At 43.8% G+C, this 144,179-nt stretch overlaps 3 protein-coding genes across 9 annotated transcripts in view; all 3 read left to right on the top strand.

Moving 5' to 3' along the window:
- The window catches only part of lrp2b (low density lipoprotein receptor-related protein 2b), a 207,593-nt gene extending 202,984 nt beyond the window's left edge, over nt 1-4,609 (top strand). Inside the window, exons 68-70 of the mRNA XM_077201294.1 lie at nt 4,078-4,165; nt 4,267-4,331; nt 4,458-4,609. Coding sequence (XP_077057409.1) covers nt 4,078-4,165; nt 4,267-4,331; nt 4,458-4,609 — 305 coding nt within the window. The remainder of the gene's footprint in view (nt 1-4,077; nt 4,166-4,266; nt 4,332-4,457) is intronic.
- Nucleotides 4,610-6,321: 1,712 nt separating this feature from the next.
- Nucleotides 6,322-17,408, top strand: LOC143710335 (uncharacterized). The gene is made up of 6 exons (XM_077201293.1): nt 6,322-6,404; nt 9,717-9,786; nt 11,003-11,134; nt 13,845-13,958; nt 15,763-15,825; nt 17,072-17,408. Exons 1-6 carry the CDS (start codon nt 6,322-6,324, stop codon nt 17,111-17,113), a joined length of 504 nt encoding a protein of 167 aa, XP_077057408.1. The 3' UTR covers nt 17,114-17,408.
- Nucleotides 17,409-38,225: 20,817 nt separating this feature from the next.
- On the top strand, nt 38,226-135,993 carry mpp3b (MAGUK p55 scaffold protein 3b). Of its 7 annotated transcripts, none has more exons than XM_077201206.1 (20): nt 38,392-38,529; nt 46,179-46,205; nt 46,621-46,739; nt 46,822-46,899; nt 80,140-80,220; nt 80,753-80,890; nt 81,033-81,114; nt 103,021-103,106; nt 103,223-103,297; nt 103,391-103,587; nt 107,385-107,449; nt 114,718-114,738; nt 115,344-115,382; nt 116,605-116,670; nt 116,987-117,148; nt 117,389-117,469; nt 117,687-117,780; nt 118,089-118,197; nt 129,370-129,498; nt 133,362-135,993. In XM_077201206.1, exons 2-20 carry the CDS (start codon nt 46,181-46,183, stop codon nt 133,539-133,541), a joined length of 1,827 nt encoding a protein of 608 aa, XP_077057321.1. In that variant the 5' UTR covers nt 38,392-38,529; nt 46,179-46,180; the 3' UTR covers nt 133,542-135,993. The 7 variants fall into 7 exon arrangements, with proteins under 7 accessions (XP_077057322.1, XP_077057323.1, XP_077057321.1 ...); XM_077201204.1 differs by having other exon boundaries at nt 115,341-115,382; XM_077201203.1 differs by having other exon boundaries at nt 46,077-46,205; nt 115,341-115,382.
- Nucleotides 135,994-144,179: the final 8,186 nt, after the last annotated feature.

The following is a 144,179-nucleotide window of genomic DNA, read 5'->3' as shown; positions in this document are numbered from 1 at the left end:
TTTATACTCTTTATCTCTGACTTTATAGTCATCTTAATGACGTGACCATAAATTAATATATTGTAGCTGAACACTGTGCTTAAACCAACAGTGCTGATGTCAATCTCTGGTTCCCTTTCGTTCAGTCCCTTTGAGCTACGTCAGTGACTGACGAATGGGATTTCGCTTAGAAAGCCTATCAACTTCGAGCATTACAAAACGAGCCAATGGCAAAGAAATGACATGGGTCTGCGGAAATTGCATAGCGTAACTCCGCTCTACCTCGTGGGTATATAAGGAAGTACGCTGGCATCATGCAGATATGTTTTTGCTTCGGAGTCAAGAGCATCTCTTCACTCCTCTGCAAGCCTGTATCTGAGATTTTCGATATTAAGAGACGAGCTCCTCTCCAGTGTGTTGGTGTAACAGCGCGTTCCAGCGAGATCACATTGCCTGCTGCTGGTCTGTGCAGTGATCTGCCATCAGTGTGTGTGTTTCTCCCTGGGCGCTTCATCATTCTGCTGCGCTTTTTCCTCTCACAAAAAGAGCTTGCGCGCGGCACGTCTTTTTATAGATGTCTCGCCCGTGCACTTCTGGGTACGGTCGATTTGTTTTGTCATCTGATGGGCACAATCGCTGCCTTGCGTGTTTGGGCTTAGATCATGCTAAGGCAGCGTTTGTGGATGATTCATGTTCTCATTGCGGGAACATGACCATCACGGTGCTTCAGTCAAGACTCAATGACCTCCAGGAAGTAGAGTTCCCTCTGCCACACCCCATTCTATCCCCTCCACGAAAGGCGAAACTTTGGCTGGTGGCCAGGGTGACCTGAGGGATACGGTGTGGAACAGAACCCCGACGATTCCTCCTCAGGCCACACCCCCCTCTTGTGCACTTCAACCCGCGAGCGTGCAGGATGAGATTGCCTGCCGGTCTTCGGACCTGCCGCGCGTCTCGTTTGGCGCTCCAGATGATGAGACGATGTCGATCGCCGCATTACAAGGTGGGCTGGAGTCTTACGGAGATGAAGACTCGACTGTGCTGCCAGCACTGCCCGAGTCTGATCCGGAATTGACAGCCATGCTTTCCCGGGCAGCCGCGAGCATAGGGCTGGAATGGAATCTTCCACCCTGTCCCGAGCGCTCGCGGCTGGATGATTGGTTTTTGGGGGCGGCGAGTGCTGAAACCCGTCAAGCACCCGTCCCAAATACCTTTCTTCCCAGACGTGCATGAGGAGGTCATGAGATCGTGGAAGTCTCCCTTGACTTCTCACGAATACTCAGCGGCCTCTTCCGCCTTCTTTGCCCTCAATGAGGCCGCGGCCAAAGGGTACACTGGGGTTCCCCCCGTGGAGTGTCCTTTCTCAACACAACTGTGTCCCTACAGCGCCTCCACCTGACTCGGCGACCCCAAGCACCAGTCCAAAGCCTTTAGGTTTTTGTCTACTCTGTTGGCAGAGACCTATAGAGCTGCGGGGCAGGCTCCCACCTCACTGCATGCTATGGCCATCCTTCAAGTCTACCAGGCCAAGGTACTCATTGACATGCACAAGGGCAGAACTGATCCAGGGCTCGTGGAAGAGCTGCGTGCTGCCACCGACCTCGCTCTACAGCCGACGAAGGTGACCGCACACTCCCTGGGTCAGGTAATTGTCCACATGCGTAGTCCAGGAAAGACAACTCCGGCTTAACCTGGTAGATATGCGCAAGGCTGAGCGAACCCGCTTCCTCAACTTCCCCATATCCCATGCTGGCCTCTTCCATGGCGTGGTCAAGGACTCTGCCAAACAGTTCTCGGCCGCCCAGAAGCACACTGAGGCAATCAAACATGCTCTGACGGCTCAGACGCCAACCGCCGGCTCAGACGCCTCAGTCCGCTCGCCGCCGAGGGCGCACTCCTGCGACTTCCGCCCCTCCCGTCTGGCCCCAGCAGCAGCCTTCACCCGGGTCACACCGTGGAGGTAGTCGTAGGAAGGCAACCCAGCTCGTACCAGCCCCGCAACCTGCCAAACGCCAGGTGATGCGGCGCTCCCGTTACGGGCACCTCAAAATGGGTTACAGTTCTTTCCAGGAAGTGGTTGCAGGGCCACTCCTTCCCCCGGTGGAGGGCCGGGGGAGAACCTCTTCTTCCAAAGAACTGATATTCTCATCTCTGAGCCCTCAGAGGCCATGGATGGCAGTGTGTGCCGCTTACGAGCCTCACCACTCTCGTCCCCCTCTGTCGCAAGACTCCTGACAGAGCAGACCCCAGTAGAACGCACATCCTTCCCTTGTCTCCTCTGTAAGGGATGCGGCTTATGACCATGCCCCCATACCGGGACGCTCCGCCTCCCACATCCGGGCCAGTCATTCCGCCTCGCTGCCCCATCGTGGGTACGTATGTGGTTCACATGACCCCGCTGGGTCAGTTTTCGGAGCTTTCCTATCTGTCCCGCTGGCTCACGAGGCAGACCAGTACACGGGTCTCCCATTCGGGTTAGCCCTGTCCCCTCGCGTCTTCACGAAAGTCATCGAGGCAGGCCATGTGCCACTCCGGCAACACAGGGTTCGCATTCTGAACTATCTCGACGACTGACTGCTCCTAACTCACTCTCGAGACCAGGTTTGCGAACACAGGGATCTGGTGCTCCGGCCCCTTTGGGCCTTCGGGTCAACTGGGAAAAGAGCAAACTTTCCCCCGGGCAGAGGATCTCTTTTCTCGGTATGGTCACCATGCGCATGCAGCTTACGAGTGAGCACGCGCAGTCACTGCTGACTTGCCTGAGTAGATTCCAGAGCAAGAGTGCAGTTCAACGGAAGTTTTTTCAGAGGCTCCTGGGGCATATGACATCCGCAGTGGCAGCCCCGCTCGACTGTTTCATATGAGACCGCTTCAGCACTAGTTTTGCGATCGAGTCCCGAGATGAGCATGGCAACCAGGCACGCTCTGAGAACCAGTTACTCGGGCCTGCTGTCAGACCTTCACCCTGTGGTCGAACCTCTCCGTTCTACGGGTACCCTTAGAACGAGTTTCCAGGCATGTTGTTGTCTCAACAGATGCCTTCACACGGGCTGGGGTGCCATGTGCAAGCGACATTCTGCAGCGGACTCCTGGACAGGACCTCAGCGCCTCCTGCATGTCAATTGCCTCGAGTTGCTGGCAGTACAGTTCGCTCTGCACCGCTTCCAGGCGTTGCTCAAGAGTCAACACTTACTAGTCCGGACATTCAACACGGCCACAGTAGCGTACATCAAACGAAAAGGTGGTCTATGCTCCCGCCGTATGTCACAACTCGCCCGCCATCTCCTTACAGAGTCAGAAACATCTGTGGTCGCTTCATGCCGTTCATATTCCGGGAGAACTGAGCCTTGCAGCCGACGAGCTCTCACGGTTTCAGCCACTTCCGGGAGAATGGAGACTCTATCCCCAGTCGGTTCAGCTGATTTGGGAACAGTTCAGCGACACACAGGTAGATCTGTTTGCCTCCCATGACTCTTCCCAGTGCAGCCTGTTTTACTCCCTGACTGAGGACATGCTCGGCACAGATGCACTGGCTCACAGCTGGCCACGGGGCCTCAGCAAGTGTGCGTTTCCCCCAGTGAGCCTTCTTGCACAGACCCTGTGCAAGATCAGGGAGGACAAGGAGCAGGTCCTTCTGGTTGCACTTCTTTGGCCCACCCGGACTTGGTTCTCCGAACTAGTGCTCCTCATGACAGCCCCTCCCTGGCCAATTCCTCTGAGGAACGACATCCTTTTTCAGAGATGGGGCACCCTCTGGCACCCTCGTCCCAATCTATGGAACCTACATGTGTGGCTTCTCGACGGGACGAGGCAGGTTTTAGTGCACTACCACTCCTCCACTATTACCACTATTCTCCTCAGATGAGCTTCTCCGAGGAGGATTTAGTCTCCTCCTACACTGATAATGCCTTCACCTTCTAAGCGAAACCCCATTCGTCAGTCACTGACATAACGTCTCTATTCCCTCCTCAGGGAACAAGGGTTACATACGTAACCGAGACGTTTCCAGTAATAATAAAGTATATAAGAGGGTACTTCACTCTAAATATGTCATTCCCTCACATCTGATTGTTTTTATTGTTTTGTGTGATTTGTTAGGGGTTGAGCCTGAACCCACCATGCCCCCTCCATGCCAGTGCAAGAATGGTGGAACCTGTTATTTTGATGACAATAAAGCGCTCTGCATGTAAGCTTGTGATCTAATAATGACAGAAATCTTTCATAGATATAAAGCAGGGATGAAAAAATATGGATGGGGTAATGCTGACTGTTAATTTGCCCCTACAGTTGCCCCTCTGAATGGAAAGGAGATTTATGTGAGACCAGTATTTATGGTGTAGTCACAACCTCAGGTAAAATTTATGGCAGTACATGATATCAGCATTGAAGTTATTGTGCAACAACAATTCAAGCTGTCCTCTTATGCAAACAAACCACAATGAACCACATCCTTTTTGTCTCTCTCTGTCCATCCACAGTTGCTATTGCTCTTGGAGTAACAGCTGTTGTGGCTCTTTTCCTGGGTTGCTTGATATATTCTGCAAAAAAGAAGGAGAAAATAATGGAAACACTGGATAACATTAATCTGCCTATTAGTGTATCTAACTTCAGTAGACGCAGCTTCTGGTGAGGATGAAAAAAGTGTCTGAAAATAATCAATGCAGATATTACATTTAAAGTGCCCCTATTATTCTTTTTCGAATATTAGTTTTCATGAAGTGTGTAATATAGTTTGTGAATCTAAAAGGTCTTCAAAATGTTAAAGATCATTGGCACAACAGATAAAGTTATTGTCTCTTAAAATAAAGAATCGATTCTGAACTGCTGAAACGAGCCGTCAGCAATTACAGTCTCACTTCCTTTTATAAACCTACATAACAATGTAACAAATTTGCATAATGCCAGCCTATAGTCGTCTACTTTGACCTGCTCTCCAAACACTGTAGTTGTGCTCGAGGCCCTAAATAGTTTGGTTTGTGTTAACAACATGTTGAGAAACGTCCTGGTTGAGTATGCAACCCACCGTTCCCTGAAGGAGGGAACGGAGGACGTAGTCGACGTTGACTGAATGGGGATCGCGTCAGATAGCCAATGTTCTTCGAGTATTATTGAACATATTGGATCACCGTAGGGACCGAAACATATGGACCCAGCCTAACACAGCTTCCATACTGCTTACGAGTGGTAGGCCTAACACCAGACGTTCCGCACGTCCGACGTCGGAGGGGTGAGGAGAAACTCAACAGGGTTCGGTTTAAGGGAACTCAACTGGAGTAGAATAGCGCACACATCCAGTCCAAGGAGTGGAATGGCGCAGCAAGCCGACACTTGAACCGGGCTCACAGTGAAACTGGCTTCATGAGAAGGGAGACCATGGGAAGTAGCGGTTCAACCAGGTGTCGCCCAGCCCCTAACTCTAGAAATCTGTCAGCAAAGCACCCTGTCAACGCCCAGGCGGACCTAAGTGGTCATGAGCATCTCGGAATTTTTCACCAAAATGAAGGCAGCCACCACCAGTGGCTTTGCTTGGAAACAGTCTTCCCTCTCTGCTGAACTCCTAACAGATAAGAGCTGGTCTGAGGTCTAAAGCTTGCATTCTGTACACGTCTAACCGCTATGAAGCGGACGGACAGAGAAAGTCAGGGCTGGGTCTGCCTCCTCCGGGGCAGCGCTTGCAGGCTCACCACCTACTCCTATTACGGGAGAGGTAGGAACCTTGGGCACAATCCAGGCCGGGGTCTCAGCTCGTGAGAGTTAGCCAGCCCGAACTACAGGCACAATTCGTTGACCGAAAGCGAGCAAGTCCCTACCCTCTAGTAGAGACCATGCGAATAGGATAACTGTTTTAACAGAATTTTTAACTCACTGCCTGCAGTAGCTCAGAGGCAGCACATAACGCAGGCGACAGGCGCAAAAAGACAGGAGCACTGCTCAACACTACATGTGAAGATCACTGAGCTTCAGGAGCATTTCTGCTCAACACTTGAGTCTGATAAATTCACTGAGCTTCAGGAGCATTTCTGCTCAACACCTGAGTGTGAAAGATTCGCTGAGATTCGCTGAGCTTCAGGAGCATTGCTGCTCAACACCTGAGTGCGATGGACTTCACTGAGTTTCAGGAGCATTTCTGCTCAACATGTGAGTGTGATGAATTCACTGAACTTGAGCAGGCGATAATGAATCGCAGTCGCTTTTTAGGAGGCTCACTGGGGAACGCATTTCTGCGGGTCCCCGGGGCACCTGAGAGCCAGTGTCTGTCCAAGGGTTGTCCGCTTGGACAGAATAAATGCAACTGGCGTGGAGACGAAACCGGAGAGGCAACTGTGTGGCCCCGGAGTGGTCATGACCCAGCTGGACCGCCAGGGGATGAAGTCTCCACTCACCCTGGCCATAACTGTCGTGAGGCTCGGCGGCGGCACAATTGAGTAGGCCGGGGAAAAAGTGGAATGAAGCGTCCTCAGAAGCTTCTGACTTCAAAGAGGAGGTGACAGGAGAGTTGTGACATGCGAGGGAAGCTTAAGCAATGGCCGCAATGTCAACACTCAAGGCACGAATGCCCGTGCAGTCGGAGGTCGCCCAGGCTACCGTTAAAGCATGCCCTTTGTACATCGCCTTCAGTCAGTGAAGGTTTGGCAGCAGACCGGGTTGAACTGTTGCCACACAGGGTGTGCTGCTCTGCCAGAGTCACTTCGGGACTCGATCTGAAGCAGGAGCCAGGAGTCTCTGAAAGTTTCTTTTCAGTGGGACCCTTTCTCACTTCAATACACACACCAGCTGAACACACTCTCGTGGAGAGAAGTGTTGAACCGAGTCCACCTCCAAACTGAAAAAGAGATACTCAACCCGTGGGCGAGATTGCTCTCTGCCAGTTGACCTTAAAACTCAACTGGCTATAGCGCACTCGAAGGGAAGGACTCTGTACTGATACTTCACACCCTCCCACGCAACACACAGTATGGCCTGCGGTGCGGAAGGTAGAGATTTGAAGCATGTCATTCAGGTCGGATGCTGCAGACCAATCTTGGGCCCAGATGGTCACAACCCACCACCTAGTAGCATGAAGAAAGAGTTTACAACTGGCCTTCATACCGGCTGGAGGAGTGGCTATATCAAGTCTTACGCCAGCAGGACAAGACATGCGCGCACAAGTCAGGAGCAATGCTCAACACTAGGTGTGATGAATATCACTGGATTTTCAGGAGCACGTCTGCTCAACACGTAGTGTGATGACCATCACTGACTTGAGCGGGATAGCCGAGCCTGAGGTGGGGCAGCAAAGTAGAGAGTTTGGTGTTAGTGTGCTGTGCAACACTTACCTGTCTCCACTAGCGGCAGGGGGGGCGTGAGAAGGCGGATGACCGGGTCCTTGAATGCACCAGGCTGCAAGGACCAAGGGGGAGCTGAGGGGTGTAAGGCTATACAGGGTCACACCCGCCAGACTGGCCCTCTTGGGACTCAGGAACAGATGAATTTGCTCTTTCTTTGAATTGTGGGTACCACTTGCTCCACTTTTTTTTTTGGGAGCCAGCGGCGGAACAGACACACACACACACACACACACACACACACACACACACACACACACACACACACACACACACACAAACAAAGACTCCACCCGGCCCTCACCCGGGGGGAGGGAGTGATCGGTGACCAACTCCAAGAGCATCCTCATCCATCCCTGGGCGGCCCGCTCCGGAATGCTTTCGCTGCCGCTTGCCCACCTGGCTTGGCAGTGCCTGGACGGAAGTGCCTTGGCAGTGCCAGGGATGGGCTGGGCACCCCTACTGCAGCCGGCTCCATGCTGAGGCCTGGCTGGAGGCTGCTGTTTTGGAGGCCCAGTGGGAGCAGCGGCTGGGGAATGGGGGGAATGCCCTCGGCGACGAGCAGGCGTAGGAACTACCACCGGCGGTGGGGTGGAGGCAGCAGCGGGCCGCCGGGGCAGGATGTGCCGGATGACCTCCGTCTGCGCTTGGGCGGCAGAGAACTGTTGGATGCAGTACTCCGCCGCGTCGCCAACCAGCCCAACTTGGGAAATCGGGGAGACCAGGAACCGAACTTTGTTCGCATCCGCCATATCAACCAGGCTGTGCCAATGATGGCGCTCCTGGACAACTAAGGTGGACATCGCCAGAAAGATCGCGCACGCCACGACACTCGTGCCCCAAAGGGTGAGTTTGGATGCAGTGCGGTGCTCACCTATGAGCGCACGGTCTGGGCTACCCTCGTGCATGTCCATGGGTGGCCTGGCCTGACAGACCTGAAGCAACACCATGGCACGCAAGAGGAGGTGGCTTGCCCACAGGCTTTGTAAGCTCTGCCCGTCGGAACGGACGAGAACTCACAGGCCTTAGGGGGAAGATGAGAATCCCCCCAAAAGGCAGCGGCCGCCGGACACAGGTGCACCTGTGTCGACAGACCGCTCCATTGGAGGGATAGCCTCGCAACCCTTCACCGCTCCTCCATCAAGGGTAGTGAGGGAGAAAAGCTATTCAGGCGGTTCTCAACCTGGTAGCTCTCCATGCATTTTGGGAAAGAAGTGCACTGGGGCGGCGAGCTGAGAACCAGCGCGGCCTGCCCCGAGATACCAAACCTCCAACCAAGACTGAATGGGACACAGTGGAGGTTCCATTCGAGCCCGGCAGCCTCGGCCGCCCGTGATGCAACAATGCAACACTTGATGCAACAATTGTGACCCTCATAGAGGAAAAGGGAAGGACCGCATCCAGAAACACACGGGTGGAATGACATCTTGAAAAAGACGCACACGCACCCGTGTTGCTCTTTCAGGAAATAGGACCCATCACCAGTGCCGGAGCACACAGGGGAATGACCGCGGCGACACTGATCAGTGAACTGAAATAGTGAAGCACTCACTTATCCGCCCTCTAACCAGACGTTAACACATACAAACCCTTAGAAATTTGTTGCTGCTAAACAACAGTTGAGAACTCAAAGCTCGCGATCACCGCTGCACTTGTGCTGTAGAACTACCAGCACTGGGAGAGTCTTCCTGAAGAACACCGACACACTCACTCGTTGTAAACAACAGCACTTTTCAGAGACATCAAACGAATGGCTCCGAAGCGAAAGTCAACTAGTGCGTCTATCCACTTCTGTATTTATACCCGCGCCGCGGGGGCGGAGTGTGTGATGCCAATCACGCACGCCAATTCCATTGGCTCGTTCAATAGTACTCGAAGAACACTGGCTCTCTTGACGCGATCCCCATTAAGTCGACGTCGACTACGTCCGACGTTATTGACTGAAATTGAAACACAGTACACTTTGCATGCACTTCCAAATGATGAGGAAATACATTGCGCTAGAATTGATATGGAAAAAGCAATGGCTTTGTTATTGTTTGTATTACTGCGTATCAAGCTCTGAGGAAGCATCCAGAGCTGAAATTCCGATATGGTAGTAGGCGTTTTGTTTCTTTCATGCGCTATAAGCAGTAGACCAATCACAAAACAGACTAGGCCATCTGACCAATCAGAGCATATTAGTCTCATGGAAAGGAGGGGTTTAAGAGACCAAATCTTCGAACGAACCCTTTTCAGACTCTTTGAGAAATGAGGTGATGTATCATGAGAAAGTTTTTTTTTTTTACCTTGAATGCATGTACAAATTAGGAACCTTTAAAATAGCATAATAGGTGCACTTTAATACAGTTAATTCAAGTTGCAGTGTTTAACACATTAAATCTTTGGTTTGGTTTTACTTCATATAATTAGGGGTGGTAACTCTGAACCTTTTAACAACCAACCGGAAAATGAAAATGACAGCAGTAACTTTCCAAAAGAGGTTTGTACTCGCCATGTATTTTAAACATATCCAAAGCATGTATAGTTTATCATATGCAATATATGTATACACACTAACATTCAAATTTTTATTCAGATTTTTTAAATTAATACTTTTATTCAGCAAGGATGCTTTAAATTGATCATTGAGAGTAAAGACATTTATAATGTTAGAATTGTTTTTTTGTTTTTTGTTTTGCTTACTAATAAACGCCTCGCCTCCGGCGCCGCGCACTCGCTACATTACCTTTAGCACATCTAGTGGATGCGTAACGCAAACCCAGTCAAAAGTTTGACTGCAGTATCGTATGCGCTTTATAATCCGGTGCACCCTATATACAGTTAATGTTCATTCATTGAAGGTGTGCCTTATAATCCGGTGCGCCTTATAGTGCTGAAAATACGGTATTACCCACCTCGGTAGACATAGCTCCACACGATAAAGTTGGCCAGCTCCGATAATAACAAATGCACATGAGCAACGGTAGAAAGGGGATTAGGCAAGTGAGTTTTTTTTTACGACATTGTTGTGAAATATACGCCTCACAGCTGTAGGGTGAGCTCGTTGAGAAAACATGCGACAACAAAAGTGAAAATCAGTGAAGAAATAGCTAGGGTTGCCGAATGCCCCTTTAAATGCTTTTTAAATGCTCTCGAGCAATACTCAAAGACATTTATAATGTTAGAATTGTTTTTTGTTTTAAATAAATGCTATTATTTTGAGATTTCTATTCATCAAAGATTCCTGAAAAAAGTCTATCACAATTTACACAAAAAGTCTTGGAATGTTCTCTCAAGGATCATCACTGAAGACTGGAGTAATGCCTACTGAGAATTTTAATATTTAATTTTATTTTAAAATAATATTAAAATAGAAAACAGTTATTTTAAATTGCAATAATATTTCAGAATATTGCTGTATTTTGCTGTATTTTTGATAAAGGCAGCCTTGGTTTAGGAGACTTATTTCAATTACATAAAATCCTACCAACTTTTGAACAGTAGTGTATTTTTAGATTTATATTACATGTATTATATTTTGTGGTTGAAATATATTTAAAAAATATTGTGATATATATAATTGAAATATTTAAAAATGGAACTAAAAATGTCGACAATCAAATAGATTTACGCTAGTTTTGTTACACATTGTTTGCCTTGCCATCTAGGTTTGTTTGCCTTGTTAATATCTCTACTTTTGCCTTTGTCAATTACAGGAATCCAGCACATCAGTAGAAGTGGAGGGAGCAGGAAGGAGTTTTGAAAACCCAGCATACAGTGATGACACACATGGTTCTCCTGCTGCCCCTAACGCTGTTGCCACTGCAGTCATGAGTGGGCCTGCCAAAGTATGACCTCTTCTGGCTAAAATATTTTACTGCATGTTATCTGTTTTTAGAGCAGGGTTCCTCAAAGGCCAGTCCCCTCAGAGTTCAGCTCCCACCCTGATCAAACACACCTGAGCAAGCTATAATCAAGGTCTTCAGGATCACTAGAATATCACATGTAGGTGAGTTTGATGAATGGTGGCAGAGAGATCTAAATAGAAAAAACACCAGCAAATTAAGAAAACTTCATCAGTTTGGCAACACATGTATGTGCTGCAAATACTCACAACGCCACCAGATACAGAAAAGCACTACAAATAGCACGAAAATATTTCAAGGGGACCCCAAAAATTGACAAACCTGGCTGGGACCTCTTATTGTTCAATGTCTACTCGTTAGTGGTGTTGATGATGACCAGAAAGGTGAAGTTTATGTTTATTTTAGCATCTTGATTATATGTGCTGTTGTAGATTTTTCCCTAAACCTAACTACATACCTGGAACCTAATTACCTTCGTAAATAAATTTATCTGGGGCGTCCAGTCAACACCCAAGCGTCTACAGTCGACACTTAATACATATCTGGGGCATCTACTCGATGACACCCAAGCGTCTCCAAATTGAAACTTAATAACCTTTATACTCTAGCTCCTGCGTCTTCCGTCGACAACTGGCCGAGTTCCCTAACTCTAACTTAATTGCTTCCCTAAACTGACCTGCTGCACAGCAGTAATATCAGACAGACTTTACCAAATGTCCTTTAAAGGGGCATTCGGCAACTATTTCAGCTTAATAAAACCGTTTAGAAATCATTTGGATGGTTTATAACCTGTTCTGGTGAGAATGGTGACTTTCCCCACTCCCCCCAACGTTCCTAGGCGGAAAACCAACCTTGCAACATGAGGATTAACATCCCGGTATATTAGAAGTCTCGTGAGAAGCGATAACGAGCGAGAAAAACAAACTGCTTTATGGCAATTCGACATAAACACACACGCTGCCCTCAATGTGTATGATGTACCGTTTTTTCCGCACTATAAGGCGCACTTAAAAGCCTTTAATTTTCTCAAAAAACGACAGTGCGCCTTATAATCCGGAGCGCCTTATATATGGATCAATTGGTTAATTGGACCAATTGGTTAATAACGCTCGGCGTTATTAAATTCACCCGCGAAATCACGCTCGTGTCCATCTTATGCCCGCTCTGTCACACGGCCAGTTCAACCTCGTATAAATCAGGTTATGAGTGTAAGTCTCACCTGCTCACGAGCGCTCACTCTTACTAACAGACATACGAACAGACACACTGTCCCCGGAGCTGCTCGCGCGTCACAGAATGTCCATAAAGCGTTCCCCGTTCACAGTAACCGGGTCATCTCATTCAAAACAGCCAGCTGTTGCTGTCAGCGAGCCGCCGCACATGAATACTCGTATGAGTCAGGCTGCGATTGTAAGTTACGTGCCCGCCCCAGCGCGCTCACGCTTACTAATAAACGCCTCGCCTCCGGCGCCGCGCACTCACTACATTCCCTTTAGCATATGTAGTGGATGCGTAACGCAAACCCAGTCAAAAGTTTGACTGCAGTATCTTATGTGCCTTATAATCCGGTGCGCCCTATATACAGTTAATGTTCATTCATTGAAGGTGTGCCTTATAATCCGGTGCGCCTTATAGTGCGGAAAATACGGTATTACCCACCTCGGTAGACATAGCTCCACACGATAAAGTTGGCCAGCTCCGATAATAACAAATGCACATGAGCAACGGTAGAAAGGGGATAAGGGTGCCGCAAGTGAGTTTTTTTTTTACGACATTGTTGTGAAATATACGCCTCACAGCTGTAGGGGGAGCTCGTTGAGGAAACATGCGACAACAAAAGTGAAAATCAGTGAAGAAATAGCTAGGGTTGCCGAATGCCCCTTTAAATGCTTTTTAAATGCTCTCGAGCAATACTCAGAGAATCTCCCAAGAAGAAGCAAGGCCGGTGGATCTCAGAAAAATCCCATTGAGAATCCCACCAGTAAACACGAATACAACAGTTGTTATAGTATGGGGGTATGGCAAAATGACATGATACATTACCTTGAGTTTTCAAACCTAGACATCTGTCTAGTTTTATTTCCCATATATGTTATTTATACACACACACGCACACACTCAAAGTCACAAGTTTTCAACGAGAGGGGAAACATACATTTCAAATTCTAATGTTGGATGTTAAATAAGGTAAGATGTTAAAAACATGGTTAGTTTAATATTCAGTTTAAAAATTCCACCACAGTGCCTTGTGAGTTTTTGCAGTGCGTTTCTGTATTTGAGTGTGTTGTGACTATTTACACCACATGTTTTGTCAAACTGATTAAGATTTTTTCTATTTGCATGCATTTTCTTCCGTTGCAGCACGTTGAGCTCTCTCTCAACCACTGTATTGATCAGGGCTTGAGAAACTCTGCAGGGCAGTGGCCCTCTAGGACCGGATTTGAGGAACCTTGATTTACAGGAATCAATTCGCCAATTATGAAAATTCGGGCATCACTTACTCTTATTTTGTTTTGTGGAATATAAAAGGAGCATTCATGGCACTTTTTTTTTTAAACAGATATTTTTGATTAACTGTCCCTTTTTACCCAGACTTTTGGGTGAACTATCCCTCGAATGTTGACTGAAATTGTGAAGTGAATGATTTAGATGCTTTTTAGGCTCATTTTCCTTTTTTAATTCTGAGTTTCAGGAGAGTGTTGAAAACCCACGTTATGCTGCTGAGATGAGCATTGTGACCCAGCCAATTGATGCTGCAACCCCTGTCAGTACAGATACCAAACCAGTCAGCACTGAGCCTGATAAGGTTAGCCATGGTCACAGTAACCACATGATGCGTGGATCTCACTGTTTGCTTGTGTGATTGACTCTGACCTTGGAGAATCTAGCCGATCAGTCAGATAAAGACCATGAGCTCCTGCACTCATTTAGCTCTCTTGTAAACCCTACCACCCCAGCCTAAATATGATGGAAAAAAAAATTTCTGAAGGAAATAGCAGGTTTTACAAGGGCAGTAAATAAATTAGGGTTGTAGTGGTACACACACTGGTTGTTTGGTATGCACCTCAGTTTTAAATTCATACTTCGGTTCAGCAGGGATAAAATCAAAACATAATTTCTTCTATTTTTTTTTAAACAAATATGACTGTCTTAAAATACAAAAGTCTGTTGGTACAGCATCTAATGGTTGTAATACAATCTTCGTACTGCAGTGTATGGTGCTGTTGTAAATGGTGGAAGACATTTTAAGTCCTTAGATAAATTTTAGATAAATGCATATTTTAGTCCAAATTATTGCACTTAGCCTGTTTAATACGCATGGACGTGCGGGTGCTAGTTCATTGAAGGATGAGCCTTTATGCAAAATGGAAATTCTTGAATTTCTAACATTTACAGATATAACCATAAGATAGAAAAAAGGTTTCAAATGTATTAAACAACACAAAACTGACAAAAGGATAAGCCACTTTAAACTGTCTGTTATGAGTTAGTTTGAAACACTTAATATTAAGCATGTCTCATGTTTAGGACAGTCAAGTCAAGTCAAGTCACCTTTATTTATATAGCGCTTTGTACAATACAGATTGTATCAAAGCAGCTTCACAGTGATAACTTGAAAATAATATAACAGAGTTTGTTTCTAAAAGAAAATTGCGTCAACGTCCACCTTAAGTAAGGCAGATCAATAATATTATTGAATATTAAATGTCCCCAACTAAGCAAGCCAAAAGCCAAGGCAACAGTGGCAAGGAACCAAAACTCCATCAGGTGACAGAATGGACAAAAAAACCTTGGGAGAAACCAGACTCAGTCGGAGGGCCAGTTCTCCTCTGGCCAACGAAGGAACGGTGCATGATTTATGATTCGGGCAGCATAACAAGTCAGATTGGATCGGAACATTTAGAATATTTATCCATTTCCATCTTTTGGAAGTCCAAGTAATCACGCCGGTGTTGAGACGAGTTGTTAAGGATCAGTGCCGTCCACCATAGAGGGTCCATATCGCCGGTGTTGAGTCGTCTCTTCACAGGCTTTATGATTGGGGTATCTGAAGTCTCCGTGAAAGGCTGGATACAAACTGGAGCTGACGAACGCCGTTTTTCTCGGGACTCGCGTCCTTTTAAGTTGTGTTTGCAACATCTAAGTATACCGATATCGATACCGTACATCAGTATAAGCAATAACATTTTTTTGGTATGATTGTGTGTACCGTTACACCCCAAAAATAAATGGTGTTTAAAGTTTAAAGAAGATTTGGTTTCAGCCTTGTTAAGGGGACAATTCTTGGGGCTTAAAACAAAATGTTTGAGGAATATCAAGATAGTGCTGCCTTTTTGTAAAAAAAAACAATCTAAACACACCCACACACCAGGAGTTATTCTGAATGCGACAGGAGGAAATATATAGAGTATGTGGGAGAAAAGGACACCGAGGAGTTAGAGAGACATCAAATCATCAATAAAAAACAGCACAAACCCACAGGCAACCTTCATACCTCACAGCATGCAAGCTTAGATAGATCTGTGTTTTGGTCAACTGTTATTCCAGTCAGTTCTGAGCATGTCTGTCAATTAAACTGTGTCTTTATTTCTTGTTCCTCCTTTTCACAGACTGATAATTCACAACTACAGCGCGAGGTGGATATGGATATGTTCGACAACCCCTTGTATATGGTGAGATAAATGTAAAGAGAGCTAAATATTGAAGGTGTTCAATGAGGGAATGTGTATGGGTTGTAGGTAAATCCTATGACTTGGTGTAATGTGGTTCTGGCTCAGTGATGGAGGCATACAGCCCTGTTGATATCGTTTCTCTCCTAATGCTGCTAAAAGCAGGAAGATGGATGCTGTAAGTAATACAGTGAAAGCTATAACAGTGTGCCATGAAGGATGGGCTTATTTTGACAGCTTGTGAAGGCATGTCAAGGCCAAGAATTTCCCTTACTGGTGAAGACGGCAAATAAAGGAAGAGAAAGACCTTGAAAGTCTCCTTTTTGAAATGACTGAGCGATTGAGAGAGAGGCAATCTTCTATTATGTGCTTAAGTACACTGTAGGCATAAAGAAACTTATCTTTCCTGAATAGAGCATAATAGGACATATTGCATTTAATAATCTGAAATTATGTATGGACATATATATACAGTATATATATATAGTATAAATATTTGTATATTAGAATATTATATTAAAATTATTATAATTGTAATATTGTATTAAATATATAATAATAAATATATAATATTTTTTAGTAATTCATATAGATTTTATATGTATACCATATACAAAATATATGATATTATTATATACATATATAATCTTAATATCATATACTGTATATATATATATATTATATATATATATACATATATATGAATAAAAATATATAATATATAAAAAAATTATAAATTAATTTGGTATTATGTTATCTAAATATGATACTTTTGGGTCATATTTTAACCGCTATCAGAGCACTCTCATTCTTATATTTTGTGGTATTTATGGTACCATTTAGCAAGTGAGGCATGAACTGTCATTATCTCATCTCAAATTAGCTCAAAATACGTAATTTGAAATGGACTAATGAAAGGTCCTGGCCTGCCTCTCAGGTGCTTAAAATATGGCTGTGACATAGATCTAGCTCTGATTTGCTCCGTCGAGGCCTGCGAGGAGATTGATTTCTGTAAATGCAAATTAATTTTCTTTATGCTTTTCTTTATGCTTAGTTCCCACTCACTTAACATTCCCTTCATCTACTGTGACATTATTTCCCCACCTCAGCAGAAACAAAAGGCACCTAATGGCTTGGTAGATATTCAAGTATAAATGAAGACTACCTTCATAAATGTGCGGGACAAATTGACCAAAATTGTCTAAATTTGAGGAAAGGCATCTGATACACATTTCTTGTGTTTTGGCAGGATACAACACACACACACAATCAGGGAGAATCTACAATCTGAAGACAATTTGTGATCATCTTGCAGGATCAGCTCTCAGTTACTTCAGCAGCTGAGACGTATGGCTGGTAAATCATGCTGCGGTGTACTATCCATCCATCAACATGCATGTGAACAGTTTTGTTGATTATTCTTTTAAGTATACTTTTATAGATACTACAGATTTCTGTAAATTGGTGCAGTGATTGTCTTTCATTAAAATACTAATTCTTTGAATGGTTTCATGTAGTTTTCAGTGTGTGTATAATCAATTGTTATGCTGCTTGTTCTCACTGTAATAATAAAGTGTAATTATGTTTAGCAAAATGGATTTGGGTGAGTTTTTGTCTACTTCTAAATTTAATCCAAAAATAATCCTTAAAGGGACATTGTGTAGGAATTTCTCCCATCTAGCGGTGAAATTGTATTTTGCATTCAAACGAATTGTGCTCTCCAGCGCCTCGCTTTTTCAATTGCGTGTTGCATCTACGGTAGCTGTTATGTACCAAAAAGCTATGACAGAATGTCTTCTAAGAGCACTTCGTCGAGTTTCCTTGGGTGAACAGGTTTGTTATTTCAAACAAACTGCAACTTGACACAACAAACAAACGAATGTTACAGTATGAATTACTGACTGATTTGCCGGGGCAGTGACGAGCGCCTCTCACTGTTCTGCTCTGCTCCTCCGTTTCTGCTGCTTTCAGTTACGTGACGCTGGCTCTGAACGAAACGCGTTGTGAAAACGCTTTGGCCTAGTACTTTTTGACCTTCTCTGCTATTATAGTTTTTCAAGATGGCGAAACTACTACATGGAAGCCTCCGTGGACCTACCTGTCACATGTATATAAAGATAATAAATTCTTCGTTTATGAAGATAAGTCAGATAATTGACAGAGGTATTTATACACCTTTGAGGACATATTTATGAATAAAAATATTGATTTTAGATAATAAAATTCCTAAAAAACTACACATTGTCCCTTTAAAAAAATCTAATTGTACCTGGCAATTACACTGTCATCCAAAAGTTAGAGGTTGGTAAGATGTATTTGAAAGTCTCTTGTTTTTACCAAGGCTGCATTTATTTGATCAAAACTACAGTAAAAACAATGATATTGTTAAATATTTGAATATAATTTAAAATGCCATTTATTCCTGACAGCAAAGATCAATGCCATTACTCCAGTCTTTAGTGTAATCCTCTTGACTTCCCATGTCAGGAAGAACATGCTAAAGGCCTGTTTTTGTTGCTATTGTATCCTTTTTCCATGTCTACTGTGAGAGTGCGTGCTATTGAAAAGTTATGAGCTGTGGTGTACCTGTACCAAGTATCCGAGTAAATGTAATGTTACTGTATTTAAGTATCTTTTTGGCTACTTTGTAATATACTGAGAATCAAAGGTATTAGCAACTTGTAGTCAATACTTGACTACATTTTTTAATAAGTATATGTACTCTTTATTCCAGTACATTTGTGATTAGTAGGCTAATGCAATTAATGGTTACATTGTGCATGGCACCTAACTTTTTCAGCAGCAGTTTATTTCTACATTTATATTTAATCATTTAGCAGACGCTTTTATCCAAAGCGACTGACAAATGAGGAGAGCAATAAAAGCAGTTAAACTAACAATAGGACAAGTGCTGTGACCCTTCCCAATTTAGTCTAACACAGTATATGTAATATATATATATAAAATAAATAGATATGGAGTAGAAGAGAAAAGAAAGTGTTAGTATTATGTGTCTTCAGCCATTCATTCCAGGTCATTCCACTAGCATGGAGGTAAAGTTCCAGAGTCAAGATTAAGGTAAGTTAAAGTGATTTAGTGCCTCTTTGAGATGGCACCACTAGGCACCATTCACTTGCAGAACGCAAGTTTCTAGATGGCACGTAAGTCTGGAGTAATGAGTTTAGGTAAAAAGGAGCAGAGCCCGTGGTTGTTTTGTAGGCAAGCATCAGTGCCTTGAATTTGATGCGAGTGGCAATTGGCAACCAGGGCAATTTTTTGAGGAGAGGTGTGACGTGTGCTCTCTTCAGCTTGTCAAACACCACTCTAGCTGCAGCATTCTGGATCAGTTGCATGTGTGTGTTGTTTGACACTGCAAGCTGGAAAACATGCCAAGAGAGAATTACAATAGTACAGTCTGGATAGAACAAGCATGCTCTAAAAGGAAGGGCCTGATCCTCCTAATGTTGTATAAGGCAAATCTGCACTACTGGGCAGTTCTAGCAATGTGGTCTGTGAAGTTCAATTGATCATAAATCACAACTTCAAGGTTCCTGGCTGACCTTTATGGAGTTATGGATGATGAACCTAGCTGAATGGAGAAGTTGTGATGTAGTGTTAGGTTGGCCGGGACCACAAGCAGTTCTGTCTTCAGAAGATTTAGTTGAAGGTGGTGGTCCTTCATCCAGTAAGAAATGTCTGTCAGGCAGGCTGAGATGCGAGCAGCTACCGACGGATCCTCTGGTTGAGAAGAGAGGTAGAGTTGTGTGTCGTCAGCATAACAGTGATAGGCTGTTTACCCGAGCCTGCTTAAATGCTGTGGGAAAGGTACCAGTGTGAAGAGATGTGAGTGAGTGTGGGTACAACTGAGGAATGATTGGAAAGGATGAGTTTGGAGACTTCTGCATCTGACAGCAGATAGGAGGAGGTGAGAATGTGTGTGTTAGCTGTTAAGATGTGTGTGTCAGTTTGTGGTGTGGCAAATTGGCAGCTGATGGTGGTTGTTTTATTTACAAAGAATGTGGCAAAATCGTCAGCTGTTAGGGTTGATGAAGGAGGAGGAGGGTTAGGAAGAGAGGAGAAGGTTTTCAAAAAGCATGCGAGAGTCAGAAGAATTGTTAATTTTGTTGTGATAGTAAGTCATTTAAGCAGTAGAGATAAAGACCAAGGTCAGTAGGATCTTTCGATTTGCACCACTTCCTCTCTGCAACCCTGGGGAGGGGGTGGCGCGGGCTGGCCTGGATGTAAGGGGGCAGAAGTTGTCCAAGCATGATGTTAGAGTGTGAAAAAAAGAGTATCAGTTGCGCTGTTGATATCTAGTGTTGAGAGCTGATTATGGGAAGGAAGTATGGATGAGACCAAAGAGGATAGGGTAAGAGGGAGTGTAGGTTCGCTGTGGAGGTGTGTGTGTTGTGTTCTGAGGCAGATTGAGGTTAAGAGTGAGGAGGAAGTGATCTGAGGTGTGCAGTGGATTGACCATTGTGTGGTCAGTGGATCAGTAGTGCGTGTAAAAAAGGTCCAATTGACAAACCTACCTGCCGATTATAATTCTCGATAAGGGAGTGATCCAGGATGTCCCTAGCAGGAATCCAACTTCTCTCCTCCGGACCATAACCTTCCCAGTCCACCAAGTACTGGAATCTGTCTCGAGTCCAGAATACAGTTTACCGAATAAGTTGGTTCCCCATCTACGAGTCGTGGCGGTGGGGGAACCGGGACCGGCGGATTAATGTGTGAATGAAACAAGGGTTTGATCTTGGAAACATGAAAGGCAGGATGAATTCTTTTGTACACTGGAGGAAGTTTGAGTCGGACTGCCACCGGACTAATAATCTTGGTGACAGGGAACGGGCCAATAAATCTGGGAGCTAACTTGTTGGAAACGAAACGGAACAGAACAGAACGGAGCGGAATGTTCTTGGTAGAAAGCCACACTTTTTGACCCACGGCGTATACGGGAGGCTTCGACCGGTGGCGATCGGTCTTAGCCTTGGTGCGAGCCCCCACCTGAAAAAGAGTCTCACGGCCTCTAGTCCATCTGTGACGGCATCTCTGGACGAAGGCGTGAGCGGAGGGGGCTGCAACGTCTGGTTCCAAACTGGGAAAAATAGGTGGTAGGTAACCTAAGCTACACTCAAATGGAGAGAGGCCGTAGATGACACTGGTAACGAGGTATGGACCTACTCAACTCAACTCCAGGAGGAAGGATTCTTGGATACCAAACATTGCAACACTCTCTCCAAATCTTGGTTGGCTCTCTCGGTTTGGCCATTGCTTTGGGGGTGGAAACCCGAAGATAGACTAACCGTAACCCCCAGTAACCTACAAAACTCTTGCCAAAATTTAGACACAAATTGGGGTCCCCTATCAGAAATCACGTCCATCGGGAGGCCATGAAGCCGAAAGACGTGATCTATGACAGTTACCGCTGTCTCCCTAGCAGATGTTAATTTGGGCAAGGGGAAATGAGCCGCCTTCGAGAACCGGTCCACTACGGTCAAAACGACCGTCTTACCTTGGGCGGGTGGGAGGGCAGTAATACAATCTAGCGCTATGTAGGACCAAGGTCTCGAAGGGACAGACAGCGGATGGAGTAACCCATCTGGGGTCGATTGGAAGTCTTACCAGTGGCACAAATCGAACAAGCCAAGACAAAATTGCGAATATCGTGAGTATCGTCAAAAACGCGCAGGGGTGCATCTTGTAATCCGAGGAAGAGCGTTGAGACAGAACTGCAACTACCCCTACCTCATTGACCTCCACCACGAACTGATGGGAAGGATCAGGGGCTATAAGAATGGGGGCCGAAACAAAGCGGCTCTTAAATTTGGCGAATACAGCCTCAGCTGTATCGGACCACCTGAACGTCATTCTGAGGGAGGTCAAGGCAGTCAGAGGAGCGGCTAGTTGGCTGAAGTTGCGAAATGAAACGCCGGTAAAAATTGGCGAATCCCAGAAACCCCTGTAGGGCCTTACGGGAATCTGGGCTTGGCCAATCTACCACAGCCAGGGTCCATGTGACTCCCTCAGACGAGATGATGCACCCTAGAAAAGAAACAGACTGTGCATGAAAAACGCATTTCTCCGTCTTGACAAAAAGCCCATTCTCTAACAGTGTCTGAGGCACTCGTCTGACATGCTGAACGTGTTCCTGGAGAGAAGATGAAAAAATCAGTATGTCATCCAGGTAGACATAAATGAACTGATCTACCATGTCTCTCAGCACGTCATTGACAAGTACCTGGAAAACCGCCGGGGAGTTGGACCGCCCGAAAGGCATGACCAAGAATTAAAAATGCCCCATAGGGGTGATAAAAGCGGTTTTCCATTCATCCCCCTTCCGAATGCGAACCAAAAGATAGGCGTTACTAGTGTTGCTTTCGTCAACGAAAATTATGACTAAATACCATTGTCAACAAACCTTTATCACGTGACGAAAACGAGACGCAACGTAAATACTGGTCATGTGACGAGGACTATAATTAAATGTTTTTTAAATGTTTCACAGGAAACAGAAATGGGGCTGCATCAGATCGCATTGCACAGTTGCAGGCGACTTCACAACCTCAAGCCCCACTCGCGGCATTATTTAGATAGAAGATGCAGCTGCATGAGTTACGCCTGTTTCACACATACTCTGTGTGAAGTGCGTATGCAGTCCGTGTTGCGGTGTGTATGCAGGAGCAGCACGCGCTATTGTGCTTCCACATGTGCTCCGTTTGCAGTGCGCAACTGATCTACGGCTGTACCACAATCACAATATTTATTCTCTATTTTTTATTTCAAATCAATATTTTTAGCCTACATTCATTATGTCGCGTTGTTGAGGTACTGTGTAGATCTCTGCTCTGCTGTTAATAAGATAACTATAATAAGATAATATTGTTTGAAATGGGTTTGGCTAAAATAAAATTTTGGTTTCGTCTATACTACTAGGTAGGCTACTTATACTATATTGACTGGGTTAAATAGAATTGCATTACTAAAAAGAGACTAAAATACAATTTTCGATGACTAAAACTAGAATATGTCTTTCGTCGACTAAAACTAGACTAAAATGTCATCAGTTTTCGTCGACTAAAACTAGACTAGACTAAAATGAGTATGAACGTGACTAAAACTAATAAAAACTAAAATGACAGTTTGACACAAAGACTAGACTAAAACTAAAATTAAAACAGGCCGCCAAAAACAACACTAGGCGTTACGTAAGTCCAGTTTTGTGAAAATGGATGTTCCCTGCAACCTCTCGAAAGCTGAAGACATCAACAGCAAGGGATAGGTATTCTTTACCGTGATGTTGTTCAGCTCTCAGTAATCAATACAAGGTCGCAGAGAACCATCCTTCTTCCCTACAAAAAAGAACCCCGCCCCCACTGGAGAAGAGGAAAGTTTGATGAAACCCGCTGCCAGAGAATCAGAAATATATTTCTCCATGGCCTCCCTCTAAGGAATAGAAAGAGAATAAAGTTTGCCCTTAGGCGGAGACTTACCTGGAAGAGAAGCAGCACGGGACTTACTGAACACTTCCTTCAGATCGAGGTACTCCCTGGGCACGTTTGATAAATCCGCTGCCTTCTCCTGAAACACAGAACCAGACACAGACGGACAAGCAGACACAAGACAGGACTCATAACAACGTTCACTCCACGTAGAAACGGAGTTCAAGCCCCAATCCACTCTTGGATTGTGCCGCACCAGCCAAGGATGGCCCAAAACTACAGGTTCTAACGGGGAGTCCATGAGGAGAAATGTGATGTTCTCAGTGTGGTTACCTGACGTAATGAGGGTTATAGGATCGGTGGTATGGGAAATACTGGGAAGTTCTTGTCCATTAAGAGCATTAACAGAGATCTGATGGGTGAGTGGTGTGATGGGGAGATGAAACTTGTGGGCGAAGTGAAGGTTCATGAAGTTACCTTCAGCTCCAGAATCCAGCAATGTCTGGCAGGTGTGAGTATGGTTGGCCCATCTCAGTCTTACCGGAAGGAGAGTTGATGGTGAGGACTTCTCGGCGGAGATCCCACCCGATAGTAGCCTCTTCACTACTACGGGGCTAGCTCTTTTACCGGACACGAGTGTAAGAAATGTCCCGTGCCCCCACAGTAAAGACAGAGTCCTGGGGATCTCCGCCTCTCTCTCTCCTCCCAGAAAAGCCGAGCTCTCCCCACCTGCATGGGCTCGTGATCGACGATGGGACCGACCGTGTTCTCCTCACTGGCCAACCGACCCTCGGTGCCTCTGGAAGTGCAGACAGGGCGAGTGTATCGATCCATGCGGTTGAGGCGAGCATCTACTCTTAGAGCCAGATCAATAAGTCTGTTGAGAATCTGTGGAAGGTCTAGGATGTAGATCTCCTTTTGAACACGGTCGGTGAGCCCATGCAGGAACATATCCCACTGCGGCTCCTCGTTCCACTTGCACTCTGTCGCACTAAGCCTGTCTAACAACAGCGACAGGTTACTGAACGAAGTTATTTTTCTAGTCTTATTGCGCGAATACTGTCAAATACACACAGGGTTTACATAAACAAAGTTGGTTATGTATAAAGTGAAACAAACAGAGAAAATCTGCTTCCTAGCTAATGCCGTCAGTATTGTAGACAGTACTCGGCAGGTACTCAAGATGGCGGCAGTCAACTGGAAAAAGAGTGGATGACGTAAGAGGTCATGTGACTGATATTCATGTATACATGTGACGGGTAGGTCCACGGAGGCTTCCATGCAGTTCCGCCATCTTGAAAAACTATAATAGCAGACAGGGTCAAAAAGTACAAGGCCAATGCGTTTCCACAACGCGTTTTCGTTCAGAGCCAGTGTCACATAACTGAATGCAGCAGAAACGGAGGAGCAGTGCAGTGAGAGGCGCTTGTCTGCTCCTTCACGTGGATCATTTGTGGATCATCAAAATTTTAAAATAGAGATTCCAAGCTTTGTAAAGGTCTACATTTTATGTCTGTACGACAAACAGTCGCTGAGTTACAGATCATTTTCTGTCGTGTTTCAGAATGAACTTCACATTGAGAGAGACGGCAGAACGCGCATCATGTTTCTTTATTTTACGAAAAACACAACATTTTGTTTTTATCATGAGTGTACACAAATAAAAGAAGACATTTAACAGTTTTAGATGATGTATAACACTTATATGTAAGATCAAAATCAACAAAGTATTTTGAGTCTCTTTTGCACTGATAAGAAAAAAGTGAGCTGGTATTGCCCGCGATACCGTCGACCCCAGAGGGTTAAAAGGCTGCATTGCACTGTTATTATTCATACTGTAACATTCGTTTGTTCGTTGTGTCAAGTTGCAGTTTGTTTGAAATAACAAACCTGTTCACCCGAAGGAAAACTCGACGAAGTGCTATTAGAAGACATCCTGTCATAGCTTTTTGGTACTTAACAGCTACCGTAGATCCAACACGCATTTGAAGAAGCGGGGCGCTGGAGAGCACAATTCGTTTGAATGCAAAATACAAATTTCACTGCTAGATGGGAGACATTCCTACACAATGTCCCTTTAAACATAGACAGTAAAAGAAATGGACAAAGTGACCCCCTTGATTTCAACGGAGAAAAGTGAAGCCCATTAGAAGCACTCACTTCCTGATGGATGAGCGTACTGCGCAGGCTCAAACTAAACTTGACGACGTAGATGTGACTTGAGCAACCTGTCTGACAGTTGTAAATCTTCTAGTAGCTTTGCCAGGACAAAATAAAGGAATAACGTTAACTGCGATTGACATTGAGATGGGTTTTTTTTCTTCCATTGCCTGTATAATGTCCTGATAATTTCCCTACCCCCCGTTAATATAGGTATACCCCGTTACCCATACTTCATTATTTAATGAAGTAGATAAATTATTTAAAGTTCGTGGATATTTGTTACTTCATATGTTTTCACTTGCCACCACTGGCGTAGTGCTATGTACACACCTAAAATAGATGCAGAATTATTTTTTAAAGTTTTAATAAAAACGTTTCCTAAACTTGGCCTATTGTTGTTTACTTAAAATATTTGTACATTTAAAATGTATTTTAATTTTTAAATTATTATTTAAACAAAATAATGTTAACAAAATATCTGCCGACATTCGGACTGCCAACCAATCCGCAAACAGCCGCTGACTGGTGATACGGTTGTGCTGTTGAAGCTCGCGCAGCCTCATGAGGACAAATGGAAACAAATGAGCGCATACCACACAAAGAAACTTTATGAAACTACAGCGGTTAAAAAATTAATGTGGAGTTTTTATATTTATAACATATGATATCATACATACAGTTAAGCAACATCACGTGACCGCGAGTGCTGAATACCATCACGACTGAAAATATGACACTGATTTCATATGACAGTTCAATAAACAAGTAATTAATATCAAGTCACTTACATTTTAGACACACTATTGACTGTTTTTGTTCTATTTGAGCAGCGAAAATAGTTCCAAACAAACATCCCAAGAACCACAGCGCAGCTCACCTGAACACGTAACTGCATTAATGAATGATTCATTCAGCGCTTTGAATGCATCGATTGAGTCAAAGATTCAATGACCTATTAAAAAACTGCCTCATTCCTTAACGATTCAGCCGTTTGAACGAATCATTTGACACCTGCCGCCCCTACTGGTGGTTTAGTTTCATGTTTAAAAGTAGGCTATAATTCTTTCCAATATGTCATATTTGTATCTTCCAAAAATATTTAAAACAATCTCATAACATTATTTAATGCAGTTGTAATTTTTCAGTGTAAATTAATTAATTTTATTGGTAACAGCATAGTGTCTTATTATTTCAATTGAATTTATTGATCAAATCTAAGAATTTAAAATGAAAGATGAAGCATACATTCAAACCGATTTCTGGATTTTTACTTGGACAAGAGAATGGCCGATTTACTTCTTCTAAGGACAAGCACATGTAAAGCCTTAATGTTGAGCCCTGAGTTATATTTTATATGCTGTAGGCCTAGTATTATGTTTATGTGGCAAGCCAGTTTTACACATCAGCCCAGTCTATTCTGTAAAGTTAGTGATACGCCGGGTCCGAGTTTTTTTGCACATTCATTTGACAATAAATGTGGCACACCCAATTTTTCTTATGCACACCCAGAGACGCTTTTCTGGCTACGCTAGTGCTTGCCACATACCGAATTATTTCCAATTCCTCAGAAACGTTGTTGAAACATTTTGTCCCGTTGCTTTTATGGACTCTCTTTCTATGGGCTTCTCCCTTGACTTTATGCCTCCATGTCCCCCCGATTGCCTCACTGTGCATTCACACCGCCGCCGGCGAGAGCGTCAAAGTGTCCGGAAGTCATTCATTTTCAATGAGAGCTGGCGGCGAGCTCCGGCGAGTGAGAGTTGTGTGAGACTATATATATATAGTCAAGTCAAGTCACCTTCATTTATATAGCGCTTTTAAAAATGTGGACTGTTTCAAAGCAGCTTTAAAGTTATTGTTATTATATAAAGTTATTGTCCAGCTAAAGTTAGTTTTGATTGATTCACTTACGTAGCAACGATCAATAGTTAAGTTAGGGGCCGCTAACACGACACCATTCTAACAGAAAATTCTTTAATGCGATCCGGACGCTCATTTGCATAAAACAGTGCCTGGTGGCTCTGAGAATTTTTTATCGCTTCCGCATAGCCACGTGAATCGGAATTATCCCGACAACGTTTTATCAGTACAGAGGTAAAGGGAAGGAGGCCTTCACAAGGGAGAGACTAGTGACACTTCAGGACTGCGTTGTCCTCGTGTCCAGGCACAGTTCCTTCATCAGATCCGGATACGGCCTGGATCCAGCAGACTGCGGTAAACCTCGGGATAAACAGAGAGACAACTATTAGCATAGACGCCATCCTTCTTATGATGTACAAAGTACATCAGAATTTATGGGAAGTGTTCCCAGTTCCGGCTGATCTAAACTATGCAGCCTAACATTGAATTATAGAAGTCTATAATGTGTTATGTGTATGCTAAGCCAAAGAGATGTGTTTTTAGTCTAGATTTGAACTGACAGACTGTGTCTGCTTCCCGGACAATGTTAGGAAGATTGTTCCAAACTTTTGGTGCTAAATAGGAAAAGGATCTACCGCCAGCTGTCGATTTAGATATTCTAGGTATTATCAACTGGCCAGAATTTTGAGTTCGCAATAGACGTTACTGACAATGATGCATTAAGAGCTCGCTCAAGTACTTGGGAGCTAAACCATTTAGTGCTTTGTAAGTAATCAGCAATATTTTAAAATTTATACGATGTTTAATAGGGAGCCAATGCAGGGTTGACAGAACCGGGCTAATATGGTCATACAAAGATTGCTGTCAAAGAGCACACCCAGGTTCCTAACCGACGACGAGGACTTGACAGAGCAGCCATCAAGTGTTAGACAGAATTCTAGGTTATTAATTGAGGACGTTTTTTGTCCAATAATTAGAATCTCTACTTAATTAGTTAAGTAGTAGGAAATTACCAGTCATCCGATTTTTTATATCAGCTATGCATTCCGTTAATTTGGTGAATTGGTAAGTTTCGTCAGGGTGTGAAGAAATATAGAGCTGAGTATCATCAGCATAACAGTGAAAACTAATGCCATGCTTCCTAATAATAACTCCTAAGGGTAGCATGTACAGAGTGAACAGCAACGGTCGTAGTATTGAGCCTTGTGGTACGCCATACTGAACTTTTGATCGATAAGACATCTCTTCATTTACTGCTACAAACTGATAACGGTCAGATAAGTATGATCTAAACCATGCTAATGCAATTCCACTAATGCCAACATAATTTTCGATTCTATTTAAAAGATTCTTGTGGTCAATAGTATCAAATGCAGCACTTAGATCGAGTAACACCAATAGCGAGACAACCATGATTGGATGATAAGAGCAAATCATTTGTGACTCTAATGAGAGCTGTCTCAGTACTATGGTACGGTCTAAATCCTGACTGAAAAATCTCAAAGATACCATTTCTTTTTAAAAAGGAACATAGTTGTGAGGATACTGCCTTTTCTAGTATCTTTGACAGAAAATGTAGATTTGAGTTCGGCCTGTAATTGACTAATTCTGTAGGATAAAGTTGCGTTTTTTTAACAAGTGGTTTAATCATAGCCAGATTAAAATTTTCGGTACGTATCCTAGTGACAAAGATGAATTAATGATATTGAGAAAAGGATCTATGACCTCTGGAAGCATCTCTTTCAATAGTTTAGTCGGTATAGGGTCTAACATACGATTTAGATTGTCGATTGTCGATTTAGATGAATTACAGTTTGGAAAATTCTTCCTCTCCTATAGCAATGAATGAATCGAATTTTTCATCTGATGTGATACTGTAGTAGACGGTTGCATAGTTATAATTTTTTTCCCCTGATACTATCAATCTTATAAGTGAAGAAGGTCATAAAGTCATTACTGTTGTACTGCTTACAAACTTCTGGGCTTGAAACTTAATTTTTCTTCAGTTTACCAACAGTTTCAAATAAATACCTAGGGTTTTGTTTATTTTCTTCTAATAGGGTTGAAAAATAAGCAGATCTAGCAGTTTTTAAGGCCTCTCTGTATGCAGTAGAGCTCTCCTTCCATGAAATGCGAAATACCTCTAGTTTTGTTTTCTTCCAGTTTCGCTCCATTTTTCTGGCTGCTCTCTTTAGGGCCTGAGTGTGCTCGTTGTACCACGGCGTTGGACTATTTTCTTTGATCTTCTTTAAGCGCAACGGAGCAACTGTGTCTAAAGTGCTGGAAAAGAGATAGTTAAAAGTTTCTGTCGCAATATCGAGTTCTGCTGAGCTATCTGGGATGCTGAGATGATGAAAGTGATCAGGAAGATTGTTAATAAAGCAATTTTTTGTGTCAGAGGTGATAGATCTAACATACTTGAAACACGGAGTCGGCTTTGCAGCCTTGGCTAAATGAAGTTTACATGAGACTAAATAATGATCTGAGATGTCATCGCTCTGCTGCAGAATTTCAACAGCATCAACATTAATTCCATGTGATAATATTAGATCTAGAGTATGATTACGATAATGAGTAGGTCCTGACACATGTTGTCTAACTCCAATAGAGTTAAGAATGTCTTTAAATGCCAATCCCAATGCATCTTTTTCATTACCTACATGCATATTAAAATCACCAACAATTAGGACTTTATCTGCAGCCAGTACTAACTCTGATAGAAAGTCAGCACATTCTTTGATAAAGTCTGTATGATGTCCTGGTGGCCTGTATACAGTTGCCAGCACAAATCTTAAACGTGATTTATCATTTGCACTATATATTGTTACATTAAGCACCAACACTTCAAAAGAATTACATTTGAAACTAGACTTCTTAGTAGTTTTGAAAATATTACTATAAATTACAGCAACACCTCCCCCTTTGCCTTTCAGACGAGGTTCATGTTTATAACAGTAATCTTGCGGGGTGCACTCATTTAAAATAATGTAATCGTTTGGTTTTAGCCAGGTTTCTGTCAAACACAGCACATCTAGGTTATAGTCTGTAATCATATCATTAACAATAAGTGCTTTTGTAGTAAGGGATCGAATATTCAGCAACCCAAGCTTTATCATTTGTTCATTTGTATTATTTCTATGTTTTATTTGTTGAACATCAATTAAATTTTTACCCTTAGATGGGTTTGGGATTTTTTTTTTATTTCCTAATTTGGGGAACAGACACAGTCTCTATATGATGATATCTAGGTGAAAGATCCTCTATGTGATTGGATTTATCTGACCTTGGTGACGTGAGACAGCTGGCAGATGGTCGGTATAGCCAGTTTGTCTGCTTCCTTACCCAAGCCGCAGATTGTCATGTTTGAGCTCTTAGACTATGTACCATATTACTAGAGAGAAGAGCAGCACCATCCCAGGAGGGATGAATACCATCTCTTTTCAACAGGTCAGGTCTGCCCCAAAAACCTTTCCAATTTTCTATGGATTCTATATTATTTTGCAGACACCACTTAGACAACCAGCCATTGAGTGATACCAATCTGCTAACTATCTCATCACTCCTTCGAACAGGAAGGGGGCCAGAGCAAAATACAGTGCCTGACATCGCACTTGCGAGTTCACACACCTCTTTAACATTAATTTTAGTGATCTCCGACTGGCGAAGTCGAACATCATTAGTGTATCATCACTAAATAACATCATCATTAAATTTGCTTTGATGTCAGGTGCTCTGGCTCCCGGCAAACATGTGACTATGGTGGCTGGTGTCTCTATTTTCATGTTCCGTGTAATAGAATCGCCAATAACTAGGGCACATTCAACTGGATCCTCAGTCTGTGTTTCACTGAGAGGGGAGAATCTGTTTGATGTTGTAATCGGAACGGAAGAGTGGTGTTTTGTCCCACGACTACATCGCCTCACAGTCACCCAATTGCCCTGCTGCACGGGCTCTACTTCAGCCGGAACCGAACAATGTACAGTGTTCTCTAAGCTAGTCGCATCCAAAGCAGTATCTAAAGCCCTTGCACTCTTACAATTAACCTCAATTAAAGTTTGGATAAGTGTATCTAATTCTGAAATATTCTAATATTTATATATATATAATATTTATATATATATAACATCACCGAACTTACTTAAGCTGGACTGTGACGCTATTTTCTTCTGGAACCAGCTTTGTTACATTATTTTCCTCTCTGTAAAGCTGATTTGAAACAATCTGTATTGTAAAAGGCACTATATAAACAAAAGTGTCCTCTGGTCTGATCCAAGTGTCAGTCAGGGCCAATAGGCTGAGATCTGAATGTCTAAAATTAGATGCAATGAAATCAGCTTTGTTCACAGCAGACTGGCAATTCCAGAGACCAATAGGAAAAGAGAGTAATATACTAGAAGACAGGAAAAGTAAGCAGGTTGTCAGGTTGCCTCCTACGTGTGACATTTGATTTACGTGTGTTAGTATTAGTAGGGATTTGGAAGCACATAGTGAAGAGAGGTCACAAACAGAAGGATGAGAACAAGTTATGTAGAAGAGGAAGGAAATAACAAGAAAATAATAGTCAAGTGCCTTGTTTTTTTTTTTTTTTTTCATTGAGTTATGCAGGCAGAGTCGCTGGTCTTTACACTCTTCGGTCTTCACACGATGAGGGCTTCACTTGATTGCTGAAGTTTAGTACTTGATTTTATACTCACCTGAAATGTCGTTATTGAATACAGCTGGACACGCCTCACTACTGAAACTGTTTAAACGTGAACAACAAGACTTCACCAACGCAATTCTAGCACAGTAAACAAACAATGTTTCCTAGTAACTACAGCTGCGCTAAAATCAAACACTTACAGTTAGTAGGTGCGTTTCCATTACAGATTTGCAAAAACAAAAAACGATTGCGAAATGACTGCTTTTCCCGATGTTATGCGACTAAAACAATAGGTTACTATAGTAAACCCGGTTCTCTGAAACATCGAGTGGAGAGATCCACTTATGGGAAGGGCATCCGTACCTGACCTGTGCAGAAGCATCCAATTACACCAAGTCTGGCTAGACAGACTTAAGCACGCAGCCAATGCCCGGTAAGGCCCCGCCCCCTTACCTAGGGGCATATAACACCTGCAAGCGCTGCTATTCTCCAGTAAGTATATTCGCTTCTCGTGCGGCAAGCGGGGCAAAGCTGGTGGATCTCTCCACTACATGTTTCAGAGAGCCAGGGTTACGATAGTAACCTATTGTTCTCTTTCATCATCTTGTGTTCGAGATCCACTTACGGGAGAGACATGGACAGCTCCCCGATTGCCCAATACACTCACAGTGAGGTTCTGAAAGCCAGAGAAGGACAGTCGCCCCAGGGAGGCCGAGCCTGACACGTCCCATAACCATGGACCTGCAATCCTGACACAATCACAAAACTGCTGTGCACATGCAGGACATGAAACATGTATGTGGCACACACATAATAATAACCCCAGCAACACAAATGTGCGTATACACCCAGGAAGGAATGGAATTGCATGCTTGGTGAAAGGAATGTGCATGGCATACCGGCCCATTCTCTCCTTATTCGCTACTTCTAACGGGATTGCAGGGAAGGGCTAAGAAGACCCCACCCCTAAAACCGAATGTGCTACCGAGATTCTGGTGACATCCAGTCGGTAGTAACGCACAAAGGTATGAGGAAAAGCCCAACTAGCAGCGGAGCAGATGTCCTGCAGTGAGACTCCCCTAAACAAAGCCCAAGAGGCGGCTAAGCCCCTCGTGATATGAGCTCTGATGTCCCCTGGGGGCTGCCCTTCCTTAGATTCATATGCCAAAGCTATACAGTAGCATTCACAAGCCAATGTGAGAGGCGTTGCTTAAAATGGGATTGCCTCTATGAGGGGGTGAAAAGCGGAAAGCTCCAAAGTGAACGCAGGGAAGCATTAAGGGATAAGGGAAACCTTATCTCCCCTAAGAGAGAATTTTGTGCATGAGGGACGAGCCGAGAGTGCATTTAGCTCACTGACACGTTTGGCTCTTAAAGGACAGCAGCTTTAGGGAAATACTTCCCAGAGGCTCAAAATGATATTGAGACAGAGCCTCCAGCACCATGGAAAGGTCCCACTGAGGAACAGTTCTCCTGATGACTGGCAAAGAGCGACGGGCACCCTTCATAAATCTGTGGATTAGAGGATGCTGCCCGACTGTAGAGCCCTCAAAGCCCACATGACAGGCCAAAATCACAGCCAGGTAGACCTTAATTGTGGGAAAAGACCTCCCTTTTACCATGAGGTCTTGAAGGAAACACAAAATATCAAGAACTGAGCACTGATAAGATGTGAGACCACGCCCATCACACCACCCTTTGCACACTTGCCACTTATAGCCATATAAGGACCGTGTAGAAACGGCCCTGGCATTCTGTATAGTAGCAATCACACGCGGCGAAAGCCCCAGTGTGGTCAGGTTCGTCCTCTCACGGGCCAGGCCCAGAGAGCCACCCTGTCCGGGTGTGGGTGATAAATCTCCCCGTTTGCTTGGAACAATAGGTCCGTGCGGGGGTGCAGGCGCCACGGCTGGCCATATAACAGAGGGATTATCTCTGCCAGCCACGTTGCTTTGGATCTCCTAGGTACTATCAGAATTAGAGACAGGCCCTGCTCTCTCACCCTGGCCAGTGTGGGAATTATCAGGCACAGGGGAGGAAAAGCATACAGCAGCACTCTGGGCCATGGGTGGGCCAGTGCATCTACCCCGAGGGGCATCCATGTCCTTTAGCGAGAAGAATAGGACAATGGTAGTTTTCACGCGAGACGAATAGTTCTACCAGAAAGACTCGGGAGATAAATTGAATAACAAGCGTATATTTATTAACAGCCCAGCAAGCATAAATTTATAAAATTCTTTGGCGTAGGCCCCGTCCTTAGCGAGCAATGCCAGGGTAGCCGAATCTGCATGTCCTGCCTGAAGATGAAGGCAGGGGCGCAGCCGACCCCCCCTGGAGGTAAAGGAAGGGACCATCCTGGTGGTGGTGGGGAGGATGAAGGGGAAGTTACCATCTTGGTGGTGGTTGGGGAGGATGGAGGTAATTGGCAGCATCAGCATCTGCGAACTCAGACAAACCTAAGTACCAGTTTTTTATACTATGAGTGTCAGCACCTGATTGGCTAGAAATGAGATAATGCGTGATGCGCTGATTGAGTCTTCCTGACAGAACTTATGCTAAAGCTTTCAAATCTACGGTTGCCTGTCCGAATCTCATCCATAACATATCTACTATCTGCGGGTGAAAGCGCCAATCTCCTTAGATTGGGTTTCCCCTCGAAAGAAGATCTGCGCCTCTGTTCAGAATGCCCGGAACATGAGTCGCGCGTAACGACAGGAAAACCCGTCTGCTGCACACCAAAAGCTTGTAAGCTAGAGCGTGAAGTTTCGACGAGCGCACGCCGCTTGATATAACATCCTGACGGTTGATATAAGCCACTGCTGTGGTATTGTCGCAGCGTACGAAAACATGATGACCCTGCAGGCGAGGCAGAAAATGATTCAGAGCTTTCCATATGGTCATAAGCTCTAAATAATTTATGTGCGCTGAACGTAGTCTGCTCGGCCACAGACCGTTCACCGTTCTGCCCTCCTTGGTGGCACCCCAGCCTGTTAAGGATGCATCTGTCGTCACAACTTTCCGCATCATAACTGTCCCCAGAGGGGTTCCCTGTGCGTAAAAGTCTGCGCTCTTCCAGTGGCGCAAGGCTGCCGAGCAGTCGTCACTGTTACAGTGCGGCAAAGATCGAGTATCGGGCTGAAATGTAGTGACAAAACCCTTGTCATGAACGCACTCATTCTCAGGAGTCCCAGCGGCACAACCTGAATGGATGAAGCCATAAGACCCTGCAGCCTGAGGCACGTGCAATATTGTACTTTCTGAACTGTGACAGACAGTTCATTAGAGAGAGAACACGCTCTTGAGAGGGACGCGCTCGCATGGAGACTAGTTCGACTCTAAGCCTAGGAAAATGACATTCTGACTGGGTATAAAATTGCTCTTGTTGACATTCACCCTGAACCTGAGAGATGTGATGTGCGCGAGCACAAGGCAGGTGTCCTGCAACACTTTCTCATTCGATTCGGCTATTGAGCCAATCGTCTATGTATGTCAGAATCCTCAGACCTGACATTCTCATGGGTGCTAAGCCCGCCTCTGCACACAGACAAAAACACAGAGGACTTAGGGCGAGTCCAGACGGCAGAACTGTGAATTAGTAACATGTGCCCTGGTAGGCGAAACGAAGATACGTCCTATGTGGCGGACAAATGCTTATATGGAAGAAAGCATCTTTCAGATCGATCGATGTGAACCAATCGTTCTTTTATGGCGCGGGTAAGAGAGCCATGAGTTAACATTCTGAAATTGTAATTCCTCAAATATTTGTTCAACACACGAAGGTCCAAGATAGGGTGGAGAGAGCTGTACTTCTTTGGGACCAGGAAATGACGAGAATAATATCCCTGATTCATCAGATTGGGGGGCACCAACTGAATCGCTCCCTTGTTTAAGAGGGAGGATATTTCCTCTTTCAGAATGTGTGAGGTGCTCTCTTCTGTGTGTGAAGAGAGAACGCCGTTGAAATGTGGGGGTTTCATTGCAGACTGCAGTCTGTAGTCCTGCATTATTGTACGCATCACCCACTCGGGAGCCGAAACAGTTTGCCAAGCCCATTCGTGACTCGCGAGTGTTCCCACCTGAGCTGCAGCGGAGCTGTTTAAGCCCAGCTGGTTCATTTGTGATGCGGTATGTGAGCGGCCGCTCGCTCACATACTTCCAGGAGGATGGACTGAGGCAAAGCCGCATGGGCGTTGGCCTGGGGAACGCCAGAGGGCGGGATGGCCTCCTCGTCCTCTGAGACCCCAAGAAGGGCCGCGTCATCCTGGTTCGGCGACGAGCGTGAGGTTGCTTTAAGCCGGCATCGTAAAAGCTTCTTGGGCATCATAAGGCACTGACTGCAATTCTCCGTGTTCGCCAAGGCTTCTTGAGCATGTTTAAGGCCCAAGCAGACCACGTAGAACCAGTGAAGGTCCGATGAGAGCACCACACGCGGCCAGGCAGGCTGTTCCCCCCGGAGAAGCGGCAGATTTAGACAGCGACATTCCGGAGAAGAACTCGGAAAAATCTGTGGCGGGCAGCCGTGGAAGGACGAGTAGGTGAGAACGGTGAGAGCGCGGGCGGCTCTGGATGCAACACACAGCTGATAGGCTGAAAAAACGTCTGTCACGTCTGGGGGAGGCTGATCAGGCGATATATCCTCCTGAAGACATGCAAGTGAGCAGCGTAGATACAACCGAACTGTGTAAGTGATACAACCTATTGCGAGAAGCGAATTTCAACTGGAGAATAGCAACTCTTGCAGGCATTATATGCCCCTAGGTAAGGGGGCGGGGCCTTACCGGGCATTGGCTGTGCACCTCTGTCTGTCTAGCCAGACTTGGTGCAATTGGATGCTTCTGCAGAGGTCAGGTAGGGATGCCCTTCCCATAGGTGGATCTCAAACACGAGATGATGTAAGAAGAACGTCATTTTTTCCTATCGCGATAAGTCATTCAAAAAATCCTGGCGACGGACGTTGGTAGGTTTACGTATATCCCAGCCACTGCACTCGCCATTATAACTAATCGAAGGATACGTATGTGTGTTGAACATGCATTAATGGTAAGGAAAGATCCTAATACTTGGAGCGGCTGGTGTTCCTGGCTGTTTCTCCCTCATATCTGCTTCGAGGTCTTGATTGTGGCATTTCTGTGAGGTTTAGAATTCAGTATTCCGGTAATTATTTTGTCTTTTATGAATTTAATAAAGAATTCTGTCTCGTATTCTATCAAAATATACCGCGTCATCTACTTCAGGTGACCTGTAAATGCGAAAAATCTGTTTGCATTGCAGTTTTGCAAAATATATATTTTTTAGAATTGCCTGAAAAACCACCTCATGCGAGCGTGAAAATATTTTAGCGAAATTGACATGTTTCCATTGGGCGTATTTTCAATGTGCAATTTATTTCAATTTGCGTATTTTGAAGGGTAATGGAAACGTGGCTACTGTCACCTCCTGATTCATGACTGCTTATTTCTACATTTCTGCAACTAAACAAGTGACAAGGCCATCTACAGGGCATTTAAGGTTCTATATCTTGTGTGTTTTGCCTTCACTCAGCCAAACTTGTCAACATGGCTACTTTGAATGTGAGTGCATTAGTAGGTAGTTGCTGAAATGCATGTGTTTCATATATGAGATGAGGACATGCAGCTGGTGATGAGGCTGAAACTTGCACGTCCAGTGCAAGTAGGCTTTGACTATTTAATTTTACTTAACTTTATTTCATATATCCGTTATATTGAAGGATAATGGCACTTAGAGGCTGTTGTGTCAACCTTGATTTATTGCAATTTAGAGGTGTTATATTTTATTTCGATTTTAGAAAATAAACTTGATTGCTCTCAAAAATTCAACTGTTTCTTGTTTTTCACTTGTTTTTTACAAGTAAAATACTTAAGTACTGTTAAAATCAGATTCTCTAAGACCTCTACTCAAGTCATACTGTAATTGTCATTTTCTCATTTCATGAGTTCACGCGTACATGAAATCAGATGTAGTAATTTATGAGTATTTAGCGTGCTGTCCGGGAGAGGGCTCCAAGATTGAAATTTGGCACGAACCCAGAGTACTCCCCCTTTACTGGGATAGAAACCAGCCGAGAGTGAGGTGATGGGATGGTGGAGGGATGCTGTGAAACTGTCATGGGACAGAGGTGAGGGAAAGCTATTTTTATACGGGCTTCCTCTTGTGCTGATTGGTTGATTACCTGAATGTGCTCCTCCCGAACTTTGTAACATAAAACTTCATTTAAGGTATCTGTACTTTTACTCAAGTATGGTTTTCCGGTTCTCTTTAAACCTCTGGTTATGAACACCAGGTGTTTGTACTATAAGTACACGACACTGTCCAGAATCAGGCGCTGCTGATCAGCTCCTGCCATATCACAGCGAGAATCATTAGAGGACATAGAGGAAGAGGACCAGTGGGGGGATGGTGATAGAGCTAGAGATTGAAGAGGGAGGGCTGAAGATTAGATGTGAGAGAGAGAGAGAGCGAGGAAGGGGGGAGGTAACGAAGGACCGAGACACACTGAGCTAGTGTAGAAGGAATCGCCACAGAGATGCCGAGGGTCTTTGCATGAAAGCGGAAACGCTCTCACACACGCACGGACTGTGAAAGGTAAGAGATACGGAGGAGTTCACCCTTTTGCTTGCTAGCTGTATAATCCGCTCTGCAGACAGAGTGAAAAGCAGGGTGGAAGGATCCTGCACTTAAAAGGATCTCAGCATCCAATGATGCATTTTTCACTGCCCACATTCCATGACGGACAGTTTTGGAGAGACTCTGGGATGCACGCCCGCTGGAATGAGGTAGAGGGATGCAGGGTGTCCCTTAATTTTTCTCAGATTCCCTTTAGGTTTGTCACAGTAAATGCATCCAGAAAGCATTGGGTGAATTGAAAAATAGTGATATAAATGTATTTTGTGTGTGTTCTATTTGTTCCTCCTTAGCTTGAAGGTAATCCCTTGCACCTGTGATTTGGTGTGTGTGTGGATCAGGTTTTATCAATATTGTGGGTATTAACCAGAAAAATGTTTCAATAAACATACTAAATAATATCTTAGTGACAATATAAAAATGCAAAAAAGGTTTATATGAGGTGTAGTGGATAGAAAATATAATCTGCTCTCTATTAGACCAATAGAAGCTAATGAAGTTAGAAGTTAAAATTATGTGTGTGCACAGGCATGCATGATCATGTGCAACCTGTCAACTACTGAATCTGCTTGTAACACATTTGCAGGTGCATACAGTATTGTGACATCTTTTGATTTGATGGACAGGCTGTTTTCCGATCATTTGAATGAAGGGCGAGAACTGGCAAAAGACCCCCTGTTCTTCTGGAGAAAGAGAGGATAATAAAAGGTCAGACAGAACAGGCCCAAGGTATTCAGACTGCAAAACAAAAGGTGGTTTCACTGGGGAGAATAATGTGCAATTTGGCATTCATAACAATTAGGTTTTGTGTTTGGTGGTGTTGGGGTGGCATTTTGCATATGACACTTTCACCAATGGTATTTTCAAATGGTAAGCTGGGCTGCAAAGTACTAGCGAGATGACACTGATCTGACCATATGTCTGGTGAGAATCCCCATAATGCAGCTGTAGCATGTGAGGAAGATGGAGAGAGACACAGAGCAGCGTAATCTTTCCATCATGCACGTCATAATCAAAGCGAATGGGAAAGAGAAAGTCTTTTGAGAGATTCAGCACGGATTAGAGGGCTTTCAAAAAAAAAAAAAAAAAAAAGTCTGTATCAGATATAAAATCTGGTTTCAGCTGGTCTGGAACAAGCTGTACCAAAATTCTAAATCATGAAACCCCTTAATATTTCATCATCTGTTGATGAAACAAGGAGGTTCAGCTACTTGTGTGAAATATTAAAAATTCAGAATGTCTCTCAGCTCTAATCTTTCTTCAGCACAAGGTTGTGATTTCTGAAACCATTGGCCTCTGATTGTAATTTAAGCCATTTAATGCAATCACTGTATGAATTTAAGATGTCCTGCTCTGATTTAAGAACTTTTTAAGAGCTTAATTTGTGTGAGGATAGTGTATAATTTGTAATTTTACTGTAAAATACTGCTAAAGTAATAGTATTTGCAAGTAAAATCTATTAATTATCATATAATTTATGATGAAAACCAGTAGGCCTACATTCCAGGAATTTATATTTTATTTAAATAAATTAAAAAATATGATTTTTGTTATCAGTAATGAACATTATGGTCTTTTGTGTTACATTTCCTGTTATTTAGTTAATGTTGATTGCATTATTTTAGTGTCACGTTTTCTATTGTACCACCTGTATTATAATGGTGGTCATCAGTAAATTTTAAAGGGTTAGTTCACCCAAAAATGAAAATGATGTCATTAATGACTCACCCTCATGTCGCTCCAAGCCCGTAAGACCTCGGTTCATCTTCAGAACACAGTTTAAGATATTTTAGATTTAGTCTGAGAGCTTTCTGTCCTGAGCTATACTGTCCTTGTCCAGAAAGGAAATAAAGACATCATCAAAGTAGTCCATGTGACATCAGTGGGTTAGTTAGAATGTTTTGAAGCATCGGAAATACATTTTGGTCCAAAAATAATAAAAACTACGACTTTATTCAGCATTGTATTGTCTTCCGGTTCTGTTGGGGATCCGCGTTCACGAGTCCGCAGTGACGCTGATGACGTAAGACGCTGCTGACGTGTATCTGGTGCGTCCGTGTATTCGGGTTCAAATAAATATGGCTGGGCAAAAAAATGCAAGTCTTCCTCTGTGTGGAAATCCTTAGACATGTTTGTGAAGATTGTTTTGTTTCCAGCGTGCGTCTCCCTCAGACTGTAAACGAAGCACGGGCGCACCAGACACACGTCAGCAGCGTCTTACGTCAGCAGCGTCACTGAACACGGATCCCCAACAGAACCGGAAGACAATACAATGCTGAATAAAGTCGTAGTTTTTGTTATTTTTGGACCAAAATGTATTTCCGATGCTTCAAAACATGCTAACTAACCCACTGATGTCACATGGACTACTTTGATTATGTCTTTATTTCCTTTCTGGACAAGGACAGTATACCGTACATACATTTTCAATGGAGGGACAGAAAGCTCTCGGACTAAATCTAAAATATCTTAAATTGTGTTCTGAAGATGAACGGAGGTCTTACGGGCTTGGAGCGACATGAGGGTGAGTCATTAATGACATCATTTTCATTTTTGGGTGAACTAACCCTTTAAGGTACAAAGCAGATTTTGTTATTTTAAGTACTATTGATATATTGACATTATTTAACTTATATATATATATATATATATATATATATATATATATATATATGGTTTAATATATATTTAAATACATGGTTTTAAGTTGTACAATATACAGGCAACAACATGCCTGTCACAATTACGTTGGTTTGGACTCGTTATTTTTCATCATCGTCTGCCTTCGTCCTTCATTTGTTGTCACAGACACTAATTATGTTCAGCTGTGCACCTTTATATGTTCAGTACTGTTTCAGTTCAGTGTCGTCAGTGTTATGGTTGTGTTTGCATGTTTGCTTATGTTTGGATTTACCTGTGGATACTATTAAAGCCTGTTATGGATCTTCAACTTCTTAGTCGTGTGCTTAAACAACCAGCCCGTGACAGAATACCGGACCAAACAAAATAAATAGTCACGTGATTGAAAGTTTTCTTTTTTTGTGTGTTGAGTGTTTTTCCATTGTCACCACTTCTTGCACCATGGATTTTCCAGCAGTGAAACTTTTCTGCCTTGAGCAGGAAGAACACTCCCTTGAGAACGCTCCCTTGATCCCTTTTCGGATCTCGCCCATCAAACCACGTTCCTGGATGACTGCATGTTCCTGAGTGTCGGTCTCAACGCCGCCACGCATGCAAAGTTGTCCGGGGAGGTATTTTGAGGAAGGTTTGCAACATATGTGGAGTAGGGGCTGGCGTCCTGCGGATCAGGTTTTACCGTCGAGGATGCTGCCAGCCCCAATCCCCATCCAAAACCACCCAGACGATAAGAATCGAAACCCTGAACCCACTGCAGATAGTTTAAAGGTGACCAACACGACTTACGAGCCCGGACCCATCGCAGAGGGAGTGTTGGTGGACTTCGAGGAGTCAGAAGTGAGCCCCCGACCGTTATTGAGAGTGAGTTTCTGTTGATTTAAAAGGACACTTGTTTTGTATTTGGAGAGGAGGATTCCCTGCCCCCTTTGGTCCCGTCTGAATCAGAATCTTCATCTTCAGACCTGCTAATCCCTCCCAGCCCCACTCTTCCACCACCTCTCCAGACTATTTTGAACGCTCTATTTTTTTGTTTTGTTTTTTGCATTGGTTTCCAGTCTCTTCCCCAGTCTTCACCCATCTGTGCCACCCAGTTATCACCGTCCCCCTTCAGTCCCTTGGTACCACTTCTGCCTCATCTCAGTAGTGTGGCACCACTTCGGACCTGTTGGGAGCCATCTCTTCCTGGGCATGAGGAGCCCAAAGCTCCACCTCTAGCCTCGGTGCACAACGCTATATCTCGACCTGTCATCCTGGCTCCTGCACCTGCGCTCCTTCCGCCCTCGCCCTTAGCCTAGATCATCGGCCATTCAGCTTTCCCCTTTCCCTCTCAATATTGGCTCCACCTGGGTCAGACATCGCTTTGCTCCACCCTACCTTAGGCTCCGCCTCCATCCTCGGTCGCTCCAACTAGCCCTCAGACCTCTGGATCCCCTCCTCTATCATTTCCGCTTCCGGCGCTTCTGGCGACCAGTGTCTACAGCACGTCTGAAATGTTTGTTTGTTTTATGGTTTATGTGTAAGCTTTTTCATCACATACGCCCCAAACTACACATTTGGAAAGTCAAGTCAAGTCAAAAGCGAGCCAAAAAAGTCAAGATGCATTTTGTTACTCAGTTTTTGTCTATCATCCTGGCGATCCACCTGTTGCTGTAAACAGCCCTCTAACTGAGTCAGGGAGGCTATGCATCGGCCGCCGCCTCACCATATGGGATTTTTAATTAAGATCTAATTCTAAGGTCGCGGCAAATAGGATATACGACACAATGTCTAAATTAGAAAACGTGGCACCTGATGCGCCAAAGTTTGTTCTCTGAGACTTTAATGGATGCTCAATCAAAAGCGTATTGCCCAATTACTATCAATACGTCAAGTGCCCGACAAGGAGGGAAAAGACACTCGATCTATGCTTTGGGAATATTAAAGATGCTTACAAGTGCTACGCAAAACCACCCCTCTGAGACTCGAATCACAACGCAATCCAGCTCATCCCGCAGTATAAACAAAAGCTCAAGACCAGCAAACCCGAGATAAAGACAGTCAAACAGTGGACTGATGAGTCTTTTGAATGCCTTAGAGACTGTTTTGACTGTACTGTGTGGGACATTTTCGTGATTACTTGTAAGAACTTGGAAGAGTTGACTTCAGTTGTGACTGACTATATTCGGTTTTGTGTGGACTGTATAATCCCAGAAAAAACTTAGTATTTCCAAATGACAAACCTTGGGTAAATAAAGAATTAAAAGTTGCACTGCACAGGAAAAGGAAAGCTTTTGAACAGGGAGAAAGCTTAAAATGAAAGCAACTCAGAAGGAGATTAGACGGATAACAAATGATTGTAAACAGAAATATAAACGGCAGATTGAGGCGAAAATGAGGGGGAATAACCTGAAATATGCATGGCAAGGGATGCATACAATGATATAGGGGAGGAAGAGAAGAAAAGGCACATAGATACAAATGGATATGATTAAGCATTTGCAAATGAACCAGCTTTTTCAAAAGTCATTAGATAGACACTACATTTCTAAAGCCTGGAAGTCCTCGCTCATAGTACCAGAACCTAAGTTAGCAAGACCAAATGATTTAAATGATTATCGTCCAGTCGCCCTAACATCAATGATGATAAAGAGCCTAGAAAGAATTGTTTTGAGGCATATTCTAAATGATGTGTAATGTAATATCGACCCTTTACAGTTTGCCTATAGAAACAAGCGGAGCACAGAAGATGCCCTTCTGTATGCTCCATAATATCTATTGCCATCTGGATAAGCCCAAACGATAGGCCTGGGTTCCCTTTATAGATTTTTCCTCCGCCTTTAACACCATCAGGCCTCACATTATGATGGAGAGGCTGGGGCAGTTAGGGGTAAATCCTAACATAATCAGGTGGGTTGAGTCCTTTCTGACGGAGAGAGCACAGTGTGTTAGGGTAAATGAAGTTTTGTCCTCTACGATTATGACCAATACAGGATCCCCACAGGGCAGTGTCATCTCACCAGTATTGTTCACTCTTTACACTAATGAGTGTAGAAGTAATACACCTGAGCATTTCACAATAAAATTAGCAGATTACACAGCAATAGTGGGGTTAATACAGAATAGTGATGAGACCAACTACAGGGCATGGGTGGATCAATTTGCAGACTGGTGTAGGTCCAGCTGTCTTCTTCTAAATATAAAGAAAACAAAGGAAATAATAATAGATTACAGAACTGGAAGTCAGTCCCACCATTGTTTGGTTATAAATGGAGTGGATGTTGCGATTGTAGTCGAGTACAAGTACTTAGGCACAATAATAGATAATAACTTGCAATGGAACAGTAATACCGACACCATCGATAAAAAGGCGCAGCAGAGGTTGTACTTTATGCGGTGACTAAGACAATTTAGAGTGGATAGAGATATGATGTTAGTTTTTTTATCACTCATTTGTGGAGAGCATGCTACTTTTTTTGTTGTGTTGCTGCCTGGTATTTCCCTTTGTTAGTGACCAACAAAAACAGACTGAGCAAAAGAGTTAACTTGGCCAGCAAGGTTGCGGGGCAAAAACTAGACAGTATGGCTATTACTTGTGAAAGAAGGGTGTTGAAGAAAGTTCAAGCAGGTAAGTCATTAATTCCAACTAGCATTGATGAATAAGAAGTTACCTGCAGGACAGTACTTTAAATGACACCATGCACTTTCTTTCTAGATGGACTGTCACAGTATGCACAACCACACTTTATTATCTTACTTATGTGTAGTGGGGTTTGAGTTTTTTGTCCTGATGCTGTGTATGTGTAGGGGTGTGGTAGGGTGAGGGTGGTTTGGGTGAGGGAAATTCTGTTGAATAATCTGTTTTGTATTCTGTCTTGTCAAATTGTCTTATTGTCTTTTGTATAAATGTATCAGACGTACTGTATGGTGTAGAGCAATTTTCCGAAAGGATAAATAAATCTCTATCTATCTATGTATCTATCTCGAGAGGTCATCGCTGTGGCTCTGTTGTGGCCACCAAGATCTTCGCCCTCTCTCCACCACCTCGGCTCATCAGCTCCGCGGTGAGCTCCATCCTCCCCGTCATTGCCTCCGGTCATCCCCATGGCGACCCTCATCAGTGTTCCTCGGAAATGTTCTCATGTAGAATCTGAATTACATTCTCAAGAAATTCTGTTTTCGAGCACTGCATTCGCAGAAATGTTTTGGACTGTTTTATTTGATTTGTAAATGGGCTAAATGATTTAACCATGCTTGCAGTAAAAAAAGTAGTGCAGCGTACACTGTTTCCTGTGATGTATCTCTGGATGAAAAGGAGTGATAAAGTATTGATTGTTGTTGTCATGGGGATTATTTCCCTGGGGACTCGTTTTCAAGTGAAGTGATCATATTTCTACTTACTTAACTCATTTACAGGGATCTGTGTAGACCACCAGAATCTATATCCCCTCTGAAGAGAGATGCTTTTCTTCAATTGACTCATCACAATCCTATCTGGATTAAACTGAGATGACTAAGTGTAATTGAATTTAATGCCATGCCTAATGACAATTGTCACGTCTTTCATTCTCCCCCTTTCCTCTCTTTTTTTTCTCCTTGTTTCTGTAACCAGTGTATTTTGTCTCATCTTTTTTTTTAAAGCAAAATTTCACTTAGTGGTGGTTTGTTATACTTCGTAACATAGCAAACCTCACCATGCAAACAGCAATGGCATTTAAAGCCAAAATGAAATGATCTAGTGAGCATAAAATGTTATTTCCCTCTAATTGTCATTATTTTGGATTTGCCTCATGGATTTGATTTGCCACATAATTATTGAGCAGCTATTTACAATGCAAATCACAGAGAGGAACAATTAAAATGTTAACTTGTCAATACTTTTTCTCTCTCTTAAGGTTTTGTGAATAACAAGCTTTTCAGATGAACCTGCATTTTGAATGATCTAAGAGAAGAGGATAACCCTTTTTCCTGTGTCTCTCTGTCTGTCTCATGAGCAGCCATGCCTGTTCTCTCACCTACCACAGGTACTTTATATAGCATCTGTGATGCTCTCAAAAAATAAACTCACTTGATCATCATATTCAAAAAACACAATAAATTAATTGTGAAAGATTTGGTTTTTTAAATTATGTACACGAGATATCATATCCAGTCATGTCCAAATACCAGTCATATCTTCTGCCTAATAAAATCCTTTTTATTTTACTTGGAAGTCGAAATGTTAGCATGTTCACATGACCAACTGAATACTTTAATATTATAAAACATAATCTGAAACGTGGCTAGAGTATTTTTTCAATGGTATTGGTGATTAAAAATATTTGTTTTTATGTGATGTTACAGTACATCCACACTAATAGGTGTTAGTAATCCTGATGTATTGGTCAATGCAACAACTATTATATTATTCAACTTTTTTCTCTCTCTTGCATGCTGCAGGTTTACATGAGATGCTAGCCCTCCTCACCTCCCAGCTGCATCCAGAGGCTAATCATAAGGAGGACCTGGTCTTCCTCAGGGAGGTCTTCAGTGAGAGGAGCCTCAGCTATCTAATGAAAGTGCGTAATGCTGGAGAAAATGTCTAATATCTTAATAGTGTTTTTGTGAATGATTATCAATCTGTACTGACCTGTCTTGTAGATTCATGTGCGACTGAAGCAGTTCCAGCTCCAGAGTCCGACCCCAGTGTTCCATAGCGCATCCTGCCTGGCCGAAGACGTAAGTGTGTGTCATCTCTACCCTCATACTGCAAACAATCAATTCCTCATTATAACTAATATACATATGTCTTCATAAGATTATATACAATACACCCGTTCAAACAGATACTTGACTTAATAATCAAAAATATTATTGATTTTACTGCACTTACACTATTGCATGAGAACTGAGCTGGAAGATGAAACTGTTTTCTGCAGAACTGCTTAAAAGATGAAATGAACTCATTTAATTATTGATTATCTTTACAGTGGAACTGAATCAACACTGAATTAAGCTGAACAATGACATTATTTTCTTTTAAAGCTGCTGTACAGCCGAAATGAATTCTGTTTGCATCATTGAATAATTTTCCTGTCATTTTCGCTGTAAAGCTGATTTGAAACAATCTGTATTATATAAAACACTATATAAATAAAGGTGACTTGACAAGTTATTAATAAAAAAAAACAGCAACACATTTTTAAACTATAAATTCATTAAAAAAAAAGGATTTATTTTTTACTGGATAACACAATATGAATAAAACAAAACCAGTAGTGTTATTCAGAACTATTTCTATTGCAGAAATAGTAATAGTATGCTAGTATGCATTTTCAAATTCAGCAAGTGATTAAGAATTTTTTAAGAATTAAGAATCTAGAAAATAATTTGAGTGGCAAGGGGGTGGCATGAGGACTGTGAGTGGTGGCAACACCCAAGCAAGCAAGCATTTAATTATCTACACTAAATCTATTGTAAGGGGGAATAACTCAAGATTCACTCGCAAGTCCAGTTAAACAGTAAGACAGCAAAAACAACACAAGAGAGTCAGGATGTCGTGGGTGCAGATGTCAAATCCTTGGCAGTGCCTGAGACTGCAATGGATGAAATGGAATAGAATCCAGGGAAACAGTCCAGTGAATAAATCCACAACTGGTGAGAAAATTATTTCAAGAACAGGCAGGAACTAGAACACAGGAAACAGGAGAAAAGATGAAAATGTGTGCCAAAATCTAGTGCAATATGAGACCAAGGTCTCAAATGGACAGACAACGACTGAAGGAGTACCAACGGGGCCGATTGGAAGTCTTACAACTAGCACAAACTGAGCAGGCCAAAACAAAACTACAAGTGTCACGAGCCATAGATTGCCACCAGAATCACTGCTTAACCAGAAAAATCGTACGATTCACCCCTGGATGGAACAATGACCCCACCGGATGACATCAGACCGCAAACTCTCAGGAACAAACAAACGGCCCAGTGGGAAACCAGACATAGGCTTTAACCCTTTGTAAGGCATTGCGAACCTTCGACTCGATCTCGCAAGTGACCGCAGAAACGATCAGTTTCTCTGGCACGATAGAATCTGGAGAGGACGGACGTTCATAATGATCAAAAATGCAAGAAAAAGCATCGGGCTTGATGTATCTAGAGCCCAGATGGTACGAAATGAAAAAATCAAACTGACCACAAAATAAAAAAGCGTTTCTAATGTACTCTAGGTTCTTATGATCATTCCAGACGATGTAAGGCACCCCCGAGCCTTCCAACCAATGACGGCACTCTTCCAACGCCAGCTTGAATCCCAACATCTCTCTGTTACCAATGTTGTAGTTACGTTCAGCGGGTGAAAAACAATGGGAATAAAACGCGCTATTCTTGGGCCAATAGGGTCTTGCATCATCTTGCATCTTGCTGTCAGTGGGGGAGCGCTGAAAAAGAACCGCACCGACCCCCACCTCAGATGCATCGACCTCCACCATAAAGTGACACGAGTAATCAGGGGTCACAAGCATGGGAGCCAAAACAAAGTGACTCTTCAGGTTGGAGAAGGCAGATTCAGCTGAACTAGACAACCTGAACGTCACCTTGGTGGAGGTCAAATTATTCAGAGAGGCAACCAGTTTGCTGTAATTAAGAATAAAATGGCAGTAGAAATTGGCAAACGCCCAGAAACCTCTGCGGGTCTTTGCATGTATCTGAGTTTGGCCAATCCACCAAAGCCTGAATCTTGTCGGGATCCATGCGCACCCCCTCGGACAAGTCGATAAACCCAAATAACCCAAATAATGACTGACTGTGCATGAAAAACGCCTTTCTCCGCCTTGACAAAAAGCCCTTTCTCAAGCAGCCTCTAAACCACCCACCTGACGTGCTGAACGTTCCTGGAGAGATGCAGAAAATATCAATATGTCATCCAGGTAAACATATATGAACTGATCAACCATGTCTCTCATGTCTCTCTCCCAACGATTTCTTGGAAGACTTTGGGGAGTTGGACAGCCCGAACAGCATGACCAGATATTGGTATTAAATACAGGTATTAAAACCGGTCTTACACTCATTCCCATCCCTAATGCGGACCAAATTATACGTGTTGCGGAGATCCAACTTTGTAAAAAAAGGAGGCCACATGCAACCGCTCGAAGGCTGAAGTCCTCAAAGGCAAAGGATATGTATTCTTTGCCATGATGCTGTTCAAACCCCGATAGTCAATACAAAGGCGCAGAGAAGCATCCTTCATTTCCACAAAGAAGAATGGAAGAAGGGGAAGAAGAAGGGCGGATGAGTTAGGCTGTGAGAAAATCTGAAATATATTTCTCCATGGCCTCCTTTTCTGGAACAGAAAACGAATATAACCTGCCTTTAGGCGGAGACATACCTGGCAATAAATCTATAGCACAGTCATATGGACGACGCGAAGAAAAATGATTAGCCCGAGACTTCGTGAACACTTCCTTCAGGTTCAGGTACTCAACAAACAGTTATCTGTTTCCAATTGATGTGAAGGTTATGGAGGGAAAGCCAGGGGTGACCTAGGACTACTGGAATGAGAAGAGAATTGATTAACAGGAACCGTATTCAGTATGATTATCAGATGTGATGAGCTTCATCGGACCTGTAGAACCAGTGATGGATGGCAGAGCTTGACCAATGAGAGAGTTGACAGATATGGGATGAGAAAGTGTAACCGCAGGAATCTTAAGCTGCTGAGAGAGAGTGACATATATGAAATTACAAATGGCTCTAGAGTCCAACAATGCTTGACTGGTGTGGGGAGTGGTGGCCCATTGCAGTCTGACCGGGTGGAAAGTGGCTAAAGAGGATTTTTCAAAAGTCATACCCGGATCTAGACTGACCGTAATACTGGAACACTTAGCCTCTGGAACAAAATACTGATGCGCACACTGATCATGCAGTTAAAGATGGGCATCAACTCGAATAGCCAGGTTGATAAGTCCACCCTGATCAGTGGGTAAATCCAGTGCAAATCGATGGCATGGTCTGTAACCAAGCGGTTGCCTTGATGTAAACCAGCACCTGGACTATGAAGCGCTCAGTCAAACACCCTCTTCATCTCGTCGACGAAGGCCTGGAATGAGGAAAAGCCTGGATGTTGATTCTGCCAAACATATGCTTTTGCAAGGTTGTTAATGAATGCTGGGAAAACGGATCACGTGACTCCTTTTATACTTTTTAGGATGGATACCAGTGCAATTTAGGATACAGTATAAGATTCTAATGTATGTTTTTAAAGCACTTAATGGAATGGCGCCAGAATACTTAGCTGAGCTTATTAAACCCTGCAGTCCAGGCCTAATAATAAGATCATCGAAAAAGGTTCTTCTAACTATTCCATTTATTTTCATTCAAACTAGGGATGGAAACTGATAGAAAAAACATTAGGTTTAAAAGATTCCCTACCCTGTGGCTCCCTCTAATCGACAACATTAATATCACAGTTTTATTAATTTCAGTTTAATTTCAGTTTAAATGGCTGATAGTTAGAATATGCAGTTAGCATCATAAATTCATTGGGGGTCCAAATCACCTTTGGTGCTTATACCCCTAATAACAAAATAGCAATATCCAGGGCACCAAGACACTGTCTATTAATCACTTCAACACATTCTAAAGTTCATTATAGGTCTATCACTACTACATATAGTAGAGTTTATTAATATTATGTGGGCTACATGGATGACCTAAAAATTACAAGTTTTAGAGCCTCAAGTTTAAGAGAAACAAAAGCAATGAGACCAAAAATAAAAATTCTGTCATCATTTACTCAACCTCATTTCGTTCCAAACCCATAAGACTTTCGTCTCATGGAGGTTTTTTTAATGAAATCTGAAAGATTTCTGTCCCACCATTGACAGTCTACGCAACTACCACTTTGATGCTTCAAAAAGTTTATAAACCCCTGGCTTCACAGGTAGTCCCAGACTAAGGGTGTTTTCACACTTGGCATGTTTGGTTTGGTTTGATTAAAAAGGCATATGGGGAGGTGTTGCTGTAATTTATAGTAATATCTTCAACTTTAATCAGAGGTCTAGTTTCAAATGCAATTCTTTGAATTTAAAAAAAAGTGATGAAGTGATGGTGCTTTGTGTAACGCTATCTAGTGTAAGTGATAAATCCCGCTGACATTTGTGCTGGCCATACAGACTTTATCAAAGAATTTGATAAAAAATGAGTTAGTTCTGGCTGCAGATAAAGTCCTAATTGTTTGTGATTTTAATATCCATGTAGATAATGAAAAAGACACATTGTGATTGGCATTTATAGACATTCTGAACTCTATTGGAGTTAGACAACATGAGTCAGGACCCACTCATTGTCATAATAATCATACTTTAGAACTAATATTATCACATGGAATCAATGTTGATGCAGTTGAAATTCTGCAGCAGAGTGATGACATCTCAGAACATTATTTATTCTGGTCTCGTGTATATTAGGATTAGGTCATTAGGATACGTACCGGAAACTTTTAAGCTGGCTATTATTAAACCGCTTATTAAAAAATGCAACTTGATCCCACGGAATTAGTCAATTACAGGCTGATCTCAAATCTACCTTTTCTGTCAAAGATTTTAGAAAAGGCATTATCCTCTCAACTGTCGTCTTTTTTTAGAAAGAAATGGTAGTTGCAAGGATTTCCAGTCAGGATTTAGACTGTATCATAGTACTGAGACTGCTCTCATTATAGTTACAAATGATGTGGTCTTATCATCCGATCGTGGTTGTCCATTTAATACTATCAATGTCACGTCTCAGTGTTTGTTTGTATTTTCATTAGTCACATGTCTTCCTTTGTTCTGTTTTCCCACAAGTCATTTGTTTCCTTGGTAACCCTCATTAGTTCATGAGCTGTCAGCTGTGTCTCATTTCCCTGATCTATTTCCCTATGTATTTAAGCCCTGTGTGTTGCCTTGTTCATTGTCCATTGAGCCCTCAGCCAAGATGGCCGTCACCTCAGCCATGTTGGCTGCCGCCTCACCGCCTGAGCCCTCAGCCAGGATGGCCCGCCGCCACGCCGATTTCTGTTCCCCGTTCTGTTCCTAGACCTGTTCCTGCTCTAAGGACTGTCCATGTTCCCAGACCTGTTCCTGTCCTTAGACCTGTTCCTGCCCCAAGGACTGTCCATATTCCCAGACCCGTTCCAGTCCCTGTTCCAAAGTCTCGTCCCGCCCAGACCACCCGTCCAGAGTCTCGTCCCGCCGAGACCACCTGTCCAGAGTCTCTTCCCGCCAAGACTGCCCTTCCTGAGTCTTCTGTTCCTCAGCCTGAATCGGTTCCTGAGCTTGAGTCTGTTCCTGAGTCTGTTCGGGTCGCCGTGGGTCTGCCAGCCTGCAGCTCCAGCCTGGTTGGTGGATCCCCAGTCTTCGCCTTCAACCTCCGCGTCCAGGACTCTACCTTGGCCCGTCGATCCATCAGCTCAACCTTGGCTCCTACCTCCCTCAGCTCCACCGTGGCCCATCAGTTCACCAGTGTTGCCAGGCTCCCTCGTCCCCCCGGATCCACCTTGGTCGCTCATCGACCTACCCTCGCATCTGGACTGCACTCCTCTGGCTACGCCTCGTCCCTTTGTCCCCGGCTCCATTGGACTCCTCACTCCCTTCTGTTCCTCCTTGTTCCTCACTCCCTCTGTCTCCACCGCGCCCTTCTGTGTCCCCGCCTGCACCTCAGTCGCCAGAGCCGGCGGCTTCACCATGTCCTGCCAGATCCTAGGCATCGCCGGGGCTCGTTGGCTCTCCGGCTCCACCCTGGTCTCCTCTCCAACCTGCTCCTCCCCCGTCAGTCGGCCCCCTAGAATTGTCAGCCCTGCCTCCTCCATGACAGCCTGCTCCGCCCTGGCCGCCTGCACAGCCTGCTCTGCTCTGACCGCCTTGCTTCTGTCTGCCCTTCCCCTCCCTCCCTCTGCAGTTGGCCTATCTACAGCGCGAGGACTTGTCTACTGGGAGGGGGGAGTACTGTCACGTGTCAGTGTTTGTTTGTATTTTCATTAGTCAATACAATGTCTCTCACATGTCCTACTCTGTTCTGTTTTCCCGCCAGTCATTTGTTTGCTTGGTAACCCTCATTAGTTAAGGCCCGTTCACACCAAGCACGATAACTATAAAGATAACGATAAAGATATAATTCTAAAAATCGTTCTCCATATTAAAGAATAACAGATTCACACCACAACTATAATGATAAAGATATGAGGAACGATATCGTTGGGATCACTTTCAGAACGATTTTTTTCCAGCTTTCAAACAATAAAACACTGACAGCCAATCAGAATCCATTCTAATTTAAAGGTCTCGCGCATTTAAAATGGTAGATGACATTGCAGAGAAGTCGTCGAGGTACAAAAAAATCCTCCACTGTTTGACAAGTCAAACCCATAGACAGTATAAGAAGTGGACAGAGCCATCTCATTGGAACTCAGTTGAGACAGTTGAAGCCCATTTTTAGCGATTTTTGAGCACTTCCGTTCCTGACGCGCAGACTCAAACCGACTCAAACTAAGCTTGAGCAACCTGGGAGCAACCTGTCTGACAGACGTATATCTTCTAGTAGCTGTGCGTGAAAATTGCCAACGTTAATCTTGCAGAGACGGGGAACTTGAGCAAAGAGTTCAAAGAGTTCTTGATGTAAAAATTATGTTCAAGAACGTGTGATATGAATTCATACCCAATAGTTATTTAACCGCCCAGTGATCGAATATTTTAAATATAATTTAAGCACTGGGAAATTGGGCATTGGTAAATATGCTTGCTGGTCACATAATTTATTATTAACATGATTGTAACTTGATGCACATAATGTTGTATAACGTTAATAGCGCCGAATGTAACGTTAACCACAAAATGGCGTTAACTGTTATCTAAGTTACACATCTACACGATTGGCATTGAGATTGTTTTCTTTTCTTACATTGCCTGTATAATTTCCTGATAATTTCTCCATCACCAGTCAATATACCGGCCGTTACCCATACTTCATTATTTAATTAAGTAGTTAAATTATTAAAGTTCGTGGATAAATGTCACTTCATATTCCCTCTTGGCTCTCAACGAAGGCGGTCGCATTTTCTCTCCCTCTCCCTCCCCTTACCTCTCCTGCTTTGCTTCTCTCGTCACGTCTACTGTCTTGTACTTTGAGAGACTCTCGCTACACTGCTCTCCAAAACCAAGAAATTCCGGAAGAGCACTGCAGTGAGCCGCCCTTGCGTTCCTTCCCCGACTCACCCCATCCCACGCCTTCGCCGCTTCGTACCCCCAGTCTGACAGGCAGGTCTGTGACCAGCGCCATAATGGCTGCAGGACCGGATGCTGCTTGCCTGGGCTGGACTACCTCCATCCCCCACTCCCAACCGTGTTGTAATGTCTTGTTTGTAGAGCGTGCTAATGTTTCTGAGGTGTTTTTTCCTGTTCCCAGATACTCCTTACAGGAGCATAGTCTGGGGGTTGCCTTTTTTCTCCTCACCTCTCCTCATGTCATTCTGTATTTTTTCTCAAGTTGAACTTGGCGCTGAATATTGTCACAATCCCGGACTCCGCAACCTCCCTCCCTGGCCAGCAGAGGGAGCCCTCACCCGAATATTGACTCTCATACTCGCACTACATTTCCCATAAGCCTCATCACTGACTCTGATCACCATGCCCAGCTGCAGCCCATCTACCGGGCTATTTAACTGCACCATGCACAGCTCTCAGTGCGAAGTTTTGTTTTGCTTTTGTGAACACTACCGAGCATTATTACCCAGTGACTGCCTGACTGTTTATCGACCCCTTTTGTCTTGGATTTCTCCTTGCCTGCTGCCTGCCCACGTTACCACTGCCTGGTTCACGGACTCTGCCTGTTTTCTGCCTGCCCTGATCTTCTGCCTGGTAATTCGACCTCGATTAAGCCTTGTCTCCAGTGCTGTGTTTGCTGTCTTTGACCCCTGCCTGTCTGACTAATCTGTTATTAAACTTTACGCTGCAAATGGATCTCTCTGAGTCTGGTGATTCACAACAGAAAACTTCGCCACAACCAGATCCAGCAGCAATGTCAACCTTGTCTGCCGCCTATTCAGCCCAAGCTGACCAAATCGCTGCCCACCATCATCAGCTAAGTCATCTCACCTCACTGATGGATGAGCTGGTCAAAGCTGTTCGGGGTCTCCAAGCCTCGTCACCAGTGCCACCACCCACACAAGCCGTTGCCGCTGCTGTCAGCCCCTCACTGGCCCCGCCCACCGCGACTCCTCGTCTAGCGCTCCCAGAAAAGTTTGACAGGGATCCCGACAAATGTAAGGGCTTTATTCTCCAATGCTCACTGTACATCGAGCAACAACCAGAGCTGTATTCGAACGATGCAGGGAAGATTGCCTTCATGTGTTCGTTACTGACGGGAGGGCGTTGGAATGGATGACGGCCGTATGGAGAGTCGATGGTTCAGCATTTCCGTCCTTTCCAGTGTTTCTTCAACGCCTCAGGGAGGTCTTCGAGCACTCCAGGGAGGGAAAGAGCGCGGGCGATCGCTTACTGGAGCTCATGCAGGGAAAATTAACCGCTGCCGAATATGCTCTCACGCATCGCACCCTGGCCGCACAAACTTCCTGGAATGACGACACGCTCAAGGTAATCTTCAGAAGAGGCCTGAACCATGATCTGCAGTCTGAATTAGCCTGTCGTGATGAGGGCAGGAACCTCGACCAGTTCATAAATCTCACGATCCAGATCGACAATCTCATGCGATCTCGCAGAGCGAGTCACCGTGCCATCCCTGCTCATCGCACTGTTCAAGCCACTCGGGCCGCGACCCCCGTTCGCGCTGATGAACCCGAACCTATGCAGATCAACGCCTACCATCTGCCCACGGAGGAGAGAGACCGAAGAGTCCGGCTTCACCTGTGTCTATACTGTGGCGAGGCTGGTCACCTCCGCATCTCCTGTCCATCCAGACCTCGTTCCACCGCTTCTCGACCGGTGAGTCCAGACCTCGAAGCACTACACCCCACCTCGTCTGTGTTTGTGCCCATTGTGATCATGACGAACGGCAAGCGGGTTCCCACCAGAGCTCTGGTAGACTCTGGTGCCGCCGGGAACTTTATTTCTGCAGATTTTGCCCGACAACACAACGTTCCACTAATCCGTTGCCCTTCTTCTCTGGCAGTCGAAGCCATCGACGGAAGGCCATTAGGCTCCGGTCACATTTCCCATCTCACCCAAGAGCTCCAGCTGCAGACAGGGGCGCTCCACTTCGAGGTTATTCAGTTCTATGTCTTCCACGGTCCACGCACCCCTGTGATCCTAGGCCTGCCATGGCTCCGTAAACACAATCCTCAGATCCATTGGAGAACCAACCAGATTGTCCGTTGGGGTGCACACTGTCACTCTAAGTGCCTCGCTCCTGTTGCTCCTTCTTCCATCCAAGTCATCTCTGTGCCCGTGGAGAGGGCTAACCTGAACGACCTCCCTTCCGAATACCACGATCTGGCAGAGGCCTTTAGTAAAGCAGGAGCCTTACAGCTCCCACCTCATCGTGACAGTGACTGTGCCATCGATCTGCTACCCGGATCCGTACCTCCCAAGGGTCGTATCTTTCCTCTCTCCCAACCAGAGTCCGAAGCTATGAGGAGATACATTGAGGAGGAGCTTGCAAAGGGCTTCATTCGATCTTCCACGTCTCCGGCATCCGCCGGTTTCTTCTTTGTCCAGAAGAAGGACGGAGGCCTCCGACCCTGCATTGACTACCGTGCCCTGAATGACATCACTGTAAAGTTTCGCTATCCGCTCCCGCTGGTACCAGCCGCCTTGGAATTACTCCGTACGGCCAAGTACTACACCAAGCTCGATCTACGTTGTGCGTACAATCTCATCCGCATCAGGGAGGGGGACGAGTGGAAGACGGCCTTCTCAACCAACACAGGGCACTACGAGTACTTGGTCATGCCGTTTGGCCTGGCGAACAGTCCGTCCGTCTTCCAGTCATTCATCAACAACGTCTTCAGAGACATGCTCCACCGTACAGTAATAGTGTATATCGATGACATCCTGATTTACTCTGACACCTTCACAAACCATGTGCAGCACGTTCGGGCCGTCCTTCAGAGACTCATTCACCACCATCTGTACGCCAAACTGGAGAAGTGTGAGTTCCACCAGACCTCCGTTTCGTTCTTGGGGTATGTCATCAGCCCGGACGGAGTTGCTATGGACGAGGGCAAGGTCAGGGCAGTCCGTGATTGGCCACGACCCGCAACCCTGAAAGAGCTGCAACGCTTTCTAGGGTTTGCCAACTTCTACCGACTGTTCATAAGGAACTTCAGTGCCGTGGCAAATCCACTCACCTCTCTGGTGAAGAGAGGAACACATCGTCTTCCGTGGAATGAGCCTGCCACCCAGGCATTTAACCAGCTCAAACAACGCTTTACCACAGCACCCATCCTGCACCATCCTGACCCCGGTCTACCGTTCATAGTCGAGGTGGACGCCTCACCGCTCTAGGGGCCATCCTTTCACAACGCCAAGGTTCGCCACCCAAGTTGCACCCCTGTGCATACTACTCCCGTAAGTTGAATGCCGCCGAAAGAAATTATGATGTGGGTGATCGGGAACTCCTGGCCATGAAGGCAGCCTTCGAAGAGTGGCGGCATTGGCTCGAGGGTGCTGTCCATCCGTTCATCGTTCTCACCGACCATAAGAACCTGGAGTATCTACGTACCGCTAAGAGGCTAAATCCCAGGCAAGCTCGTTGGTCGCTCTTCTTCACCCGTTTCCACTTCACTGTCACTTATCGTCCAGGCTCCAAGAATACCAAGGCAGATGCCTTGTCACGCCAAGACGACCTAGAATTCACACCACAAGACCCCAAGACAGTACTGGCTCCCAACCTCATTGTCGCTCCCATCCAGTGGGACATTGAGACAGAGATTGAACAGATCAACTCCCGTGCTGATATCCCATCCGGCTGTCCGCCCAACCGAGTCTTTGTCCCCGAGTCCCTCCGGAACCAGGTCCTGGAACTCGTTCATGCTCTACCTAGCTCGGGGCATCCAGGAATCACGGCCACCATCCAGCTACTCCAAAACCGTTATTGGTGGCCCTCCTTAGCCTCCGATACCACAACCCACGTCCAACGCTGCAGGATCTGTAATACCCAGAAGTCGTCACGTCAACTACCTGCCGGTCTGTTACAACCGCTTCCCATTCCACAGCGCCCATGGTCGCACATTGCCATCGACTTCATTACCGATCTCCCTGTTTCCGAAGGTCACACCACCATCCTCACCGTTATCGACCGGTTCTCCAAGGCCTGTCGCCTAATTCCCCTCGCAAAACTCCCCACAGCGCTGCAGACCGCCGAACACCTCTGCAATCAAGTGTTCCGATTCTACGGCCTGCCAGAAGACATAGTCTCCGATCGAGGACCCCAGTTCACATCTCAAGTTTGGTCAGCCTTCTTCACGACCCTTCAGGTCAACATCAGTCTAACGTCTGGGTATCATCCTCAATCCAACGGGCAGGCCGAACGCATGAACCAGGAGGTAATCCGATTCCTGCGCTCCTATTGCCATCAGCACCAACAGGATTGGAGTCGTTACCTGTTCTGGGCAGAGTACGCCCAAAATTCTATCCGGAAGCACTCCTCCGGCCTTACACCCTTTCAGTGTGTCCTGGGTTTTCAACCACCACTCTTCCCGTGGTCAGGAGAACCCACAAATGTTCCAGCCGTGAACGATTGGCTACAGCGCAGCGAGGAGACCTGGAACCAAGCCCATACCCATCTCCAACGAGCGGTTCGCCGTCAGAGGGAACAGGCTAACCGTCGTCGTCGGCCGGGGCCGGAATACCACCCGGGCCAGTGGGTCTGGCTGTCGACCCGAGATCTCCGCCTGCGACTCCCCTGGAAAAAACTCAGTCCCAGGTATGTGGGTCCATTTAAGATCACACAGCAGATCACACCAGTCTCTTTCCGTCTCGACTTGCCTAATCACTATCGTCTCGCTCCTACCTTCCATGTCTCTCTACTCAAACCCGCTGATGGGCCCAACGAGAGGGAGGAGGGGAGATCCCGAGACCAGAGCCCCCAGCCCATCCAAGTGGAGGGCGATGAGGTCTATCAAGTTCAGGAGCTCGTGGATTCCAGACGTCGGGGCAGTTCCCTGCAGTACCTGGTTCATTGGGAAGGATATGGCCCTGAGGAACGTTCGTGGGTAGACGCCACAGACATCCTGGACCCCAGCCTGATTACAGACTTCCACCAGGCCCATCCCACCAAACCGGCTCCACGACCACGTGGAAGACCCCGAGGTCGTCAGGCGCCTCACGCCAGGAGTCGCTCGCAGGGAGGGGGCTCTGTCACAATCCCGGACTCCGCAACCTCCCTCCCTGGCCAGCAGAGGGAGCCCTCACCCGAATATTGACTCTCATACTCGCACTACATTTCCCATAAGCCTCATCACTGACTCTGATCACCATGCCCAGCTGCAGCCCATCTACCGGGCTATTTAACTGCACCATGCACAGCTCTCAGTGCGAAGTTTGTTTTGCTTTTGTGAACACTACCGAGCATTATTACCCAGTGACTGCCTGACTGTTTATCGACCCCTTTTGTCTTGGATTTCTCCTTGCCTGCTGCCTGCCCACGTTACCACTGCCTGGTTCACGGACTCTGCCTGTTTTCTGCCTGCCCTGATCTTCTGCCTGGTAATTCGACCTCGATTAAGCCTTGTCTCCAGTGCTGTGTTTGCTGTCTTTGACCCCTGCCTGTCTGACTAATCTGTTATTAAACTTTACGCTGCAAATGGATCTCTCTGAGTCTGGTGATTCACAACAAATATAGCAGCCTTGGTAACACCTTATTACCAAAGCAAATTCCTTGTATGTGCACAACACTACTTGGCAATAAAATTGATTCTGATTCTGATTCTGATATGTATTCACTTGCCACATACCGAATTATTTCCAATTCCCCAAAAATGTTGTTGAAATATTTTGTCCCGTTGCTTTTATGGACTCGTTATCTATGGGCTTCTCCCTTGACGGGACGCCCCCCCCATTGCCTGCGAGCTTCTCCTCCTGTCTATACGGTAATGTCTCTATTCTGCGACAGAAAGTCGCGTGGTTATGACGCAATCGTTAGCCTGTTTTTCACAAAAACGGCTTCTACGGGGCCATAACGTAAGATACAAAGTAATGGAGCCTTTTATACATTGTCGTGTTTATTTAGAAATAAATAATGGACAAATGAAGTATTTGGACGCCTCAGATGTAAAGTTATTCGCTGTCAAAGTGACGCCAAAATGATTGGGAGTCAATGGAATGCTAACAGCAGGTGAAGTTCTGCTACAATGGCGGCTCCCGCGAGGCTTCAACTTCCGGCTGATGGATTACCCCCTTGGTCAAACCCCCTTTCAAGGATACGTTTAAAAAGATGGATATATGGAAAGCAATCGGTCGTATCCTGGGAATAAATGGTGAGAAGTATTAACGATGAGATATTATGCAGTTTAGCATAGTGTAACAAAATTACCTCAGGTAGGCTATCCAACGCTAGTTTTGACAACATTGCTGAAGTTGCAGTGAAAAGGGCGTTGTATACATAAAGGTGTTGACTAGGCAATGTTTTTATCCCATCATTGACTTCGTCAGCTAATTCACTGTTAGATTAGATTGATTACACTAGACTTGCTAGATTCACTGTTTAGATGCGCTCGGAACGTAGCAAGCTGGCTGAGGACATCTGCTGGCAAAGACGTGTAAAGGCAATAAGAACAGCAAAAACCTATTCAATGACATGTTGTAAACAACAATTATAATAAAATTCGGATTCTCCCAACTCCTCTCGGCTTTTAAGAATATCGTGTACCCAAAAGTGATATTTTTTTGTAACGTAAAGCAGCAGCAGCTCATCTATTTTCGCTACTTTGAAACAGCAGTGTGGGCACGCGCGTGCTTAGAATAAAAAGACCGTTAACGGTCGTTGGTGTGGATGCATATATAGTTATCTTTATCGTTATCTTTATAGTTATCATGCTTGGTGTGAACGGGCCTTTAATCTGTCTCACCTGTTATCTCGTTAGTCTGTGTCTCGTTTCCCTGATCTGTTTCCCTATGTATTTAAGCCCTGTGTGTTGCCTTGTTCATTTTCCGATCACCATCCTACTAAGTGTGTGTTAACCTTCTGCCTGCCTGTACCTGTTTGCATTATATCATTGTAAGTAAATGTTTGCATTTAGAACTTTTGATTCTCCCTCGTCTTCTTCTGCCTGCACCACACCGTGACAATCAACCACAACGTTCTTTTGAATAGACTCAAAAATTATGTTGGCATTAGGAGTTGGCCAGAGGAGAACTGGACCCCCTACTGAGCCTTGTTTCTCCCAAGGTTTTTTTCTCTATTCTGTCACCTGATGGAGTGCTGTTCCTTGCCACTGTCGCCTTTTCACCTTTTTCGCCTTTCTTCTCCTTTGGACATTTAATTTTATATTTAACAATATTATTACAATATTATTTTTCTGTTATCTCTGTATAGCTACTTTTAAACAATCTGTATTGTAAAAAGCGCTATATAAATAAAGGTGACTTGACTTGACATTAGTGGAATTGCATTGGCATGGTTCAAATCATACTTATCTGAACATTATCAGTTTGTAGCAGTAAATTCAGAGATGTCATATTGATCAAAAGTTCTGTATAGAGTACCTCAAGACCATTGCTTTTCACCCTGTCCATGCTACTCTTCGGAGACATCATTAGGAAGCATGGCATTAGCTTTCACTGTTACGCTGATGATACTGAGCTCTATATTTCCTCGCCCCCTGACGAAATTTCCCAATTCTTGTGATTACTTGCGATTGCTTTTTTTTAAGCCGCCTTTCCACTGCACACGACATTCACATACAATTGTCGCATTTCACCACCTTAGCCACACGGAACTTTGAAAAATGGTAAAATTAATAATTTTAATGAACGTAATGCATGTATATCCACACAAAATGACCCTCAATACATCTAAAATACAAACAAAGTAGATTTTATATCATAACATAAATTTTGATTTACTAATAATAAAATAATTATTTCTGGCATAATTATTTATAACCGGCATGTATCGAGATAGAAGATTCAGGGAGAAGGAGGGGGGAACTGGGGAACAATTAAAAGACTTTATTTAAGATAAAACAAAAAAACAAAAAAGAACCTCGCGGACGACTGCTGGCTACCGAAAATAAAAATCAAACACAAACAAAACACAGGCCTGTTCCTCTCTCGATCATCAACGTCGTCGCTCCTCCCTTATGCTTCCGCTTCTCCGTGAGAGATGCGAGACCGGTGTGCCTCACAGGTGTCGCTCATTAATACTCGCACCACCGGCCTCGCGCCGTTCTCTCACGTCCCTCGGCCTCGTCCAGTTCGCCACATACCCCCAGCGCCCCTCACAGGCCAGGGGTTACTCCCGAGACTGTGCCAACTCCTCCCGCTCCTCGACCGCCCCCCTGGCAACTCACTGCAGCGCACCGTCTCTAGCTTCCATGGCAGCGAGTCCCCCGCTCCCTGCTCCTCCCCTTCACTGGCGGACGGTAGCAGGCTCTGGCCCACGGTGAGCGGCGGCGACTCTGCCAACCATGCTCGATGGCACCGCGGATTCCCCACCACAGCGGCGAAGACTCTTTGACAGCGCGTTCCTCCCTCTTCCCGGGTTTCGGCACCAGTGTAACGAGATATAAGATTCAGGGAAGAAGGAGGCGGGAACCTGCGAAGAATCAAATTCATTTATGCTTCCGCTCCTCCGTGAGAGATGCGAGACCAGACGTGTGCCTCACAGGTGTCGCTCATTAACACTCACATCACCGGCCTCGCGCCGTTCTCTCACGTCCCTCAGCCTCGTCCTGTTCGCCACACGCCATTTTATAGAAATAGTTTTTACAGAATAACTGTACGCTTTTCACCGCACGTCAACGGCCACTCCTCTGTTGCTGAGAGCCAGACAAGCTTGTGTGAGTGCTCATTCTCTGGGGAAATTACAATTTGAGGATCTATTCTTTGATTGATGTCTTTGGACCAATAGTATTTGAGAAAAGTGGGATAAAGTACCTCCTCTGCCTGTGTTCGGATGCTCACAGACGGTGTTCCGTACAGAGCGCATACCTTGATTTCAACTGCAAAAATTGACTTGAAATTATCAAGTCAATTATAAATGATTTTATAAATGAAAGAAATTATAAATGATTGAAATTATCATTTGTGAGCTGTTTATTTATTTTAACAGAAGAGGATATTATTGAAATCGTCTCGGTTACGTATGTAACCCTCGTTCCCTGAGTAGGGAACGGAGACGTTACGTCGGATGACGACGAATGGGGTTTCGCTTAGAACACCTATCGACTTCGAGTATTACAAAACGATTCAATGGCAAAGAAATGCCATGGGTCTGCGGAATTTGCATAGCGTATCTCCGCCTTACCTCGTGGGTACAAAAGGAGGACGCCGGGAACATGCAGATATGTTTCTTCGCTAAGGAGCCAAGACTGAGCTCAGGCGATCCCCGCGGTACAGCGGAAAGTGTTAAGAAGATGTAACGTCTCCGTTCCCTACTCAGGGAACGAGGGTCACATACGTAACCGAGACGTTCCCTTTCGTTGTCACTCCGAGTTACGTCGGATTACGACGAATGGGGTTACCAGTCTAATCACGCCACCTTCTCGGCAGTCTTCCAGTTCCCTGCGTAAATCTGAGATCCTTGTCGTGAGATTGGCACGGACAAAGGACTCCTATCTAGCACAGGAATACTAAGGTACACTGGGGAGCATATCCCATAGTTTAGAGGAAATATGCAATTATTGCCAACCCAGAGGGAGGGACTTAGAAAATACACATATGACCCAAAGGGATGTATATGGAGAACACTGGGGTGTCCAGCCGCAGGTGGAATATTTCAACCCCAGGGGTGGCAAGGTGGCTTGCCAAGGGAAAGACACATGCTCAAAGAGGCTTACAGTGGAAATACACATGTGGGGGTCGCTCAGGGGAGGGACCATGCACACGGGAGGCACCTAGCCGACGCACAGGCAATAGACACTGGCGCCAACGTCAGGAGTGCTGGAGGAACTCAGGGCTTTCGGGGAAGCTCACCTGAGGAAAATATCGCACGCATCCAGTCCGTGGAGTGGAGTGGCGAGCAAGCGAAGACACCTGAGCGGGTCCAGTACTAGCTGGTTGAAGCTAGTACGTGAGAGGACACTGGCTCCACTCGGAGATTGTAGAATCTGGCGAATGTGTTAGGTGTCGCCCAGCCTGCAGCTCTGCAGATGTCTGTTAGCGAGGCGCCATGCGCTAGAGCCCAAGAGGATGCCACACTCCGGGTGGAGTGGGCAGTCACACCAAGGGGGCACGGTCGACCTTGCTGCTGGTATGCCAAAGCAATGGCGTCCACTATCCAGTGAGACAACCTTTGCTTGGAGAGAGCCTTTCCCTTCAGCTTCCCACCATAACAGACAAAGAGCTGGTCTGAGGTCCTGAAACACTGCGTCCTGTCTACATAGGCGCGGAGGGCGCGTACTGGACAGAGCAGTGCCAAGGCTGGGTCTGCCTCCTCCGGTGGCAGCGCTTGCAGGTTCACCACCTGGTCCCGGAAGGGAGTGGTAGGAACCTTGGGCACATATCCAGGCCGGGGTCTCAGGATCACGTGAGAGTAAGCCGGCCCGAATTCCAGGCACGCTTCGTCAACGGAGAATGCGTGCAGGTCCCCTACCCTCTTGATGGAGGCCAATGCAACCAGGAGCGCTGTCTTCATAGACAGGAACTTAAGCTCCACTGATTGCAACGGCTCAAATGGAGCACTCTGCAGGGCAGTTAGAACCACTGAGAGGTCCCAAGAGGGAACGAGAGGAGGGCGAGGAGGATTCAGTCTCCTTGCTCCTCTCAGGAACCTGATGATCAGGTCGTGCTTTCCAACAGACTTACCTTCGACCGGGTCATGGTGTGCGGCAATAGCGGCAACATAGACTTTCAGGGTGGAGGGAGACAGCCTTCGCTCCAGCCTATCTTGAAGGAAGGAAAGCACGACACTAATCGAACATCTCCGGGGGTCTTCTCGGTGAGAAGAGCACCAGTTGACGAAGAGGTTCCACTTCAACGCATAGACGTGTGGACTACGCTCTAGCGGAAGTGATGGTAGCCGCCACCGCTGGTGGTAGGGTACTCAAACCTGCCTCGTCCCGTCCAGGAGCCACACGTGGAGGTTCCAAAGATCGGGACGAGGGTGCCATAGGGTGCCCCGTCCCTGAGAAAGGAGGTCCTTCCTCAGGGGAATCGGCTAAGGAGGTGCTGTCGCAAGGTGTACTAGTTCGTAGAACCAGATCTGGGCGGGCCAGTACGGCGCGACCAGAATGACCTGCTCCTCGTCCTCCCTGACCTTGCGCAGGGTCTGCACAAGAAGGCTCACTGGGGGAAACGCATATTTGCGGCCCCGCGGCCAGCTGTGCGCCAGTGCATCCGTGCCGAGCGTGCCCTCGGTCGGGGAATAATACAGGTCGCAATGGGTCGAGTCGTGAGAGGCAAACAGATCTATCTGTGCGTCCCCGAACTGGTCCCAAATCAGCTGAACCGACTGGGGATGGAGTCGCCAATCTCCCGGGAGGGGCTGAAGCCGTGAGAGCTCGTCGGCTGCACAGTTCAGGGCTCCGGGGATATAAATGTCATGAAGCGACCTCAGATGCTTCTGACTCCATATGGGGAGGTGGCGACCGAGTTGCGTCATACGGCAGGAGCGTAGACCACCTTGATGGTTGATGTACACTACAGTGGCGGTATTGTCTGAGCGGACTAGTACGTGTTGGTTCTTGAGCACGGCCCGGAAGTGGCGCAAAGCAAGACATACGGCCAGCAACTCGAGGCAATTGACATGCCAGAGGCGACGGGGTCCTGTCCAGCACGTACATTGCACATGGCACCCCAGCCCGTGGAGGAGGCATCTGTCGTTACAACAACATGCCGCGAAGCTCGTTCCAGGGGCACTCCGGCCCGTAGAAAACTGAGGTTCGACCACGGGGTGAAGGTCTGACGGCAGGTCGGAGTAACTGTTACTCGGAGGGTGCCATCTTGCCATGCCCACCTCGGGACTCGGTCGCGGAGCCAAAGCGGAAGCGGTCTCATATGAAGCAATCCGAGTGGCGTTGCCGCGGCTGCAGAAGCCATATGCCCCAGGAGCCTCTGAAAAAGTTTCAGTGGAACCGCACTCTTGCCCTCAAACTGTCTCAGGCAAGTCAGCAGTGACTGCGCGCGCTCGCTCGTAAGCTGCGCGGACATGGCGACCGAGTCGATATCCATACCGAGAAAAGAGATCCTCTGCACGGGGCAAAGTTTGCTCTTCTCGCAGTTGACCCGAAGGCCCAGACGAGCTAGGTGCCGAAGCACTAGGTCCCTGTGTTCGCAAACCAGAACTCGAGAGTGAGCTATGATCAGCCAGTCGTTGATATAACTCAGGATGCAAACCCCGTGTTCCCGAAGGGGAACAAGGGCAGCCTCGACGACCTTCGTGAAGATGCGAGGAGACAGGGCTAGCCCGAAAGGGAAAACCGCGTACTGGATGCCTGCCCCTCGAAAGAAAACCGAAGGAACTGTCTGTGTCAAGGAGAATGGAGACATGAAAGTAGGCGTCCTTCAGGTCGATCGCTGCAAACCAATCCTTGGGCCGTATGCATTCGAAAATGCGTTTGAGCATCTTGAACGGCATCCTGTGAAGGGAGCGGTTCAGCACGCGCAAGTCCAGGATTGGCCGTAACCCACCGGTTTTCTTGGGGACAATGAAGTAGGGGCTGTAGAAGCCGGACCTCATCTCGGCTGGAGGGACAGTCTCGATTGCACGCTTCGCCAGCAGGGTGGCAATCTCTGCTCTCATGATGGGGGCATAGCCACCGACAAAAGTGGAGAGGACTCCCCAAGGGGGGAGGAGACCGTGCGAACTGAATCGCATAGCCGAGCCTGATGGTCCGCGCGACCCAGCGGGACAGACGGGGAAGCTCTAACCAGGCTCCCAGGAACTGAACCAGCGGGATCATGCGAACCACAGGCGTCCCCCCGGAGGGGCAGCGAAGCGGAGTAACTGGCCCAGACGTGGACGGCATAGCGGCCCGATGTGGGGGCACAGTTAGCAACCGCGCCCTGGCAGAGGGGGCCAGGGGAGGACCAGGCTGGTCGTCCCGCGGGGGCCTACTCTGCCAGGGGTCTGGCGACAGAGGGGGACAGGGGCGAAGCGGTCCGTGGACGGCACGCCGTGTCAACCACCTCTGGGACAGAGGGGGGCGAGGAGAGCACGGCTTGTGGGCGGCGCTCTCTGACGTCCGAGAACTCTCTGTGCTCAGAGACGAGAGAGTCAGCTCTTTGGAGAATAAGGATTCTTCCCCGGCCCTCCCCCGGGGAAAGGAGTGGTCCTGCTACCAACTCCTGGAAAGAACTGAGTCCCATCTCTGGGGAGCCCATCTCAAGAGCGTTTAGGATTGCGCCGAGAAGAAGCACTCTGAGGACACATAGCATCGCAACAGAGCGTTCAGCCGGGGGGACCCCAGTGTACCCATGGGCAGCGGCCCCATCGAGGGGAGGAAAGGCGGATGAGATCAGCGAGCGGTCCCGAGAAGACAAGGGGGTCTTCTTGGACTTCGAGATCTCATCATGCACGTCCGGGAAGAGAGGTATTGGGGTTTGCCGTGGACGAGGGTCGGCGGCCTTACCCAAAACCCATCGTCCCAGGAAAGCATGGTCGTCATCTCCGGATCAGACTCAGGCACAGCCATATGCACACCGGAAGGTGGCAGCTGTGACGAGCCCTCACTTCCAGAAGACTCAAACCCACCTAGTGATGCTGCAACAGACATGTCATCTTCCTCTGTAGCTTCAACTGAAACACGCGGGCCACCAGAGGGTAGACTCGCGGGAATCAGCAGTTCACTAGCGGGCACCGTCATTGAAGAGGGGGGCTGGGGTCGCGGACACATAGTCGGCGCCTTGATCCAGACCGTAACCCTCAGGTCACCCTGGCCACCAGCCGAAGATCGGGGGGTGGATGAGGGGACTCTCACTCTTGCGAGTTCACCGAGTCTCGACTTATATATGACGCGATGATCACGTTCCCAGCGAGAACATGAGTCACCCACGAGCGCTGTTCAAGCATGATCAAAGCCCAAACACACTAGACAGCGCTCATGCCCATCAGAGTCCGATACCAGTCCGCTGCAACCAGAAATGCACGGGCGAGCCGTCTTTAAAAAGACGTGCCGCGTGCGAGCTCTTTTATGAGAGGAGAAAAAAACTCTGCGATGTTGAAGCACACAGGGAGACACACACACACACACTGGCAGATCACTGCACAGATCAGCAGGCACTGTGAGCTCGCTGCAGATCGCCGTCACACCAACACCGGAGAGAGAAGCTCGTCTCGTAGAGCGAAGTCTGAGATGACTGTGGAGTGAAGAAATACTCTTGGCTCCGAAGCGAAAACATATCTGCATGTTGCCGGCGTCCTCCTTTTATACCCACGAGGTAAGGCGGAGATACGCTATGCAAATTCCGCAGACCCATGGCATTTCTTTGCCATTGGCTCGTTTTGTAATACTCGAAGTCGATAGGTGTTCTTAGCGAAACCGCATTCGTCGTCATCCGACGTAACTCGGAGTGACAACGAAAGGGAACTATAAGATAGGTAAAATATTATAAATATAATCATCACTGCACGCAGAAGCACGCAACAGCTGTGTCTCTGCTGCCTGTCTGAGTGCGAGAGTGGCGCCAAGCGGCGACTGTTCAGAATTGACGTTTAAAAATTCCCATTTCAAAGCAGTTATTCAACAAAAGGTAATATATTTAATGATATTTGTGTATTTGTGATAACATAATAATAATTTCATGAAGACTATAGTACTGTGAGAAGCATTAATACAATTAAAATGTACATTTTCACCACTGTAGTTGTCTCCCCACCTAAAGCTAATATCTGGGCTGTAGCTTGCCCACCCTCCATTTGCAGGCGCAGAGGGCGCACCTAGCAGACTACTGAAATCTCTCTGAAACAAACGGTGGGGGGTTCTCTTTCTTGGTCGGGAATAAAAGAGGGTGAAATGATGATAATACACATATATAGTTTATGTATAATCTGGAAGTATTTATTCAGCGATTGGCGGGAAAAGTTCATCTGTACGGAATATCGTTGTGTACGGAACATGGTTAGTCTACGTTAGTTGGTATTTCTAGCTTCGCGCTCATAGTTTTGATTAGAATACATCACATCCGGGCGGCCGGATGCATAGTAGTACTACAGTCTAGCCGCAGAATATGTTAGTAAAATAATGCCAAATGTTTTTGAAACAAAAAGCCTGTTGAATTGCACTACTTGAAAAAATATGCATTGCATTAACAATGCAACCTATAATATTCAACAGGCAATTTTCGGTCCATTTTATTTCGCTTTACAAATTTGCTTCCACAAATTCAGTGGTTCAAATTCGACAGTAAATTCAACATTGACATCCAGGAACTGCAGCAAAAGCAGTAGATTACCCATCATAAATTACATCTGCTGTTAGTCGACCTCACCAGCAGGGGGTGCAAGTGTGTGTTGTTGACAACATACAACAGCAAGCCATTCATTCATAAAATCCAAGGGGGTCGCTGTGTCCATTTCTTTTACTGTCTATGATAAAAACTAATTTATAGAAATGTAAGTGTATTTGTTAACTTTATTTCGTGGTGATGTGCTTCAGTACAAGGGTTTCCCTCAATACTTCAGGATTGCTGGAATATAAAGTGCTTAACAGCTTAATACAGTGATATAAAAACTCGCACCTTATTGAGAAGGCTGCAGGCCACAAATTGCTACAGGCAAGCAGATGGACTCAGAATATGAACTTAACGCGCAAAGTTTCAGGCAGCGTTTCCCTGTGATATAAGTTACTCAGTGGCATAGTGGGTGGGACATGTATGTGTGTGTGTGTGTGTGTGTGTGTGTGTGTGTGTGTGTGTGTGTGTGTGTGTGTGTGTGTGTGTGTGTGTGTGTGTGTGTGTGTGTACAGTAGGTGGACAACCAGAATGCCTATTACATTGCCGCTGCAAATCCACCGCGGCAAAAATAAACCAGTCGCATTTCAAAGTCGTTCGCGAAATGACCACCAGGTGGCGCAAAGGGACATTTAGCGAAAGCAAATGTAAAAGTAGCCTACATTTAAAATAGAATATAGCAAACTTTTAGAGCAGAACATTTTATGAATCAAAATTTAAAATAGGCCTATCTCGCAGTCAGTGAAAATAAATTGGGTGCAATCAATGACGCTAAACTATTGAGGAATGAGAAGATTGAAGAGCGCTTCTCTCGCGCGCGCGCACACTGTCTGCTGAACAACCGAACTTCTGGACATTTCTCAGTGAGAAAATTTGTGATCGAGGTGTAGAACTTAGGTTTCAATCATTTTGATGACACTGTTTCAAATCCCGAATAAACATGGTATTTATAAAATTACCATTCATTTCCATTTTATACTAAGGAACAAAGCTCATCCAACAGATTGACTGAATTTACATCTTCAAAAGCAGTTCTGTTAAATAAATAGAAAATGAAACTTCATGGGGTTCCATGCAGAAAGAATTTTTAAAAACATAACCTAAGCTAAGCAAGGTACGATTTGCCGGTGGAGGATTTCCCCCCTCCACAGTAATCAATGCTATAATTAGAAATGGTAGAACTTACGGTTTGAATGACACGGGTTCAAAGTCCGATCAAACATGGACTACTGTAGTTAAATTTTATATTTAGACTATTAATGCAGAGAGATTTGATAAGTTCTAAAACTCTGTTACACCATTTAGTTTTTTGCTTATATTTATAAAATAAAATTACCATACATTTCCATTTTACACTAAGGAACAAATAGTATCCAACAGAACCACCTTACATCTGTATACTAATACCAATCCTAATTTCAAAAGCAGTTCTGTAAAAAAAAAAATAATAATAATAATATATATATTGGTATATATATATGGTCTAAACATCCCTGCTTCTGCTGAATTATTTTAATCCCCACACCCTTCCCTTCACAGTAGTCAATGCTATAGGCTACTTCACCAATAGACCATAAATATATAAAATAAAGATAGCCTATGCAACAGGCACGTTTAAACGACAAACAATAAAACCAAAACCAGTGTTTCAGTTGTTCATTAGTTCCAGTGGCCTTAATGCATGCACGGCTTTTCAAAATTTCACAAAGCGTTTTGAGATTATTTTGAATGAAATATTGAAGTTTATAATTAAGTGTTTTGGCACACCACGCCGAGTGGCCATATGCATTTTTCTAAAATCGGGTTTTATTCTGGCATGTTGAATTAGTGTTCGACAAACGCGGCGGCGCGTTCATTTGGATTTATTTTTCTCATAACAGCTAAAATAACTTAATAGGCTACTCCGTGATTTTTTGGTCATACAGATAAGAGTAGAGTAGCCTACATTGCTCAAAACTGTAAACTTTTATTCATATTAGGCTAACGACAAAAGTTTATCTGTCGTCTCTATCTCCGGGAACTGCGCGTCACAAATATGAACCGAAAGCCACTTGCCTCAGCTCAGTCACGATAAGAAATCGGCCATGTCTAAAGCCTTTAAATTTCTAAATATTTAGGCTAATAAATGTTATCTGATTATGTAATCCATATGAAAACGAGAGGTACCAGTTTAGCCATCATATAAGCGCTTCTCAATGAGAAAATGACAAGCCTGAAAATCTCGCTCTAATCTAATTCTCTAAATGTAGGCTAAATCGCCCTGAATTAGGCTAAAATGTATAAACAGATCAAATAATTTATTTGTCAAAATGTTGCGATATTGTTCATAATTATTCTATAAATGTTATTTAGTTTAGCAGCAGTACCACGAAGCACTGTGGTTCGAGATTTATTTGAATAATAATAATAATTTTAATTAAAAAAAAAACTTAATTCACAAATTGCATGCACCCTGGTTGTAAGGATCCAACGATCCCTGTAGAATTTAATATTGAGTTTTTGTTCATGACAACAAATGAGAATTCATGAGAACATGTGTTTGAAGATTATATTTAGCCTAGTTTTGCTTGGAAAAATCTGGCCCAAACCAGTTTTATTTCTTAAATTATTTAAATAATTAAATATTTAGTAATAAACTTTTTATGACAGAAATATCACTACATGTAGCTTAAATCATTTAATTCCTTCATTATCAACACTTTAATAGCCTAATGCTAATGTCTAGAATAGCGATTTAAGTGTGAATTGTGCTTAAAACTTTGTTAAAAATATTTTGTCCTCTTTCATATGGAGAGTGTCGGATAGCCTGATGAGCAAAAGTTACAATTATTTTAAGGATAAATCTCTCCATGTGTCCAAATGTAGGCCCCATAACTTATTAAATTATAAATATTGTAGTTTATTTATTGTAGCATATTTAAAGTTTTTTCACACAAAATTTAAATTGAAGTGTTCAATCCAGTTGTTTCAACTGGTTTTGTAGAGTTTTAGAATGTTTGAGCAGTATGATTGTCAACAATCTGGCATTATCTAAACATGAACTGAAACGAATGGTAGTGATCAGCAGATACAGAGCTCTTTAATTCACGATCAACCTCGTTTTATTGTAAGGTGAATTCAACAAGGCATGCTGTGTCTTTGAAGCAACAAAGGCTAAATAATTGGTTACTGTATTTTTTTTCGCGATTTGTATGGATGAAACGCAGCGACATATACAGTATTATCAGTTGTAAGATGTGTTTTTACCCTGAAATGTTTAATTTCGAGAGAGACCCGGCGCGCGCAGCAAGGGAGACTAAATAAACTTGATAAAAAGAGATCCAGCGCACTAAAATTTATGTTGTAATTTGCCATTGCTAATTAAACAAAACGCTTGACTTTGAATAAATAAACAGTCAATAAACTCGCTAATAAACAGTTAAGCATCAAGACCGGTAAAACATTAAAACTTTCAGCCAACACCATGTTTGCTACAATGAGATTCGATCCCTGGGTTGCTGGAAGCTCCGAGAGGCTCATGTATTTGCGTTGACCACAGAGCTACCGTCTGAATGCTGTTCCAACAAGGTCTTATACTGTTCCAACCTCATTGATGTAGCCTAATATGTTTCTATTGCAATGTTTTAAGTTTTCATTATTTATTCAATTTAATTTCAGAAATTTCAGTATCGTGATTATGAATTATTTTAACTACGTTTCACTTGAATTCATTTGCTACCAGCTTTCAATCGTTCTGAATGAGCTGCGGCGCGGCGGCAGCTTACGCAGAGAGAGAATAAACGGACACTATTCAAAGTCTGTGATTGTAGCGCCTCTTAGCGGTAAAAGGCAGCAAATACACCCAAAATTTTACCGCCACGGCGGAACTGCGGCAGTAAAAGTATTATTCTGGTTGTCCACCTACTGTATGTGTTGCTAATACAATGTTAAATCATAAATCAGACGTACAATAACATTACGATGTCCAGCAATCGAATTAAATAGTACATTGGGTTTCATCTGTCGTGTTTAATGAGATCTAAGATGTTGTTAGAGCCGAGAATTTTGATTTTCATATGTACTGTAATGGTTGAGTGGTTTTTTGCCATGCGTGGCAGAGGTTCTTGGTTCTAATCCGCACTCGTATAGTTTTTTTTCCTCATCAAAACCGAATATATTTATCAGTAATTGTATATCAAGCAGGGACACGTTTGTGTGCAGTTTGTTTTGTGATTTCACCAGAACGAATAGAGAAGAGAGTCTCCGCAACCGATTGAAGCACGCGTCCGCATTAAGAGTGTGCGCGAGCCACAAGAGATACTGTATCTCCGCAACTGATCGCAGTGGCAACGAGCACTTGATTTCATAAACAACACATTTCAGTGTTAGATCGCCTCTTATTTAACAAACGAACGAAATGAAAGCTCTGCTAGTTAACTGGAGATGTTTTTATTTAGGCTATTTGTATGTACATCTGTGCTGCGAGAAGTGGTTTCAAAAGTGGTGGGGACAATATCGACCCTGGCAAAAATTGGTGGGGACATGTCCCACCTGCAAATTACGCCTATGGATATACTGGCATAATGTTGGCTTGACATTGGACATTCGTGCGTAAGGACCGTCTCTAAAGTTACATAAGACATTACACACGTTTCTAACTTCAATAGCAAACTTCAATTTATTTGAATAGCTACATATCAAAAATATAAAAGGTGTGCATCATGCCTGACACCTACCACTTTTCTGTAAGTCATTATCTCCCAATGCTATTGAAATTAGAAACGCGTGTACCAATGTATATGTAACTTTAGAGACGGTCCCTAAATTTGCGAATGTCCAATGTCATGCCAACTTTATGCCAGTATATCACTGGGAAACGCATAGTGTGAAACTTTGCGCATTAAATTCATATTCTCAGTCCATCTGCTTGCCTATAGCCATATAGTACAGCCTTCTCAACAAGGTGCAAGTTTGGTCTTTTATATCACTGTATTAGTTAAACTACGTTACGCGTTTTATATGTCCAGCAATCCTGAAGTATTGAGGGAACCCCTAGTACTGCAGGACATCGCCTCGATATAATGTTAAGGCAACTAAACAACCAAGAGAAATATGTCTACCTCAAATGTAGGCCTTTGATCTGTCCATCAGCATCGGGGGAATAACATTATAATCTCGTGCAAAGTAGAGAAAGATGTATGTAGCCTACACAGGGACCACGAAGACACTGAATTAAACAGAAAAACAGCCCTCATAATAATCACAAATACACTTACATTTCTATAAATATGTTTTTATGAATGAATGGCTTGCTCTAACTGTTGCTCGGTCTTCGTCAACAATACACGCTTGCACCCCCTGCTGGTGAGGTTGAGCAGATTATGATCGGTAATCTACTGCTTTTCCTGCAGTTCCTGGATGTCAACGTTGAATTTACTGTCGAATTTGAACCACTGAATTTGTGGAAGCGAATTTGTAAAGCGAAATAAAATTGACCATAAATTGCCTGTTGAATATTATAGGTTGTATTTTTAAACAGTTTTAATATTTTGGAAATGAAATATGAAAGGTGAATATGGATTATTGAATTTTTAATAATGAAAATGTGTTTGAAATGTTTTGAATTGAAATATTCACAGCTTAAATATTCAACCATGTCAAATTTGAGCCAATAAAAAATGCAAGTCCTAAAAATACAATGCATTAAAATGCAAGCATGGTTAATGCAATGCATATTTTTTTCATGTAGTGCATATTCAACGGGCTTTTTGTTTCAAAAACATTTGGCATTATTGAACTTCCATAGCAGAAGTTCAAATATTTCAACACATCCGAAGCTCAAATTGGATCCTAAATTTCCGCATACGCATATGATCGGAATTCCACACAACTCCCGTATAGAGAGCCTAAGTCCCTCCCCTCCGCTTCCGGCTCATGGGACCTTATTTAGAAAAAATATGTATGGTAGTCAATGGCGAGAGACAATTTTTTTTTATTCCGTGTGAACTGTGCCATGAATTACACATATGATGTTTGTCAATTTAAAAGTTAATTATGAAAGTCAAGAAAGTCACAGTTTGTCATAAAACAGAAGAGTAACATTTAGTTTTACGTGAAAATCGCTCAATGAACTACATCTCTCGTCTTGCACTATGTATGTCACCAAGCTCGTATGTGTGCAGTCTGGTACAAAACACACAGGCATGACGGCGTAACGTTACGATTATAATGTTAGACTATAGAAAAAATGACAGACGTTAGCTTCAGTAAAGTTAGCTTCATTCATTGATAGAAAAGGTATGACGTCAAGAGCGCCTTTTGGGTTTGTAGTCTTCGTAATTACGTATTTTCACAGTCTTATACCTCAACAGTTTTACATCAAACTGCGACGTTCTTGGCTTTAAAATGTATCTTTTAAATTGACAAACATCATATGTGTAATTCAGGGCACAATTCAAACGGGATTCAAATATTTGTTGTCTCTCGCCATTGACTACCATACAATATTTTTTCGAAATAAGGTTCCCATGGTGGTCCACCGGAAGGGGAGGGACTTAGGCTCTCTATTACTCTCCATTGGAAATGAATGACTTCCGGTCCAACGGCTGTCGATTGCCATGCAGGGGAAATGCGGATTCAAGGCAGGCTTACACTACAGAGATATATCCAGCTGCAGACCCGCAGCACCACCAGTTTCAGAACCCCAGTGCCAGAACCCCAGCGCCAGAACCGGAAGTGAGGGAGGGGCGGAATTATTTACAATGACACAAGCATGGTTATTTTTGCAAGTATTTAAAAATATTAAAAATTGTTGCACCTTTTAAATAATATTTAGGGTATGTTTTTATTACACAGTGAGTCACTGCTCGTTGTATGAACTATAACTGGTATGTGACAAATAAAGAGCAAGACAGTGCTGTTGTTTGAAGACGTGAGAGTGCGCGCGCGCGGCCGGGGCTCTCTCTCTCTCTCTGCTCGTTAAGCGCCCTGTCATGCGCAGCAGTCATTATATTCCGCCAAAAAGCGGACGATCTGACGGGTTTTAGAAGATTTAATACAACCTGAAACAAAAAAACAGACCCGACCTCTATTTGAGACCGGACTTATATTTACCCAGACCTGCAGCCACACCAGGCGTGTAAAGAGACAATCGTCTATTTGGGACTCGGCTATTATTTGAAGTACGGTACATTTTTATGGTTTCTTTTAAAACAATGCCGGATTTTCTCTCTCTTTTTAGATTTTTGACATTATTTTACATAAAGAAAAATGCATGCTGCACATTTTCTTGTGAAATAAAGTATATTTTATATAAAATGACCATAAGTTTCAAGCATTATTTTCACGATCAGGAAGTAACTCTCATAATACAATAAAACGGATAACTATATAGAATTATATTACACAAAATCAATGTTTTAAATGCTTATTGTACTATACCTTAATGTATCATTATAATAGGTATAAAGTATGACATTTCGTGTGTAATAATGACGTTTCGTGTCTAAGCAAATTACGCTCCAAAACGTTAGGTGGCGTTACTCGGTTTAGAACGTAAGCTCCGCCCCTCACTTCCGGTCCTGGCGCTGGTGTTAGAACGTAAGCTCCGCCCCTTACTTCCGGTTCTGGCGCTGGGGTTCTGAAACTGGTGGTGCTGCGGGTCTGCAGCTGGATACTATTGACACTACACGACTTTTTGGCTGGATTTTGCTGTTGCAGACAGCTTTCCAGGGTCTGCTCCAAAACCCCCGAATCGCCACCAAATGGGTGCCATAACGGTCACTAATGCTCATCAAATTTAAGAAGGTCAACATCATCTGAGCCTGTCTCGAGCAGTCACAGACACTGCTATTTTCGAACTTGTTTGATATTGTCGCCGTGTGATCTTACATACTGTACTGTAGTAAGATCTACTTACGGAGTGTGAGCATGAAACAACATGGTAACTGCTCATGCACCCTAATGTACAAATTGTTTTATAATAATAAATTGAAGGGTCCGATTCCAGAATGGGAAGATTCTGTAATCCCTCTTCATAATTAACAAGAAATATATATTTAAAATGTAAATAAGTGGTCTTTGCACTATTCTTAACAAAATGGTATACATAATTTACCAGCTTTTGCTGAACAGACATGGAAGCCAGCCCACGTGTTGTCACGGCCAGAAAACGGAGAAGAGGCAAAAGCAGGGAAAACACTCGTTTATTAACAAATAAACAGGAACGGTCAGGTCCACAAAAAGGGCAAAACACAGGAACGGGCAAATGACGCAAGGACCTCGATGGAACCGGAACAGAAGTGATGAGTGATGGTGAAATGAAATCCAAATCCAGAAGGTGCAGACGATCAACACAGGAAACACGACGTATAATCCAGGAAGAGAACGAAGACCACGAGGGAAGACCAGACAGGAACGACACCGGAACACATCACAACGATCTGACAAAGACAAGACGCAAACAGTGAGTATATATAGGCCCCGCTGATCAGATGCAGCTGGCGCCGAAAGTGAAAGCAGCTGGCGCCACTGATCAGCGGCAGTGATCGGTGACCACGCCCATACACACACACAACACCAAGACATTAGACAAGAAGGGTTCGATGGATTGACGAACCGTGACACGTGTACTGTATATCTGTCCAATTTTCTCATCTTTTTATGGCACATAGGCCTATGACTTGGGAAGCAAGCATGAGCGGCTCTCCAAAGTCTTACATGAATTCACGTGAGAAAATGTTTTTTTGTTGTGTAGTATGAGCTGCTAAGACAAGATGTTGACAAGAAAACTTGTGTAGTATGAGCACCATGGCAACTCATGTAGTCTCATAGTTCTGTAGTGTGAGCTTGCCTTTAGCATTTCCTTTGAATAAGTGTGAACACTGCCATCTGAAACCATCAAGTGGACAAAGACCGCTGAAAAGATGGGTCTCGGGGCGTTTTCACACTAACAGTTTAGTTAGGCCCCTGCACACTTCGCATGAATAATTGGTAATGTGAAAGCTGTCTCACGTTAGGACCAAACTCAAGGCAGGAAGTTTGCTGCAAACAACCGCAGCAAGCGTGCCCAGTGTAAAAATGCCCCCGGTCTGCTTCTAAACCAACTTTGGTGCGGTTCGAATGAAATATGAACACAACATGGATCAAAGACATGTAAACAAACCAAAAACAGGAAGCCGAGACCCTAAAAAGCATGGGATGTTCACGCATAGGCCTACCTGTTTTTTCTCATCATAATCATGAGGTTGCCATCAGGGTTCAGTACAGGCGTCAGAACCGCGTCTCCTCGCAGCAGATCAGATTGTGTGTGATGGTGGGATCCCTGCTGGTGTTTTTGACTACTTCACACATTTTATAAGCTCTTCTCTTTTTATAAGTTCTCAGCTTCATCATATGTGGGCTACGCACATAAAACGAGTGCATTTAGCCCAGCACACAGCATTGTTTTGGATGTTGGGTAAGGTCCGTCTTAAAATAGGCAATACGTCATAAAAGCCAACCAATCAGGTTGTGAACATATCCCTTTCCCTTTTTAGGTTCTATGTTAAAAATGCCAATCTGAACGCTAAGCGGACCAGGACTAAATGCTTTTTTTTTGGTCCAGATCAAACGAACCAGGCAAACCGAACCACAAGTGTGAACACACCCTAAAATTCATGTTTGAGCTGTTTTAACTGAAAGCAACTTGCACTTACATATCTTAAAATATTGTCTCAAGATGCATACCAGTTATGTTTTTTTTTTCTATGGCACATTTATAAGAGCTACTTAAATGTCTTAATTTAACTAAGGCTTAATCCTGGTTTAATCTAAACCCTGTCTGTGAAACCAGGTCAAAGAGATAGTAAAACTTATCCAAATGAATTGAGCTGTTTAGCGATCGCTTTAAATGATGAACAGGTTTAATTTAGGCTTTAATTCACATATAAGCTAATGAATAAAAGCCTATATTAAATCAATAAATTCCATTTCTTTAGTCAGATCGGAAGGCAAATGTGCCTATATCCATGATGAAAGTGGAGCAAGCATTCAGAGAATCTGCACGCCACAAATAGTTACAATGCAGTTAAAAATTAATGAGAAGCGTTGTGGAAAACAATACCGGCAAATTTCTCAAATTTTCCGATCCACAAACACAAATGGAAAAACAATTGAACTGGGCTATGTATCACCTGTTAATGAAGTTGACTAGCCTACACATCACAAGCAGACGTGCAGCAGACGTGTTTTCTTGCCTTTTTTTTTACGGTAGGCTTCATCTTTTTATGTCATCATATTAAAGCGCAGCTGCTAAAATGAGGCACAGAAAAACTGGTTGCTTTTATTTTTATTCTGGGATAAATCTGGGATGGCAGATGGGGTGGCAATGCTTTTTAGTGTGGCAGCCCGGTAGATCCGCCCCTGAATTGTTGTCAGGTTTTGGCATTTTTGATTACAATAGTCTTGTGGTTTGCACTGACAGGTCGCAGAGGAGCTACAGAACGGACCACTGGAAGACGATGAGAGAGAGCTATTAACACTTCTTACCACTCCACATGTGAAGGTGTGAAAGTCATTTGTGCCTTCTGTAGAGATTTTCCTAACTGTGTGTATATGTGTCTTTTTGGTGAATCATCTCATCTCTAAATACAATTTATGATATTTTTGGAAATAAGATCAGATGTATATAAACGGTTGCTCCTTTAAATCTATTTGAAAGCCTCAACATCAGTATGCAGATTATGTTACATATATGAGGCTGACACAATAATTCCTGTTAAAGCGGTATTTAAAAGAATCTTGGCCTAATTAAGCTTAATTAATTTTAATTTAATTGTGTGCGCATGACAAAATAGAATCAGATTTGCATTTTACGACGTTCTAACTGGACTAATTGGACATGGACGACGTTCCATGTGCCTAGGGCATCGGTTTTCTCTATTCTCTCTCTTTTTTTTTACTACTCTTAAGTCAATCCATCTCTGTCTGCATATTAATTATCTCTCCCTTTTACACACTTGCACATTCTTTTTCCACAGCACTAGTGGATCATCCTGTCTACTTTTGTTATGATTATTCTCTCCATGACCCATCAGGCAGTGCTAACAGTACATGACACGGTTGCACAGAAGAATTTTGAGCCTGTGCTCCCCCCTCTACCAGATGATCTAGACGATGAACTGGAGGAAGAATCAGTGAAGATTGTGCGGTTGGTGAAGAACAAGGAACCTCTTGTAAGTTTCAGCAAAAAAAAAAAACTAGTACTTTATGCATCAGAACAAGTTACATAAAATGTATTTTACGTTGGTTGATAAAATTGTCAAGACATATGAAATAAAGTCTTATATAACTTTTGCAATTGATTGTGTCTCTTAGGGTGCGACCATCCGCAGGGACGAGGTAACTGGAGCGGTGGTGGTTGCTAGGATAATGAGGGGCGGGGCTGCAGACCGCAGTGGTGAGTGACAGCCTGGTCCCTTCCCTTCTCAGCATAACCTTTTTTTAACTGTGCCAACTGTGTGTTTTTACACTGACCAGACAACTATCTCAGCAGATTTGATGTAACATAATCTGTAATGATCCAATCAGGGGCCATATAAGTCAAAAACTGTTCAAAAAGCCACGACAGACGACTCAATTCTCAATGGAGAAATACAGTGAGGGAATTGAATAACCATTTATTTAATTGTTATGCAAAGAATTTACTGAGAATCTTTCCTATTAGAAATAAAAAATATTTAAAAAATACAAATCGAATGAAATGAAAATTAGATGTCAGCAACCAAGGAGACTGTAATCACAGCAGAATCATTATTTTCTTGATATTAATAGCATTCATACCGGATTTTTCTGATCACAAGCAAAATATTGACTAAAATCCTTGAGATTATGATTTGCTTTGGGATTACAGATTATACTGGAAATATACAGAGCAGATTTCATGGTTGCCATGGAAATTCTGCTGAAATATGATGTGCACATTGTGTGCAAGGTTGTCCTTTTGAATAAATCTGTTAGAATGCATGCAATGTTATAAAATTCAGTGAAAAACAAAAAACAAGATTGTGAAATATTTGTAGATAATATGTTTTTCTATACAGTGGGGTCCGAAAATCTAAGACTAATCTAAGATGTTTATTTAATCCTGAAAATAAATAGACAGTTTTAGGATTTACCAATAAAAGTTTCAAACAAAGAAATGTTAAAATATATAGGCTACCTATAATTTTGTACTATTTATTTGAATTATAAAGATAATATATAGTTTGTAAAGTATAGAATGTATAGTATAATGTTATGAAGATCATTTATTATGTAAAATTTAGTTAAAGGGGCACTTCACAACCGGCAATATGGACTTTTAATTAAACTTGGCTGCTTAGGTCTGGCCCAAGCACTGTAAGGCAGATCTGGCTGAGACTCGGCTGGGTCCACGGGCCAGATGTGGCACAGAAACTGGCAGTGAAACACAAATTCAACCATTTGAAAGATAAAGGGTTTTTTATTAAAAATGAACAAATACACTTTAATATAAACATGTATTAACAATGAACACTATGATATAAACATTTATTAACAACACACTTTTTAAACCACAAAATAACAAGTAAATTATATTTACTGTATATGATTAAAAGAAAAACATCATTCTCTTTCACACACATAAATATCTTTCACTCTCTTTAACTCTAAATAATTTCCTTTTTCAAATGTCATCACCTTTAAATATATAGCGCTATATACAGTAAAAACTGTTTCAAATCAGCTTTCCTGGGTAAAAAAAGGAAAATGATCAATTATGCAAACAGAGTTCAATTAGGCTCTAAAGCTGTTCTAAAAATAAAATAGTGCCATTGTTCAGCTAAATTCAGTTCGGTGTTGATTCAGTTCTGTTCAATAACTGTATAAAGTATATCAATTATAAAAAGAGTTAATTTCAACTATTAAGCAGCTGTGCAGAAAACAGTGATGTTCCAGGTCAGTTCAATTATCATATAATGGTGTCAATGTAGGCAGATCAGTAATATTAAGAATAATAATTGTCCCAAACTAAGCAAGCCAGAGGCGACAGTGGCAAGAACCCAAACTCCATCAGGAGACAGAATGGAGAAAAAAAAAAAAAACATGCTCAGTGCTCAGGGGCCAGTTCTCCTCTGGCCAAACAACGAACACGGTGTGGTTAGGATTCCAGGCTGCATCACCAGTCAGGTTATGGATTGATATCATTCAGAGTATTTCATTCAGCTCCTTCTGCTTGAAGATTGGAAAAGATTACATGAAGGTAAAAGAGTAGCAAAACTCAAGAGCATGTAGATGTTAATTTGAGAACTTGTACAATGCATATTTGTACTTGTACACTAAAATTTGCACTCACAGCTCCAATATGAAAACTTGTTGAATGTTGAGATTTGCACTTGCAGACACAAGCAAACCTGAAAACTCACAAACCTGTATTCTGAATTTGAAGCTGCAGACAAGTAGTCACACATGTGTAAAATGGCATTCACAAAATTACAATGACAGACACAAACTTGTATTCTTTCATTCACATTCACAGCACAACCTCAGTTAGGCAATTTGAAACCTCAATTTCAAATCTTCACGCACAGACTTTTGCAATAATTTTTGCGATATATTAGATGCGTAACTAACTTGTGCACTTGCAAACTGAGTGGCTTCGAGAGAGAAAGGAGGGGCAATTTGAATTTGCAATGGCAGATTTGAGAAGTTGCCTAATTGAGGTTGTGCTGCGAATGTAAATGAATTTTTGTCATTGTATTTTTGTGAATGACATTTTACACATTTGTGACTACTTGTCTGCAGCTTCAAATTCAGAATACAGGTTTTTATTTTACAGGTTTTCACATTGGAGCTGAGTGTAAACTTTAGCGTACAAGTACAAATATTTATTGTACAAGTTTTCAAAGTCACATCTACATGTTCTCCAGTTTTGCTACTCCTTTACCTTCATAAGATCACGCCAGCATTGGTGGAAGGGGAGTTGAAGCTGGCCGTTGGGTCTGTGCGGAGGATTGTTCTGGATCTGATCTGATGACTGTGCCGAGCACTGTTGTGTCAACAAGGTCTACACAGACGTTTGTTTCCAGGTCTCGTCTAGTTGTGATGGTCTCGTCTGACATTCAGGGCTGCACTGTGGTCATCTTAGGGTGCAGGTCCACCATCTGGTCTGGATATGGACTAGATCTAGTGACATGAACTAATATTAGCGTAGAATGCCATTCTTCTTTGATGTAACAAGTACATTCGGTGTTATGGGAAGTGTTTCTGGTTTTGGTTTACCTAATTTATGCAGCCTAACAATACTTTAAGGAATTTGAATTATAGAAATGTGATAGTGTGTTATGTTTATGATAGGTTAAAGAGGTGTGTTTTTAATATAGATTTAAACTGAGAGAGTGTGTCTGCCTCCTAATCAACACTAGGAAGACTTATCTTGTGTCTGCCCCTCGATCTGCTGCCAGTTCATGGTCCCCCGATCTCCATTTCAGCAGCATTAGCTGTGAGGGTTTCTCTGAACTGCATCTTTTAAATAAAGGAATACATATTGTGAGGTCATTATTAAATCTTAAGCATTAGTTTTTGTTAAGTGCATAGGTTTGATAAATGTTGTTGCCAGACTTTATGCAGCAGTTTAAAATATCGGTAACACTTTACAATAAGGTCTGATTTGTTAACATTAGTTAATGTGTTACCTAACATTAACAATGCTTTATTACAGTATTTATTCATCTTTGTTAAAATTAGTTTATAAAAATACAAATGTTCATTATGTGTTCTTGTTAGTACACAGTAGTAGTGCATTAACCAACGTTAAAAAATACAACCTTTGATTTGAATAATGTATTAGTGAATGTCAAAATGGAAATGAATAAATTCTGCTTTCTAAGTCTATGTTAACTAATGTTAACAAATGAAACCTTATTGTAAAGTGTTACCAAGACTGTAAAAAGTGTTGGTGTCAGATTCCAAACAGTGCGTTCAGATGAAACTTCAGTTCATGTTCGCTTATAGTAACATCCCCACATGGTACATGGGCTTAATGGGTACACTTACCCTAAGCTGCACTTATCTATAATGTTTTTCCATTCCCTTTTGAGAACGTTCACTTCGTATTTCGTAGCTATACGCTATGGGAAAACTCCTTTTCTCGAGAATATTGAAGCCTTTATTTTAAAACACAGTGCAGCTGCATAGCCAGCACAGCACAGAGCTGTCTAGCTCACTGATTTGGCTGGGCTGAGGGAACTGCACGCACCAATGGCAATGCGGCAAGGACGCGCAATCCTATCAGGATGCTTCCTGCCTCACGCGCCAGAATGGGTGTTGCTACTGACTATATAAGCGGCCCATTTCGCCATAGGAATCAGAATCAGACAAGCCCCAGCAGCGGAACGAGCGACTCTGCAAACAGCAGCTCAGCGGACGGCGGCCTCCTGACCGATCCTCGGCCCAACGCAGCCTCTCCTGATTTGCCATTTCCCTGCGACCATCCGGCGACGCATATCCTTTCTAAAGCATTAAAGTGCTCGCCTCAGCAGCGCAAAGAGGAAATTTCTACGTGACGTTGTTTAAAATGCCACGCTCCGACTGCGCGGCATGCAAAGCCCCTCAACATGCCTCTGATGGACACGACGAGTGTGCTTCATGCCTGGGAGCCGGACACGCTGAACCTGGACTCACATCTGCTCTCATTGTGAGAGTATGCCGCTTTCCTCTTTGTTGTTCGCGACTTGCTCTCTTTACGCCAGAGAGCGACACCGCCCCTTGAGCCCTCCCGTTTCCCGCCCTCCTCGAGCCACGGAGGAATTAACGGCGGGGTCAGAGGATGCCTGAGCGCTTGGAGACGAGCGAGCCCAGGCCGGCCCTGGTCCCGTATGCCTCGCTCTCTCCAGAGAGAAATTCTTCACCCGTCCTGTTGACCAAGACGGACCAGCGCCCCTCCCACGAAGCGGCCGGCCTCATCTCATTCGGTGGATCATGATAACAGCCTGTCTTTGGTTACATCGGAGAGCGAGAAATGGCCGGTGGAAGCGACGCCAGAGCGAGTTTGGATGCTGAACTTCTCTGCATCCTCACCAGGGCCGTATAAAGACCTCGGCCTCGAGTGGTCTTCTCCAGAGGAGCCCGCTAGAATCGAAACCTGCGAAATCCATCGTATCCATCGAAACCTTGCAGAACCACCTCAGCTCTCGCCGGCTGAGCTTATACCTCCGCTGGCCAAGCTACCTCAGCCCTGCACATCATGGCGGTCCTCCAGGTGTTCCAGGTCAAACTCCTCCGCTCCTTGGACGAGCCTGGACTGGACCCCACGGCCCTCAGAGACCACCGACTTGGCCCTGCGTGCTACGAAGACCACCGCCCAGACAATTGGATGAAATATGGCCAGTTTGGTTGTGTTTCAGCGTCATCTCTGAGTCAACCTCACCGAGATAAAGGACGTGGTGAAGGGCTTTTCCGAGCGCTGCACAGAAGTCCTCGCATGCCATGCGACACTTCTTACCAAAGTGCTCCAGTTCGGCTTCAGGTCGCCCGAAGAAAGCGTTGACCCCACATTCAGCCAAACCAGCACCGCCGGTTTCTCAGCCCCGCCCAGTGGCTGAAACTCATCAACGCCAACAGCCTGCTAAGCCCATTCCCGGGACGTCAGAGACCCCGACCCAGGATTGTGTTGGACCCTGAGCCTCGGAAGTCCTCTTAGTCTAAAGACAGGAGGGAAAAGGAATGGTTTAAGTCTCGCTGCGGCCCGACCACCCCCGAAGAAAGCTTGCGTGTTTCTCCCAGCCCCCTCTTCCATTCAGGTGGCTGGAGATGTTCAAGTTGCAGCCAATGGGCCCGTCACAGTTCATGCACCCAAGCACACAAAAGCTGTTTTAACAGCAACTCAAATAAAGCACAAAAAGAGAACTTTTTTCCTCCAAAATACAAGGGTGCCCGGGTCCCCATTGCACGGTGGCCCGTCCCCGAATTTCATTCAGCCCCTAGTCACTCGGGCAAAGGCCTGGGAAGCCATCCCCGATGTGTCAAAATAGGTATTAAACACAATAAAATGATGTTACTCGCTTCAATTCGCTCACAGACCTCCGCACTTTCATATCGTGGTCGAGACATCGGTAAGGAGCAACGTGGCTCGCATCCTCTGCACCGAAGTCAAGACAGCTCCCCCGTCAATAAGCGAGTCAGGCTTTTACAGTCGCTACTTCCTCGTCCCGAAAAAGAATGCAGCCTGAGGCCCATTCTAGATCTCAGACACCTAAACAAGGCCCTCATGAAACGGCCATTCAGGATGCTAACGACAAAACAAATCCTTGAGCAAATTCGCCCAGGGGATTGGTTTTTGTCAGAGGATCTGAAGGATGCTTACTTTCATATCCAGGTAGCTCTAGCATAACATCACAGGCCATTCTTGAGATTCACCTTCGAGGGGCAGGTTTATCAATACCGTCCTACTATTCGGACTGTCCCTGGCACCTCATATGTTTACGAAATGCATAGACGCGGCACTATCCCAGCCAAGTGTATAACCTTCCTGGGAGCAGTCATCGACTGAGCAGATGAGAGCTTTGCTCATGCCAGATCGCGCTCTCTCCATCCAACAGCTAGCTGCTTTGTTCAAGGCGTGCTCTTACAGATCCCTCAGGACATTTCAAAGGGCACTTATGGGCTCAATATTGTCAGTACTCCAGCTAGGCCTACTGCATATGCGTCCCCTTCAGCTTTGGCTGAATCCCCGAGTCCCGGCTGATTCGCATCAAGGTGGACCACGGCTGTATCAAAGCCCTGACCCCTTGGAAAAACACCGGCAGGTTCCAGTCGAGTGTAAGCATTGGTCTAGTCTCGAGGAGGAAGGTCATTTTAACAGATGCCTCCAACCTAGGTTGGGGGGCTCTGTACGACTGCAGGCCGACCTCCGGCCTCTGGTCGAGCTTGGAGAAGCGCCTACATATCACCTGCCTCTAAATGAGAGCAGTCTTTCTAGCCCTGAAAACCTTCCTCCTGCACCTGGTGGGACACCACGTCTTGGTCCGGACGGACAACATGCTAGTGGTGTCATATATAAACCGTCAGGGTGGCCTCAGATCGTACAACCTTTACACTATGGCCAAACAGCTCCTTTTATGGGCACACGCCAACCTGCGCTCGCTAAGGGTGGCGCATATACCGGGCATACTGAACCAGGGTGCAGACATGCTATATCGAGCCAATGTCTCCCCTGGGGAATGGTCTCTCCACCCCCAAACAGTTCATCTGATTTGGAGTGTCTTCGGCAAGGCAGAGGTAGACCTCTTCGCCTCAGAAGAAAACTCTCATTGCCCAATATTCTTCTCAAAGAGCAGGGATGGGCTGGCCTATGAGTGGACCAGCCTCCCACTTTTTGCATTCCCTCCGGTCTCCATGCTCCCTCAGGTCATTGAGTTGGTAGCGTTTGGGTTTAAGAAAAGCTCATTACAGATAAAATGTATTATTATTATTATTATTTATTATTATTATCAGGGAGAACAAGCATGCAGTCCTCCTAATAGCCCCTCTCTGGCGGACCCAGACATGGTTCCCCGAGTTGGTGCAGCTGCTCGATACAGCTCCTTGTCCGATACGGCTGAGGAAGAACCTCCTCACACAGGCAAAAAGGACAGTCTGGCACCCCAAACCTGACTTGTGGGCCCTTCATGTATGGCCCCTCAACGGGTATCCGGGAACCTCCCAGGAAAAGTCCCTACTCAGTGATGGGAATAACGGCGTTATAAATAAACGGCGTTACTATCTGCGTTATATTTTTCAGTAACGAGTAATCAAACAAATTACTGTTTCCCCGTTACAACGCAGTTACCGTTACTGACAAAATAATGTGGCGTTACTATAATTGAACCAACTGAAGCGGTTTTCATCCGAGTAGGCTCTCTCTCCGCCATAGGACCTGCAAAGTTTTTTCTCCGGTGTGTGTGTGTGTGTTTATGAGGCACTGGAGTGGACAAAAGCGAAGAGAACGCCACGAGTGCGCTCAACAATGCACGAGAGAGACCGAGTGTGTCCGAGAGCGCGCTCAACAGTTGTGCAATAGAGACCGAGGGTGTCCGAGCATTATATAGTTTGTTTATAAATAAATTACAAATTTTAGCATTAGAATAATCTCTATAGCCTATTGGTATCATCTGCAAAGTTTCAATTAATGTACATGGTTATACAAATAAAATCTAAAAAATAACCCACAGGGAACGTTCTGGGAAGGTTATAAAAATAAAACCTAAAAATAACAGGGAACGTTCTGGGAACATTCTCTTTAGGTTATAAAATAAAACCCGAAAATAACCTGCAGGGAACATTCCCAGAAAACATCTTTGCGGCAAACATGCCTAGAATTTGGCTTAAATAACCTCTGATGATGACGTTCTCTGTAGGTTATAAAAATAAACTCCCAAAATATTATATTTTATTATTATTATAATTTTTTTGGTAAATTGTTCAGTATTATATTGAGAGAGCATTTCTTGTTAAATGGTTTACTTTTGTGAGGAAGAAAATACTTAGGCTACAGTATGTCTACTAGTTGTGAAGTTGTGTAACAGTTTTGGCATATTAATATGCACTACAAAGAGTATGTATTATTTTTTATTATTATTATTTATTCATTTTTGGTACATTTCTTAAGTAGCATAATTTATTTTTAAACTTATTTGTTGGCCAGTTGTGGTCTGTGCGATATTAAGTATAAACCATCTATTATGTTTTATTGTTCTACTAATGATAATATTTAGAATAATATATTGAATTTAATAGGTGATTCTCACATTGTCCCACAGCAACATTAAAATAGTGTAGATTAGTGTTCAATGTTTTATGATAATAATGTATTCTATTAAGTGTCCATTTCATTCATTTAACATATTTAATACTGGGGGCATCCAAGTTATTTGACATGGGCCTATTTGAATTTTTTTTTAAAAAGTAACACAATAGTTACTTTCTCTGGTAATTAGTTACTTTTATAAGGATGTAACTCAGTTACTAACTCATTTACTATTTGTGAGAAGTAACTACCCAGCCAACAAAAATAAGCTGTCAGAACGTTTTGGTAACATTCCCATTAGGTTAGGAAAACGTTATTTCAGAATATTTTTTAAACATTGAAAACATTCCATTCACTCATTTTGATCATGTTATTAAAACGTTATTTCTGAATGTTTTTTAAACATTGGAAACGTCCATTTTTTTATGTATTAAGAACGTTTTTTCTTTGTTAGTGTGAACTTTAAAGGAACATTCCATTCACTCATTTTGAAAATGTTGTACAGTTTTTTAATGTATTAAGAATGTTTTTTCTTGGTTAATGTGAACGTTAAAGGAACATTCCATTTACTAATTTTGAAAATGTTATTAAAACGTTATTTAAACGTTGAAAACATTATTTCTGAATGTTTTTAAAAAATCTCGTTTTAATTTTCCAATTTATTAATATGCAAATATTCTCCAAACATTGCCCTGGATACTTCTTCATAAACACAAGTATCAATTCAAAGCATATCATTAGGTAAAACATTACTAATTATATTGTCAACACCAAAAACGGCAAGACACACAAACTTTTGGAATATTTTAATATATTTTACACCTTTCATTCCTATTTTCTTTTGTCAAGGATAAGTGAACTGTAACATAAATCTGGATTAAAATAATGTCATTATTGATATCTTACTTTGCTTTCACATTTTTATATACTTAAACATTCCACAAACTGAAACATTTCAAAACATAACAAAATACATTTTGTGTAAAAAAAAAAAATAGATTAAAAAACTACCTAATTAAGTGTGTTCTGTGTGTGTTCTGTGTGTCTTCTGTTCCAGAAAGTTGTGCTTCGGGCTGAAGTGGCACCTTAGATTGTATCATCTATAAAAACAAAACATAGTATTAGTATACAGTATATTCTGTTTTCAATTTGCATTATTTTATTAATTTTTACAACTACAAGAGCCTTACCTTATCTAGTAAATTTTCGATTGTCCTTTTTTAATGAATGTTGCAGCTACTCAGCTAGACAATACAAAGTTGTGTAGGCTATTCCTAACAAAAAAACCTAATGTCTAATCGACTCACCTGTTAGAATGTCTGCGATCTGGCTTCTGAAGTCGACATATAAACAGACATCCCAATGTCTCCCGCATATTAGTTCAAATCTCCCGGAATCTAGAGCTTGCGAGCTCCAAACCGTGTAGCGCGCACACGTCAGAGAGGGAGAGAGCGAGAGACCTTGCATGTGTGCCTCATGTAGGCTAAGCCCCATAAGCCCAGTAGTTGAGCGAAAAAGTATGTACGAATCATAAAAGAGTAGGCGAGAATTACCTGGGTGACGGACCTATACTAATAGTGGGTTCGGATGTGCCTACTTTCCTACTATATAGGAGAAAACAGTAATTAAAAGGATTAGTAGCCTACGTTCAAAACATACTGTCCAGGATCAGAGCAGCGTGGTTAGCCACTGACATGCGTCTAGACGACGCGAGTTCAATAACGATCCAAGTGCAAATAAATCAAAACATGTTGTGAACAAAACCTAATGTGTTCATGACCATGGGGCCCTCAGGAATGTTCTTTACCAAACAATAAAGTATATGAAAAATTCAGTGGTAATTAACATAACCTTTACAGTACAGAAAATATAAAATGTGCTAAAAAATTACATTTTGTTAATAAAATAGGCCTACATGGTGATTTATCGCAGAGGTGTATGTTGTAGGCCTATATAAACCAAGAATTAATTTGTCATTAGAACAATATAGGGACAAAATAGAACAAAAGTTATTGGTTCTTGTTCAGCAGCATATTTTATTTCTTAACAAAGTTAAACTTAAGAGGTAAGAAAAAATAAAAGCTGTCAATTAAACAAAGATCAGAAAAAACTTTTTTTTTTTTTTTTTTTTTTTATTAAGAAAGTTTTTTTTCTTTGTTTATGTGAACGTTAGAGGAACATTCCATTCTATCATTTTGGAAATGTTATGAAAACATTTGAATGTTTTTAACATACAAAACATTAAAAAAAAAAAAAAATGTTTTAAGAACGTTTTGTCCAAACATTTACACAACCTTTAAAGAATGTTTCATTTTTAAAATTTTATGACAACGTTATTTATGAATGTTTTTTAAATGTTTTAAAGAACGTTTTGTCCTAACTTTCAAAGAAAGTTAGTGAACGTTCTGGAAAGGTTCTCTTTAGGTTATTAAAAACCTACAAAGAATGTTCTCATTTGGTTCCCAAAAAAATTACAAAATGTGAATCATATGGGTACGTTCTGTTTGTTGGGTTCCTTGTTAGCTGGGATTGAACCGAATGCATTACACTAATCATAATCAATCAGAACTTTGACTTCTCCTTCAGTATCAGCATAATCTAATTCTGAACTAAATTCTCTCATTGTCTTTCTATTTCTATTAACTCTGCTCATGAGCTCCATTCTCGCCAAATTTAAACCATAAATCTGCATCTGCAGACAACCGTCTCTCTTCAGCCAGAAGCATCACTGTAAAATGACAAAATGTTTGAAACTCCACATGAAACGGTTCATTTACACAGAACAGAATTTTGTGGTATTTTCTTTTTCTATTGTGTTGTTTTCCACGTCTTGTTAGATATGAATTGTGTGCTGTCGTATGTTCGAGTTTGTGTTCTTTTTTCCCTTGTAGTGGGGTCCTAGCTAACAAAAATAAGTTGTCAGAACGCTTTTCTAACATTCCCATTTGGTTATTTTTTGGAGAACCAAATAAGAACGTTCTCTGTAGGTTAGATTTAGGTTTTATTTTATAACCTAAAGAGAACATTCCCAGAACTTTCTTTAAAACAAAAAAAAACTAGATATTTTGAATTTTAAAAACATCAAATGGACTGTTCCCTTTCAAGGGAACTCGAGCTGCGTTGAGACCATAGACTGTAAAAAAATATGGACGTAGTGTCCGTGACGTCACCCGTAGGTTTCTGAAGAGTGCTTTTGAAGCCTAAAGTAGGCGGGGCCAAGCGTCGCCATCTTGTCATCGCGTCAGCTCTCGTCACTCCCGGAAAAAAGAAAATGGGCAAAGAGGCGGAGCGTGGGTGGAGCTGAGGTACTAATGCTATGCTACTGGCCTCGTGCTAAAGTGACAGCTTAATGTAGAAGTAAAGCCAATAGTTAAAGTTCATGTTTTTGCCCTTCAAAATACTATAATAATTAAAAGACGTAACTAAAAGTGAGACTATGTGTATCGGGATGCATTATTATTCTGCTAGTTAAAAATGTATTATCATGCAGTAACTTACAATATTGCTCTGAGCTTGTGCGTGTGACAGTGATTCATGCGCATACATGTCAGTCAGTGCGGCATCGCACGTCAAGTTCATCAAGAGCTTTATTCAGTTCAGTTGATTTTAAAATCTGATTTTGGCCGCTTCTCAATTTCTCAAATGGGTTAAACCAAAAATATTACCTCAGAAGTTCAAGTAAATGCACTAGAAATCCGCGCTCATTCAAGGGTGTGTATCTATTGCATGGACGGAGAGAAAGCACTGACACCTGCAGGATTTTCTCACGGTACTTTTTATTTAACACTTAAAAGTTTGAGAGCAACGGTACCGCATAACGAGTGTAGCCTGTACAGTATACTCCAAAAAGCAACGAAATTGTCAGACATCCATTAGTGCATGCGAGGAAAACAACTGGAAATACAACGCTGGTTGTTCTCTCCATACTCGACACCGACGGAATCCAACGGCGTGGGCAAAGGTATAATGCGTGTATTAAATTGTATGAAATAATCCCGAAAAAAGCACAAACACTGCAGAGATGGCAAGTACAGCAGCTGAGGGTGACGTTAACAGAGACAAACGTCGGCTAGCAGTTATAGCAGCCTCAATCCACCAGTCACGCAAGTGGCCACGCCCTTAATTATGCAGAACTTTAAGGCTTAATTTAATTTAAACAGATGAGGTGTAAAAAAATTCACCCCCCTCACAGTTGTCATGAAGGGCAAAATTAGCTATATAGACCAAAACCACTTTTTGCTCCAGGCTGTAAATCGTTTCTCCTCGGCGCCCTCTGGGCTGCGACTCTCTGAGGAGGGTCGCAGCGCTGCCAGTTCGGTTTTCCTGCAGGTTCGCCGTTCAGGACACCACGGTGTCAGTGTCCCCAAACGATCCTCCGTGGGGGGTCGTAGAGCAGTCAGTTCGGTTGTTCCCTGCCGGTTCGCCGCTTCAGGGCACCGTAGTGACTGTTCAACCAAATCCAGAGGCCAGTCTTGAGAGACTGGTTCCCCTAGTAGAATTTCTGGCAGCGTGGAAACTACTGCCACATATTTCTCGGTGGGTCCTGCACACTATAGAAAAGGGTTCAGAATTCGGTTCTTGTCCGCCCAGATTTCTAGGGGTCCTCCCCACTGTGGTGGACCCTGAGCAGGCTTTGGTTATGGAGCAGGAAGTACTGACACTTCTGCAAAAGGAGCTGTAGAAGGGGTTCCTCCTCCCGGCAGACAGTCAGGGTTTTACTGCCATTACTTTATTGTTCCGAAAGAGGATGAGGGGTTGCGTCCTACTCTAGACCTGCGTCAATTAAACAGCAGGTTTCAGAATCTTAAGTTCAAAGTATGCTTACACTAAATATGATTGTGTCACAGATTCAGTCCGAGGACTGGTTTGTCACAATAGACTTAAAGGACGCTTACTTATCTATCCATCCTCATCACAGGAGGTTCCTGAGGTTTGCTTTCAGGGGCGAAGCATACCAGTATCGGGTTCTTCCATTCGGCCTAGGTTATCACCCCACACCTTTTACAATATGCGTGGATGCAGCTCTGGCTCCTCTGAGATTCCAGGGCATTCGCGTATTAAATTATATCGACGATTGGTTGATTTTAGCTCAGTCCGAGCTTTTGGCAGTTCAACATCGAGATGTCGATCTGTCCCACATAAGGAGGTTGGGGTTGCGGCTCAACACCAAAAAGAGTGTACTCTTCCCAGCGCAGAGGACCACTTTCTAGGTGTATTATGGGATTCGACAACAATGCAAGCACGTCTGTCTCCTGCACATATTTCTGCGATTCTCACAGCTGTAAAGAATGTAAAACTAGGTCAGTCACTCACTGCAAACAGTCTCTGAGACTGTTGGGGCTCATGGTAGTTGCGTCTAACGTAGTTACTTTTGGTCTTCTGTACATGAGACCCCTGCAGTGGTGGCTCGGGACCAAGGGGTTTTCTCCAAGGGGAAATCCGTTTTCGCATGATCAAGGTCACGCGGCTATGCCTTCGTGCCTCGGTCATGTGGAAGAACCTTGGTTCCTCGCCCAGGCCCAGTGTAGGGGGCTTCTTGTCGACGCATAATGCTATCGACGGATGTTTCCCTCACAAGTCGGGGGCAATCATGAGTGGTTGGTCGGCGAATGGTCCGGACAACACACTGATGGTCTCGTATATCAGAGCAGATATCCTGTTGAGGCAGGGGCTGTGGCCCGGGGAATGGAGACTTCACCCCGAGGTGGTGGAGCTTCTTAGGGAGAACTTCGGTCAAACTACAAGTCGACCTTTCGCATCGCTTGTACAATGCATTGCCCTTGTGGTTCTCCCTCACGCATCCAGATCCGCTTGGACTGGATGTAATGTAATAGGTGTGGTTGCCACTACACCTATACGCTTTTCCCGATATCTTTGCTCCTTGGAGCTCTGGAGTTGTGGATACTGTGGGCTCGGCCTCTGAGGGGGCCCAGCTCATAGATTCAGGTTTCTCGACCGAGGTCGTGGAGACCATACTCCAGTCTAGAGCTCCCTCCACGAGAAGACTAATATGCTGTTCTCTGCCTGGTGCAGAGAACCCCTTCTGAATCTCGTTTCTGCCCTGTTGGTACAGTACTTGATTTCTGTAATGAATGTTTCTTTGCTGGGCTATCTCTGAGGAGAGATCCTTAATTTCGTCTTCTCCGTGGTACATGAGGCTGAGGCCTGCACGTACTTGGATTTGCACCTGGTTGGTGGTAGTATTTCTTCACCCCAGATCGGGTTGTATTTCTAGGTCCCTACTAAATGTGCGGGTCATTTGTGCTCCAGGCCTTCTGTCCTCCACCTTTATTACCCCAGATCAGGAAAATCTTAAATCTGTTATGCCCTGTCCGGGCTTTGTATGCTTAGGTCCACAGAGCTGCTCAGTGGCGTTTATCAGAACAATTATTTGTCTGCTTCGGGTAACCTAAGACAGGTTGCCCTGCATCTAAACAGATAATGAGCAAGTGGGTAGTTGAGGCTATCTCACTTGCTTATGAAGCGGCCGGACAGCGTTCACCTGTGGCTGTTCAGGCCCATTCTACAAGGAGTATGGCTGCCTCTAGGCTTTAATTTCGGGTGTTTCCCTTCAGGATATTTGTAATGCGGCAGGCTGGTCCTCACCTCATACATTTGTCAGATTTTATGACCTACACCTCTCCACTCCCGGGGCTAGGTTGCTTGCTTCTAGTGTGCGCAAGGACTTCACACAGAACGGGCATTTGTCTTATGGCGTAGTGGGTATGGGGTTCCCACCGCGTCTCAACGCAGCTCGAGTTCCCTTGAAAGGGAACGTCTCAGGTTACGTATGTAACCCTGGTTCCCTGAGAGGGAACGAGACGCTGCGTTCTCCTGCCATACTTCCTGCATGCCCTGATCGACTTGCTTCAGGCTTTTTCAGAAGCTGTCGCGGTCTGTTTTCTGGTGTGCTTTATAGCTTCCTGGTCTATTACGTCACCGCCTATGACGTCTCGCTCTTCCATTGGACTGATTATACACGTGCTTCACGACGCAATCACGCAGAGCGTTCCCACCGCGTCTCAACGCAGCGTCTCGTTCCCTCTCAGGGAACCAGGGTTACATACGTAACCTGAGACGTTTCTCTACTGTTCACATAAAGATTTTTTTTTATACTTTTGAAAGTTCAGAGACATTCAAAGTTTATTATATATTACATCACAAGGATGTTCCATTCCATGAACTAAGAACGTTTTCACTCAACATTATGAGAACATCAGTCAAGAACAAATAATATCACAAGCACGTTCCATGAACATCACAACCACGTTCCATGAACGTTGTTATAAGAACGTTTTCACTCAACATTATGACAACATCACAAGGACGTTCCATGAACATTGTTATAAAAACGTTTTCACTCAACATTATGAGAATATCAGTCAAGAACAAATAACATCACAAGCATGTTCTAAAAACTTTGTTATAAGAACGTTTTTCTCTCAACATTACGAGAATATATTTTAACTCTATAAACATTATAAGAAAGTTCCAGAAACATTATTTCAGGAAAGATTTTTACTAACATTTACATAACTTTTACATAACGTTAGTGAAAATTTTGGGAATGTTCCCTGTTAGCTGGGTAGTAACTATAACTAATTACTTTTTTAAGTAACATGCTCATCACCCTACTCATGTGATGTACCATTTAGTCATTTACATTTAGTCATTTAGCAGACACTTTTATCCAAAGCGACTTACAACTGAGGACTAAAGCAAGCGAGTCATCGTGAAGAGGCAAGAACAACGCAAGTGCTCAAAATACAAAGTTCAGGCATTGCTCAGAGTAGCAAAAAAACAGACAAGGGAGGATTTAAAGGAGAAGGAAAGGTTTTTTATTCATTTTATTTTTTTATCTTAAGTACTCACGAAAGAGATGAGTTTTCAGTTGTCTTTTGAATGCTGTCAGGGATTCTGCATTACGGACGAGGGTGGGGAGATCATTCCACCAGCATGGAACCGTGAATGAGAATGTTCTGGAGAGTGATTTAGTGCCTCGCTGTGATGGTACCACGAGTCGTCGCTCATTTGACTGATTGCAGGCTTCTGGTAGGGGTGTAGACTTGTAGGATTGAGTGAAAGTAGGACGGAGCTGAGTCTGTGGTAGATCTGTAAGCAAGCGTCAAAGCCTTGAATTTGATGTGAGCAGCGAGTGGTAGCCAGTGCAGTGAGATGAACAGAGGAGTGACGTGGGCCCTTTTGGGCTCATTGAAGACAAGGTGGGCTGCAGCATTCTGGATCATTTGTAGAGATTTAGTTACACATGATGGAAGTCCAGCCAGAAGAGCATTGCAGTAATCAAGCCTAGAAATAACCAGGGCCTGGACGAGAAGTTGTGATGCATGCTCTGTTAGGAAAGGTCTGATCTTCCTGATGTTATACATTGCAAACCTGCATGATCGAGCTGTCTTCGTAATGTGGTCTGTGAAGGACAGCCGGTCATCAAATATTACTCCCAGATTTCTGACCGACCTTGATGGGGTGATTGAGGATGACTCTAGCTGGATAGTGAAGTCGTGCTGTAGAGACGGATTGGCAGGGAGGACGAGAAGCTCAGTCTTTGCCAGGTTGAGCTGCAGGTGATGTTCTTTCATCCATGCCGAGATGTCTGCCAGACAGCTTGAGATACGTGCAGCTACTGTGGGATCATCTGGTTGAAATGAGAGGTAGAGCTGGGTGTCATCAGCATAGCAATGGTAAGAGAAACCATGTTCCTGTATGATGGGTCCCAGTGATGTGGTGTAAATGGAGAAGAGGAGTGGTCCAAGAACTGAACCCTGAGGAACTCCTGTGGTCAGCTGATGTGCTTTGGATACCTCACCTCTCCATGCAACCCTGAAGGACCTACCTGTGAGATAGGACTCAAACCAGTGGAGGGAATACCTATCTACGGACCTCAGGGCCCTTAAGGGAGCCCCGTTTGAGCCGCTTCAGTCGGTTGACTTAAAGCCTCTTTTGCTCAAGACTGCACTCCTGCTAGCCCTAGCATCGGTCAAGCGAGTGGGCAACTTAAAAGCCCTCTCTATGAACGCCTCATGTCTCGAGTTCGGGCCAAACGACTCCAAAGTCGTCCTCAGACCAAGACATGGTAATGTACCCAAGGTGCTCTTTACTCCGTTCAGAGCCCAGGTCATTTCACTATCGGTGCTTCCCTTACTGAAAGACGATAGAGAATTAGGTCTACTCTGCCCTGTTAGGGCTCTTAGAATCTATCTGGAGCATTCTGCCCCATTCAGACAGTCAGAACAGCTCTTTTTTTCCTTTGGGGGCCGTACCAAAGGGCTTCCGGTCACGAAGCAGAGATTATCAGAGATTATCATTAAAAACAGGGAATGTAAAAGACGCATGGAAGGGTTTGAATACAATGATGGGTAGACAAAAGAAAAGAATCCAACAACGTGAAGAAGACCCTCATTGTTTTGCAAATAATCTTAATATTTTTTATTCACGATTTGATAATGATTTTAACGATAATTTGTCTGCTAGTAATGAATTAATGATGAACATGACTCAATCACAGCCTATGATTATACAGGAGAGGGAGGTTGTCACAGTGCTTCATAAAATTAAACCGCATAAGGCACCTGGCCCAGATGGTCTGAAGGGGAAAGTTTGAAAGAATGTGCAGCACAACTTGGTCATATGTGGACAAGGTTGTTTCAGACCTTCCTGGATAATGGTTTTGTACCATTAGCCTGGAAGAATTCCATTGTCATTCCGGTGCCAAAAATACCTAATGCAAAATCTCTCAAAGACTTTCGCCCAATCGCACTCACATCTATTCTGTGTAAATGTATGGAGCGCATAGTATGTAAGGAATTGTTATCCCAAATTGAGACATGCATAGACCCCCTGCAATTTGCCTATCGGGCCAATAGGAGCACTGTGGATGCCTCTCTTACTCTTTTAAATAAGGTTCAAAATCATCTAGACAACTCAAATTCCTATGTTCGAATACTTTTTATGGATTTCTCATCCGCTTTTAATACTGTCCAACCTTATCTTCTTCTAAAGCGCCTCTATGAGTTAGGTGCTAGCAGTTGGATGATTTTATGGATTAAGGAGTTTTTAAAAGGTTGCCCTCAGCGAGTTTGTGTTAATAATAATGTTATGTCGGACTGCTTGGTTCTAGATACTGGGGTCCCGCAGGGATGTGTACTGTCTCCAATACTTTTTTCTGCATACATAAATGAACTGAAGTGCAATGACGATAACCTTACCCTTATAAAATATGCTGATGATATAGCATTGGTCTCATGCCAGAAAGAAATGAACTGCAACTCATATTTTGAGTACATCGACAGTATCATCCGTTGGTTTGAGAGTAGTTCTTTACATCTTAATATCGAAAAGACAAAAGAGTTATGTTTGAGAAATCAATCAAGAAGAGCAGATACTGCATCTGAATATAAACCAGTTGTCATAAAAGAAAAAACTGTAGAGCAAGTCTCGAATTTCAAATATTTGGGTACAATTATAGATGAGAAGCTTAATTTTGAAAGTAATGTGGAGTATATTCATAAAAAAGCACGACAACGCCTAGGTCTCCTTAGGAAACTGAGAAGCTTCAATGTTAGTCAGCAGACCCTAACTATGTTGTATCGATCAATGATTGAGAGTATTCTCACATATAACATTATTTCATGGTACAGCAATCTAACACTGAAACAAAAGAACAAACTCTCACAAATAATCAATCAAACAAATAAGATTACTGGACAAAAACAACAGCCACTACAGAGCTTGTTCGATCATTTTATGGGAAAAATGGCAATTGCAATTTTTAAAGATAACACTCACCCTCTTCACTCTGCTTTTGAATTGCTCCCATCTGGACGTAGACAAAAAATTCCCTTGGCTAGAAAAAATCTCTACAAAAGATCATTTCATCCTATGGCAGTGATTATCTTAAATCGTACAGTGTTTTAATTGAAACAATAGAGCGACTGTTAATATTTTTAATTTGATAACTATATTATTTTTTGTATCTGTGTTGTTGATATGTGTTGTGTCTTATGTTACAGTGTCAAAGAAAAATTTCCGCTCTGTGAAAACAGACTGGACAATAAAGTTCAATTCATTATCACGATGGATAGTGGACGCTATCTCTCTAGCCCATGCTTCTATGGGCCTTCAATGTCCCATAGGTGTCAGGGCTCATTCCACATGGGGTTGCACGAATTCTTTCTATTTGAAAAGAGGTCTTGGCCCCTGAAGGGACCAAACCTCTAGGTATCCCTTCTTAGGCATCGATGGGCTCTGACTTTAGTTCTACTATAAGGCTTGGACTGCTCCGCGGATCGGGCGGGTCAAGTAATAAAAATAACATTATTGCGGATGGGTCGCAGGTGGATATGATAAATCATTCATAATGTAAATATTAACCACATTCTCTTAAATATGAGCATGTTTAAAATGGCCCTGGCCATTCTGGTGGGCTGAAAGGCCAATTGTCTGTGAAATTCACAGACGTGAACCAATCAGGCATTAGTATTCCGAGATGACGGAGTTTCCCCATAGTGATCAGAGAAGATTCTCTGATGCAGTGGTGTTCCCATTATCTCAGGGAACCGATTTTACTTGAGTAACTGGAGCGTTATTAATAATAACTTACATTTTGGGTTAAACACATAATATTAAATTTGTGTCCAATTCAATCCCAAATCCAAAGTGTGTGTCTTAACACTAGATACTAAAATAACTACTTTCAGTTGGATTTATGCAAGTGATGCAGGAAAAATGCTATTGATATTTAAATGTGCTAATAAATCTATGTAAAATACATCTAAAACCCTAATGGGTGTGTCTTGTTACATGCTTACCAGATGAACCACCATTTAGATGTTGGTTTTATTCACAGAACTAAAACAACACTTACTATTGAATTGCAGCAATTGAGAAAAAGCTTCCAAAGCATGTGCAGTATAACGCCCCCTAGAGGAACATATAGCAGTTGTTTTGACCGAGTTTTACAATCTAACGCTCATTTCACACATACTCCGTTTGCAGTGCGTATGCGGTGCGTGTTGCGGTGCATATACGGTACAGGAGCAGCATGCTCTATAGTGCTTTCACATATGCTGCGTTTGCAGTGCGCTATGATCCGCAGTTTCTGTGTGCCACAAAATCAAAAATGGCTAAGTAATTTTGATTTTAAATTCAAACGTTAAATTTGACATTGTTTAACACATACAACAATGTTATATAGCCTATGGCCATATATGTACTTATATTTTAAATAGCATGACATATAGGCTACATTTATTTGACTTATCTGAGAACACAATATATGCCTGCAACATATATGAACATTTATGTGTCCAAACATGTGAAGAAAATATTTGAGTTCATCCATATATGATACCATATATCTGCTTACAGTTGGCTATAGTATTGGTTTCTCGCATATATGGACAACATTATGTATAAATATGTGACATACATATTTGTTCCCCACATATTTAATAAATGTATGTAACCGTATGCATGTGATACTGACGCATTGGAATAAGTACATATATGCGTCTTACATATATTTAACATTTACGTGCATACGGGAAAATATATGGCACTTACATGAAAACGGCCATTTTTGCTATATTTTGAAATATATGTTTCATATATGTCTATGTGTTTTATATATATGAATTTTGCATATATTCTCATATAGGCAGTAGACATACATGGGCACTGACATTATGATTTACTTATATTGACATATATTACATTTCTGTTTTGGAAGACATTGAAACAGTATGAAAATTAATTTTAATCATGATTCTTTGTTTTACATGTAGTTTCCACCGATCCCGTCCCCAAAATATATGTCATGTATTTTTTGAGGGGGCAAAAATCAAATATAGTATGGCATTTTGCAACTTTTGAGACTATAATCATACTTTTTTGTTTTTCTTGACCCTGTAATTTAGTAACTATAGAACACATTAACTGTAATTATGCCTATATGATGAAATTATTACAGTTTCTTGTCAATCTTGTCAAAAAATATGTCTATTTTAATGTGAACAATGCGCTGCCACTTTAATTCAGTGCGAAAATAGAAAAAACAGCAAAAATAGACTCGGTGCGAAAACGATCTCTGCACTGCTGTATAGGCACCGCACCTGCAACGGATCGCCGGACCGCACCCGCGTGCAGTGTGAAAGCTCTAACCAGTTAACATGGGTAAGTAAAAACATACGCACTGCAAACGGAGTATGTGTGAAACGGGCGTGAAACGGGCGTAACTTTTAATATATTCATGCCGTTTTAACGAAAGCCATGGAGTTGTCAAAAGTCTTTTGCTAAAAAATAAACATGAGTTTTTCAGTTCAGGGAACATGGTATATGAGTAAACATTGTTTATTTACATATACTACCAACATTGTAACAATATAAAGATTGTTATAATACAAATCAGCTGAAAATCGGTTACACTTTAAATTAAAGTTACACTTAAATGAGAAAAGAATGTGAAATAAGTGGTTAGTATCAGACCTTCGGATTCCACTGTATTTTAAATGCACCTCGATGACTCTTGACTGAATTCTCCTTCAGGTCTGGTGCATGTTGGAGATGAGTTGAGAGAGGTCAATGGAAATCTCATTATACACAAACGTCCTGAGGAGATCAGCCAGATTCTGGTGTGTTCACTATTCCTCTGTTGTTTTACAAAAGCTGAGTCATTCCGTTAAGATTCCTTATTTGAAAAGGCACTTTCGTGATTTATTGTCCTTGATTATTGTTTGTCGGGCTGCAGTCTCAGTCTCAGGGCTCGATCACTCTGAAGATTATCCCTGCCATTAAGGAGGAGGACAGATTCAGTGAGAGTAAGGTAAATATAATCACTTTATTTGAAAGTCATTGGAAAGAATAAATAGCAGCTGCTGCAGGTAATGTATGCAGTGTTATTCTATGTCTCTTCAAGGTTTATTTAAGAGCCCTGTTTGATTACATGCCATATGAAGACAAGGCCACACCCTGCCAGGAGGCAGGACTGCCTTTCACATGTGGTGACGTCCTGCAGGTGGTGAGCCAGGACGACCCAACGTGGTGGCAGGCCAAAAGAGTGGGAGACAGCAACCTGCGTGCCGGCCTTGTTCCTTCAAGACAGTTCCAGGAGAGGTACACAACAAAAATCATGTCAACAGTTACCCTTTATTTACCATCAGCAGTCCCTAATAGACCAGATGTCTTTGCAGTGGTGGCCCACAAAGGGTTTTTCAGGGGTATAATCATGATTTGTTCATATTTATATTGCTCTTTTGTTCCCTCTTTCACTTTTGAGATTCTTCAGTAATTTGGATTTATTTGGATACATTTTAAGTCTCTCTACTGTCATGTATATTACAAACAGGTTTGATAATGATGCATGGGTTAGGGTTAAATCCATTAAAGCGAAAATGAAACTGGTTTCAAAAGAACAATTGATTGGATCTTAATAGGGAAGGAATTCCATTTTTGAGTAAAATGTATGTTGCCTTATTTGAATATCCATTCTGATTGGTCAATTTTATAATCAGATTAGCCTCCTCCTGCAATGTTTAAAGTGGTACCTCATTGAAAGTGTAGCAAATTAGCTCCAAAGATATATGTATAATTAATCGTAACAAATTAATTAATTATAAATATTTGAATTAGTTTTAGAATTGACTGTAGCGGAATTGATAGTACAATTATTTAATCAGTTCATCCAATGAACGAAAAAGCATAATCAATTATCAATTCTAGGAAATAAATTATCTTCCTGGCCAAGAAAGAGTAACCTTTTCCAAATAAAGTGAATGAAGTACTTGCAGGGTAATAGCATAGGTATCGTTAGATCAAGATGTTTAAGTGACTTTGATCTTTTTGTGAGTGGCAAACATAGAGACAATAAAGCGTGGATATAATGGTTTAATAAACGAAACTACAGTAGGCTACACACACATCTAAACGTAGCAAAGATTGTATTCAGAATCAAGAAAGTGAAGAAAAGTGAAGAAAGAGAGAGAGAGAAGAAAAGAGAATGGTTAACCACAAGTTAACCACAACCTACGAGAAACATCAAAGAATCAGGGTCACCTTAAAGGGGCACAATAACTTAGAAACGCATCTAAAGGGTGCGAACAGGTACTTGCATTGACTTCGGTTGCTGAACAAGTCCAGATGCAGGAAACTCTTGAAATTCTTGAAATTCTTGATGATTTTTGCAGGAGTGCGCTGTAGCGTTCGTTTGGGTGGTCCACGTTGAATCCAAAGAAGTTAACTTGAAGATGAAGTTGCCAGAACGAGACAGCAAAATGTTGTCTCAAAGAGATTGAGCAAAGATCTGAACTAAACAGACACTCTTAAAGAGTAACTAAACACTAAAACAACTTTTTTTAGTTACTTATCTGTAAGAATGGAGCTTCATAAATGCTGTTCATTGATTCGAGTACATTTTTTGACATTTGGGTATAAAGTGTTTTACTTTTCAAATATATGGTGTAAAAACGTCTGAGTGCTGCCTTCTTCAGGTTAAACGGAAAGCTCCTGCAGTAGGGGTACTCTCTGACGTAGAATACTCTCTGACGTCACTCTTTCATACCCTTGGTGCGAGCTCACCACGCCCTTGGCAGCCCCTGGTATAAAAGCATCTGGTTCCGTCAAAGCTACTGTAGCGAGTCAGGAGTTGGAATTACGAGTATTGAAAACAGATAGATATATATTAGCATATAGTTAGCATAGCATTTATATAGTTATTTAGATTATTTCGTGTAGCCTAGGTAGTTAATCTCGCCTATCGCTCCAGTGTGCAACCTGCATTTTACGTGGGATTGCTTCTCCAACGCAATGGAGTTGGAAATGGGCTTCTCCACATAGCTCGCGCTGCCAAACGCTGCTGTTCCTGCATGAACTCCACCACCGCAGCGGCGGCATGATGTGAGTGAGCATATATGTTTAATCACAATTTATGCTCCTTCTTATTAGGCTAAAGTTAATCCTCTGGTGTTCGACAAACGCGCCGACCCGATTTGATGATTATTTTTTTCACATAGCAGCAAAATATAATGAACGTAATAGTAATAATAATCCTGGAAAAAATTACCTCAAAATGACTGAATATGAGAATAATCGGATGCCGATCGCGATGCGGGAGTTAAGACCGCAGTTTGAGCTGGTGTCCACAGACAATTCACCCTCCTCCACTTCAGGTGAAGGTGGGGGAGAAAGTTCTCGACTTCAAATGACCGCTCTGTTGCAAAGCTACTTGCGTCACTCCATTTTAGCTAGTCAGCTGTCACTGCGGGTCTCAGGTGCACGCCAACCCCCCCGCTCAGCCCCGCCCTCGGTTCGTCCCCTCTATCTTCGCTGAGCTCTGCCCACTTTTCCAGCATTTTTCAAATATTGCCAGTGGGTGGAGTCAGGCTTTGACCAGGGGTTTAGTTACCCTTTAAAGGTCCTATCAATTCACACCCATTTGGTGAGGTGACCAATCAAAGATGACGGGGAGAAAGTCTTTGTTCCATCTTATCTCCATTTGCATGTTCATGGTGGCATGGAGAGTTTGTGCAGTCTTTACAATAAAGTATGGTAAAAAAAAAAATATTTATGATGCAATTTATCATAACATGTTGTACACCATTGATTATAAAATAAAAAGAGGATTCTGTCAGGTATGTGAGAGAAAGGACCCAAATGTGCTGTAGCAGTTTAACAGTCTTTAATCATCTTAGGAAGCTGTCCACTGGAAAGATAAAAGAACAGTATATTGCAGTCAATAATAAATGTAGAACATAAATAGCCAGCAGAGTGGACTGAAGAGACGAAACGTAAATCCCCCTTCTAGGACAGCGTAGCGCAGAAAGAGACTGTGGTCCCGGGAGGAGAACTGCAGGCTTCGGATACCTCGGGATACCAGACCATAGTGGATGGCTGGAAACTGGCGCTGGTCTCTGCAATAGTTTGAGCTGGGTAGAGTTCAGAGTGCGAGCAACAGCATACACAGAGAAATACCTGCAGCTGGTTATCATAGAGCAGTAACACCTTGACAACCGACGGGACAGGACAAGACAGGACAGGACCGAGAGGTAAGCACGCAGAGATTCTTCAAGTGGGTACATGAATAATCTGGCGACAAGACAGGGGAAAAGGAGGACCTGAAGAAGCAAACACAATTAGTGTGAAAGGGGGAGGCAGGTGTGGGAATGATTAGTGTGATGCCGGGATAGAGTAGGGACAGCTGAGAGTGATGAGAGAGTGTGTAATGAGTGTATGCTTAACGAGCGGTGAGTGAGAGACCAAGAGAGGGAGACAGAGAAAAGAGAAAGATACCAGGATCATGACAGATTCATTTGATACCAAGAAAGATGGGGATTCAAAGACATTAAAGCAGTGATGCGTCATCTTTGGATATCAACATTTGAAAGTTACTCTAACATAACTAAAGAATCATAACTAGGCTAATAAAACATAGGGACATGCCTAAAACACAGGAGAAATACTATAAACATTTGGGAAAGTTTGTGGGTAAGAATGGAGTAAATGTCCTTGTGTATTGGAAGTTTATCTCTATAGTCTTTGACCAAATGGCTAGTGCCGTCTGGTCTCCTGTGCTGTCTTTGAGGGTTGCATACACAGTCTCTTGCTGAGATTGTTCAGGTGAGCAGAGGTGATAACGGTCTTTGAAGAGAACTGGTTTGAGGGCCTATGACAACAGGGGAGAGGGGAAAGGTTTTATGATGTCTAGAGCATTTTGATTAAGTAAATTCGTTACAAAAGATATATATATATATATATATATATATATATTATATAGATTAAGTGACATTCATTAAAACAACAGTTGATTTATTTTTTGTAAATTTTGAGGAAACACACTCTCACATTCTGTCGCTATGATTCTTCTAAGATAAACTTTCTTATTGAAATTATATATTGTCTATCTCCTAAATTTGCAGACGACTGTTGTATAGGATGAAAATGGGAACACACCAGAGCCCTAAATCACCCAGAGCAACACCATGTAAGTTCTCAGAAACTACTACTGCCTAGCTTAGAGAAATAGGGTACCTACTAGGGGTGGCACGGTACATGAAAAAACATCCGAACCGTTCGTTTCGCTTGTCTCGGTTCGGTGCGTGTGTGCGTCGCACGGTTCGACGCATGCGCAATGTAACCCCGTGCCCGTGACCTCAGACAGTGTTTTTACTTTACGCGCGAAATAAGAGATGTGTGGACAATGGACATACATATGAGGCTTGTTCGACTTGAACCGGCGCTGCACAGACCGATCGATGAATAACATCAAAGTACCGCGAGAGAAACGGCTCCGTATGCTCTTCAATCACTCTCGAGGTACTTTAATGTCATAAACCGATCGATCTGTGCAGCGCCGGTTCAAGTCGAACAAGCCTACAGTAAACGTGGAGTATGGAGTGCTTCAGGTCTCGTCACGTATGGAAATGTCAAGTGGGAGATATAAGGATAACCGGAGTTGGAGGATGCGCCAGCGTCGTATAAGTCCGGTGTGTGGGAACATTTTGGATTTCATGTTACTACCTATGCTATTTAAATACAGTGACACCAAGTTTAGATAAGAACAGTCATATGTTTCCAAATACTGCACTTTAATTTCAAGTGAAAAAAATGTATACTCACTCTCAGGGAATAGAAGGATTGTTGATACTGTTTTTGTGTTGAGGTTGAACTTATGTTTCACTTTATGGTTATGCCATTGCTATTGTTATAGCCTCATTATAGGTAATTATGTGTAACATATTTTGACTTATTTAAAAGATAGTACTTTAAGAGTTTCTCTATTTTTCTTTTAATAGATAAACATTTTGTAAGAGATACACTGACGTTGACAGTTTGATAAAGTTACAAGTTAATTTTAATCTTTGTGTGGTAAAAATGCACATAAGTCCCTGTAGAGATAGCAATACGTACCAAAATGTCACCTAGCTTTCCTCGGAGATGGTCTCAATAATGTGCTTAAAGTCAAGTCAAATTCAGTTTGTGCATGATTACATGATATACATTTTTTTTTTAATACTGTATCCTGAATTGTGGATAATTAAGCTATTGCCTATATCATATGCTGAAGTACATTTCTGGAGTGTTAAAGATTAAAAGAAAAAATAACAACAAGAACCGTACAGAACCGAAAACCGTGACCCTAAAACCGTGATACGAACCGAACCGTGGGTTTTGTGAACCGTGCCACCCCTAGTACCTACTAATTAACTAGATGTGAATTGCTTGTAAACTTTAAAAAAAAAAAAAAATCTGAAAATGAGGCAGATATTCAGAAGACAGGTGGAGGTCTCGCTTTTTTTTTTTTTTTGAGGTGTGCTGACTAGGGGTGGGGGAAAAAATCGATTCTTAGATGCATCGCGATGCGGACGTGGACGATTCTGAATCGATTCAGAAATGTCAAAAATCGATTTTCAAAAAATATTTATATATAAATATAAATACATCTTTTTTAGATATGTAGCCTATTTATAATGACGTAATATTGACGGAACGCAAAAGACGGAACTCTGAAGCGCGGAAGTGCAGTGCCAAGACGTGCCTGTGGCGTGTGCACATAACAGAGACGCGATGGCTGAGCGCGAAATCCAAACACCCTCCTCGTTAAAAGCTGACGTGTGGAAATATTTTGGCTTCTATGAAGTTGAAGGGGGAAAGGAGCTGGACAAGAGCCACACTAGTTGTAAGCTTTGTAGAAGAAAACTAAAATATTTCGGCAACACGACAAATATGAGAAGCCATATGACACGTTTCCACCCAGAGGAGGAAAAACACTCGGCTATACCAGAGCAGTTTCTCTCTATGGCTCTGGGCTGTATCGGTGTTCAGACGATTTCTGCTGCCTTGTCGAAAAATGCTACCCAAACGCGAATCGATCACAGATAATGTTGATTCATTCTCTATTGTTTCCATAATGGTGTAAGTCTCACAATATTATGACATCGTTATTTCATTTTAATCAGGGTAAGTGTATGGGGGGCATATTTTGATATTTTAAATGAACTAGCAATTATCACATTTGATATAACAAGTAAAAATGATATTATTATATGAAATAAAATTATAATAAAATTCGAAGTTAAGAGTACAGTATAATGTACTGTTTTTATTTTTAAAACGGGTGTGAAAAGTAAAAATTATCATCAAATATTCATCTTTGACCTGTCAAAGTTTCCTACAAGTCTCCACAGCAAGGATGCATAGATTTATGGGCGTGGTAAGCAGAAGAAAAATGAGTCTGCACATGCGCATAATCAGTAAGTAGCACATCTCGATGGGTAGCATGAATCGTCAGAACACCTGTTATTGTTATATTATTAATTTACTACAAGTATGCTCATGCTGCTAGTTCAAGCACACATTTATTTTCCTGTTGGTTCTTTGCAATTTTAATAAAATATATTGTACAATAATTCTTTATGGGTCATTACTTTGTACTTTTAAAGCAAAGTATTTATATTCACACACACACAAAAAGATTCAGATAATCGATAATCGCTTTAGAATCGAATCGCAGGCCTCTGAATCGTAATCGAATCAAATCGTGAGGTGCCTCGAGATTCCCACCCCTAGTGCTGACTAAGCCCTCAGAGAAAATGTTAAAGCGTACCTGTCAAAGCCAAATGGAGAAGAACGCTGGTATATTCAGATTAATTCTTTCGTTTTTTTAATCCCTTCCTGTTAAATGACCCAGGAAATACAGTGTTATTTGCAAGAAACATTTTTTGTTTATGTTCAGACGCTTTCAAATGTTTAAAATGTTTGTATCGATTCAGGTTCTCGATTTGATTCAGATTCACAAGCTCTCAATTCGATTCCATTTTTGATTTGATCCATTTAAGCTTTATACTGTTCATTCCCTTTCGAGGGAACTCGCAATGAGTCGATGTCGCTTTGGGAACGCCTTCGCTAGATTACCTCTGAAGCACGTATGTCAACTAGTCCAATGGAATGAATGAATGAACGCCACGGGCGGGTGACGTCATGACCAGGAAAGGATATAAGCACTTCCGGTGCGTTACTCACGTTAGCTTTTGTGCCTTAGCAAAGCGCTCTGTGTCAAAACTGTCTGTGAATATTTATTGTTGTCTGTCTGATATATACATATATATACACACACTATGGAAATAATTGCACAAACTCTGTGTTCTCCCTGCTCGCGTTATTTAACGAGTAGGGACAAACACAAGCTTAGTGTGATGTGTTGGGAGTGGACCATGCGGTATCAGCCTTGGCTGATTGCCAACATTGTGAGAAGCTTTCGCTTTGCTCCCGCCTGTCACTTATTGAGGGAAGTGGCCAGGCTCGCGATTCTCAGGGTGCGACCCGCGTCTGCCGAGGCAGCGCGGAGAACGCATTTCTGTGGATCGCAAATAGGATCTCTTTACGGGGTTGGAGACGGGTCCGCGGATCTTATCTCCTCCCCTTCTATGAGGGATCCATTGCTCTCTCTCCGGTCTCTTCCGCCCGGGGAGAGAGGTCAATGCTTCAGTGCTCTACCTCCGAGGAGGTAGATGTGCTGGGCATTGAAAGTAACAAAGCACAATCATGGGGGAAGTGGATTTGCCATCTCTTTCCCCAGCGTATGAGAAATATATATACACATATATAATAGTTTATATATAAAAAATAAATAAAATAAAAATAAAATAAAATAAAGCTGGTGGAGGTGCTTACCAAGGCTGTAGATAAATTCAATATTTAATGGCCAGCAGAAATAAGGGGGAGCTCGTCGAGTTTCCTTCCCTCTATTTTTTCACCTCCATCACGGGGCCTTCCATTTTTTCCCGATCTGCACAGCGAGCTGTCTTGATCATGGAAAAAGCCTTGCTCTTCTACTCTTTTAGCCCCCAAGTTCATGTGTATTCAGATATTAGGGGGTTAAGAGAGTATGGCTATGGGGCAATACCCCGGGTAGAACAGACGCTCGCTAGCTATCTGTCTCCCGGTTTAGTATCGTCCCTGAAGGCGTCGGCTTCTCTCACTAAACCATTAAAAAATATATATATATATTTTTAATCTAGTGGGAAAAGCATTTACGGCAGTGGGTCTAGCAGGAGGCTGCTTGCACACTATAGCAGTGCTACAAGCATATCAGGCTGACCTGCGGGGGTATTTGGACAGAAGTGAGGGAGTTTGGCCCGATGGGGTTTGAGAACTTCGTCGGGCCACAGATTTATCTCTCAGGGATACTAAGGAGACCGCCTGAACATTTGGGCGGTCTATGGCAGCCCTTGTTGTCACTGTGAGACACCTCTGGCTCAATTTGATGGAAATCATGGAGAAAGATACAAGAGAGTCTAGTTAGTGCATCCCGAGCAGGCTCTGGTAATGGAGCAAGAGGTAAAGGCCTTGTTAGCAAAGAAAGCTATAGAGCAGGTGTACTCACTCGACATTGCATCGGTCTTTACAGTCGTTATCTCATTGTTCCAAAAAAGGATGGAGAACTGCATCACATACTAGATCTTCGTCTGTTGAATTGTTCGGTGCTGGAACTCAAGTCCAAGATGCTGACACTCAAACAGATTGTGACTCAAATCAGATCCGAGGACTGGTTTGTCACGATAGATCTGAAAGACGCATACTTCCATATCTCCATCCTCCCTCAGCACTGGAGGTTCCTGAGGGTTTCTTTCAGGAGCAAAGAACACCAGTATCAGGCACTTTCTTTCCCTCTAGCTCTATCACCCCTCACATTCACGAAGTGCATAGATGCAGCTCTGGCCCCGCCAGGCTGCAGTGCATATGCATTCTGAATTGCATAGACGATTGGCTGATTCTAGCGGAATTAAAACAGTTAGCGGTTCGGCATCGAGATGGCATCCTCGCTTATATGCGAAGGTTGGGGTTGAAGCTCAATGCCAAGAAGAGTGTGCTTCTCCAGTACAGAGGAGTGGTCTGGGACTCAGTCACGATGCGAGCCGTTCTGTCGCCCGCTCATGTAGCTGCTATCCTTACTGCCACAAAAGAGCTAAAGCTAGGCCAGTCACACACTGTGAAACAGTTTGAGAGATTGTTAGGCCTCAGGGAAGCGTACAATGTGATTCCCTTTGACCTGCTGTACGTGAGACCTTTACAGTGGTGGCTCAGGACCAGAGGGTTCTCCCCGAGGGGAAACCCACTCAATACGATCAAGATCACGTGGCAGTATCCCCGCGCCTTGGTTATATGGAGGAAACTCTGGTTCTTGTCCCACAGACAACACGTCGGTGGCCTCTTATTTTGGTCCGTCAAGAAAATATGCTATCTGATGGCAGTGTATATACCAGGGGGCCAGCATATTGGAGCAGAGACCCTCTCGAGGCAGGGGCTTAGGCCAGGGGACTCGACCCTGAGGCGGTGGAGCAAATATGCGGACCTAATTCTTCTCCTTGCCGGCCCTCCCTTGGAGATCCCGATCAGGAGAGACCTTCCGTCTCAGGAAGGGGATGCAATATATTGCACCCCCGGCAGGGGATTTGGAAACTGTGGGTTTGGCCTCTGAGGGGGCCCAACTCATAGAGAGTGGTCTATCAACCAAGGTTGTTGAGACAATTCTAAGCTCCAGAGCTCCCGCTACGAGGAAACTATATTCACTATTTCGAGAGTTTTTCACTTCTTGGTGATACCAGTGTCAGTGGAATCCGGTTAACTGTTCAGTAAACACGGTATTTGAGTTTCTGCAAGAACGCTTTGTATCAGGTCTATGTCCTTCCACGCTTAAGGTATACGTAGCGGCCAATGTGGCTTTCCACGCCCTGGTGGGTGGTACATTTTTGGGTCGAGACCCCCTGATCACTCGTTTCCTTCATGGCACTTTGAGGCTGAGGCCTGAAACTTGCACTAGGGTGCTGACTTGGGACCTTGCAATAGTTCTAGAAGGCCTATCTGGGGCTCCCTTTAAGCCCTAAGGGCCCTTTAAGCCCTATTTGGTCTCAGAGAAGTTCTTTCTTTTAAGACTATTTTCTGCTAGCTATTTCATCCCTCTAAGAGTCGAGACCTTCAGGCCCTTTTGGTCCCCACCTGCCTTGAGTGCACCGGGGATGGCCAAGGCAATCTTACACCAAACATGGATATGTTCCTAAGGTGCCTACCATTATTCCGAGGCCTATTGTGCTGCAGGTTTCTGTCCTCCCCTGTTTATCGGACCAGGAAAAGCTGAACCTTTTGTGCCCAGTGCGAGCACTGGACACTTATGTTCATCGGACTTCTCTGTCGAGAAAATCCAACCTATTGGGCAAATAGATAGTTGAGACTATTCTTCCTTGTGAGTCCTCTGGCCAACCATTTGGTGGTCAGGGCTCATTCCACTTGGAGTATGGCTTCTAAGCTTTATTATCTGGAGTTCTCTCTAAGACGTGCGTGATGCGGCGGGCTGGTCCTCACCGCTCACATTCGTGAGGTTTTACAGCTTGAACCTGGATACTGCCCCAGGTGTTTTTTACCTAGTTTGCCGACAGTTTTATCATCTGGCATTTTGTAAGTACGGTGTATTGGGTATTCTCGTTCCCAAAGCGTCATCGACGCATCGCGAGTTCCCTCGAAAGGGAACGTATCAGGTTATGACTGTAACCCTAGTTCCCTGAGAAGGGAACGAGACGATGCGTCGCCCTGTCATAGTTCCTGTATCCCTGCGATCGACTTTGCTTCGGCACTAGAAGCTAACGCGAGTAACGCACCGGATGTGCTTATATCCTTTCCTGGTCATGACGTCACCCGCCCGTGGCGTTCATTCATTCATTCCATTGGACTAGTTGACATACGTGCTTCAGAGGTAATCACGCGAAGGCGTTCCCAAAGCGTCATCGACGCATCGTCTCGTTCCCTTCTCAGGGAACTAGGGTTACAGTCGTAACCTGAGAAGTTTTGCTTACATATTCTTTCTCTGCTAATGCTGTAATTTATACTGGACAGTCCTTTTAACCGTCCATTTAAAACACAGTGCATAGTTCATTCAATTCTGGAATGGGACTTTGCTGGTTGAGCTCTACGTTTTTGATTCACTAAACAATACAGACTCATAAGAGTCACAAGTATCTCATCACATCTCACCCCATCTGCAAGAAGTGCTGTACAATTCACTGAAAACGTTTGTAGGATTTTAAGAATAGATATCGGCATAGGTTAAATGAAGGGTTAGAATTTATACTTTTGACCAGGCCTAGTAGAATTGACAATGCTAGTTGTGGATATATGGATATATTCCATATTCATTTGCTTTTCATACTTGTTCATGTTACAGCAATTGTGTTTGTTTCCTCATTCTGCTTACCCGAGGTGAACAATCTTGTGTAAAAGGTAGGTGATTTTGACCAAATGTCATTAAATATGAAATATTAAAAGGTAACACTTTATTTGACAGTGTCCTTGTTACACACTTGTAGCCTACTTAGTATAGTAGTTACAGTAAATAAAAAAGCAACTAACCATAAACCTAATCCTGTAGTAATTACAAGTTGTTACTAAGTTCAAATTACTCAGTAGTATTACTTTTTTGTGTGTAATTAATTACACTGTAACCATGACACTTACATGACACAATAAAGTGTAACCTAATGAAATAAAAATATTTATAAATTCTTCTCAAATTCATTCCTAAGTCTATAAAATGGTATGACGGGTATTAGATACTAACTTATAATCATGGCTAGTCCATGAAAATAACTACAAGACTCAACATCTGAATACCCAGTACAGATGCTGAAATCCCTGCGCTCAGTGCTTGGTGCTGCTTCATTTTGCTGTTGTGGTTCTCTTTGCCTCTCCAATAACTCTGACCTCTGAGTTTCTGACCTACAAAATGTCCTTGTAAAATGTATATATCCCGTCACCCCACTGATTGTCCTCTCCTTCCTGTACCCTTTCATCTATTGTGTTCTCCTGACCCACCCACCCTCCAGAAGACTGTGACAGCGAGGACAGTGTCATTGGACAGCACATAGGTGAGAGATGTACCCTACACACTGAAATGCATCCCATATGGCTTTGGCTCTGGAGGATGCTTTGTTGTGTGGTGTTAATCACTTTAAGTATCATCTGGGTTCATTGTGAGCTCGTCGGTGCACTTTACCACAGCAATCAAGCGCTTGGCACATCCTAAGACCCAAGCCATTGGTCACATCTTGACAGCCCACTGCTCCGCTGCTAGCTTTGGACAACTCCCACTGAGTTTTAGTCTCAGTGGTTTTCAGTGTGTGCTTTTTGCTAAGAGGAAGATTTTTCTGTGCTTACTCTTTGTGGCGCTTACTACTTAAAGGGAAATGAAAATTCTATCATCTTCATGTTGTTCAGTTGAGCCTGGATGCCTTTCTTACTTCTGTGGAAGTAATGTGGAAGAATATGCTTGCTGTTTTTTCCCCCAAGGATTCTGAAGTCATATGGTACCTATATGTGAGGAACTCATGTCATTATTCACACACACACACACACACACACACACACACACACACACACACACACACACACACACACACACACACACACACACACACACACACACTCTCACACTCTCACACACACACACAAACATATATATAAATATTTAGCAATTATTACAATCTACCCCTTTGCTGTAGATCTCATGTCTCATTTGCACTATCGCTTATTAAAATTTAAATGATTTGTCTTGTCACCTTGACATGAAACCTGACACATTGCGTCTAAAGGCACCGTATTTGCACCCCTGGGGATTCAGAGCATGAACAATGGGTTTTTTTTTGTCATTTTGGATTTTGATTGCCCCAGTCCCTATTCACTTTTTTCTTTTTGTGGAAAAAAACGGCCAGTACGTTCTTCAGCATTTCGGTTTCATTGTTCCATTTCCGCCACATAAGAAAAAAAACCTCATAACTATGACATAAAAAGTTGAAGTTGTGAGATAAAAAGACATAATTATGAGGTAAAAAAAACAAACAAATATGACAAATTTTGAGAATAATTTCTACTTATCTCATATTTTACCAAAGCATGTTTTTTTTTCTTATGTGATGGAAATGGGCTTCCATAGAAAAAATAAATAAACATTTATTCATTTAAGTATAAAGCACAGGTGCACTGCACAGGGAACTATTGCTTTGGGCTCACACAGGCTTTGGCATGGCTGATAGCTCATGATAGTCTCTATAGAATTATGCTGGATGTGTGATGGTCTAACATTAGTTGTAGTTTCTCCAAAGTGTAAGGCGGTGGCACCGTCCTGTGGCCAGGCCTTTTCCTGGGAGTTTTACTCAGGTACCACGTTTCTTTCATACTTGTTAGGTAAACCGATGCATTGCTGCTTTAACTTATTTAGTGGATATTAAATTGTACAAAGCAGATGAACAGAGTGCTGCTATTTGACCCTGAGATGCAGCTGTTACATAAAATCAGCTGCAGTGTGAGAGACGTGATATTTTTAGTCTGGAGGATGCACCTCTTTCCACACTTATCTTTTTGTTTGATCTTTGTATCATGTTATGTATCAATTCTGTCATGTCTATTTCTGATTTTCGTTTTTAGATGTTCTTTTCCTATTTTGATCTATTGGAAAATCTCTCTACTCTCACAGCTGGTCTAAGGAGAAGCTTCAGGCTAAGCCGCAAGGATCATCAGGGTTCTACCAAAGAGTCTCATTCAGCTGAGTTTGCAGAGAATGAGTTCCTCATATATGAAGAGGTGACCCTACATCAAATGAGACCTCAAGAAAAACCAAGACTTGTGGTGCTGATAGGTAAGATTCAAGGGATTTCAGAGCAATCTAAATGACCAAATCTTTGCTTGTCTTCAGAATTTGCAGACTTTGCTTGTCATTTCCTTTGGGGTTCCCCGCTCTCTCTCTCTCTCTCTCTCTCTCTCTCTCTCTCTCTCTCTCTCTCTCTCTCTCTCTCTCTCTCTCTCTCTCTCTCTCTCTCTCTCTCTCTCTCTCTCTCTCTCTCTCTCTCTCTCTCTCTCTCTCTCTCTCTCTCTCTAGGATCTCTTGGTGCTCGGATCAATGAGCTGAAGCAGAAGGTGATTGCTGAGAATCCTCATCGGTACGGTGTCGCTGTACCACGTGAGTTTACTCTTTCGATTAGTTCTACATTAGAGACTGTGAGGGTCCTGGCTGATACATTAGAAGCTGAATCAAAGTAGAACTTGTTCTTGCTTCAGTTTGATGGCCTGAAGTTGAAGAGCTTCTAATCTCAATAACTACATGTCATATATTGCAAATTCAAATATTTGACTTTAACTGAAATGGTTGTATACTTTGTATAATCATTTTCTAACAGACACAACAAGGCCCAGAAAGAGCCATGAGAAAGAGGGCGTAGAATACCACTTCATCTCCAAGCAGGCCTTTGAAGATGACATACAATCTAATAAGTATGTTATATTAAATAGTTTTAATATGTTGGATGCATTTTTGGTCAATATCGTAACACATCAGTGTGACATTTTGTTAAGGGCATAGTTCACCCAAAACCTTGCAAAATTTGGCTACCATCTATCGTAACTGCATGAAACTTTTCTTATGTGTTCTGAGAAAGAAAGTCATACAGGTTTGGAATGATGAGCGTGAGTGAACAATGAGAGAATTGTCATTTTTGGGTGAACTATCCCTTTGATAGTGTTATAACATTTTATTTTAATGGCATTTTAATTGATGATAAAAGCATATTGTGTATGTCCAGGTTCATTGAACATGGTGAATATAAGAATAACCAATATGGGACGAGTCTGGAGTCAATCCGGAGAGTCCTGGCGAGAAATAAAGTGTGTCTGGTAGATGTTCAACCTGAGGTAAATGTAGCGTTCTCTTATTTTTACTATTGTCAGTTTATTTGCTTTTCTCTGTATTTATGATACTTAGATCTTGTGATAAGTGTCATAGAAATTTTCAGACTAATCTTTAATCTGACTTAAAGTGCACCAATCACCACATTGTTCAATGATTCTAAAACGAATCGCTATTCTGCTCTGATTGGCCCAGTCACAGTCTGTTGTGATTGGTCTACCGCTTACAGCGCCTGTTGGAAACCAAAACGACCATTACCATAATAGCTTCAGCTCCTTCCTGAGGCTTCCTACAGCTCAGCGATTGTAAACTAAAGACAGTAATGATGATGTCGATTTTACCATATCAATCTGAGCGCGAGACTTGAGAGTCCGAAGATGAAACATTGGAAGAATTAGTTATTCAACCCGAACCTCCATTGCAAGGACAACTTGAGCAGGACGATTCTTAGTGAAACGCTACTCATTTTGAGGTACATTATGAGATAATTCCTCAGCATTAACAAGAGTATTTCCATCAACAAACCGATTAGTATATTTCTAATTTACATGCGGGAACTGTATCAATAACAGCACTTAACTTACATTAGCCGAGCACTAACGTGAATGACTGATGTATCATAAACATTTGTAAAACAAATCTTGCTCCATCCTTTATCTTTACTCAAAGTAGTAAGAACGACAGACAATCTGCATTAATAGACACAGTTGTAGGTAATAGCAGAAGTATTTCAGTAAGACAGTGATAACGTGAGTTAGCCGGAGACCTACACAACATAAAATACAAAACTATCTATTTTGAACACAAGGTAGTGAACACAACACTGACCCATCTTTCAAGAGCAAGCGTTTTACGAATCCCACGTTGAACTCCGAGATTTAAGAAGTCAGTAAAATGATATTTGAGGGCTGGTCAAGATGTACCTGGGCGGACAACGTACAACATAGGCGGGCATTTTGCAAATGTATCTTCTATTGACGTAGAAACGTAAAGCAGATTGATTCGAAACACAAACAACTCGTAAAGGTGGTTCAGAGTCGATTTTTTCTTTTCGGAGACAATAACTTTATTTATCGTGCACTTTCGACTTTACAGCTTTGCAGAACATTTACATTCACAAACAGCTATATTACACACTGAATGAAAGTGAATATTCGAAAAACCATAATAGGGGCACTTTAAGGTGCTTCGCAACCCAGTTGCCTATTGTGAGGGTGGTTATCACCATCTTACCACTTCCAAAGTGTCCACTAGATTCTTTTGTGCTTCCCTTCCTTAGCTGTGCAGAATCAAGACACCTCTCCCAAGTTACTCTTTGCAGTAATAAGGTTTATTAGCGGCCGGGAGTCACTTCAGACACAGCAGAGCAATTCTAAGACCAGAAAAATACACACAAATTTATACCTTGCAGGTTTTTTAAAAAAATAACCAAGTTACACACGGTTTGCACAAGCTGAACAGTTTCTTAAATTTGATTGGTTATACTCATCTGGGCTGACAGTGGCAGCTGCCACCTTCCTGGTGCCAAACAATGATGTCTAGACTATTTAATCATTTGAAATGCATACATATAGCGCATGGCCTTGGCCAAGTCGGCCTGCAGTCGATAATTTTATCCCTTAATGGAACACAGCGACTGTTTTGGACAATCTATTAACAAAATGACATTAATTAGTGTGTATGTATATGTATATATATATATTTTTTTTTTTTATTGAATTGAATTGAATTGAATACATTTTTTGTGTGTTTAATTTTGGAGGGAAGGGGACTGTTCCCATAAGGTATAATACATTTACAGTATTTACTGTATATACTTTTCTCGAACGTCTATGGTCATAATTATTAACATCCTAAAGTTATGATACATTCACATAAACCTGCACAACACCATTAAATATATATATATATATATATATATATATATATATATATATATACACACACACACACACACACACACACACACACACACACACACACACACACGCACGCTGCTCTCTGCCCCGCTTAAAATCATTGGCAACGCACTTTGTTTGGAACTATTGAGAGCTACACAAATCATGTGACCGCGTGGTGGCGAGATCACTATGATTGTTATTGTTGTTAATATTATTTTATAAAGTATGTAACTTAAGATAAAAGGAGTTTTATCAGTACGTGTGACGAAACATTTTCTGCGACAGCTCCAGCTCTCCGACGCACAGTGTAAACGTCAGCGTCCGAATTCACTCACTTCATTTTGTCCACTCCGTGCAGATATAGTGCACTCAAATGCCATACACTATATAGGAGTTAGTGAATGAGTTAACGAGTGAGCGGTTTCGGACACAGCTACTGTGTCACAACCGTCTATGTCCGCAACTCTCATAACGGCTCTGGTTCGCACTTGGTAGATACCGCCAATTCAAGTTTAAAACTAAGCGCGCAGTGTACTGTGATTGGTGGCTCGTTTGACCAGTTACGTTTTTATCCACTCATAAATAAAAAGGAATGACTGATTTTGAAAATGTAGTAGAGTAAAAAGAAAGATATTTGACTTTGAAATGTAGTGGAGTTAAAGTAAAAGTCTCCCCAAATTTAAATACTTCAGTAAAGTACAGATATGCAAAAAAGCTACTTAAGTACAGTAACGAATTACATTTACTTTGTTACTGTCCACCACTGGAAAAGAATAGCTTTGATATTTTGAAAAATAACTCCCTGCTCCGTGGGAAAAAGTCATGCTGTTTAGGGGTAGATTATTGTATAATATACAGATTTGTAAGTCCCTTTGGATAAAAGTGTTTGCTAATAAATGAATGTAAGTGTAAATGGTGATCTCTTCCACAGTGGAAAGGTTTCTGCTCGACCTAATCTGGTTCTGAATCTACAACTTTTGTTCCCTGTCAATCGGTCACTCGGCGTACGTTGTGACCAACGAATAGGAATCTCGCTAGAGAGGCCAATCTACTTCGAGGGAAACTAATTGAGCCAATGCACATTGGCGTGCAATCATTTGCATCAGCTGTTCAGCCTCGCAGTGTGGGTATGAGCAGCAGGTGCGATTGCACTTCAGCCTTTTGCTTCGGAGCCAAGCACTTTGATGCCTTCTATCAAGACTGTAAAGTCAAGAAGAGCATTTCTTTGACCTCTCCATCCCGGTGCGGGCGTGACATCACAGCAGAAAGCCAAGAAACACGCCAAGAAAGCTGTCTTTTTTTCTCTCTCTCTCTCTCTCCTTACGTTTTTTTTTTTTTTTTTTTTTGAGCAAACAAAAAGGCTGTTTTAACAGCTGGTAAGGTGCGCCAGTGAGAGCGCTCAAGAGCTGTTTTTACAGCTGGTAAGACCTGCCAGTGTGAGAGAGAGACAGCGCACAGACAGGTGCATATTCCTGTCTGTGTTCGTGGTGACCGTTCCCCTGCGTGCTTCAGCACCAGTGAGAGCAGTCCCTAAAAGTGCTTACACAGATAGATTGCATCTTTTTCAAGATGATTTTCTATCTGTGTGTTTCTGGATGCGGTCGTTACCTGGGGTCACAGGATGGTCACGATTGCTGCCTCGTGTGTCTGGGCCTCGAATGAGGCAACCATTGTGGGAAGATGACCATCTTGGAGCTACGGTTGAGACTCTTGTTCCTGCAAAGGGGCAAAGTCCCCATGCCTCTGCCTCGATCCAACCCTCCCCAGAGGGAGAACCATGTCTTCCTTCCCGGGCCTGTAGGTACTCGTCAGACGTATCCGGCGAGTTTTACAAGGCCTGTGGCGTTGCTGCAGGTCCATCAGGCCAAGGCACTGAAGGACCTGCACGAGGGTGTTCACGATCCACAGGTTCTCCAAGATCTCTGTACCGCAACGTAGCTCGCGCTTCATGCGATGAAGGTTACCGCACGGTCAGTGGGTCGTGCAATGTCCACTTTGGTGGTCCAGGAACGCCATCTCTGGCTGTGTCTGGCAGACCGAGGGAGACCGACAAGCTCTGGTTCCTTAACTCCTCTGTGTCCCAGACCGGCCTCTTCGGAGACGTGGTCGAGAATTTTCTCCCAGCAGTTCTTGGCTGTACAAAAGCAGACAGAGGCCATCAAGCACATCCTGCCGCGACGGTCAGCTGCTGCCTCCAACCCACTGCCCGCGGCCCCTCAGTCTGCTCCTGCTCCGCTGCAGCAGCCTCCACCTAAACGGTGACGTGGATCCAGTCGTAGGCAGGCTGCCCTGCCCATCCAGGCCCCCGCCAAGAAGGGTGGCAAAGCCAGGGATAAGCGGCCCAAGGATGGTCAACCCAGAGATGGATGGGACTGCTCTCCAGGAGATGGTGACCGCACCGCTCCCTCCCCCTGAAGAGGGAAATCTTCAGAATCCTTTTGTTTTTGTGTTCCGCCGCTGGCCTCAAAACCAGCGGTACCCACATTTTCAATACAAGAGTAGTTTCTTTCATCTCTGGGTCCAAAGAGGGCCCAGATAGCATTGGTGGGAGAGAATCCTCACCACTCTCATCCGCCTCTTCTATCCCCAGCGGGCAGCAGTTTGCCAAGAATGCAACAGACCTCCTGCCCCGAGCAACCAGGTAAGTGTTGCACAGCACACTCAGACCCCACTGCGGGCAACTTCCCAGAGAGAGTCTCCTGAGCCTGTGTTCCACCTCGCTACCCCACTCCCGGTATGCCTATGGTCCCTTTGATCCCGCTTGTACGGTCTCTGTGAGCCTGGTTAGCACTCCCCAGTCCGTCTCGCTGGCTCATTCGGACCATCAGGCTCAGATATGCAATTCAGTTCGCCTGGCGTCCCCCCAAGTTCCGGGCCATCCACTCCACCACAGTGGGAGCAGCCGATGCCCATGTCTTGCACGCGGAGATCATAGTCCTGCTGGCGAAGGACGCGATAGAGCCGTTCCCTCTAGCCGATATGAGGTCAGGGTACTACAGTCCCTACTTCATTGTACCCAAGAAAGGCGGTGGGTTACGACCGATCTTGGACCTGCGAGTTTTGAATCGGAGTCTCCACAAACTACCGTTCAAAATGCTCACGCAGAAACATATGGATGGATCCGTTCCCGAATGGATCCGTTCCCGAGATTGGTTTGCAGCGATCGACCTGAAGGATGCGTACTTTCATGCCTCAATTCTTCCTCGACACAGGCCGTTTCTATGCTTTGCGTTCAAGGTTCGAGCATTTCAGTACAAAGTCCTACCCTTCGGGCTGTCCCTGTCCCCCCGTGTCTTCACGAAAGTCATTTATAACTTTAAAGTGGTAAGTATTTATGTAGCGCTTTTTACAATACAAATTGTTTCAAAGCAGCTTTACAGAGATAACAGGAAAGTAAAGTTGTAATAGTATTGTTAAATTCAAAATTAAATGTTAAATGTCCCCAACTAAGCAAGCCAAAAGCCAATGGCGAAAAATGGCGACAGTGGCAAGGAACCAAAACTCCATCAGGTGACAGAATGGAGAAAAAACCTTGGGAGAACCCAGGCTCAGTCAGGGGGCCAGTCCTCCTTTGGCCAACAAACGAACAGTATATGATTATGATATAGGCGGCATAATAGGTCAGAAATCAGATTGGATCAGAACTTTCACAATATTTATCCAGTTCATCTGGTTAGGGGTCGGAGTCATCACGCCGGTATGGAGATGAGTTTGTTGAGGTGTCCATGAAGCCTTCACAGTGTTGTCAAAGCCAAATAGATGTGCTTTTAGTCTAGATTTGAACTGACAGACTGTGTCTGCTTCCCGGACCATGTTAGGAAGATTGTTCCAAAGTTTTGGTGCCAAGTAGGAAAAGGATCTACCGCCAGCAGTTGATTTTGATTTTCTAGGTATAATCAAACAGCCAGAATTTTGAGATCGCAATAGACGTGAAGGACTATAATGGGTTAAGAGCTCGCTCAAGTACTGCGGAGCTAAACCATTTAGTCCTTTGTAAGTAATCAGCAATATTTTAAAATGTATACAATGTTTATTAGGGAGCCAATGCAGTGTTGACCGAACCGGGCTAATATGGTCATACTTCCTGGTTCTGGTAAGAACTCTAGCGGCTGAGTGAACAGCAGCGGTCCTAGTACTGAGCCTTGTGGTACGCCATACTGAACTTTTGACCGATAAGACATCTCTTCATTTACTGCTACAAACTGATAACGGTCAGACAAGTATGATCTAAACCATGCTAGTGCAATTCCAACAAAAGCCAACATAGTTTTCTAGTCTATTTAATAGAATGCTGTGGTCAATGGTGTCAAATGCAGCACTATCAAGTAACACTAATAGAGAGATACAACCACGATCGGATGATAAGAGCAAATCATTTGTGACTTTAATGAGAGCAGTCTCAGTACTATGGTATGGTCTAAATCCGGACTGAAAATCCTCGCAGATATCATTTCCTTGGGTTTTGGTACGGATCGTAGAGACAAAGACGAATTAATGATATTGAGAAGAGGATCTATGACCTCTGGAAGCATCTCTTTCAATAGTTTAGTCGGTATAGGGTCTAACATATAAGTTGTCGATTTAGAGGAGTTAACGATTTTGCAAAATTCTTCTTCTCCTATAGCAACAAATAAATCAAATTTTTCCTCAGGGAGACTACAAAGCACTCCCTGATGCGATACTGTAGTAGACGGTTGCATAGTTATAATTTTGTCCCTGATATTATCGATCTTATAAGTGAAGAAGTTCATAAAGGCATTACTGCTGTGTTTCTTGGAAACTTCTGGGCATGAAGCTTTCTTTTTCGTTAGTTTAGCCACTTTTTCAAATAAATACCTAGGATTATGTTTATTTTCTTCTGTTGCAATATCAAGTTCTTCTAAGCTTAGGGATGCTGAGATGATGAAACTGATCAGGAAGATTATTGATAAAGCAATCTTTCGTGGCAGAAGTGATAGGTCTAACATATTTATAACACGGAGTCGGCTTTGCAGCCTTGGCTAAATGTAATTTACATGAGACTAGATAATGATCTGAGATGTCGTCGCTCTGCTGCAGAATTTCAACGGCATCAACATCTATTCCATGTGATAATATTAGATCTGGAGTATGATTACGACAATGAGTAGGTCCTGACACGTGTTGTCTAACTCCAATTGAGTTTACAATGTCTTTAAATGCCAATTCCAATGCATCTTTTTCATTATCTACATGTATATCAAAATCACCAACAATTAGTACTTTATCTGCAGCCAATACTAATTCTGATAGAAAGTCAGCAAATTCTTTGATAAAGTCTGTATGGTGCCCTGGTGGCCTGTATAATGATTTCCATTACACGAGAGTAGATGTTAAAACTTCATTGCTGATTTGTACTCGGCTTTCGCCAAGATAAGCACCAACTAAGACGTAGCTTTACAGTAACCTATGCGTCTCCATCCATTTACGCTTCTTTCCATCTGGTGACGTGAATCTCCTTCTGTCTGGTGTTAATAGTGTATTTGCGCGTCAGCACACACAACGGCTGCAACCACAGTGCGGTCCCCCCATAACAACCCTCTGGATTGAGCGGAGTAGGGAACATCTCTAGGGTCTTCAAGTGGGCACCTTCCGTCCTCAGTGTTTCGTCGACTAGCCCACGACACCTCAAGAGGGCTCGACAGTGACTCTGGCGTCCCAGAGTCACCCCCCTCCGTCCCCCACTCAACTCAGCCCAGCTTACTGACCTCTACTTCCCTCTTGCTGCTGAGACCTAACCACAATCTCACAATCTCTCCGCAACCCAACCATACGCGCCAACCCGTTTGACAAAGGCTGTCGAGCCCCACTGGTGCGTTAATATGCAGTTTCAGTGGCAACGGTTCCGTATGGCATACCACCTACCGCAAATCACAATATCTGCCCAACCACCCGTCATTCACGCAATATACAGAGAAACGTAATGACTGTAAATACTATACAACCTATACAAATAAATCAACACCCTTCAAGTTTTCAAGAATTCTACGAAACCGTAGCATGGCGGCCTGTCCTCAGCCAGCTAGAATCTTTCCGTCTCAACCACAGCCAGTTGCTGCTCCTTTCTGCTGCTTCAGATAAGTTCTGAAGTATACAGTAGCCAGCAGAATTCATAAACGTGATTTATCGTTTACACTATATATTTTCACATTAAGCACCAACACTTCAAAAGAAGTATATTTAAAAGTAGATTTCTTAGTGGTTTTGAAAATATTACTATAAATTACAGCAGCACCTCCCCCTTTGCCTTTCGGACGAGGTTCATAATTATAACAGTAATCTTGTGGACTCATTTAAAGTAATGTAATCGTTTGGTTTTAGCCAGGTTTCTGTCAAACACAGCACATCTAGGTTATAATCTGAAATCATATCATTAACTATGAGCGCTTTTGAAGTAAGGGATCGAATATTCAGCAACCCAAGCTTCATCGTTTGCGCATCTGTATTATATCTGATTTTTATTTGTTGAACATCAATTAAAATTTTAACCTTAGATAGGTTTGGAAGTTTTTTTGAATTTCCAAATTCGGGGAACAGACACAGTCTCTATATGATGATATCTAGGTGAAAGACCCTCTATGTGATGGGATTTATCTGACCTTGGTGACGCGAGGCCGCTAGCAGACGTTTGGTTTAGCCAGTCTGTCTGCTTCCTGACCTGAGCCCCAGATTGTCATGTTTTATCTCTAAGACTATGAGCCAAATTACTAGAGCGTAAATTAGTATTACGTTCAAAGGCAGGACAGCGGTCCCACTTAAATTCTTTCAGAGGCTCCTGGGGCATATGGCAGTGGCTGCAGTGGTAACCCCCCTCGGCTTGCTCCATATGAGACCGCTTCCACCTTCACGGCCGAGTCCCGAGATGGGAATGGCATCATGGCACTCAGCAGGTGGCAATCACATCCGGCGTGCCGCCAGACCTTCAGCCCGTGGTCAGACCCCTCGTTTCTGCGGGCAGTAGTCCCCTAGGAACAGGTGTCCAGGCATGCTGTGGTATTCACAGATGCCTCTGCCACCGGCTGGGGTGCCACGTACAACGGGCTTGCAGTGTCAGGGGAGTGGACGGACCCCCAACTGCATTGGCCAGCAGTACATCTCGCTCTGAGCCGCTTGAAAAGGCCGCTAAAAGGCAGGGACGAGCTGGTCCATTCGGACAACACTGCGACCGTTGCATACATCAACCGAAAAGGTGGTCTACACTCCCGTCACATGTCACAACTTGCCCGCCATTTTCTCCTCTGGAGTCAGAAGCATCTGAGGTCGCTTCGAGCGAAGTATGTCCCTGATGTGCTCAACCGTGTGGCCGACGAGCTGTCACGAGCTGTGCTCCTGGAAGAATGGCGACTCCACCCCCTGGCGGTTCAGCTCCCTGGCCCATTCCTCTGAGGAAGGATCTTCTGACTCAGAGACGGGGCACCCTATGGCACTCGCATCCAGACCTCTGGAAACTCCATGTCTGGTCCCTGGATGGGACGCGGAGGTTCTAGGGGATTTACCCCCAGAGGTACTTAACACCATTACTTCTGCACGGGGGTGCCATCCACGAGAAGTGTGTATCCCTTGAAGTGGAACCTGTTCGTCGAATTAGGTTCTTCTTGACGGTTAGACCCCCGAAGATATTTGATAGGGTCTGTGCTTTTCTTATTGCAGCAAGTGTTGGAGCGAAGGCTTTCCCCCTCCACCCTCAAAGTACATGCTGCCGCTATTTCAGCAAATCACGACCACATAGATGGCAAAACAGTAGGAAAGCACTACCTGGTCGTCAGTTTCTTTAGGGGGGCAAGATGATTTAATCCTCCTCAACCCCCCTCCATAACTATGGGGAACTTTCCCTGGTGCTTCGAGCACTTTAGGATGCTCCCTTTGAGCTTTTGTAATTAGCAGACTTAAAGCTTCTCTCCATGAAGACTTTGCTGCTGGTTGCATTGGCCTCTGTCAAGAGGACATGCAGATATTTTTGATCGACGAATCGTGCCTAAACTTTGGGCCAGGTGGCGACCACGTTATACTGAGACCCAGGCCTGGCTATGTGCCCAAGGTTCCTACCACTATCTTCAGGGACCAGGTGGTGAACCTGCAACCGCTGCCCCTGGAGGAGGCAGACCCAGCCCTGGCTTTGCTCTTTCCAGTTCGCGCTCTGCGTCTTTACGTGGACAGAACTCAAAGTCTCAGGACCCTCAGATCAGCTCTTTGTCTGTTACGGAGGCCAGCAGAAGGGAAGGCAGTCTCCAAGCAGAGGATGGCCCACTGGATAGACTTACCAAGCACAAGGCGTGCCCGCTCAGGTTGCATGCTCACTCCACGAGAGGCGTTACATCCTCCTGGGCACTGACACGTGGCTTCCCTCTTAACAGATATCTGTAGAGCTGTAGGCTGGGCAACACCTAACACGTTCGCTAGATAGTATAGCCTACGTGTAGAGCCGGTCTCCTGGCCTTTATCCGATGAATCCTTGAGAACCGGGTCAAGGCTGGGTCCCATATGTGTGACCCTACAGGGATCCCATATGTGTATATTTTCTTCATGGCTACTCCTAACTGAAGCCTATGTCTTTCCCTTAGGCTAAGTCACCCATTATTTCATATGCAGTACAAATGTATGTACATAATGACGGGCTAGTCCATTTGTATTTCCAACATAACTCATTTGAGGAAGTGGCTTCCACAGCGTTCTCCTTCCTAACAGAAAGCTTTCCCAGTGTTATCCAATGTCTCATTGTATGGGTTATCATGGAACAACAGTGACAGAAACACTCTGCTGGATGGGGTGCAGCAGCTGTGGCGCTTTGGTAGGGATTCCTTTTCGACGATCACAACTTATGTTGAGAGTGACCGACTGATAGGCAACGTCTCGGTTACATATGGTAAACTTCGTTCCCTGAAGGTGGGAACGGAGACGTACATCCCGTCGCCACATCTGCTGCTGCCCGCCGGGGCGCCAGCTTATCAGGCTTGGCAACTCAGCAAAAAACTGAAGTGCAATCACATCTGCTGCTCATTATATACCCACGCTACGAGGCTGAACAGCTGATGCAAATGATTGCACGCCAATGTGCATTGGCTCGTTTAGTTGCACTCAAAGTAGATTGGCCTCTCTAGCGAGATTCCTATTCGTAGGTCACTACGTATGCCTTCAGGGAATGAGGGTTACCATATGTAACCGAGACGTTATCAGCAGAGACTCTGGTCTTGATTTTTGCTGAGCACATAATTGGAAACCCATGCTATGATTTTTATTTCCTTTTACTGTAATGCTCAGGCTCTGAAAATCCTCCGTATGGCAGAGTTTAAGCCCTATGTGATCTTTGTAAAGCCACGCATCCCTGAGATTCGTCGGCAACGGAGCTCTCCCACATTACCAGGAAGGGGTGACAATGGACACATCACGGTGAGACTGATTTATATCACCATACTACCCGAATGGTGCTTGTAAATCTAAGTCATTCAACTCTTAAATTGTACACAGTTGACAAAAACGTTTTGGGTTACTTGACTGTAACCCTGTTCCCTGAAAAAGCAGGAATGAGACGCTGCGCTTGATTTAAGCGCTATGGGAAAACAACTTTGTTTGACCGGTTGTGAACACGTGTGGCAAACATGCCAAGAATTTGGCTTAAATAACCTCTGATGATGACGTCATCAGAATGCACACGTCAGATGCTATAAATAGACGTGTGACGTGCGCTCATCAGGTATATTTGTCTGAAAAACATCCTGGACAGGCCCCCAGTGCGGCAATAAAGCGCAGAATCTTTTTCCCACTTTTTTTAGTGAACAGGATTGCAGTCAAGTAACCGGAGACGTTGCCTTTCAAAAGCTACTCTCAATGCTGCACTTGATTTAAGCACTATGGGAACAAGAATACCAACGTCGCCGCCCTGTACCCCTCAAGGTTGTGTAGTTTGTGAGCACAAACAGGAGTAGGGCCTCGGACATGAGTTTGGGATGTCGACTCAAGGACATGTGAGCCCGGAGTAACATGAACACCTAAGCTATAAAATCGAATAAATGTGTGCGGAGAGTACCAGCCTGCTGCATCACATACTTGCTGTAAGGGGGCGTCTCTTGCTAAAGCCTAGAAAGATGCAACCCCCCTGGTAGAATAAGCCGTAACACCAAGAGGCGAAGCTTGACCACACCTTATAGACTAGAGCAATAGCATCCCTCACCCAATGCGACATTATCTGCTTTGTGTTGGCCACATACCCCCCCCCCCCCCCCCCCCCTCCCGTTACAGCCCTCTACAAGTATTTTAGAGCCCATAACAACTGAACAGCTGCTCTGACTTACGCCACTGCCTAGTGCGGTGGACGTAATTCTGCAGAGCATGAACTAGACACAGTGAGTGGAGTCTCTCCTGCTCAGGCAAAGTGAACGTCTGCCGAAGGCTTCAAGTATGGAACTTTTGGAAGATATTCGGGGTGAAGGTGCAAAATAGCCTTGACCGATTCAGGTGCAAAGTTTAAGCAGGCTGGCAAAACCGACAGAGCCTGCAAATCCCCAGTTCTCTTTAGTGAGAAGATAGCCATTAGGAAAACCATCTTTAGAGTCAGAAGCTTGACCGGCGCTGACTTTAGTGGTTCATAGAGAGGGGACATAGAGAGGGGACATGGAGAGGGGACAAAGCCCGCAGCATGTAACCCTTACCATAAAAAATGGATTTTAGAAAGGCACAAAGCACTCTGCGTGTGCCCTTACCCTTATTTGCCTCTGGGGATTAGCCCTTGGACGAAATCCCCTGGTACTGAGCCCCAGCTGAAACAGTCTCATGCGCAGAAGACCCAAAGGTATCACAGTGGACAAAGCTGCTATAAGACCTAGGACTCATTGAAAGTGTTGGAAAGTAATTTCCTGACCTAGCCTAATATTGCCCAGGGTGTTTAAGATGGACTTGATGCATGCGGAGGACAGCTGTGTCCGCATGGTGACCGAGTCCCATACAACCATTAAATACGTTGTCCTCTGGGCAGGAGAGAGAATGCTTTTCTTGGCATTCAGTCTCAACCTCAGAGGTACAAGATGAGTGAGGAAGACATCCGATGACAAAGTGCAAGGTCTTGAGACTGGGGCAAAATCAGTCAGTCGTCTATGTAATTTAAAATACGAATGCCCTGGAGTCGTGACTGAGCCAAAGCCTACATGCATGCATTTTGTGTATGTGCGGGGTGACAAGGCTAGGCCGAATAGAAGAACCCGATATTGGTAAGCTTTGCCCCCGAAAGCAAACCTCAAGAACTTCCTGCATTGTGGCAGAATAGTGACAAATAGTGACAAACCAATCTTTGTGTAGAATTTGAGACGCAATAATTTTGATTGTCAACATTTTGAACATGTTGAACAGACTGCGAAGGTCTAGAATTGGTGACGTGGAACATGGAGGACGGTGCGCAAACTGTATTCCTTTTCCTATGGTTCTCAATACCCAAGCAGATATGTTTGGCAGTAGTTTCCACGCTGCCACCTTCTGCGAAAGGAGCATCAATTTTGATGCAACGTCTGGTGACGCAATGATGGAGAAATGTTAAATATCCTGTGTCCTGGAAAACGGCAGGAATCAACCAAATATTTAACATTTCTCTGGAAACTGCTGCCCCACGAAACACACGGAACACAGTGTCATGAGGGTGTCGGAAAGGAGCTACTTAGTATATTTTTACGTGCCCCATCTCGCCCCATCTTTTTTCCCCAGCAGGTCAGCTTGGTGTGCCTGCCATGGTGTGCAGAGCAGTACCAGCATGACCCAATGACTGAAACGCCTTCCCTACCAGTGTGAATGTTGTTCTTCACGGCTTGGTGGCGAGAGCTGACTTTTTAAGTGACAATGAGCTCCTGGGAGAGATAACCCACGAGTGTCTCTACCAACTGGGGCATCATTGTATAACCACCTGCCCTTGCTTTCACAATAGTTGAATGTTCATGTCTTTGTGTGACGTCGACTTAATCAGGTTTCCCCCATGAACGAGTTAAGTCGTCATGAAGGTCCTTGACAAAGGGGAGAGACCGTCACTAAGGCCCCTCCCCTGGCCACCATAAAGAAATCTGCTCTAATTTCGAGTGCTTGCTCTTTCTCCTGTGGCCAGTCTAGCTGTAATTTGTGAAGTGACCATCTCGAGTAACTGCTCATGTGCTTCATCATCGCGGGAGTTGCGCTCAGAGGTGGCATTCTCAAAGTCCATCTACAGATGGCTATTTCGAACAGCCAGACAAGATATTAATACAAGCATCTAACTTTTCAAATCAGATAAGTATTAAATAATTTCTCATAATTAAATGCAGCCAAATGTCAACCAGACAAGTAAAAATGGTCTGGATGAAAGGCTTGATATAGTTATTTTCACATTAGAGCAGTTTCAACAAAGAATCATAAAATCATAGCTTGCAAACACACAATTTCTTTGAATACGACAATAGGAAAGAGAGAAAGGGAATCTCCCGTCTACTCAATTCCCTCACATTATTTACATATATAGTGGACCGCTTATCTGTGCGTTGCCTCGGCAGACGCGAGATCCGAGCCACTAGATTCTTTATTGACAAGAGAACCCACGTCCTCAGCCCGCTCTGAAGAAGCGCCTTCTTCAGCAGCGGACAAGAGCATGTCGCGATCCAGAGAGAGAACGAGAGAAAGGGAAGGACCCGTCACCCACTCCTCAGCCAGATCAACACGCGAGCCCCATGATTTCATCATTGCTTTTCCCTAAGGCGAGTCTGGAGCGGAGCACGTTGATAGGCAATGACTCGCAGTGCTCTCACTCTGCGTCTTCGAGGGCTGCTCTAGTGTGCTTTTCCCCCAATACATGCGGATAATCATCCAAAATGGGCCGTGAGCAGGGCGGCACGCTTTTCTCGTGACATGATTCTCTTTTCTTTTCTTTTCTTTTTGTTTTCAGAGAAAGAGGAAGAGAGTGAGAAAATGCTTTTTCCTGCTTGACAAAACTAATTCCTAGCAAAAGGAATAGTTTGAGAAGAGGTTTGAATAGCACACACAGCACACAATGCGGTTCTGAAGACAAAGGAAACCGATGAGAGCACCTGTCACACGTCTATTTATAGCCTCTGATGTGCTCATTCCGATGACATCATCATCATAGGTTATTTAAGCCAAATTCTTGCCGTGTTTGCCACATGTGTTGACAAACAGTCAAACAGATTGTTTTTCTCATAGCGCTTAAATCAAGCACGGCATTGAGAGTAGCTTTTAAAAGGGAATTCTTTTTTTCTATATCTCTTTCTCTCTCACATTGTGAAAAGGATGAAGACCTGCAGGACATGAGGAAGTCAGCCGAGCAGATGGACCAGCAATATGGCCATCTAGTGGACAGGGTCCTAGTAAAGGAGGACTCTGCCAGTGCCTGTGTAGAGCTGAGGAATATTCTGGAACGACTTGAGAGGGAGCCGCAGTGGGTGCCTGTCAGCTGGGTCAGATCATGATCCTCCCTCCCTCCTTTCCTTAAATTCAAAATTCGCATATGGTGTATTGAAAACATAGATCTCTCTGCCTCTTTCTGAGTCTACTGTCTGCCAGTTTCTGTTTCATCCTGTTCAACATAAGTAATATAAAGCTAAATAAAAGTGCCATCTGAATTGTAGAAAGTACGCTAGTAAGATTTCTGTTCATAAGATTTTGCATGAAAGTACCGTAGCATTGACAAGAAATGTATAACTATTAGCTGAAATAATCAATTTTCTGTCGAAAAATAATGGTTGTCCTTATTTCTGTCGAGTGAGCTGCACAATTAAATATCAAATGAGGACAGGACCACTTGAATGAGAGGACAAGACTGACTCAGGTTTACTCACTGTGTCAAAGCTGGTTTCTGCCAGGCAAACCGTCTAGTGTGAAGGTCTCTTGTTTTATCTTCATCTTATGCCGACTATGTATGTTTAGTCAAATGTAAATGGGAATGATGTAAAATAGCATACTGTATACGGGTCCTTCTCAAAAAATTAGCATATTGTGATAAAGTTCATTATTTTCCATAATGTAATGATAAAAATTCAACTTTCATATATTTTAGATTCATTGCACACCAACTGAAATATTTCAGGTCTTTTATTGTTTTAATACTGATGTTTGTGGCATACAGCTCATGAAAACCCAAAATTCCTATCTCAAAAAATTAGCATATCATGAAAAGGGTCTCTAAACGGACCCCAGGGGACAGAGTCTCCACTCACCCTGGCTCTAACTGTCGTGAGGCTCATCTGCGGCATGACTGAGTAGAGTGGAAATAGTGGAACAAAGCGTCCTCAGAAGCTTCAGACTGCCAGACTATTAACCTAATCATCTGAATCAACTAATTAACTCTAAACACCTACAAAAGATTCCTGAGGCTTTTAAAAACTCCCAGCCTGTGTCATTACTCTAAACCGCAATCATGGGTAAGACTGCCGACCTGACTGCTGTCCAGAAGGCCATCATTGACACCCTCAAGCAAGAGGGTAAGACACAGAAAGAAATTTCTGAACAAATAGGCTGTTCCCAGAGTGCTGTATCAAGGCACCTCTGTGGGTAGTCTGTGGGAAGGAAAAAGTGTGGCAAAAAATGCTGCACAACGAGAAGAGGTGACCGGACCCTGAGGAAGATTGTGGAGAAGGACCGATTCCAGACCTTGGGGGACCTGCGGAAGCAGTGGACTGAGTCTGGAGTAGAAACATCCAGAGCCACCGTGCACAGGCGTGTGCAGGAAATGGGCTACAGGTGCCGCATTCCCCAGGTCAAGTCACTTTTGAACCAGAAACAGCGGCAGAAGCGCCTGACCTGGGCTACAGAGAAGCAGCACTGGACTGTTGCTCAGTGGTCCAAAGTACTTTTTTCGGATGAAAGCAAATTTTGCATGTCATCCGGAAATCAAGTTGCCAGAGTCTGGACGAAGACTGGGGAGAAGGAAATGCCAAAATGCCTGAAGTCCAGTGTCAAGTACCCACAGTCAGTGATGGTCTGGGTTGCCATGTCAGCTGCTGGTGTTGGTCCACTGTGTTTTATCAAGGACAGGGTCAATGCAGCTAGCTATCAGGAGATTTTGGAGCACTTCATGCTTCCATCTGCTGAAAAGCTTTATGGAGATGAAGATTTCATTTTTCAGCACGACCTGGCACCTGCTCACAGTGCCAAAACCACTGGTAAATGGTTTAGTGACCATGGTATTACTGTGCTCAATTGGCCTGCCAACTCTCCTGACCTGAACCCCATAGAGAATCTGTGGGGTATTGTGAAGAGAAAGTTGAGACGCAAGACCCAACACTCTGGATGAGCTTAAGGCCGCTATCAAAGCATCCTGGGCCTCCATAACACCTCAGCAGTGCCACAGGCTGATTGCCTCCATGCCACGCCGCATTGAAGCAGTAATTTCTGCAAAAGGATTCCCTACCAAATATTGAGTGCATAACTGCACATAATTATTTGAAGGTTGACTTTTTTTTGTATTAAAAACACTTCTTTTATTGGTCGGATGAAATATGCTAATGTTTTGAGATTTCATGACCTGTATGCCAAAATCATCAGTATTAAAACAATAAAAGACCTGAAATATTTCAGTAGGTGTGCAATGAATCTGTAATATATGAAAGTTTAATTTTTATCATTACATTATGGAAAATAATGAACTTTATCACAATATGCTAATTTTTTGAGAAGGACCTTTGCAAAAGTATTTATACCTGTGTAAAACAAAATTTCGTATTTGGTCACAGCCTGTCATACTTTGGTTGTAATTGTCAATGTTTTTGTATAAAACTGATGACTGTTGAAGTCTGTGTAGTTCATTAGGCAAATAACACATTAAAGTCACAGATCATGTCAATGTCTTTAGGGCCATACAGTACCATTATGAATGTGTACCATTTTTGAATATCAATTGTTAAAATTAAAATATAGACTGCATATCTTTTTTGAACTTCTTTTTTTATTAGAGAGAACAACATAAAAATATTTTTGAATAATATTTAATTATAATATTAAAATATCTATTAAATAATATATTATTTCCAAGGAGGAAAGACATCAGCAATGATCTTAGAGAAACAATTATGGTTGCCATCAATCTGAAAAGGGTTGTACAGCCATTTTCCTACAATTTGAAGGCCATTATTCTACAGTAAGGAAGATTATTTACAAGTGGAAAACATTCAAGACAGTTGCCAATCTTCTCAGGAGAGGACGTCCCAGCAAATTTACCCAAAGTCAAAATGCAATGCTCAGAGAAATCGCACAACTCCCCAAAAACTACACTTTAGACTCGACTCATTTCATGGCAGTACAATTAGAAGAAAAAAGAAAACAAACACAAAAAAAATACAGGACAGGTATTCTTTGGAAGGGTTGCCAGGAGAAAGTTTTTACTCTCTAAAAAGAACATGGCAGCACAGCGTATGTTAGCAAAGTTACATCTGAACAAACCTCAGGACTTCTGGAACAATGCCAAGTCAACTCACCTTTATTTATAAAGTGCTTTTAACACTGATTGTTTTCAAAGCAGCTTTACATTGATAACAGGAAAATAATGCAACAAAGTTGGTTTCTGCTGTACAGCAGATCTAGAAGAAAATAACGTCATAATTCAGCTTAAGTAAGTTCATTGATGGTGCATTTTTGTTGTAAAAATTTTATTCATTTAGTTAATTTATATGTATACTATAGCCACTCTCGAGAAAACAGTGATGTGATCGTACTGCTCAGTTCAGTTCTCATATAATGGTGTCAATGCAGGCAGATCAAAAATATTGTTGAATATTACAGTTCCCTTTCAGTCGATAACGTCGGACGTAGTCGACGTCGACTGAATGGGGATCGCGTCAGAGAGCCTATCATCTTCGAGTACTATTGAATGAGCCAATGTAATTGGTGTGCGTGATTCGCATCACACACTCCGCCCCCGCGGCGCGGGTATAAATACGGAAGTGGATGCATGCACTAGTTGCCTTTCGCTTCGGAGCCGATCGTTTGATGTCTCTGAGAGTGCTGTTGTTTACAACGAACGAACGAGCGAGTGTGTCGGTGTTCTTCAGGAAGACTCTCCCAGTGCTGGTTTTCTACAGCGTGAGTGCAGCGGTGATCTCGAGCTTTGAGCTCTCAACTGCTGTTTTAACAGCAACAAATTCTAAATGTTTGTGTGTGTTGATGGCTGGTTAGAGGGCGGAAAAGTGAGCGCTTCACTGTTTCAGTTCACTGTTCAGTGTTGCCGCGGTCATTCCCCTGTGTGTGCTCCGGCACTGATGACGGTCCTATTTTCTGAAAGAGCAACACGGGTGCGTTTGCGTCTTTTATTAAGATGTCATTCCACCTGTGCGATTCTGATGCGGTCGTTCCCTTTTCCTCTCTGAAGGTCACAATTGTTGCATCACGTGTTTGTGTATATTTGTATTTGTGATATTTGTGATATGTATTTATATGTATATTTAAATATATATATATATATATATATATATATATATAAACTTATATGTTCAGCATGTTGAGGCAGCTTTTGTGGACGGGTCATGTTCTCATTGCAGGAATATGACTGTCGCGGTGTTGAGATCGAGACTCACCTTCGTCCACGAAACGCAAGTCCCCATTACCATGCCCCACCCCCGGGTGCTGTGTGGGATGGGTGATCGGAGGATAGGGATGGATGTCTCGCCCGGTAACCATTCCCTGTGGGCTCCTCACTCCTCCATCACACCACAGCTGGACCGATCAGCTGTTCAATGGGGGTTCCCCCAGAGGATAAGATGTCGATGACAAGCATCGGAGGGTGAGCTGGCCTCTGGAGATGACGACTCGGCTGTGTTATCTCCCTCTGGGAGTGTCCTCCCGAGCCAGATCCAGAAATGTCAGCTATGCTGAAACGGGCCGCCGAGGCTGCCGGGCTCGAGTGGAAACTCCACCGTGTCCCGTTCAGTCTCGGTTGGAGGATTAGTATCTCGGGGCGGGCCGCGCTGGTTCTCAGCTCGCCGCCCCAGTGCTTTTCTTTTCCGAAATGCATGGAGAGCTTATTAGGTGGTAAACGGCACCTTTCTCTGCCAGAAACTGCCTGAATAGCTTTTCCCCCTCACTACCCTTGATGGAGGAGCGGTGAAGGGTTGCGAGGTGTCCCTCCATTGGAGCGGTCTGTCGACACAGGTGCACCTGTGTCTCGGCGGCCGCTTCCTTTTGGGGGGATCCTCATCTCCCCCCTAAGGCCTGTGAGTTTTCTTCCGTTCCGACGGGCAGAGCTTACAAAGCCTCTGGGCAAGCCACTTCCTCTTGCGTGCCATGCCGTTGCTTCAGGTCTGTCAGGCCAGGGCACCCATGTACATGCACGAGGGTACCCCAGACCGTGCGCTCATAGGTGACCACCACACTGCACCCGACCTCGCCCTCCGGGCACGAGTGTCGTAGTGTGCGCGATCGGTCTGGTGATGTCCACCTTAGTGGTCCAGGAACGCCATCGTTGACTCATCCTGGTTGATATGGCGGATGCGGACAAGGTTCGGTTCCTGGTCTCCCCAATTTCCCAGGTTGGGCTGGTCGGCGACGCGGCGGAGAACTGCATCCAATGCAGTTCTCTGCCGCTCAAGCGCAGACGGAGGGCATACGGCACATCCTGCCCCGGCGGCCAGCTGAGGCCAGGGCGTTCCCCGGCCGCCGCTCCCACTGGGTCTCCGCAGCAGCCTCCACCCAGGCCTCAGCATGGAGCCAGCCGCAGTAGAGACGTCCAGCCCGCTCCAGGCGCTGCCAAGCCAGGTGGCAAGCGACAGCGAAAGCATTCCGGAGCGGGCCGCCCAGGGATGGATGAGATGCTCTTGGAGTTGGCGATCACTCCCTCCCCCCGGGTGAGGGCCGGGTGGAGTCTTTGTTTGTGTGTGTGTGTTTGTTCCGCCGCTGGCTCCTCAAAAAGAAAAGTGGAGCAAGCGGTACCCACACTTCAAAGAGAGAGCAAATTCATCTGTTCCTGGGTCTCAAGAGGGCCAGTCTGGCGGGTGTGACCCTGTATAGCCTTACACTCCTCAGCTCCCCCTTGGTCGCAAGCAGGCAGCTTGATGCGTCCGAGGACCCGGTCATCCGCCTTCTCACGCACCCCCTGCAGCTAGTGGAGACAGGTAAGTGTTGCACAGCACACTAACCCCACATTCTCTACTTTGCTGCCCCACCTCAGGCTCGGCTATCCCGCTCAGGTCAGTGATAATCATCACATTAGGTGTTGAGCAGACGTGCTCCTGAAAATCCAGTGATATTCATCACACCTAGTGTTGAGCATTGCTCCTGACTTGTGCGTGCTTATCTTATCCTGCTGGTGAGGGATTTGATATAGCCGCTCCTCCAGCCGGTACGAAGGCCAGTTGTAAACTCGTTCTTCGTGCTACTAGGTGGTGGGTCGCGACCATCTTGGCCCAAGATTGGTCTGCAGCTCCGACATGAAAGACATGTGCTTCAGATATCTACCCTCCGCACCGCAGGCCATCTTGTGTGCTGCGTGTGAGGGTTGAAGTATCAGTACAGAGTTCTTCCCTTCGAATGCTCCAGAGCCCGTTGGGTCTTCAGGTCAACTGGGAGAGAGTAATCTCGCCCACGGGCTGAGTATCTCTTTTTCAGTTTTGGAGGTGGACTCGGTCTAACACGTCTCTCCAATGAGAGTGTGTTCAGCTAGTGTTGAAGTGAGAAAGGGTCCCACTGAAAGAACTTTGCAGCTCACCCTGTGTGACTACAGTTCACCTCGGTCTGCTGCCAAACCCTCTTCAACTGAGGGGCCATGTATAAAGGGCATGTTTTAACGGGGGCCTGGGCGACCCTCTACTACACGGGCATATTTGCCTTGAGTTGTTGAACATTGCGACCGTTGCTTAAAGCTTCCTTCGCATGTCATGACTCACCCGTCACCTTCTCTTTGGAGTCTGAAGCTTCTGAGGACGCTTTGTTCCACTATTTCCAATCTACTCAGTCATGCCGCCGATGAGCCTCACGACAGTTAGAGCCAGGGTGAGTGGAGACTCTGTCCCCTGGGGTCCAGCTGGGTCATGACCACTCCAGAGCCGCCCTGTTGCCTCTCCGGTTTCGTCTCCTTGCCAGTGTTGTCCGAGCAGACTACCTTTGGACAGATACTAGCTCTCAGCTGCCCCAGGGGCCCGCATAAATGCGTTTCCCCAGTGAGCCTCCTAAAAGCGACTGCAACTCACGGTCGTCTGGCGCCTGCACAAGTCAGTGAATTCCTCACACGTCATGTTGAGCAGAAATGCTCCTGAAACTCAGTGAAGTTCATCGCACTCAGGTGTTGAGCAGCAATGCTCCTGTTGCTAGGTGAAGTTCTTCGCACTCAAGTGTTGAGCAGAGATGCTCCTGTAGCTCAGTGAGTTTATCACACTCAGGTGTTGAGCAGAAATGCTCCTGAAGCTCAGTGAATCCTTTCACACTCAGTGTTGAGCAGAAATGCTCCTGTTACTCAGTGAAGTTCTTCGCTGACTATCACAGGGACATGTGGTGGCTATCACAGGGACATGTAATAGTTACCATCACTTCTGCGAGCACCTCCTAGAAATGGGTAGCGTGCTTACGCCTTTAGAAGTGGAACCTAGTCGTTGAGTGCGTCTTCTCTCCAGAGTAGATGCTGAAAGCTTTCGATCAATTCAGTGCTCTCTTTCCTGCAAGATGGGTTGGAGTAGGCTGTTTTCCTTCACCCAACAAAATGATGTTACCTCTGTGTTTCAACGACGCTCATCGTAGTATGGAGAAGCACGTCCTGATCGTCAGTTTCCTGAGGAGCAAGGTAATGTAAATCCTTGCGTTCCTCTTTATCCTCTTGGGCCTTATCTCTGGTGCAACTGCACTGCAGAGACCGCCCCTGAGCCACTGCAGGCAGTGAGCAAAAAAATCTGTTATATCAGTTCTCCTGCTCGCGTGGTCTCTACTAGAGGGTAGGGACTTGCTCGCTTTCGGTCAAAGTATTGTGCCTGGAGTTTGGGCCGGCTAACTCTCACAAGCTGAGACCCGAGCTCGGATTGTGCCCAAGGTTCCTACCTCTCCCGTTATAGGAGCAGGTGGTGAGCCTGCAAGCGCTGCCCCGGAGGAGGCAGATCCAGCACTGGGTTTCTCTGTCCGTTCGCTTACAGCGTTTAGACGGGTACAGAACGCAAGCCATAGACCTCAGACCAGCTCTACAAATATCTGTTAGGAATTCAGCAGAGAGGGAAGGCTGTTTCCAAGCAAAGTTGGCCAGGTGTGAGGAAGGATGTGCTTGCTTTCATTTCGGTAAAAATTCTGAGATGCAACATGTCCACTTAGGTGTTGAGCTCCTCTATGATGAGTGTAAAGTGCTCCGCCTGGGCGTTGACGATATGCTTTGCTAAACAGATTCTTGAGTTGGGGGCTGGATGACATGTAGTTGAACCGCTGCTTCCCATGGGCTCCCTTCTCATGAAGCCAGTTTCACCGTGAGCCCGGTTCAAGTATCGGCTTGCTGCGCCATTCCCCTCCTATGGACTGGATACGTGCGACTTTCTACTCCAGTTGAGTTCCCCTAAAATTGAACCCTGTTGAGTTCATCCACACCCCTCCGACGTCGGACGTGCAGAACGTCTGGTGTTAGGCCTACCACTTGTAAGCATTGTGGAACCTGGTTTAGGCTGGGTCCATATGTTGCAGTCCCTACGGCGACCCCATATGTTTATTCCTCCACGATACGGCTCCCTACGGCGAGCCCGTGTCTTCCCTCGGCAGAGTCTCTTTGCCGTCACTGTCCGGTGAGTCTCCCCCCGTCTTAGGCATTGAGCCAACCCGGTGTTATTCCATATGTTATACTGCCCGGTCATCCGCCCAGTTCATATGTGTATTTTCCACATTTACCTCCCTTTTGGTAGGATGTGCTTCCGCAGCGTCCCTTCCTTCCAATGTACGGGAACGCTTTCCCAGTGGTCCTGTAGGAACAGCAGTGACTTCCCTGGCCTAAGCCCTGTCCTTCCCCGCGGGGGCGGAGTGTGTGATGCGAATCATGCACGCCAATTACATTGGCTCGTTCAATAGTACTCGAAGATGATAGGCTCTCTGACGCGATCCCCATTTAGTTGACGTCAACTACAGCCTCCGTTCCCTCCTTCAAGGAACGGTGGGTTGCATACGCAACCAGGACGTTTTTTTCCATTGCTAATAAGCGTTTGCTAATTCTTAAAATACTTTTTCTAAACTCTTAACAACGCAACACAACTACATCACACAATTTGCCAAATAGTTAATTTCTGCCCAAAACCACATTTAATTAAATAAACACAAGCTCTACATTTTAAAATGCAAAAAAAAAATTTCAATATACAGTAACACTGCAAACCCGTTTCAAAATCGAATCATTCAGTCAAAACTCTAGTACTTGTTTTCTATCCATGAACACATAGTCAATCATAACGCAATGACTGTCAAAATATACTAACAGTTGGTGGTATTACAAAAACTACATTACTTGTCATGTTTCAGTTCTATCTGTATAGAACATACAGTATGAAATCCTTTTTTTTAATTTATCATTCATTCATTTGTGTGTGTGTGTGTGTGAATTCAACATGTGGCCCTTTATATGAAAAGAGTTTTTGATCCACTGCGATAGATTAAAAGCATCTATTAAATTAAGAAACTCCGGCGACAAGGAATTTGAGAAACAGCAAACTTGAATATTAAAATCGCCCACCAGTAGGAAGCGATCATAGTTTATGGCAATATTGCCGATAAGCTCAGTAAATTGCTTTATAAAATCCTTAGTAGAATGTGGAGAGCGGTATATCGCCCATAGACAGACAGGGCCATGCCAGTCTAGGTGGAGAAGCTGTGATGAACATAAAATGTCCTCATGTTTCCTCCAACCTGTTCTGCTTCTGGCTCCATTTGTTGGTGGAGGTCATCTAAAAACAAAAGAAGGCGCTCAGTGTTGTAGGGACCGTTCTGGCTTTTCTGCAGGACCAAACCAGCACTTGAGATTGCAGCAGACATTGTGATATTTGCTCCTCTCTGACCCGGCACATCAACGGTGGCTCTTTTCCCAATTACATTTCTTCCTCGTCTACGTGTTTTTGCGAGGTTTAACTCTGCCTCGTCGACATAAATGAATTCATGCAGTGTCTGATTAGTCTCCGAGATTATAGTTAGAGCAATGGTAGCCAGGCTGATGCTTTCCACGTTCTGGAATACCAGGCTGTCCTCTACAATTCTGGTCTGAATTTCTCTGTTTTATTGCATTATCAGCAATGACCCATCCTACAATGGCATGTTCTTGGTCTTCACTGAGAAGCTTTCTTCTTGCCCCAGAGTGAGGAAGTCGTTGTGTCCTTTAGAGGAACAAAAATACAACATAGGTGGCCAGCAGTTATTGTAATAGAGTAAATAGCAACTTGATAGCCCTCAGGAAATGCATGACTTACCTGTTGGTTTGTTGAAAAATCCGGATAATGGAAAAAACGGTTGACCGCCTGAGATTAGGCTGGAATCTTTCACCAGCCTCTCTCAATGATAGACCATGGTTTATCACATGGTCTATGATGGTGGCTCTTATTTCATACGTGACAACAGCTCTTACTATCCTTTGAACAGCAGCAGGCATTCTTACTTCTCTCCCCCTACCTCTCCTTCTCCCTGGTCCTGGTCCAACTCGTCCTCTCCCTTGTCCAACTAGTCCTCTCCCTTGACCATCTAGTCCTCTCCCTTGACCATCTAGTCCTTTCCTTCGTCTAACTAGTCATCTCCCTCGTCCAGACATTTTCTTTCTTCTTCTGCTCCTCTGTGTTGTTCTGTGTTGCTTTGAACAAAACTTATTTCAAAGAGTGCCCTTTTATTGTGTATGTCCATGTAATGGAAAGTCTTTACCACCTGGTTATGTCTCTGATTGAGATTGAAAGCAGCTATTTCTTACTGTAATGATCAGTAATTTAGAAATGTTTATCAGCCGTTTGAATATTTTTTTTTAAATATTTGTTTCAATACATTTGAGCTGATATTGAAGTAGAGACTTTATACTGTATCTATGGTTTGGAACATTAGGCCTTCATTTATGGCATGCTACATTTAAGCATTTGTAAAAAAGACTATAAAGATCCATGAATTTGGTATTGGTTTTGCTTATATGTAAAGAAAAT

The sequence above is a fragment of the Siphateles boraxobius genome, unplaced genomic scaffold, assembly GCF_051911475.1.
Source record: "Siphateles boraxobius isolate OS27281-9 unplaced genomic scaffold, OSU_SipBor_1 46, whole genome shotgun sequence".
NCBI classification, from domain to species: domain Eukaryota; kingdom Metazoa; phylum Chordata; class Actinopteri; order Cypriniformes; family Leuciscidae; genus Siphateles; species Siphateles boraxobius.
Note: the sequence above shows the minus strand (reverse complement) of the source record. Positions and strands in the feature narration are given on the sequence as shown.

Coding starts and splice junctions, on each gene's coding strand:
- LOC143710335 (XM_077201293.1), top strand. CDS start 6,322: ATGACCCAGCTGGACCGCCAGGGGATGAAGTCTCCACTCACCCTGGCC. Junction 6,405..9,716: donor CTCGGCGGCGGCACAATTGA/GTAGGCCGGGGA, acceptor TCATATAATTAG/GGGTGGTAACTCTGAACCTT. Junction 15,826..17,071: donor TCGACAACCCCTTGTATATG/GTGAGATAAATG, acceptor GTGTTTTGGCAG/GATACAACACACACACACAA.
- mpp3b (XM_077201204.1), top strand. CDS start 46,181: ATGCCTGTTCTCTCACCTACCACAG. Junction 46,900..80,139: donor CATCCTGCCTGGCCGAAGAC/GTAAGTGTGTGT, acceptor TTGCACTGACAG/GTCGCAGAGGAGCTACAGAA. Junction 80,221..80,752: donor TTACCACTCCACATGTGAAG/GTGTGAAAGTCA, acceptor ATGACCCATCAG/GCAGTGCTAACAGTACATGA.